Source organism: Tyto alba, unplaced genomic scaffold, assembly GCF_018691265.1.
Source record: "Tyto alba isolate M040663 unplaced genomic scaffold, T.alba_DEE_v4.0 Super-Scaffold_16, whole genome shotgun sequence".
Lineage (NCBI taxonomy): Eukaryota > Metazoa > Chordata > Aves > Strigiformes > Tytonidae > Tyto > Tyto alba.
This window is the reverse complement of record NW_024881278.1, coordinates 23,400,716-23,544,894: the sequence shown is the minus strand read 5'-3', so window position 1 is coordinate 23,544,894 and position 144,179 is coordinate 23,400,716. Positions and strand designations below refer to the sequence as shown.

General features: G+C 36.6%; 1 protein-coding gene across 2 annotated transcripts; it reads left to right on the top strand.

The window, feature by feature from the left end:
* The first annotated feature begins 41,467 nt into the window (after positions 1-41,467).
* LRPPRC (leucine rich pentatricopeptide repeat containing) lies at positions 41,468-134,448 on the top strand. Of its 2 annotated transcripts, none has more exons than XM_032989458.2 (38): positions 41,468-41,595; positions 51,935-52,137; positions 55,089-55,211; positions 55,925-56,046; positions 56,134-56,192; positions 56,933-57,019; positions 57,498-57,624; positions 58,642-58,786; positions 59,561-59,703; positions 59,980-60,085; positions 60,167-60,274; positions 66,171-66,289; positions 66,914-67,007; positions 70,224-70,293; positions 73,479-73,506; positions 75,779-75,836; positions 76,971-77,077; positions 77,290-77,367; positions 77,697-77,750; positions 78,460-78,573; positions 79,771-79,901; positions 81,342-81,427; positions 83,032-83,236; positions 91,308-91,432; positions 92,055-92,161; positions 105,558-105,626; positions 105,887-105,977; positions 109,426-109,568; positions 109,684-109,771; positions 114,357-114,480; positions 118,161-118,249; positions 121,607-121,811; positions 123,984-124,123; positions 124,286-124,401; positions 127,205-127,276; positions 128,745-128,829; positions 132,470-132,612; positions 133,930-134,448. In XM_032989458.2, the coding sequence occupies exons 1-38, from the start codon at positions 41,510-41,512 to the stop codon at positions 133,984-133,986; spliced, it is 4,107 nt and encodes a 1,368-aa protein (XP_032845349.2). In that variant the 5' UTR covers positions 41,468-41,509; the 3' UTR covers positions 133,987-134,448. The 2 variants fall into 2 exon arrangements, with proteins under 2 accessions (XP_032845349.2, XP_042645628.1); XM_042789694.1 differs by having other exon boundaries at positions 41,470-41,595; positions 51,932-52,137.
* Positions 134,449-144,179: the final 9,731 nt, after the last annotated feature.

Genomic DNA, 144,179 nt, shown 5'->3' with positions numbered 1-144,179 from the left:
CATCTGGTAGACTAAGATCAGTAAATGTCAAAAGTGGTTTTCATTTTTCAGATCTGTCAGCTGGTGACAAGTAGGGCACTTTAGAGACCATGCATATCTTTTTTTTTTACTGAGGAGGGCTCTCTCCTTATTCATAAACATTTCTGTATTTCCTGACCAGAGCCAGAAATGGCAGCAAGTGATGGTTTGTATATGGATTTTCTTTTTTTTTTTTTTTCCCCTCCTGTTTTTTTCTTTTACTGAGAACAGCTTTATAGCTCCTAAATCACCACAAAAATAGTGCACTATCTTTAAAAGCTTAGATGTTGATGACTTGTTACTTGACATGCACAATCACCAGAGGTGATGTATGATTTATTGATTACCTATGAAAGGACAGACAGCTGCGAACTTTGATGCTTCTGTAAATATCAACATCTCCCTAGTGCGAATGCATGCAGTGTGTGATCTTACAGCCACACACAATTCCTCTGGGACCTGCAGGTGGAACTAAACATACAAATTCAAGTCACCTCTTCACAAGATCCAAGCACCTTTATTTCTTGCCGAGTTTAGCAGAATCAAGAGCATTTTGCACCTTTAGGAAGCTCTGACGTCATAAGACTGTCTTTGGAAGAAGCAGGAATGGAGGAGGAAGGAAGAAACTTCTCCTTTCTAGGAAAAAATTAAAGGCAGAAGTGGGCACCCCCTTGAATGTAAGTGCAGATAGCCTCAGAGCAATTGCGGACTGAGATCATGACATACTAGCATGATATTAATTTCACAAAAATGGCTCTTTGAGCAAAGAATAAAAGTTGTGGCAAGGTAAATGCCATTGTACTGTAGTGATAAGATGCCTTGCTGTGACTTTTTGTATCTTGTCATTCCTTAGAGCTGGAAGAGTAGTCAGTCCCTGTGTGACACTGTATGCAATTATGTTTTACCCATGTGCTGATGTTAAGTAAATGGTTAATCAGCTGAAAAAATAAGAAAGGCACAGAAAACAGCTGTTCATAATTCTCCTTGAATCAAATCCTGAAAAACTGCTGAAGAACAATACTTTTGCATGTATGCTTTTGAAATATAATTAGCTTGAGAGGTATGCAGAAAATGCACATTTTTGATTAAATGGGAACTACATATTGACTGTGCCCAGGGTATCAGTACAAACCTTCAGTTTATTCACTTTTTGCTCCTGTCTTACATCCTTTTTGATCTTTACCCTAAATCAGATTCTCAGGAATAAAATGTGAGGGCCTGCCTTCTGTCTTCATCATCCTGTATACCTTATTGTTTATCATTCTAGTTGTTTGAAGTTACATTTTCAAATCAGTATTACCATAACAGTGTGAAACTGAAACTTAAGTGAAAGAGATAAAAATGCTAGCACTTATTAGAAGTGGACATATTTTTCATTGAGAGATATTTTCCCCATTTTCTGAATTTATTAATAAATCTAATTTTCTTTATTCGTTGTTTCTCGGGAAAACTGTCAGGAAAGATGAAAGAACTGTGAAAATATCTAGGACTATATTTCTAAATCCTTGGCATGTGATGATACATATATGTATCAAATCATTTTGGACTAAAAAGGTAATAACATTTTTGCTAGGATTCAGAAAATGCTTTACTTTTTTCTCTGTGGAACTAAAAATTATTTCCATCATATACTTCTCCATCAATACAGCATGCAGATAAACAATTATCAAAATTACTATGTAGTGTTGCTCTTCTACACAGTCCGCACTATAATTAAAAACTCTACCTAATCCTGCTCTGGGAAGAAGGTTTGAGTGCATAGAGTGCATATACCCCACACACACATGAAAGGAGGAAATCTATGGAAAGGCTCTGTATTTCTGTACTTGTTTCTAGCCTCCCTATGCATGGCAAATCAATATGGTTTATTATGCATATTTGGGAAATGAGTTAATGGATTACAGCAGGATTTCTAGCCCTCCTTACATACCTAGCCCATTCACAAAAGGCTTTCTAGAGGGATGAATAGGGAGGTCCAGTGTACACTGGAGCTGTCCTTCTGTGCCCATCAGGGTAAAGTTCTTGTTTACCTCTGGAAACAGAGGCAGTGATTTGCCATTAATGAATAAACTGCCTCTGTTGTTGTTTATATGTGTCTTCTTTTTCTACTATGAGCAAAGCAAAAAGACCTAAAATCCAGGTGTGAATAGTAGCTGTACGTATTCATTCTACTTCTTTTTTTAACTTGCTCTTCTCCTTAATCAGGTCCAGTTCTACAGCCCAGATCCTACCAAAGCCTGATGCTAGATCTGTGGTGGCCAACAAAGTATCACAGAGCAGGGGCCACGCATCTCCAGCAGAGCTGTGGGAAATACTTGCAGTGAAACTTCTCAAAGGCTTTTCCTGTTTGTTGGTTTCCTTTTCCTGTTTGTGGTTTTGCACTTCTATGTAGATGTGTCTGCATCTGAATAGATATTCATGACTGAGCCCAATCTGTATGCAAAAATGGTTTGTGTCTTGAAAATATGTGAAAATTTACATTTTCAATTTAACCTTTCCACAAAAGCTACAAAAAAAAAAAAAAAAAAAAAAAAGCAAAGCTTGAGTTGTGGAGATGACATTAAATAAAACAGAAATACTTTTAAGAAAAATACACAGAACAAAGAAGGAGCTTTTCTTTAGTTAAGTGTCTTTATGTGTATCTCCCTCACTGCATTTCCCATTATATGCTCTCCAAATAGACTGCTGTGAAATTGATATCAAAGAATTATTGGTATCATCTGAGTTTCTTTTAGAATTTTCTTTCTCTTCTATTTCCAAATAACTGGTTTGCAATTTGACAGTTTCATTTAACTGCGGTTCTTAACCTCACCAAACAAGCTAGTAGGTGAAATGATTTTTCCAAAGTATAAAACACGAGGTCTGAGTAGGGAGTTCTCTTTATGCTTCTCTTGCAATTTATCTTTGATTTTAAATGTCCACCCTCAAAGGAATTGGATGAAGGATGAACGTGGCAATGTGCTACCTTAACCTACAGTCCAACATCACTGCCTGAAAACTCAGAATCACCTACTTTACAATGTTAATTGCTCCTACCATAGCACTGCTTCCCAAGAGCAAATTTTGCCATAGGTTTACTGTTTCAAGCAGCAGTAGGTATGTTATTGCATCAGTAAAATATCTGAACAAAAATTAAGCTTGCACCGATTCCATCCCCAAAAAAATAATTCTGCTGTAGTGCAATAATTTAGGAAAACCACTTTTCAATGGATTTGTCCTACTGAATGTGTCTTTTGCAATCCCTTTCTGCAGAATTCCTGTGGAACTTAGGTCACTGCCTGTGAGACTCCTTTGCATCACCCCTCCTCAGCCTGACATTATAGATATTTTTTAGACTTAATAGTGCAAGAAATGGTAAGATCCTAATGCAGGCAAGACAGCAGAGTACACATGCTGGACAAAGTAGCATGTAGGCATACTGCATTTTTTCAAAAAGGAGCTATAGACCAACTTATCTTCTTGCTAGACCATCCTTTATCTCAAATGGTCCTACTGCAGGAGGACCATCTCTATTGTTGACATCATGTTCGTACATTGTGCATTCAGCACACGTGCAGTCCTAAAACAGCTCGATACCATGAGATGTCTACTGGTTTATTTCAACCAACCCACTGAAACACTTTTGGCAACACAGAAGGATAGCGGCTAGGTGTTACTCATAATTTGCAAAAAGAAAAAAAAATATACAAACCTTCTTTCAATTTCTACTTTAACTTCCAGGATTCACTTTCCCCCCAAAAGAAAAAAAAATCAGGTTACCATTTCATCTTATTCATATATTTATGCTACAGTGAGAAATTCATACATGTGGTGGTGATATCTACTTTGTTGGTATTTAAGTATGAATTTCCCTTGCAGCCAATAAGCTATTTTCCCTAGAAAGGATCCTATTCCATCATATTTGCTGTACCAGTACTATGCTTTGCAGCAATTCAGAGAAGGTGCTGAACAATGTGAGGAGAGAGAAAGCACAGGGACAAGAAAATAGTTAGAGCACATTTTAGAAGTACAATATTATAAATACTCAATTTTTTTTTGGTGAAATATACAGATTTTGAATAACTCAGAAAACTTCTTAGGACTTTGTTTTTATCTGACTATACCTGCAAATGATAAAATTCAAGATTTCCTTTACCAAATGGCAAGATACAAACAGGCACCATGATTCACTGCAGGGAGGAGTCTACAAGGCTGTACATAAATCTGAACAACAAAATTACACACATGTTTAAATGAAGACTTAATTAGACATAATGTTTTAACTGTCTCCATGAAATACCGTATTTGATTTGCAATTGCATTTTAACATCAGTTATTTCTGACTCTGACATACATTAAAGCCTTATTCATTCATGACTGGTTGCAAACAATAATCTTATAAATATCAGCTTTAACCCCTTGCATGACAGCCTAAGAAAATAAGACCCCGATCTTGACTAAGGTCTTAGTAGGCTATAATAAGACAAAATGATACAAGTTTCTCCTATAATTTTTGTCAGAGGTCATCAATCTGTATTCAACAAAACCATTATTGATATTTGATGCCGATGAGTTCCTAGTTCACTGGCTAAAAAAAATCATATGACACATTAGGCCTATTCTTTTTCTTATGTGAGACCCATAATTAATAGGGCCAAATCATTCTCCACAGATAATTAATTCTCATATAATTCCACAGGGTGACTGACATTTCATGGAAATACTTCTTTGGATAGGGGGATGCAAAGAAAAAGGGCTTAACTGCCAAACGAAGTATATTGTGCATCCAGCTAAAGCACCATATCAGCGTGCTGTTGCAGAACTGCATCAGCATACATTTCCCTATTGCATCTTCCCCCAGTCCCTTTGCAACTGGCTGGAAAAACAGACTGCAATTTGAAAGAGGAAAGGGATGGAAAATGCTTAAAGAATCAGAATAACCAAAAATCAAAATTATTGCAGTTTTGAAACCGTACCACAAAGTCTAATGTCTGTGTAACCCTCCTGCGGTGACACCACCTCAACACAATCTGTTAATGTTTTTAAGCAAGATGGCTGAATCAAACCTATACACCAGTGCTTCCAAAATGTGCAATCCCTCTTCCTCTTCTCTGGAGGAAGCTCTGGTATGCATCGGACTCTTCACTGAGCCAGCTTCATTCATCAGAGACATAAAAAGTGACAAAACACACCTAAAATGTCATGTTAATCTGTTAAAACAGCCCACTGAAGGAGCAGAGGAGCACCAGAATTTGCCGCAGACATGGTGGGTGTGAGGAGAAGGGGACGAGGGCTTCCCCTCCTGCCAGCTGTGACCTGGCCCACCTCATCCAAACCTGCCCACCAGAGTCTAATACTCAGGGAACACCCTGACAACCACCCTTCCCAGCCCAGGAGAAGAAAAGGGAGGTAGAGAGGACACAAAGCACTCACATGCTTTCTTGTCCCATCTATCTTCAGAAGCAGGTGGCAGCACTTTGTTTGCACACCCTTGTAGAGCAGGCAGCTGTGCAAACAGGTGGCTGCTTTTTCCACAGAGCAGCTTCAAGTTGAAGTCCTAAAATCTGCAGGAGCATCCCCTGCGAGGCAGTTTGTGTCAGCTACTCTTGCAGTGGGAGAGAGATACTCTGCCTTATCTCCTAGTCATCTGGGGACAGACATCTCATAGGTGCAAACAGCTTTTACTACAGGACCTGAAATTAAATCACAGCATATGAAAGCTGAGGACCCCAAACCATTTTAGCCAGCTCTCCTGAAGAAACTATGCTGGTGAGATCACACAGTATGTGTGCCTGCACATCTATCTATATTTCTTTAACCACTTCCAATGACATTTAGGCAAGGGACAGAGGTCTCAGGGATGTTAAGTTCTGACAACCTCTGGCTAGCCAGAAAAGACAGTGTGGCTATTAACCAAAGGAAGGGCTGAAGAGTGAACTAACTATTGTTAGACACAGCTGAGGCCACATGAAAGCTTAACCTCAATATACAAATGCAAAACCAAGGTTTCATTGGTTCTATTGACCCCACAGAACCAGCATCAATATAAGTCTTGACAGAGGCTGACTGTATAAGGCTGACTGCAATATAAATCAGCTTTTCGGCTCTATAGACCAAGAGGTTTAGTTCCCTGACCACAGGAGGACAGGCAAACAAGTAAAAAATTATAATATTGTTCACTTTTGCAGACAGGTTCCTTCTTTTCCTGTAAGATATATGAATAAAATACCTCACAGATAAAATAGAAAAACTTTATCTCGATTGTGCTTTTATAGACCCCCCAGGATTCATGTGAAATTATAGCAAAAATACAAGCATAAAACACAGTTTTGTGATAAGGCTACCTGATACTTAACGTGTAGATTTTTGGTAACAAAGAATGCTGGATTTAGCACCATTCTGGTCAATATAGAGCTTTACAGTTTTACTAACTGCTTTCTGAAAACTATTTTAAAATCAATGTGAAGGCATGTGAGTAAAAATATAAAAATACAACAGACCTATTAGGTCACCAGATCCATCTATGTGACAGACCAGGACAGCTCTCCGTGACAAATTCACCCAGCTGAGTTTTAGCAGTCTTAGGCAATTGGACAACTAGCACTTTCCCTTACATTATAATTTTTTCAGACCGTATGTTGTGTGCTTCGTTTCATTAATTCAACCATATTTTTTCCTCTTCCTTTTAAATAAAGATTGCAGCACTCACATGTCAAGCTGAAGAAGACATTATTCTAACAGTAACATCTAACATCTGTTTTGGCAGGCACTATGGGCAGTTGGCAGCAGCTCTGCAGTTCCCTCCTTATGTAAATGATCATGTGCTGGTGGCTGTCTAAGCTAACATTGCTGGAAGACAAAGGAAGAAAAAGTCCTTTTCGTTTTACTTGATGCTTACTATTTAGCTAAAACATAAGGAGTTTTGTATGTTGAGCAGACAGACTCATTTTCACTGTATGTGGGCCAGATCTGGCTTCAGGGAAACCAAAGAGAGCCTTGTGCAAGCAGAAATATTCGCTAAAATATTTATCAAAGAGAAATTATTTTGGAGGTCTTATTTATGCATGGATTTATTTACTGGAAAGAAGGAATGCTAGGGAACACTGCCTGACATAGAGGCAGGGATGAAATTACAATGTGCACCCTCCAGTCCACACAGCAGATGTATCAAACCTTTCCAAGACTGGAATGTATTTCTAAAAGGTAGGTTCACTGGATGCACAATGATTGTTCAGACCTTTTTTAATATGCCTCTAAAATATAGCAAATATAAAGCCTCAGTGACTGTGAAAATCTGGCCTTTGCTGGGCATCACAGAGGAAGTACATTATGTACAATTCTTCCTTTGTGTGTTGACCACTTGATATATGGAATAAAACCAGGGTAACTGGAAAAATTCTGCTCTGTGTTACACAGAAGACAAACCAGAGGGTCCCTTCAGCTTATATCTACAGATCTCTGACATGCAGCCTGTGAGATCTCAGTACTTCTACCTCCTTCAGGAATACAGTTTCTGAAGATATCACTTCTCTGAGGTTTTTTTTGAGATTCCCATAATGCCTCTGCTCCCAGACATTGGGACAGTGCTGCCCAGCCTTAAATCAACTGAAATTTTATTGTTGGCTACAGTGAGAGCATAAATAGACCTAAGGGACTACCAGGACTGCACAGTGCAGTTGTAAATGAGATCTTCAGCTCCAAGGAGCAGGTGCTGGCCTGAGAGCACAGTTTCATGTTAATTAGCCCAAGGTGTTCTGAGACAATACTTTCATGGTTCTGCCTCCCCCTCTGTCTTGCTGCATCCTAACACCTTGTATGTCTGTACCTGAACTGGCACTTCTTCAGGTGCATTTTAAAATGGGGCCAAACATTGATTCTACAAGAAGCATGGGCTTTTTAAGCCTGAGCAAAGGTCTGTGCTAATATAGCAATACTGCTGATCCTTAAGTCATTTTAGCAGCTCACATTTCTTGCTTCAGAACTGCATTGTGCCATGCTGATACACCTCACATGTCTTAAGGAATACACCACTTTGCAGCTTCAGGCTCTGGCTAAATACCTTTAATCAAGACTGTGCTGTCAGCTACAGGTGTTTTTCCAGAACTCTCAGCACACAGCCTTGCCATCATGAAAAGACCTCGAAGCTGTTACCACCATGGCTCTGGGTAGCTATGTGTAAGTGCTGACATGCAGTTCAACCAATCTTGTTTTAAACAAAGACAAGCAGTCCCACTGTTTGATATCTGAGTGACATAAATGTCAGTATGAGAGGCCAGTTTTGAGACTATGTAGAAGTAAAAGACCTAAAAGAAAGAGAAAACCATGGAGCTTGAAATAGTGGATGAAGATCTGTTTAGATTTGAGTCTTCCTATGATGTTGCTCTTTGTAAATAGAGAATCAAAACATTTTAAAATCTGGCAATGTTCATACTTCACCATGTTCACAGATGGAAATTTAATTTAATGGTTAAAAAGATAAATTTGACATAGCTTTAGAGGTCAGGGTTCTGTTTTGGCCCAGTTTTAATCTTCAGGTTAATTTTCAACCCCAAATATCCTACACAGTAGGAAACAGACTTTCTTTGGTTAAGTGGTCAAACGTAAGAACTATAACTGCTGAGTATGATCCATTCCCTCAGACTTCACTGGTACAGTAAGAATGCCCAGTCACTTGTAGGACTGGGCTTTAATCTGTTGGCAGCAATTAGTTCACCTCTTCAGTAAAATGCTACTAATTCCTCTGTTTTCTTCAGGAGCATTTGGAAGCTGTGCATTGGAGAAACCTGGGCATTTCACTGGGAACTTTTTCCGCATGTTTACACCAATCTTTCTATCTTAATGCCATCTTAGACTATGCTGAACAATGGTGGGGACATGCTGTGCATACTGCTGTGAGAAAAGAGAAAAGAATGAGCAGAAGGACAGTAGGAAGCTGAATGGTGTGTGAAAATGAGAATATGACTAAGTGACTTACCATTCAAATTGCCTTTCACCAAACGCATGTAATCAATTCCAGCGCAGTAGGGATGGTTAACATTACAAAGGCTCTAATCATGGATTTGTCCAATATCATCTTTCCCAAGAAGTAGCTTCAAATGCCTGAAAAGCATATGCATGAATTTAGTAACAATGACTTGAGGTTGAACCACTTCGCCTTTATAAAATGATTTGTATTCCAGATCTTAGGTGTCCCTGCTGTAGTGATTTTATTCTCAGGGAGCAAGTGACTTCTCAGTACTTGCAAAACTATGTCTACAAATTTGTCTGAAGCCAGTACTTTGCAACAACTGAGATAACAGTACTGAAAGAATTTTATATTTTATTGTGTTTGGTTTTATATAGAATGCAAAACAATAACACTCACTAGTGAGCCTCACAAGGAAATAAAACTATATTTGGAAAAGTTACCAGGAAAACGATCTATTGCTTTCCAAATTAATTCATGTCCTCTGAAAGCACAGAAGACAATCACTTCAGATTTTTCAGTAAAGGGGAAAATCCCTGTATTCCAAGTTGCAATAAAAATGATAAGCCAAACATTTGTGGCCTTTATATTCAATGTGACAGGGCCAGATCTGTGAGATCCTCACCAGAGCTAGTCTAAAATACATTAAATCAGCAACTTTTATTAATTTATAATTTTCTATGGATGTATTCTCCCTTTATGGAATTTTGTGCTCCCTCAGAAATCCAGTTCTCCATTAGTTGTTTTTGCAGAAAAATTCCCACCAGCTTTAATTCACATCCAGAAACTGCAAACCAGCTCTGAATCTCTAAAATAGGAAGCTTTTTGTGTAATTTCTAATTAAATGTATTTGCATTTCTATCTTGAACTGAAATACTGGAGAAAAAAGCCTCAGGGATATCTGATCTGTCCCAGCTTGTTCCAAGCAAGGAGAAGATCGATATGATCCTTCAGCTTGCATATAAAATAGTCTATAGAAATGAAAGATGTTTAAAAAATATGCGAGTTTTCCAAAAAGCTGAAAAATAGAGGCTCTGAGCACTGAACAACTATAGGTATTTGGTAGCTCTCTAGAACAGTTCCACTGAAATGAATGAAGTTTCTCCCTATTTATCACACTACAAAGTAACATCAGACCTTGGCCCAATTTCTGAAGTTACTTCCAGTATTCATTGCAGAGGGAAAAATCTGTCATTACAGTTCTCTTAAATAAATTCAATATAATTACATCACAACATTAATAGCATGCGTCTCAATAATTTTCAAGATTAGTGAAAAATATGGACACAAAAAAAGAAACCTGGCTTTCCTTACATAACTCTTCTATTGCCATTTTTTCTATTGTCATAAGTAGCTGCTTTTCGTTGATGCACTACAAAAGAAACCTCTTTAGACAGCTTTCTGCTGACTACTTCTTTTATCTGTAAATGCTTTCAGTGACTTGTTCATGTATCTTTTTTTTTTTTTCTCCAGGCAAAATAATGTTCTATAGCCTCAATGAACCTGACAGTGAAAAGCACTAAAGTTGGGCTACACAGAGTCATACCACAGCTTACTGAGAAACACAGGGCCACCAAAAGGAGATAACTGTAGACAGCACAAGGGTCCAGGAGTGCTCCTGCTTCAGTCCTGCCTCAAGGTAGCATCTCATGAGTACCCACTTTCCATTTCAGTAATCCATCTTTGTATAATATACTTTTTGTTTATGGCCATCAAGTAAGGCAGGCAGCCCTCATCCCATTACTATTTTAGCTCCAGGGTAAGGCTTATTTTTCTTATCTACAAAGAGGATATTAAGGAGTGGAATACATACACATAGTTCTCCATAGGTTTATTGTGTTCAGCCTACTACCCTGTCAATCATGCCATTTTTGTTTTGTTATCACTTTTCTTAGTTTAGTGCCATAACCGCAGGCTCTGATCGCATCAGATCTCACAAGCTAAATAGGGTCAGGCCAGGTCAGCATTCAGATGGGAAACTTCCAATAAAACTCAAATGTTTGCAGGAAGGAGTACTTTTCACCCCGTGACGTATTTTTCAGTCCCAGTCAGTACCCAGCAGTACTGAATCAGCACCAGTGAATGAAGTTAGAAAGTTGTAATAAAAGATTTCAAGACAATTTAAATGTTGATAGACTTCATGTATGGAGTGAAACCCACCTTGAGTACACTCAGCCTAAACCAACAACCATTATTTCCATGAGATATGTTCATTTTTCACTTACTCTACAAGTCTGTGGTTGCCTTCATCATCTGTCTGCAGATCTTTCTGCCAATGCTGTGTTTTTCCCTTCAGTGATAATGCTCACTGAGAGCTCCCAGCTCTGACCCAGTATCGTCCATCCTGCTTCTCTAGGTCTACCATAACTCCTAATGACACAGGATCGGGTTCTTCTTCCAATTACCTTAGCAATGATTGCATCCCTCTTGGGACATTGCCATTTCACTACATACTCTCATTCCAGTAGCATATTTTGGTTCTCATTTTATGTCATTAACTGGTGTTCTGTTACTCTGAACTGCTAAAAGCTTTCTGTCCTATTTCTGAGTTAGCTAGATTTATGTGGCAAATAAAATAATTTTCACAGAAGTAATTGTTAAACTAAACTGAGACCTTTCTGAATGGAAGTAAATTACTTTAATTATTAGTTTAATTGTAGATCTTTTTATCATTAGTAGATTTTTAACCAACTTCATTCATGTTTTATTAAGTTAGGACACCATCTCATAAAAGTCTATGGTCAGTTAAAGCACCACAAATTAAGGCAGCATGAAGTGACATCATCTGCCCTCAGTTTCTGTGTCATTCATTGTCTTTCACTGCCATTTTGAATATTAAGCTCTGCATTTCATGACCTTTCCACCTCATCAGCATTAATGTTTGTCTTACTATCATGTAAGATATTTTAGTTTTTTCCCCCAAATGAGAACTGTAAGTCAGGAACAATAAGTCAAGTTCTTCATGACTTGCTGGGAAAGCTTGTGCAACTCAGTGTGTTTCTCTTAAGGTAGTAGATAAGTCAGTTGGCCCTTCAGTGATTTATTTAAAGTTAAAGCCATTGTTGATAATTTGGAAAGCATATACCACCATTATTCACAAAGGATAGTACTGTCTTCTACATGGGAGTCGTAGGAACATTCAGTAAAATATATTTAACCAAGTAAGAGTAATAGAACCTGTGCTTCTGATACCATGACCTGATAATAGTTATATATATTATTCTCAGTTTGTATTTTCAAAGGATAAATAGATGCGTGAGAACTTTATTTTTATTGTTGAAATAATGCTTTCACTATAGTTGTAAGGCAGGAGGCACCATGCTCTTGTAACCAGAACAGGAAACTGAGAACTAGGATACTTTGGTATTTTTTTATTGACTTTACCATAGCTGTCACTGTTGTCTTGGAGAAATCACTGTTTCAGACTGTGACTTCCAGCCTCCAGAGCTTCAATTACTCACAAATAGGCAGTCATAGATTTGGGGAAACAAATGGGCTCATGGACTGTGCTCTTAGGCACACCAGCCTCAGCCCATATTCTCACAACTTTCCGTTGATTACATTTAAACCATCACAAGAAGTGTTATGTAGCGACATCATCTGCCCTCAGTTTTTATGTCACTCTGCAAAATGAGGCTAAATGTACTAAACAAGTACATATTAGAAATTCCTTTGAATACCTTAGGTCAATTCTCTGTGATGTAGTTTGCAAGTACATATTACATCCCTTATAGATAGATGTGATGTTCATGTGCTTATTAGCATCTTACTGTTTGGAAAGCATCACCAATTAAAATTAAGAGAGTGGGGTCAAATACACAGGAAAGTACTTCTTAAATAGGTCTGAATTTGGATCACAGAGATTAAACAATTTGCCAAGGATTGCAAATAATTTTTAGAAAAGAAGTAGGACTGCATTAATCTCTTTTAAAGTTCATTCTTTGTTTGATTTAGATTCTTTCTCTTAAGTATGCAGTAAACCCATGATATTAAAATATTACACAAAGTTAGAAATTTCTGGAGTTATAAACAATTAATTATGAGTCCATAATTTGAAAACAAAGGGGAAAAATTGACAAAGCACAAAAGATTTGTGAAATATTTGTGCAGATATAATGCAACATGTGCCTTAAAGAAGCTGCATGTGATTTGTTTTCTTAATTCAAATTTTCTTAGTATATAAATCCTGCTAGAGAGCTTGCTGCTTGTTTACATCAAACTTTTGACCCCGTAATGCAACTTTACACAATGCCACAAACAGAAATAGTACTGAAAGGCGTGAAAAGAATGAGTCCATTGGGATTGATATTTATCCTAAACAGTTCTATATGTCAGCATCAGTCTAAAGTTACCAATTTTTATCCATTAATAATCACTAACTGTTAAAACGTGTCACAGATTCTGATAGCTTCCACACTGCAAACACACTGCCTTCTTTTGTCAAGAACCACTTTTAGATAAGGGCATGTGGCAGATTACTGTTTCTACTGTTCCTTCCTTGCCATTATGAATCCCAGCATGTAGTCCTCATGCCTTACAGAATTTCACAAGATCCTCTATGTGATGCAAAATTTTCACTTTACACGGACTAAACTACCCCACGACAATTCCCAAGGGACAAACCCTCATCAACTGACAACACTTAAATGTGAGATACGGAATGCAGAAAACTAATACAGCTCCCATCTTATTTTCACAGCTGGACTCTTATGAATTTTTGACCCCAGCATGTTAGACATTAACAGGACTGATTTTTGATTCAGTGTTTAAGCTTCACTTTGACTTCTTATTCCCACTGCCAGATGATTACTATCTCTGATCACACTATTAAAGTTTACCAGTCACAAATCCCTATAATGTGTAACCTTTATACTGCCTTGATTTACGTTAATCTGATCTACCAACAAATGGACTCATCTGTTTCATTCTGACAAAGGTGATTTATGTTGACATGTTGACTTTTGTACTTTCTAATGCTGCATTCCCTTTATTAGTTTTCTGACTTTGTGTCAGCTAGTCAGAGCTGCCTTTCCAGCATTTTTTTATCGAGCTGGGAGATATTTCAGTGCTTCTAGAAATTAGGATGCTGAACTACTAAAATCAGTACATCTCTTATTAGCATGGACAGTACAATAGGGTCCCTTTTTGCTTCTAGGATTTCAGTGGTTTGATTTCCTTCTTACTTTGATTGATGTAAATCATTAACAGGGCAAGTAAAGTTATTTAAACTACAGTGGTAGAAAGGCAGAAATTCAGAAAGAATTGATGCCTTATTATTTTAAAACATGTAGAGCGAATGTTGGTACCAAGTGGTACCAGAGAGCAAAAAATAGCTCTGCACTCTGCTCAATGCCTGCATTTGCCAGGACAGTACTCCCAGCTTCTGACAGAAAGCCGTGCTTTGTGTCCTGCTTCCACTCCTTCAGAAAGAAGAAACATCTGAGCCAACACTCTCACCAGGGAGATCCTACCCTGATAATAATCCCAGTTGAGTAGAGAAGGTTTACAACAGAACAGCAGAGGTCTGTACTTGTGTATCATTAATGCAGCAACAGGATTGTGTGGCCAGGCCTCCCACGATGGAAAAGGATGAGGCACAAATACCACAGAGATATATGCATTTTCACATAAAAGTGAGGTAAAGAACAGCTAAAAATACTTTAGTGAGGCAAGGACTTCATGAAAGCTTCTATTCCCAGTAATCTCTAAGCAAGATGTATTTTTCCATAGCAGAGTGGTGGAGAGAAATACAGAGAAATGCACACTGTGTCGGTGGCATCAAAAGCAATACTTTCATTTCTAAAAAGTTTCAAGTACTATACATGGAAAAGGTAGTACATGTTTTTTGAGCATAACAAAAACAGGCTTTGAACAAGCTTTCATAATACGATGTTCTGGAAAGCATCTCAAGAGATCATCAAGGCCAATGCAATTAAACCAGAGGTTGAGCTCCAAGATCTTGCCTGATATATGGGCATTCAGCCCATGGAAGTAGATTAAATCTAGTCAAAGTAACCTCCCTGAAACTCATTTTGCATGGACATTGGACCCTTAGCTCCATCCACTTTCCTCTTTAATCCCAATCGTATTACGTCCCACTAGTTCCTGACATAGGCAGAGGCTAAGTGTATCAGTTTTCTTTAGGGATATTGAAATTAGGGATTTTTTGTTCAATAATAAAATCAAGAATTGTCATAAAATAAAGTAAAACTTTGATTTGGAGCAAACTGACATGAAGGAATTTATTTTTATCTTATGTAACCATTTTGAATCTGCCAGTATAATAGATGATGGAGACGGAATGGAGGAGGAGGAGGAAAATGCCTGTTGAAAATAGTTTTGCATTCCCTTTCTATTTTCTTTTATTAAATACTCTTTTTTTAAAAAAAATTACCGTTCTTAGTACTCTACCATTTTCATTCCTGTTTCTCCTCTACTTTTACTATTTCAGTGATCTTTTCTTTCCATGTTAAGGGATCTTAAAAATTTTTTCAAAGTCTGTAGGAAGAAGCAGCTTGGAGGGGATCATAGGACAGAGATTACAAAATTGCTGTACTAGAGTGGCCCAGCTGTGCTCTGTAACATCACCCAGCTTTCTTATTTTAAAACTACAGAATAGAAAGACCGAAACGCGAGGACATTTAGTCAGTGCAAGGCCACGCAGAAGTTATCTGTGATCCTGAGGCCAAGCGTGCCATCTAGTGTTGGATATTGCTTCATCTCCACAACGTTCACAATATTCGTAATATATCCTTCATCACTTAGGCTGCTGATACCACGCTTGGCTATTAAATGTAAGGCTCAACAATAATTATAATTTTCCACTTCCAAAATGTTTGGGCAGGATGTGTGAACAATTTGTGAACATCTCCTGTTTGAAAGCTGCCAACCAAAATCCGGTAACAGGCACATCCAAAGAGTAACAAGTCCTCTGCAGAAACAGAGCTGTCCAACATTAGAATAAAATACCCTGAATACACTGTGAACATTGCGATGATCCCTTATTTCAGTAAACTGCTGGTACTGATAGCCCAGCTTGCTGTGCAACAGATCGTAACAACACAGATTGTTGTTGTAACAGACTGTAACAACACAGGCCCTCCTGAAACTCCAGTAAGGAGGACCATTTAACCCAGTTACCATCCTCATATAATAACAGAATGGGTAATGAAAGTTGAAGACATGCAGGCTGCCATTTTTTTTTTATTTCTGGTTCTTGTCAGCTACTCCATACTCAGTGATGAGGTATCAGCAGCAACACAGATATCGACAGCCAAACCCACAGCACCACTTCCATTCTGGCAGTTCTCTTAGCACAAATACTCTGTTATCACCGAGGAGAATAAACTTCTAACATATGTTACAATAAAGTTCTCCTAAGCAATTGCTAGAACCTCTCAAGCCACAGTACGTATGAACACCTAAAATTTGGTGCATTCCCACAAATATCAAAATGTAAATTCATTGGGATAAGGCGTCATTGTTTCTTCAGTTGTTCCATTTTGGACCACACAAAGATGCCAAAAAACGTTTTGGGTGAGCAGGGTTGGTGGTAAGAAATTGTGTGGCAGTCAGAGAGATGTAAAAAAATCTGCCTGTGGAAATCTATGGAAACAGCTATTTTAAGCCTCTCATATTCCTGATGTATTGCTAAAATTACGGCTGATGTGAATGCAGGCACTACACTGGTGGGCAGTGTAGTGGGCAGGGGAGAAAAAGGAGGGTAATTCAGAGATACTGAGTCACATTTCCCGTGTTTGTTTAATGTATGAAAACAGCACTGTTATTAACTGCAAAGTGACTTCATGGTACATCTTATCCTGTGTAACTTAGACTGTTGCCAAAAAAAGTCACTCAGATTGCCCTCCTGTGGTGCCATGCTCCCACCACTTTCCTCATGTCAGGTCCAGTGATCCTGCAGCATCAGATTTTGCCAGGTCAGTGAGTCGATCCTATGGAAAACTAACTGGGGGTGAAAAAAAGTTTTCTATCAGATAGACACCAAAAATGACACCCCGCAGCAGATACTGGGGCAGGAACAGCAGTCTGGTCCTTCAAGGAAAATCCCTTCTTTTAGCAGCAGCCCACAGTTCAACTGATTTAAGAACAAATAAAACCACATCCAAGACTGTAGTACTACAGATCGAAGTATTCACCGATAGGCATGAGGTATAGCCTTTCAAGAAGCATAAAATATTAAGGCAGGGAAGTAGTTTCTTTTGGTATATCAATACTAAAATTAGAATTATTTATAGTACAGAGAAAACAACGTTTTTAAATGTTTAAGATGCATCCTTTGAAGAAAAAGGCATGCTTGTTTACATCAAGATCAAGTCAAAACCCAAAATGTTTGTTTCTTCTCAACATATATACTGTTCAATTTCATTATGTGCCTAAATGTTTCTTTGGTTGTAAAAATGCATAGAATATTGAAAAGATGTACAGTTAGAAGATTTCTTCAGTGAATGACATCAGGTTTGTCATTTTCAGTTCATAAATAATCACTCAAGACTATGTGTCTGAAACTGAAAGCAAAAGGAAACATTGGGAGACACTGAATTTGCAGTGATCTTCTCTGATTTAAAGAAAACATACCTCCATACAGCTAAGAGGGCACCCACACTAACAACAGACTTATACTCCTTCAGGAATGGTCTGGGAGCCCAAATCACTCCCTGAGTAGGTTGGAAGTTTCTGTGTATTCTTCTCCCACCAGTGATGCAGTTCAGAGTTACTACTTGTAGTAAGACTGCATGCCAAGGTCAAGTAGACAATGCACAGCAATTTGTAATGTTCCAGCAACTATTTCTGAAGCATGTTACAGCTGGACAACTCAGAGCAGCACATCTCCTGTAGGAAGCACTATTTCAGACTTTGATGTGCAGCAAAGATATAGGAAAAATATCATATCCTTTCTCAATTTCATCACCAATGATCACAGTAGTAATTCAAAGATGAAACTGAGGACTCATTTGCACTGAATATTAATGTAGGTGTAATAGATAAAAAAAACGGCAGGAGTAGTTGTCAGAACAATGCATCTGCCAGCCACAATCTTTGAAACAAATCCAAGTCTAACAGAGCAGCTTCTTTCCCTTTCTTGAAAAAGGAACTCAATATGATCAGCTACATCTTCTCAAAAGAAAACATTTGGACTCTTTTCTTTTATAGACTTTGATCCAACGTCAGAATGGCAGTGATTTCAGTGAAGGTAAGCTCTTAAATAAGGCTCGGGCATTTAACTGTCTTTGAAGCTAGATGTTTGCTTTTGTGAAGGGACTTACTTGACAGTCTGAAGACAAAAGCCTCTTTTCATGCCAAAAATAGAATAAACGCGCCATTTTGGAAAACTGCTCACACGGCCCTGCCAGCTTGAATTGACATTTTGGTGCAAGCATCATCTTGAGCTTCACAAAGAAGCTATTTCCCATCAGCTCAGCTCCCCATCTCTGCTAAAAAGGCTAGTGCAGGTGCTTAAATTATAGCAGTGGCAGCTGCTTCAGATCTAACTGTCTGTTGGACAGAAAACAGGCTGATGAACCATTCGTTAAGTATCAGCAGTCAGTATTAGCTTATAACCAGATCCTGCACAGATGTAACTCTGCTGAAGTAAATGGAGTTCTGCAAGCAGAACACTTGACTTGAGGACTGATTTCATCACTGATTTTGAAGCAGTCTAGTATCAATGTTCTGAGTCATTCAATCCACCTGCAAAAAAATGCTTTTAACTGAAAGAAGTTATGGAACTAAACCTGCTTATGATTTCAATTTTAATGTGAACCTACATGTTCAAATGCTACAGTGTTAAAATGTGCAATTTTGATGGTAAAATAGTGGTAAAAAGGTAAAATTGCCATTTTTATGCATGGAACCTTTACGATGATCCTTCTAGCAAAACAAGACACCTTTTCCTGTCAATATCCTGAAGTACCCTTTCTCTCTCTTGTTATACTTTGGTAAAAGAATACTTCACGTCCTCTCCATTACTTTCATGCTTAATGGCATTGCAATGAAAGAAATGACACCTCACAGAATTAGGACCCAGACTAGCATCCCTTGGAGGCTGAGTTTCAGATCATTATTTCTGCTGACACTGCGCAGCTGTTTCAGAGGGCTTTTTTTCTAGGAGCATCTTCGGGTGTTTTTTCTTTTTTTTTTTTTTTTTTTTTTTTTTTTTTGTGCCACTGAAGTCTTTAGCGGGAAGAGGAAAACACGGTTTGTTGGATCAGTGATGTAACACCAGCTGACAGGTGGGTTTCAGGGAACTCTCTGGGGCCATGGCCTCTTTAGTGGTTTTACCACTCTAAACTCAATTACAGTGGAGTTTCACGCTCCACAGCAAGCTCCAGTCCTTTTTTGATAAAAACTCTACAAAGTAAATAAGTCATGATGATGATATGGGTCTACCATTTAATATTCATTGAAGTACATGTGTTTGAAAATTGGAAGCAGAGTTTAATCCATTTTCATATTTATATCAACACGAAGCCTTAAAAAGGATATCTCCTTTTCTCGGAGAATCTTGACAATTTCTGGTCTGACAAGATAAATAAAGATGTACAAAACTCACTTTGAATATAAGGAGAAGACCCAAGGAGATTTAAAATGCAAATCTTAAAGCATATATCCTGAATCTACTCCTTTTCAAGGGGGAGCACATCTCCCTTCTGTGTGATTTTCAGTTTGATTGAAATGACATAAGATGCTTTAAAGGATCTGTAATTCTTGACACTGTGTGCATAATTTGATCACAATCTACTTACAACTTATTGCACAGTGCACTGATGATATAACAAGTAATACTTTTTATAAAGGGGCTTTACATTTATGACCAATTTCTTCTCTCATTTAGATGTATTTGCTTGAAGTGACCTTTCTGTCTTCGATATATTTAAAGTTACAGAAATCATCAGAATTTGGCTGTGTATATCTATGACAGTTAGATCAAGACATACAAAATGACTAGTCTATATGAGAACTACATATAAAACTGACAAAGCAATACATCGGTCTCAAATTTATGCACTTTCAAGAGAAACGAAAAGAAAGATGTAGCAAAGTTTTCTTTGTCTTAGTGTTTTATTACAGACCACTGAAAGATAAATGAAGCTGGTGAAAAAAGAGTTAATATAATGATGTCGTCTTTTATTTGACTGAATGTTTAAGCATGGTGCTACGGCTGATGGCACCTTGTTTAATAATGCAGTACATAGCTTCCTAAGGGGACAGGGCTTGATCTGAAAACTGAATATGGTGCACTCTAAATTCTCTTCCCTGAGGAAGGCTGACTAACTGATAAGTGCCATGAGCTAGCGCAGGGACTGATTCTGTCAAATCAAGCTCAAATGGAAGGCACAATGTAGACTCTTCTCAAGTCTTAGTGAAGTAATTTGAGCAGACATTTGTGACATTAGACAGTGCATCAACTATGGAATGCTGTAAAAGTTCACTGTCTTACTACAAGGTGGTCTTTAGATGACAGGATAAAGAAATCAGTGCAAATTTGTTAATGTAACAACTTGGAAAAGCATGCTAAAAATGTCACTCTATTGGGATATGTGATAAAATGTATAGGGAAGTGACTGCTGGTCGGGTTTACTTGTGAATCCTTCATTAGAACTCATGTAAAAGGCATAAAAAAGGGGAAATGCAATAAATATAAAATTTGTAATAGTTGCTATCAGCTAAACTTCAACTTCTGTTTTTCCTAAGCTAGAAAATTCCAACTGACAGCTAAGGCAAGCAAACAAGCAAATCCATTGTTCAGCGATTTATTTCTCACTTTGGGACTATAAAGTGAATCTTTAAGGTAAGTTACTAAATTCAAACTTGCAGTACTGAATTCCTTAAACATATTGTCTAAATGGGGACCGAGGAATAACAGTCTTTAAAATCAGGAATAAAATCGTACAGGTTGAAAAGGAGATAAAGCCTGTTAATCGGATATAAATAATATGATAGCATGCAAGGACTAACTTTCAGCAAATCAGCAATAAAGACTGGAAACTAATAGAAATTCCTCAATAAATGGAATGGAAAATGGCAAAAAAAAATGAATTTTTCACTGGTCATTCATGTTTGTCTAACCTTGTTTTTTCCTTCAAGTAAATAATGGTTTCTGTTTATAAGAAATGAGGTTTCCAGCGAAAGTTTGACAAATTGCTACCTGGGAAAACTGAAGATAAAATTAGTAAAGGAAAACACGGTACAGAAGGAACTGACCAAATAGGATATAGTAGCAAAAAATGTTGAAAACAAGCATTTTCACTACTACTTGGAGAGAAGTTATTAGTGGGCATCTTCCAGGTTAATTTTAAAAGCAAACTTTGTCAAAAGTTCTCTGACCTTAACAGAGAAATGACAGTGTCCTGATGAGATGGGTTGACAACGCTCAGCTAAAAGGCACAGCAGTACAGAAAGAGTCAGCATGTCTCAGAGAAAAACCTGATGACTGGAATAATAAAACCGTGGAGAAACGGTGTATCACAAAGTGCAAGATTTTGCATTTGGAGACTAGTAACTTTGTTGTAAGCTGGGAATCCATCAACTGGATAAGGAGAAAGTTTCTGGTGATCACAGGAGTTGTTGCAGATTACAATCTGATGCCAGCATGAGAAAGGCAAATGATACCCAAGCTGGTATCAGAAGAGATTTTGCTGTTGAAGAACTACAACGCAGCCGGTGCAACCCTACCTGGAAGCTTTAGGTGACACCTTACTATGAAGCTTTTGGGTCACCTGGTTCAGGAAAGAACTCCTCAGACTGGAACAGTCCTGCAAGAAGAGGCTATCTGGTGAGATAATATGAGGATGACCCGTTGAGGCTGATTACAGATATAATTTTCTTTTAAGAAATATACCAGTTGGGTGCAGAAGGAAAAGGATCTGCATTTAATCACCACAACAGCAAACTGAATGAACAGCTGTACAGAAGCCAAGGGGCTGCTGGAGCAAGCTCGCACAGCAGTCCAGTTCCAGAATGCAGTTTCTTGACCAAGCACTAGAAGAAAAATGCTGCTCCCCAGCATGATGACTTTTGACAAAGTCTGGGAAAGAGTCACATGATATGCTATGTGCAGTTGTGTTTGATGTGAAAACCTAGGAGTTCCTTTGCTTACATTATCTTGGGCTGTATGGAGCTCTTTAACACCATTTTTATCAGTAGTATGCTCATTAGGCCAGTATCTGAGAAGTGCCCTCAGCACAAAGTGCTATACAAGTAAATATGTTAGTGATCTTGTATTAATGGACCATGGGGAGAATTTTCAAAGCACCTGTAGAACTTCATGAGTGATATTAATGGCACTAAATAAATTTTGAAAGAGGCATCCTCAGATACCTTGTTCTGCAGAGACGGAGTAAAGATCCAAGTCTACTTCCAGTGCAGGTGACACTAACAACTTTTGTAACAAATTCATATTCAAGCTTTAAATCTTGGAATTCTGCATTTTTGGTGTGTAAAAATCTCTGGTTTTCACCACTCTGGTGATCCTAACCACTTTTAATCCAGGGAGGAGTCAGTAAATCTTACAACCTTTTAGGAACAAGACAGACTTACACTAAATCCAGCCTTTCCATTTATAGTAGATATTACTTTACTATAGAGTCATGTGTGTACAGATACACTGTGAGATGAGAAGAGAGGCTGAGGGATGGATGCTCCTCTAGTTGATTCTAATCATTAAAGGTCTAACTCAAAGCACCTACAAGTAGTGATGCTCATAAATGGTAAATTGGAATTATTACAGATGGTGAGTCACATGAGATAGGGAAATCTTTGTTTCTGCATTGCATTGAAGAATAGTTACTAATATATATTTCATAAATTAATGGAATACATATACACTCATTACACTAATTTTATTTTGTGACAACAGTTCAACTATACAGCAATTTCAAGATTTCCATAAATTGAGCAGGTAGTAGGATCAGATTAATCTTTTGAAGGGAGTTGCCCTATAAAAACTTTAAATGATTATTTTTAGAATAAGGATTTATATTAAAATTTATCAACCTTTCATTGCACTCAAAGCCTTCTCATCACTGAATCTTAAGGGACAAATATTGAAATCCAATGGCCTTTAAAAAAAACCCACCAAAACTGTTCTACCAAGCATTCCTGTGAACACCTGAAAAACAAATTGATTAAATAACTTTATTACAGGGCTCAAACTCTGCTGCTCAGCTTTTACTTTAATGCCTTCCTCTTCTTTGACCATCAACCCAATGGAACAGAGTCCTGTCCTGCCAGAACGGACGATACTCAGCAACAGCTTACTTAGGAAGCTAAGGGAAAAAACCCACAAGCAGCTTTCTAGTTAAGCACAAAAAGATGAGAAAATTGCAGTACTCTCCAATCAGAGAAACAAAAAGGGAGAAAAAAGACATTCCGATTTTTCAGGGACTGAGGTGGTCTCTGTGAAGTAATATGAACCAGCTTTTATTCTACATCTTGAGGTTCCGAAGCAGGGTTCACTGGAACTGGTTTCATTGTTTCATGGATAACATCTGTCCTGCAAGCCCCACTAGCATTTTCAGCATGGTCTCAATATGAAAAGAATAAAATAGTCCTCAGAGGCCTAATATTTAAATTAGTAAGACTTCCTACCCTGAAAAGCTAACAGATCACCTAATTACATTGGCACAGAGCTATTTTCAAGACCAATGACATGAGATTCAAATAAATCAGAATTGGTTGTACACAGATACCTGCTTTCTATTTTCTTTCATTCATTTACTTAATTCTGTTCATTCCTTGAGACACAGCATATAACTGCTAATGCTAAACTCAAAAGTAAATGCTCAGTTTCAGGTAAAGCATTCTGACTTACATCTGCAGCAAGGTGCTCTAGAGACTGCAAAATGAACTGCAAGTTACCCTGTTACCTAGTGTCAGCATTTCCAAGGTAATTACATTTGGAGGTACCTACATGGCAACTGGTATTATCTAGGGTCCCATTTTGGAATTTGATGTGTGATTATTCTACTGCCAACTACTTTATTTAACTTACTTAGAAATAAATTGTTCAACAGCTGAAATAAGGAGCATATTATAAATCATGAAACTAATTACTAGATGATAAAGCATCTGATGGACAATAATGATGTATTTGTAAAGAACAATTTCTCATCTCTGAAGTAATTTATGAATAATTTATGCATGAAATTTTCCTTCATTGTTTTGCTGCAGAGGAATAAGTCCCGTGGAACACAGGCAGAATTTTAGAGCTGCAAGTCTATAAACACTAAGTGATGCTATATATGGGAAACTTGAATCAAAGTTTTCTACAGTAAGGACATAAGGCAGTATACCTGTTACATACAAGGTGTAAATTTTACACTGATATATAACTATGACACACATACTTTCACTAAGGGCTGCCTTCAGCCCTGACCGATTTTAATATCCATTCTTACACCTTCTATAACTCATCTCAGATCTTTTGGTACAAAGAATTGCAGCTGCTTTGTAGTACTATCAATAAACTACATCAAGACTTTCTTCTGCAGCTGGCTGAAGTGGAAACCAAAAAAATCAAGACAGATAATATAAGCAAGTTATAAATATACTGACCCTTTTTAAAGCCAAAGGAATTTCATATTCTTGCAAAGATCCATCAGCTTTGATTAGCTTTCTCATAACCATGGAACAGAGTTGAGATCAACTTTGAATGCACCTATGGGCTACAGTTATAATGGAGTCTAGTGTGTGGTTCTTATTTATTATTCATCGAGACTGTAAAATCATGCCATGTATCTCCTTTGGCTTTTTACTTATGAAATAAGACTCTTCCTCTTGCACTACCAAACACGAATATCTGCAGCAACAGGGAGAACTTTTCTATATCTTTCTGTTTGTAATAATGTGTTGGAGGTATAATGATATTGACATTTCAAAGTATTTCTCTGCCCATTTAAGAGAAAAGTTTTTAAATACGTGTCTAGAAAATTTGGAATGGATTTATCATCAAAACATAAAATGTTCATCATTTTAGAAAGTCATCTAGGATTTATGTTCACACAGAATTGTATGTTATTACAAATGATGAGGGGCATAACTATTAAAGCACTGCATTATGCAAAAAGTCTGATGATGTTCACAACAGCCCTTTGCAGCTAATCTGAAGTGATTTTCTTTGAAATCCTGAACATTCTCGTAGACTAATACTCATCTTCCAAGGAAAAACAGTGCAGAAGTGATGACAGCATCATAAAACTTTTTCCTTACACTTTCACCGGTTTGATAATGTAGCGTTTGATAATGTAGTGTCATTTTCTTTCACTGTAAGAAAATGGAAGCATCCCAAAGTAGTGCCAGTGGCTAACCTTGAGGCATTTTGCTTTAATATCTCTATGCCTCAGTTTTCTTATTTTAAAAAATGTTCGTAATATTCACTCACACCAGCAGGGTGTTGTAAAGCTAAATTTATTATTGTTTGTAAAATGCTTTTAGAGCATCCAACTGGAAGAATGATACATATGCAAAACAGAACCTCTTGTCGCTATTATTCTCAGACAATTTCTGTTGAATTTATATAAAAGGAATACTGATTATTCTCAGACAATTATTCTCAAACAATTTGTGATGAATTTATATAAAATGGAATACTATTTTTTTTAACATTATAAAATAAACTTGGCCTTTAATCATTAAGACAGTACGATGCCCTCAAATTTTTTTGCAAATAAACAATAATAAATTAAACTGAAAATACATCCGATACACTCAGCCACTCTTAAGATGCAGATGCATGGAACATCTACATCATACTGTCATGTGTCACACAAACACAGGCCTGCAGTCATCCTTGCCTCTTCCTGTCAGTAAAACAAAAACTTTCTAAGTATGTGTTTGCTTTTGATGCACAACTTCCAGCTAATGAGAAATACAAGACACTGCCCACTAGTTTTTACTTCTGATACTTGCCTGTGAATCCTGTCAAATTCACACTGTAAAAGGAGCATCTTAACATAGTCACTGCTCATTCTAGTCATGTTCAAACCAAAGAGGCAAGATGTACTCTGGCATATGGGACTGGAAGTCAAACCAAGTGTGTGCTTAGCACTGCCATTCATTCACATTGCAGCTTCAGTCACAAAACTCTGAACTTTCATTATAATGACCACAAATTTACTGCTACAATTCCCATAAGACAGCTCGACCTCGTCCCATACAAAATGGGTCCATCCCTCTCCTCAGATATTGACATTTAGGGTACTGTGAATTAGCCAACACCTGGGTTCTGCTTTTTAATCACTTGTACCATCCATCCTTATCAAACCCAGTTCTGCAGAGGCCCAAAATGGCTGAAGTTTGATCAAAATTGAAATTTATATTGAAGTTATTAGTTCCTTGTAGGCCAATGTGTAAACAGGTAAGACCAATATACAATATAAACTATTATGGGCATTCAGAGTAACAAGAGTTGCTGTAAAGTCTTACCTGGATCAGAGCTACTTGCTACTATAACACACAAGAACAAAAGGAAATGGCCAGAATGAATATACACACTCCCAATTTTACGAATAAAAGTTAGTGATCCAAAGGAAAATGTGTTACTCAAGATCAGAATAAGGAGTTGTGACATCTTCAAGAAATCTGAGTTGAGAAACATCTGGAGAGCCTTATATTTATCCATAAATGTAATAATTAATGTAAACATTAATGGGTGAACAGGACTGATTTTTTTTTTTTTTTTAACCACTACACCATGATCTCACTACCTGCAGGTCTGAAGATCTGGATCAGCTTCATCCAAACCACAACCCTTCTGGGACTCTTCATGCACTTCAGGAGCAAGAGATTCGGTTCTATAACGCACCAAATCGGTTGGGCAGTAGTAATTATAATGTGGTCCAGGATTACCCCTCCCGTTCAAGCTCTCCCACTAAGCCATCACCAGGCTGGGTACAGGATGGCAGACACATGCAGGTGGCCCCACAGGCACAGATGACTCTTCCTGCTCTTTTCTGCAAGACCCGTGTCTGGCGCTGGCGGCAGGAGTGGGCAGGAACTTGTGCCACACAGACCCTCTCTGCTCGGAGCTGGAGACTATAATCCCCTGCAGAGTTCTTAACTTAAAGACATTTAGGGGGAAACCGATAACGACTCAGAAGAAAAGTAAGAGAGAAACCGTATTTCTTAGTCCCCAGTCCTTTTATATATTTACACAGTGGGGATAAGCAGTGATGGCTGTGAAACCTTGCCATCTAACCCCAGGCGCTATTGACTTGGCACCGTAACTACACAGTTTTCCCTAAGACCAAACAAAATGCCTAAAAATAGCAACGCTTGCCAAAATGTTTATGTTTTTAGCTTCGCTTGGTTGTCTTTACATTCAGTCCTCTTTTCTTCTGCCCTATCCCTCTGATTAGATTACATTCCTCTTAGTTGTGGGAGCTGGGATTGTGCGTGAGCTGGGAACTGGAGGGAATACAGTAAAACAGTCTAAAAGGGAAGGGGGGGATATTTCTGACATTTCTCCCAGGGAAAGCAAGCAACAATTGACCAAACACGCTGTACATCCCCACTCGGCACTTACACACTGGGTGAAGGGGTCAGCCCTTGATCTCTCTGTGTTGCCTTATTGCATTTCCCACAAGGCATTACCTTTGTTGACAGATTCCATCCTTCTTGTCAATGAGGACTGTCATCTGGTCCCTCAGGCTACGCTTTTGACTGCTTCAATTGATCCTTTAGTTTGCTTTTATTTCTGGATGCCATGTTACTACTGTTGCCGGGATTTTGTATGTGCAACTGAGTATTATTATGAGTCTAAATGATAGCTCCTCAATTTAAAAAAAATAAATGCAAATAATTAAAAAAAAAAAAAAAAAACTTGTCCAAAATCCACTAGTTTTTCTTGTGATTGTGGTTACTGTTTCTAAATGTTAAATCCCTCATTCTTTCCATTTCCTCACTCCTCCCTGCCCTCCCCCGTCAAGTAGCTCTGAATGATTTTCAACCTCACTGCCTACTACTGAAAAAGAATAAATCAGGTAGCAACTGGTTTCAGCCAAAGTCTACAGTGATTCTTACTGGCATTGCAAAGCTTACTTGAATTCACAAGGGGCTTAAAAACCACTGAGATGGCAGAGATTGTTGTGGCAGAAGCAACTGGAAAATGTCCTGAGATTGAAACACAGACATATTAACATCACCCTTGTGGACGCTAATGACTTGCACTTTAAAATGCCAGCGGCTCATACTGCCAGCTAAAACAAAGAAAAAACACATTTTTAGTCTCCAAAGACTTTAGATCTTTCCAAACTCTGAGGGCAAATTCAGCCATAATGTATTTTTGCAGTAGAGCAGGGCAGCTCATGCATGCCACTGGGGGAATCATTGCCTGGAGTTGCTGTAGGCAGTGTAGTCGGTATAGCTAAATAAAACAGCAGCTGAAAACCTTTGAGAGGTTAAACTAGTAATGAAGCATTCTATAATGCAATGCAATCAAACCTAAACAGTTTGAAGGCATATCTTGCTGACACTTGCAACCCTTGTCTTTCTCATTTAAGGAAACGACCACCAAATACAAAGATTTATGCAACAGCTTTACAATTCAAATTGACACATAATTAGAAAAATATTTTTATCTTTTGATGAAGTAACAATGTCCTACTTAGAGGTTTCTAGATGAGGAATTATTTTAAGAGCTTAGTAGTAATGGCAGATTGGAAACTTTCTGAAATTGTAAATGTTTAAAGCACCCTACTCGAAGAAACAGAAAGGTAACAGGAAAGGAAAAAAACAGCTGCTGACAGTAAAGGCTAGGAAAAGGCTTCGAAGCAAATGTTTGGAAATGTTTTAGAATAAAAAGTTAAAAAAAAAGGACTGCTTTGAGTGGGAAAATAAATGTATATAGGAAAAATACATACAGAAGCCAAATTCATCCTCAGTATAAACCTAATGATGAATCAAGTCCAAGAAACTAAGTGGACTAGAAAAAAGTATATTCCTTTATTTTTTGATTCTTTCTAATATATAGAATAAAGAAATGTCATGTTTTATTCGCTTAAAATTGAAATGTGAGCCACATGTACTTTTTTTTCCCCCCACAGATTCTATGGATGGCTAAAGAATGAGCAGGGTAAGATTTGTGTGCTATATGGATTGAGTTAAACATGAGTAACTGTGAAAGTAATTTATGCCTTGCCTAACTGAAAATACAATTTATTATTTTTATTAAAAAAATACTAACTTAACTTTCAGAGTTTTCTTAGGGATCTACTCCTACTTCTAAAAGTTAAACAAAACATCCCCTTCTATAAATTTTATGATAAAGCAAAAGAACTAAAGCAAAAGGGCTTTCTTTTATCTCCAAATTACAGTTAAAGTAACAAGAATTCTCATAATAGAACGAGCCTGAAAAAAAATAATGTTTTGTCAAAGTCAGTTGGGAAAGTATTATAAAAGGGGCGAAAACACAAAAGAATATAGAAGACATTTTGTAAGGTCGTCCCCCTTGTATCAAATATTCATAATGGAATTCAGTGCTGGTAAGAGAAAAACGTTTGCTCAATGAACTTCTGGGTCTGTGCCTCACAAATGTTTAGGCACGTCTCTACTCTCACATATATCTTAGTAAAGACAGCTACATTTATGCCAGTGGCTGGAGTTGTCAAGTGAGTCACTAAAAAGGTGAAAGTAAAAGGTGAAATTTAAAAGTTTATAGGCAGAAATTAAAATAAAACCAAAATCCAGAGAGAAACAACTCACTTCCTCCCAAAAATGAGGAAATAAAGTGTAGTTCAGGAATAAAAATGTAATACATACACAAGACTAAAAACAGAAGAAAACAGTTAAATTCTGAGGGCTAACATAGGAGGAAAAAAGGTAAGAGACGAACTTGCCAAGATCCGCAATATAAAGAACCAGCTCCATTCCTCTTTTGGCCTATCCTGCCAACAGGCAAACCCCTTCCTATTGGAATCCTAATGCATTACAACTAATTCACTGTGTATCTTCTAAATTCAGATTTAGATTTAAAAGTGTTAGAAATGGTCTTTTAGGTGAAAAGTTAAGATTCCATTTGTTCTTGTAAAAATCTCTGGATGTTTGAGCTTGAATTTTGTCATGTACAGATAACCTTCATTAAAACTCTGAGAAGATGGAGAGCCTTGACAAAATAATGAGAGTTAACTGTAAATGAACCTGTAGGAAAGTGGGAATGATTAACATGGCTGCAATTCTAGCTGGTCTTTAATCTAGGAATGAAAACACTATCCAAGATTCGAACACAGCCTGGCCAGAAAAATGTATTCCAGTACCAAACTGAAGCAAGTGAAGTAATTTAAACAAATATAAATGTTATTGAGCTGATCTGTAAGTCCTTGCACACCCTAAAACACTACTGATGAAGTCCTTACAACTGAAGTTCTACAAGGACCAGAAACACAACTTTGGGCCATGACCATACAGATTTCTCTGTATGTTTTAACTTCTTTTCAGAACAGAAAATGTAAATTTAAAGCGCTGTATGTATCACCAACTAAATCTTTGTGAAGTCCCCCTTATTCTGTACGAAGTATGTATGAAGTAATATCAGTTTAAGCTTTATATACTTTGAGAAATTCTTACTCCAAAATAAAAGTTTAAAAATATTGACAAATTATATCAAGCTTATCTCCAGAACTGCATTCAATTCTGAAAGAATCAATGAATAACTATTAATAAAGTTCATCCTGTGTAGCCAGTAACACAGGAACCCAGGGTACGATCCTTTTGTTCAGTTCCCCTTCTGCTCCCTAGCTAAAAGTCAGGAAAATACTCTACTTAGACTGAGCATTATAAAGCACTGAAATCTGTCAGCAGCATTAGCATCAATTTTAGTACCGTTCTGCTAAAATCTGCTCTTAAATAAGGACTAGTATCTCACTAGATCACATTTTAAATACTGAATGTAATGTCTAACTTCAGTTTCATGAGCACTTAAGACAGGACAATATAGCACCATTGCTAAAACAAGACATCTAGCCACCATCAGCCTCTTAGCTTCCCATTTCTGCACAGGCCCACTCCTTGTCATCACCTTATGCTGGCACAAACATTTGCGTGGCTGTGGAGTGTAAAGGGCAGGGGAGATGATCTAGCTTGAAACTAACCCAGACTGATACACCCCTCTGGTTCATCAAGCAGCTATGTAAACACTCGTGCCAGCACAAAAGCATGGTGCAGGTGAGGAATCAGAAGCAAAATACAGGTTGAGGGAAATATTTTTAACATATTCTTTTTGCCACCTGTCTCAGAGAGTTTCTCAGCTCTTAGTGACAGACTTGATTCCCCCAAAGATATCAGACTGCGTTCACACGACAGACTCACGCTTTGATATATATTCCATTGCCTCAAACAGAACAACCACTTTTCGATGTATAAAGATCAGGCTAAGCTTATTTATCCAATTAATCAAAATTCTTTCAAGCTTTTACCTATTGCCCTGACTCCTGCTCTGTCCTTCCCTCTCCTCCATGAATTTTTGGGGCTACACAGCAAAATTGAACAGTAATGTTCATTAAATAAGAAGTGTGTGGGGATAGATATGGCATGGCATTGTCCTAACACACTCTCAAAGAAAAGATACAGGGGCTAATACGTGCACACACTGAGCTGATCACAATGCATGACGGTGTTCTCTGTGCCAGCAACATCTCCCTCCCCATCACGTAGTGCTGCTCTGACCCAGACGGAGGACATGCACAGGCAGGTCTCACAGAGGTAACTGCATCTCCAGGGAGAGTCCCCTTCCAAGAAAGTCCTCTTGAGCAGTGACCACTCATTCCAATACATCTGAATTTACACGTGCTAAAATAACTTGGTTCATCTGTACCAGCTGGCAACATAATCCTAATAATTTTTTATAAGTGAGCTATTTCCATTTATTGCTCCATGATTTTTCTCACTAATTCAGTTTTATTTCCTATAGGTTTTAAGTAAATTACTAAGATGAGAATGATCTATATATAACCTCACTAATTTGTTTCGTTAGATATTCCTACCAAATACATTTTGAGTATTACTAGTTAACCCATTCTGAATTTACTGTTGTTGAGTAACAATTTTTGAATTGGTGTCACCAAGTGACATGCCTTACAAGTGTGCCAACACAGTTGTCACCCTTATCAACCGGACTTGAAGTCTTTCTGAACAGTATCAAATTCATTTGACAAGACCTAATTTCTGTGAAATCATGTTGGTTAACATTAACCATATTCTCAGCATTTAATTATCTACTGATGAAGTCCAACATCAGTTGACCTATTACCTTCTTGAGGCTCCATGCTAAATAGCTGTCCCATATTTCATTTCCTGAGTCAACCATCTTATCACTTACCACAGTGGAAGATCATTCTCCTAATTCTCTGGAACTTTGCAGATTTTCATTTAAAATCAACATCATTAGTCCAGACACGTTAAGAACCTCCTGGAATGAGGTGTTTCAACCTGCTTCCATAAAAATATTTAACGCTAAAAAGTAGTCCTTTTATCTTCTTCACTGTAGGTCAAAAAAGTTTTAATGTACATGTACATATGGAGCCATCCAGGTTTGATGTAAATTACAGTGATGACATAAAAGTACTTCCACATTTTCTGCGTTATAGAAAACTTTGCCTTTCATATGCTGAGAAACTGACCTTTTACTAACAGAATTCTTTTTTCATGTCATTAAAAAATTCCTTTTTCCTACTTCTGTGCTTAATGAGAACAGTCTCTAGTATGCAAGCTTTAATATAACAACTGGATCCCAGCCATTAAGTTGTATAAGCAACCTAAAATATTTTGGAAATGTCTTCATCCTGAAGAAGAGGTAGTTGAACATAGATTTTTCAAAATCTATGTTTAAACCTGACAGTTATGTTGCTAACATTAGGTAGTAGTAAACATACTTTCCTTCATTGCTTTTTGTTTGCAAATGGTGACTACAGAGTACCTGCATAATAATAATAATGCGAAATTCTGAATAACTGAAGATTATACAGTGCCTGAGCTTCAAACAAGATTCAAGGCAACATAGCGCAATTTTCACCAAAGCTGCAAAACCAGCACAGTGCATGTTGGAGAGACATCTGGTCCCTTGGATGGAAGAGAAATTTTCCAGGGATCAGATGTAGCCAGAAGCTCCTTTGCATAAAGCAGGAGAGTGGGAAGAATCCTCCAATTTCAGTTTGTCCTGCAAGTTTATAAGCCTTGCTATAACACTTAAGAACTGTTTTGGTTTTTGTTTTTTTTTTTTGTTTTTTTTTTTTGTTTTGTTTTTTTTTTGGTTTTTTTTGTTTGTTTTTTTTTTTTTTTGTTGTTGTTGTTGTTGTTTTTTGTTTTTTTTCCTTGATAACATTTATTCAGCTCAAATACTACAAATATGTGGGAAGAAATTCACACTGTGAAAGATACAGTATGTTCTTCCCTCTGAAAATAAGCAACTTTCTGCTAGTACTTTCCAAAAAACAGCAACAGTCAAGAAACAAAACAGATGAGGACAAAGCTCTTTTTTAAATTTTATTTTAAGGCAAATATTCAGTGGAGCATGAAATTCTTGTCCAAGTCACTGATTTAGTAAAATAATCAAAAAGTGTTTCATAGTTTCATCAGAACATATATTTGCCAATAATAAGCAGAGGATTTTGCAGAGTGAAACCATGTTTGTAATATTCCTTTCCGCACTGCTAAAAACACCATCTCTTTTGCATGTTTTCAATTAATGCCTTTAAAACAAGAGTTTGCAGAAATACACAAATACTTTCATGCCACAAAGTCATGTATTTAAAATAATTTATTAGACAAGTTAGGGAAAAGTAAAAGGGATTTTTTCATAGCAGTTATGTTTAAAATATTAATAATTTCTTCTTCCTTTACAGTGACCACTTGTGCTGCACCTTGGATAGCCCAATATATTCAACTTCTATTTTATCTTGATTTATCAAGACAGTATCTGCCCTATGGGAAGTATTTGAACTTTCCAGCTTTCACACATTGAAGCAATGGGAAAATATCAGCAACACAACCCATGTTGCTGAAAGAAGTTGCTCTCTCCAGTTAAGTGATACCCATTTCAGTCATCCTAACTGAAGTTTATGAAAAAAAAAATCTGTATGATAAAGTCTGCAGTATTTAACGATAAACGTTTTGAGTAGTTAAGCTAAATAGTTAGGAAAATAGAAAGTACTCAGAAACCACAAAGAGAATTCAAGCTGTTTGTTAGGCAAATTTGGAATTTGCACTTGGATTTTACTTTCAGGAACTGAAAATTTTATTTCAGTTGAGCTGACATTTTGTCCCTAACTCACTGTGTGTGCACACAGGTCTAAGCTAGAGAGATGTTTTACTATAAACACGCACTTCTTGAGAAAACAAGAATTTTTTCCATGACACAACAGAAAAACATACACAAAACCCATTCAAGAGCCTAAAGGAACATGGACAAGGCCACCACTGAACCTTGATTATGGTAAGTATATCTATTTGCTTTTTAAATTCAGCACCTCTCGAGGTCAAGAGGAAATGCTTTCAGAAAACAAGTAAACCCAGAGAAATAATACAAATTTCCCCCCTAATTTAATCTGCCAAAATTCCTCCTCTTTGAAGAGAATGTCTAGGAAGTTGTTAAATTTGTGGAAATTTTCTACATGACTAATTGACACTCGAGCTAAAACGTTTTGCATTCTAACACAACCTGTACGTACACATTAAAAATAAGTAAAAAAACAGTTGTTTCTGCCCTGCCTTCACAATTGGAAATACTACCCCTCAGTTCAAGCACAGCCATACCACCATTTGATTTGGCATTTGACTTAACCAGTGGGGCAGAAATGTCCAGCAGGGATGATGGAAAAATAAGCAAGAGGAGAAGAATCTCTCAGATCAGCTGCCAAAAGAATTAAAAACTTTTTCCATCAGTGTCTGATCTGCTTTAAGAGATTCTTGCTCTCTGCCCTTCCAAACGCTTGTTTACACCTCTCTGGATATTTCTGTCATCTTGGTCACTCATGTTTGTGGTCTTACACTGAAGGAAGAGAAATAAACAGAAAAATAGGAGTTCTTAACACAATAAAGCTAATTTGATTATTGTTCATAAAAATAACAAGCTATCATTTTAGGCACCCATATCATACTTGAATAACCTGAATGAAAATAAATTAAGTGTTGTTCAGACAAACGAGCTGTACAAATGTATATCAGCACGCTGTATCTGTCCCTGGCATGTATACCAGTGAGGTAGACATGTGTGAGGTATACATATACTGTATGAGTACATTAAGGGTTTTAACGTTTGTTTTAATGTTAGTGGATTAGGTTTTGCAGACTAAGTGGCACTTGGATTAATCCTTCTAGATCACATATGACTAATCGCCAAACTTCTAAAAATTTTTCAGTAACCATTAAGATAAATCAGAAAATCTGTAAGAAAACCTCAATTATTTTTATTCAAAGCAGAAGCCTAGACTTTAGATGCCTTCACCTGATCTGTCTTATATCCAGAATTACAAAATTTTTTCATTGTTTGGGATAGGAGGAGATTTGGCAGAAAGAATCAGCCAGCATGCCCACTGATATAAAAACAGCATAAGGATTCTTACCTAAGTAAACCATGTAATCTTATGAATCATGTTTTATTATACTTGCCCAGTCCAGCTAGCAATCTGCATGTCCTCTAAATCATTCCATTCTTGTTTCCAATCAAAAGTTAAAGCATGCTTCAGGATCTGAAAATGGTTTATTACATACTGGAGCTACAGGCAGCTGAAATAGTTTTACCATTCCTGAAACTTGTCTTACTACTTTCTCCACTCCAGCACTCATAATAGCCAAACTGTGGGACATGATATTCTTTGTACTACAGCATGCCCACAATGAAACATTTAAAATAAAGGCAGTGACAGAAGAAACACAGTATGTGATGCCTATGTATGTATATCTTAATTCTTACTTTGTTATTATTTAAAAGTAATAGATTTAAAATATTGAAGGACCACTGATCAGTTACAGATTTATGACTGTTTTGCAGTTTTCAATAACAGTACAATACCCAAATCTCTCACATATACGATTCACTACAGCTCTAAGAGTATACCTTCTGACAACAGCAGCTACCTCAACTTCTCATTTTATGCAGCTTATAGAAAAATTTCAGATGTGACCCAGTTATGTCACAACCATTTTCAAATTGTGATCCTCTGAAAACTAACTATATAAAAAAAGCACCTTCTTACTCATCAGATCTACTCCCCATAGAGAGCCAGGATAAGATCTGCTGACTTGGTTACAAAAATAAAGGCTCTACTACTTATTAAAATTTCTACTAACCTTGCAAAACTAACATAGGTGAAGAGAACAGGGAGCTAAATTCTTTTGCAACTTCACTGGAAATAATTATTTTACAATCCAATACAGCTCTAAAAGAGCTCATCAAAGATTTTGAGTGGGATTAAACAACAGAAAAAGCATACTTTTGCCTGCAGGAATATTTTAACTAACAAACAGATACATACCATACGGAATAAATTTAGCATTTTGTTAGGGATTAAGTCACCATTGGCCATTGGAAAGGAATTGTTTTACATGAAAACTGAGCATGTTTTACATAGTGTAAAACATCCCAGCTTCTTGTGCCCCAGCCTGCTCGCTGGCGGGCGGTGTGAGAAGCAGAAAAGGCCTTGATGCTGTGTGAGCACCACTCAGCAGCAGCCAAAACATCCCTGTATTATCAACACCGTTTTCAGCACAAACCCAAAACACAGCTCCATACTGGCTGCTGTGATGAAAATTAACTCTACCCCAGCCAAAACCAGAACACTTTTCCATTCACAGCCAGCAGCCTTACCAGTTACTCAGTCACTCCCATATGACAGATTTCTCCTTCCTTTCTGTCAAACTATTCATCACTTTTCTCCGCTTTCCTTCTGAACGTTTATGTATGTACAACCTTCACCTCACTTGAACTTCTTACTTCATTTTCATCCTCTCGAAATAAAACCCAACTAGTTCAGGAAACTTGTTGACTTCAATCTTACTTCCAACTAAATATTTTTTGTGGAGCACCAACTTTGCTATATGTTAGGTAACACTGGTCAAATTACAAGACCTGAAAGACACTGAAATAATAAAAGCTTGTTGCAATTTGTAATACTGCAAAATATTCCAAACAAGGAAATCACATCATTGGTAGCATTAAGCAATTCAAGGTCTAAAAATCATGTATTTATTTAAAAAAACACCATTAACATATTTTTTCTCTAAATTCATCAGACATTCTCAGGTTATTTTCTAAGTTTTTTTGCAAATGAAGCTGAAATACACATTTCCACAAGGTCTGAGAAACATTAAGAAATTCAACATAGAAATGCAAGGGTTTTCAATAACAACCATGCGAGTACTGTATGCTGATCCCACTTTCTCCTCTCAGAACAAAATGGAAATGAGATATTAAAAGTGTACAGAAACCTGAGCAAGTGTGAATTTACTTACATTTTCTTCACTGTCACAGAAGAGTATCTGTATGTAGATCTATCTATCTCTATATAAACATACAGAGAACCACATTTATCATTATCCTTCTATCTTTTACTGCCTTCAGAGTTATCTCTTTCAGATACGCTATTGCTTCATCCTGAATTGCATGTCTGAGATTTGGCATAAGGCTTAAGCCAACACCTTCAGTCAGGTTTAGAGAACAAGCCATTAAGAAAAGTTACTTTTTGTTTTTTTTTTTTTTTTTTTTTTTTGTCATGTTCCCTCAAGATATATTAAGAATGTGTACTCTTCATACTACAATCTCTTAAGTACCACACTGTCTGAAATGTAAGGTTATCCTTACTCAGCCATCAAAAATAAAACCAACATTTATACTAACAATACAAATACATATCTCACCATCTTCTCAATTCCACGGCCTACCTTCCTGCAAAGTCTCAGGTAAACACCCCAGAGTATTCTCTCCACAGCAAGCCTTCCTGATAGTCCACTTCCCAAGATGAATGCAGCCACTAAATGAATGCTGGGAGCTCTGTTCCTCTCCCCATTGTGTAACATACACCAGACACCACAATGAATCACGACCTTGGCAGGAGGATGGATGTTTTACTCCACTGGTGTCATCTGTGCAGAGCTGCCTCAGATGTGGCCATGTTAATTTAGGGAACATGAGAGAACAGGAAAAAGCATCAGGAGGTTAGGAGCAAGAGGTCCCCCCTACATACCACAAGATGTTTTGTGTCCACCTTAAAACCTCCTGCCTTGAAAACTCTAGAAATGATCTCCATCTTTCCAACATGGATTTGATGGCTCCATCAGGCAGCTCATGCCAGTAGAGGGCATCTCTGAGACCCTCAAAGGAACTATGGAATTCAACTAGACCCCACGGCACCACCTGCAAGCACAGACTGTGTTTGACTTTTTCAAACGTGAACATCTTATAAAACTCTTCTATGAGATAAAGGCAATTAGTCATGATCACTAATATTAGCTTACTCTCTGACACACAGCAACCACATCCAAACTGCCTAAAGGCAACAGTCCTTGGCCAACGATGATTCTCTTCTGCATGTCCTCTTATGTTTCCTCCACTGTTGCAAAGGCATTTTGACACAACTTGGATCATTCACGCCAAAAGTTTTTACTGCTTATCATGGGGATGCATTTATACTGTAATTTCAATGTTGGACTTCCAGATTTACCACAGCCAACTGTGGCATAAATTACTTTTTTTTTTTTTTAGCCATTTTGTACATATGGGGTTTTGTTTGAAAGACAGGAGAGTGAGTGAAGAAAGGTCTAATGCCTGCGTATATTTATAAGTCTTGCTTTGGAAATATCCATGTCACACTTCAATTAAGTTTTAAAAATTAAGAAGTGCTTATGATAAAATCTCAATGAAAGTAGCAGAAACCTTATCAGAACTTACAAGTTCCTGTAGAGGTAGTATGCACGTAGGCAATGCCCATCTATCACCTTAAATAACCAGAACTATTCTGTGGCCTTCAAGCTGACTGGAAGAGTTTGGCCAGAGTCCTTACTTTTAAATCCACCCACTCCCCAGCACATCGTGGCCATCGTCAAACTGCCTACTGGCAAAAGCCCCAAGCTGATAGATTACTCAAACTGTGCCAGGCAATTGTCCTGCACAGGTTGAAACTGTTGTGGAGAATAGGAATTCTGTAATAGAGACACAGCTTCAGAGCCCAGGAACACAAACTGGCACTGCTTAACTATTATCCCCAGGGATAGTCTCCTAGGAATTATTAACGATGGGAATAAATTCCCCAGATAGAGCAAATGAGGCCAAGAATCTTGGTGAATGCCATCTGTTTAGAGAGATGAAGAAACAAGAAGTCAGCAAATCATTTCTTTTGCTTACCTGGAGCTATTCTTTCTTCTGGTGATGAGACTAACAAGACAGGTTTCCCTAGACTGCTTCCTTTTTGCAGTCCCTTGTCTGCCACATGTGTCTCTGCTTGCCATCTCTCTCAGCCTTGAATCATTGACATCTGACTTCTCACTTGTCCCTTATGCAGCTGACCACAGCTTTCCTTCCACGACTCCTTCCTCTCCCTAAGGGGACCTTTTACAACCTTCATATTTACATGAGTATCTTCATCCCACTCTTTGAGGATGCTTGTGCCTTTGGCCTTTTCCGTATCTCTGGGTCTGTATCTTTTACCTCTGGACTTGTATTTTCTACTAATATAGCATAGCTACTGTGCTGAGGACCCACAGATCTATCTCAAGCTTTTTGTCCATATTGAAATCCTGGTGCCTCACTCGCACCTTGTGTACAACTCAAGCGTGGCATGGCTAAAATAAAATGCTTTCTCTTCACCTAATAACTTCTGTTTCTTGACTACTACTGGTGACACTACCATACAGTGCTTTCTCGAGATTCTCACACAGAGATGCTAATAATTTTGCTCCATGAACAACATATCTAATACACAACTCTTCTTCATTCAGAGAACTAAAACTCTCACCTAAACACTGTGTCTCAATTTACTGATTAAGAATTTTCTTTTTCAGATCTTGATGAATGTGATCTAGACACTCTCACCCATTCACAGAACTTCAGTAAATATAATTTCCTAAGTCTACTGCTTCAGCTGTATCACATTTTCAAGTAATTCCTCAGGACCTCCTTTCCTTTTCACATCAAGCAAATAGCTGTCTTTACCTCTAAAGCAGAATCATATCTATGACCTCTTCCTTGGCAGTGAAGACAGCTTCTCTCTGAGCAGCCCATCATTTCAGATTCTGTTATCCACTGACTGAATTAACCTTTGCATTTTTTTTGTCATTTGGAGGAATTCCTGGTCAGCCTCCATCTCACTGTTCTCCTTCTAAACGCTTCTTAAACTGTCCTTTACTGAGCCAGTAGCGGTGAAGTCTCAGCAACGAGGACCTACTATTCATTATGCTAATGTAATTTTATTATTTTCTCATACTCTTCCGGTCATTTGCTTTATCATTTCTAGTCCATCTTGTAAGCTAGATTTGTTATCTACGGCAAAAATAACTACATGCTTTTTGCCTGAAAATATGCACTTAACTTGTAACTACCTAAGTTAATGTTTCATGCCACAGGAACCCACTTAGCTTGCATCCTAAAATGAAACATCGATGCAGATGGTAGCTTAACAGATATAACGAATTTCAGGCAGAGATTTACCATTAAAAAGCTTTTTAATTAAGGTCCTTCCCTCTGCTCCTCATTCCCACCTGGTTCCCAGAAGGAAGCAGGGGGTGACGAAGCTTTCGGAGGCCCCGGCAGCCCTGTGAAGGCCGACCGCCGCCAGTGGCTGTCCCAGCGCAACTCCCCTAGTCCTGCTTCCGTGGAGCAACACGGACGAACCAACACGTGACACTGTTAACACGGAGCTTTTTTAATTATTAACAAGGACAGACTGAGGGAATTCTCTTTTCCTCCCCCCCCCAGCTGCACGCCGCTCGCCGCGCTTCCAGCGGTGTCGGAAAGAGCCCGCGGTGCGCGGCGGCTCCGTCCCGCCTCAAACGCCGGGGGCGGGAAGCGGGATCGCCGGCCCCCTCGGCCGCCGCTCGCGCCCCGCCGCCCACGTGACTTCCTCCCGCGGCCAGGCGCTCCCCACCCGGCACCCACCGCGGCATAGCGCGGGGGAAGGGGCCAGGCTCTCTGAAGAACCTGCCGGGAAAGGCAGTGCTTTCTCCCCCCCCCAGCTCCCTTCCGCCTCCCGGAGCGCGGCGAGCCCGTATCTTTCTCCTCCCCGGCTAACGGCACCCTCCCTTCCGCCAGCGCGACTCCCCGTTGGTTGCCGATCGGCCCAACCCGGGAGCTCGGGCCGCGCCGCCGACCTGGCGCGGAACTTCCCACCAGTGGCGCGGGGGGAGGAATTGAAAGCACGCCAGTACCTTGAGCGGGATCATTGCAAGCATGTGGCCAACCACTCCCCCCCCTCCCCCCGCTGGGGGGGAGAAATGGTTCCTCCCGTCACGCGGGCCGAAGGACGCGGGGCGCTCCACCCCGCCTTCCCCCCGCCGCGCGTGCGCAGCGGCGCGGCGCCCGGCTCACGTGTTCCCCCGCGTCCGGCGATCATGGCCGCCCTGCTGAACTGCGCCGGGCGCCTGCGGGCGCTGTGCCCGCGCCTCCTGCCCCGCCGCCCCTCGCCCGCCCCCGCCAGGTGAGACCCTGCGCCCCGGGGCTGCCCGCTGCCCGCCACTGCGGCGGGGCCGGCGGAGGGGGCGGCGGCGGCGGCGGCGCCCTCGCTGCCCAAGGGCACTGCTGGCGGGGCCGCGGCCCTTGGCCCTGGCTGCGCCGCCCCCCGGGGCTGATGGCGAGAGCCCTGCAGCCCGGCGGCCTGCCGCCCCTGTGCGCGGCAGGGTTCGCTCGGGGGCAGAGGCCGCGGGGAGCCGCGGTTCCCTCTGGCGGGGGTGGCGAGGGCGGGCAGGCGCTTCCACGGCGGTGTCTCGTTGGGCTCTTGGCGAAAGCCGAGCGCTCCCCTCTCCGTGAGGGGCAAGGGGTACGGTTCTCCGGAGCATCCCGCTGTCGCAGGGCAGGCGGTGCGGAGTCGGGGAGAGACCCGGCGGGGATCAGCTGTGATTCTCCGCGCAGTTGGAATCTGGGCTTCTTCCCCCTGCCCCTCAGGCTCCGCGGTGTCTGTTCCCAGGAGGAGTATCTTAATTCCTTTTCTGTGCTTCCCGTTCTTCCCTCACGCGGGTAGGGTGGAAAACTCACTGCACCTGTCTGCATCCCAGTCGCTGTTTGGACCACTGATAGGCGGTTGGTGCCCTGCAGGAAGTTTAGAGGCACAACACCTCCTTAACGAGTACTTTTTTTTTTTTTTTCTTTTAAGTTAAAAAAAAAACCAAAACAAAACAAAAACAAGAAACCCCTAGTTTTGTGAGAGCCAAGCTTTTGTTCCAGTGGTGGTGCATTGCTTCTCCACATTTGGTATGTTTTTTGTCTTGACCACTTACCTCTTCGATGTAGAAATGCAAAAGGCTCAGCCCTGAATGCATGACAAAATGTGTCAGAATTCATGTTTCCAGCAAACATGATATTTTAGGGGTTTTTTTGCCTGTACTTTTTTCTAAATGAATCATGAGAGCAATGTTAGCATTCTGTTATACAGGCAAGCAAATTGCTTCCATAATTTTTTTCTTAATTGTTTGTCCTAAGGAGGAAGCACCTTGTCCAGATGAGAACTATGTTAAAGAGTTTGTTATTGATTTTTAGTATTTCATGTAGTGAGTATGGTATTACAACTACATGCAAACTTTTTAAATATTAAGGGTTAGTTTATTGTCAGCAAGTTCTCAAACTGCTTGTGAATGAGAGAAAAGTTTGTTGATGACTTCTGAGCCTTGATGGTGTTAGATTTTTGGTTTCCACCATGTCCAATTTCCAAGTTTTAGGGAGTTGGGAATGGGTTGAGATGTTATAAACGATTATAATTTTCATTTGTTATGATTACAGTTGTTAACTAAAAATTTGTATAAAATTAATTAAAATAATTATAAGTAATTTGTAAGTATAAATGCCTGGCTAAATAGAAGTTTAGATGTGTTTCCTCGAAGAATATGAATGCTTGTTGTATTTTTTCCAGTGTTTGCAAAACCTAGTGAGGATCCAGTGCAGGTGGGTGGGAAGGGGCTTGAGCCTCGTAGCTCTGGTGGTCCCTCTTAAGTGAATGTAACAATGCCTAATAGAAAACCAAAACAGTTTTCTGCCATTCTAGATAGATTAATATGTTCAGCAGAGAACTTGGTGAGTTCCAGAGCTGGTTCGGGAGAAGGGATGGGAACAGATGAGAGTCAGCAATAGATTGCTCCTAGAGGTTAGTCTCACCATCAGAATAAGATGGTTTTTCCTGCCTGCACCAGCTTTAGTGCTTATCAAACCTATTATGAGCTGATTTTATTCAGTAACTTGGCAGAAATCTTACCTAAAAAAGTATATAGTTTTATGCTGGTTTTAGTGATTGAAGTGTAACAGATCATTAAATGCTAAAGTTGATGTGAAGGATGGAGTAGACTTGTGCAGGAAGGACCAGGAACTGTGAAGACATCTGCTGAATGGTTGGCAACAGAACTACCCAGTTAGTGGCAAATCACGAATAAACTTTTCTACATTGTGGTCATTCAGTCAATATTTTTTTTCCCTCAACTGGAAGCTTAATTTCCTAAATTAGTTTGCTGCAAGTCGTGTTGTTCACAGAACTTCACATATGACTTGATGAAGGACAAACAAGGCTTTTTTTTTTCTAGAACTGCATTTCTGGAAAGAACTTGAAAAGTGCTGTGTGCAATGACAGGTTTGGCTCCAACAGCAAGGTTCTGTTTTTTTGATTGGTTCTCTGTGCACTCCCCACCGATACTTTTTTGTCTTACACCAAACTACACTCTTCTGTATCTTCAGGTATAAACGGGGTCATATGTGGCATAGTTCAGTGGTCATGCTAAAAACCCTTCAATTCTCAGGCTAGGTTTAGTCAGCAGTGAGAAAGGTGCTTGGTGAACATGTAGGAAATGGCAGTGGTATTTGTTTCATAGCTTTTAGATGTTAGTCTAAACTGTGGATTATATTGGAGTAAGACTAAGTAGCACACCTAAATTTATGCATTCTTTCTGTCCAGTAATTTAGTTCCTAAGATAATTTTTCACCTAAAATCTTTGTCTTGCTGTCACTTCAATATGTGGGCTTAGGCATCCTAGTGCACAAGCGATGATTTAGGACCATTTGTGGTCCTAGATGATGCTCTAGTAACATTTATGAACTGAAATTGCATATATAAGCATATAATCTCATTCAAGTTTTTACCTTAAGTAACTATTAATTGTTTGTTTGTTTGTTTTTCTACCTAAGCTTTAGCTTCTGGAAATGGACCTCTTTTGAAGAACTAGAATGGCACATGGACATCGTTTAGATGTACTCGCTGTTCAGATCTTGAGATGGTATTTTGAGAGTGAAATGCAGTTAGCTGCAGTCAATTCCAGAGACCACTGATGAAGTTCTAATTGTAATAGTGGGTAAAAAACCCCACAGTTTTAAGAGTAAATAAATAACAAGGAATAACCCAGCATTTCACAAGAGAACAGGGAAAATGGCAGTATGTTTATATGTGTTTGATACAGTTGCTTTAAAGTCAGTTCAGAGGCAGATATGACACTTTCATTACAGTAGTGGTTTCAGAAGAGTTGCAAATCTGTTAAATTTTTTAGAGATATGAAACTGCAACCATTCACATTCAAGCAGAGGTTTTTATCAAAGCATCGTATTGCTCCGATTTTTCTGGGAAACCCCTACTGCTGAAATGTAGAGTACACACATGGTGGTTGGACTGTTTGTTATGCCTGTGCAATTTTATTACGGATTCACAGAGCATGTTGCTTTTCTGCTCGGAGTCAGTATGATGTGCACTGGACAGAGAAGCGTGCTTCATGCAAAGAACACTTCAAATTCTGTGTCAGTACTTGAAGTGCACTTATGGTGGAGGGATGACTTTGAGCACAGTTGGACAGGGTGGATATGCAAGATTAAGGTGGTTTCCCTGCAGTGACCGATGGTTCCTGTTGTGCTGTTGTGTGTTGCTGCACTGTAGTGGAGCCAATGCAGTATACTGTGGGAGTGTTTCCCATTTAATTTTGTGTTGGTTTAATTTAAACTTCTGAAAATACTTTAGGACAGTAGGTGGATATCCAGTTGCATAGGATGGCTGAGAAGCATTTCATAGCAAACTAGATCTAAGGCAAATTTACTGTTTCACTTGTCTGCCTCTAGTACGAAATGTGAAATACACTGAGCTGTATGTCATCAACTCTCAGTTATAACAAGAGAAATAAGCTATGACAGGCCAATACAACAAACTTCAGATCTACCACAGCACACTTTTGCACTGTGCCAATTTATGTGGTACGGGTTATTTACTGGAACTTTGTTCATAGAAGCTTCACTAAGGGAAAAGATGCTTAAAGTAGGTGCTAGTAACTGACTGTTGAGAATGCTGACATCAGAATATCTTTTTGGTACTCCATTCTATGTACTTTAGTTAATATTACACCCTGCTGCTGTGGGAAAGTGAGTGTTGGGAGGAAGGATATTGGCTCCGTTCTTCCCACACTGACCACCCTCCTGGCCAGCTTATCCTGCTCTAAATCAGAGTACTTCTTGGACCTATTACTCATCTGATTTTGTTAGTTAGAATGCAAGGTAAAATTTTTCTGACAGATGGACACGTTTTATTCGATCAGGTGAAGATCTGATGAACTCTAGAAGGGTGGGACGATTGACAAAAGGAGAAGAAGAAACTCGGTATGATATTAGATTGATTCAGCTGTATTGCTGAACAGCACTTTTAGATGTAAGAGTGCTAGAGTACTCATCCTGATGTCAATACCCTACCTGTCCTCAGAGAAAAGGACAACAATTAGACTTTTAAGTTGTAGATCGTAAACAGATAGTTGAGCAGGAAAATCAAGTGAAATCTCTATAAGCAAGTCTCTCAAGGCATCTTTGGCCTTGCTGTCATTTCTTTAGTTTGAGATTCTCTCCAGTAGGTTTATGTATCAGTTTTTGTGATTGCAGAGAAAAGAGCATCTCCCCAGACAGCAAATTGTGCTTTTTATTCTGTTCCGGGGAGTGACTGCTGAGGAAGTTGCCAAGAGGGCACCCAGTGCAATGCTTTTCAAGTTGTTTTTGTAAAGACTGTTGACTTTTGGTACATTGTGGTGTGTTTGTACAAGATGGAAGCATGTTAGTGAGATGGGAAGGAGAATATCTTTTTAAAGAATCCTTGTTTAGATCTGAGGGATTTGATCTGAACTTTGGATAAGCCATAAGGTAAAAACACAAATGATTCCTGTTTTAATGCATGGCATTTTTTTCTTTTAATTAGCTTCAAACAAGTTGCTTTTGGCTGTTCACAGTCATACTCAGCAATCCATCACCAGTGGATGAAAATCTAGAACTGAACGCTTAATTACCTTACATTAGCAAAATGATAGAATTAATGGGCTTTAAATGCAGAGGAGGCATTCAGTAGATTTGGTTTTGCTAATATTGAAGCAATGTTCTGTTGTAAATTTTCACAAGCTGCACTGTTGTCGTAGTTGTTGTATGTGTTTTACCAATGGACACGAAATGTCTAGAGGCTTCCGAAGAAGTACAACAAAGCAAGGTTTTTCTGCTTTGGTTCTTGCAAATCACTTAGGCAATAAGCTTAGGTATTCTCAGTCTACAGGAAAAAACTTAAATTTTTCTCTGTTTTTATAGGATCCCACTGTATCTCATTGAAACAGGGATACAGTGACCTGAACGTTGTGGCTTTTTTTTTGTGTGTGACCATAGTAAGTTGTGGGAGATACTGTTTAGCAGTCATCAATCATGCTGGGATTTCAGGTGGTGTATTTAGTCTTATATTTAGTTAAGTCTGTAGTGCTTTTATGTACAGTAATGTCTTTTTAACTCTTTGAAGTTTACTATTATTCTGCTTTGAGCACAGCTGTATTTTGGAAACTATTTCTTGCACCTTTAGCGTGTTTAGTTTAGAAAGAACTTAACAAAATATTAAGTACTTTATTTAGAAAAAGTCTAGCAACTGCCATAGTGCGGCCCTGATATAGGGAGGCAAATATCCGTATAGTAGCTCTTTAATCCTTTTTGGCTGTTTGGAATTGGTCAAATTTTACAGAAAGTAAACTTCCTGCTGGTGCCAGGGACATCATTGGAACCATCTACTTCTTGAGAAAGATGGGACACTTCTTGCACACCGGCCTGAGTAAAATGTGTCCCTCTAGGAAATCAGAGGCACCGCCTACATCTAGATTCTAGGTCTGCTCTAGAAATATGGAAAATGCCTAAGTACATGTAAGTGCGGTACTGGGATTCTTATGAACTCTAGCAAACATAGAAATATTTTACTAGTTAACTTAGTACACATTTCCCCATGCATACTTCACCTCAGCGTGTGTTTTTTACGAGTTTAGCTTGATCTGCTTTCCAGACATTGTAAGCTAAATTGGAGATGAAAAGTTCCTGCTAAATGGTGAGTGGTTCTGTGTTGGGATTACAAACATGTAATTGGTTAATTTCTCTGATGTAGGCAAGGTCTATATTTTTCATCCTCACCGTTGTAGACACAAAGCTGAAAACGATGTAAAGGCTCAAATACTGGAAAGCTACTTCTAAGTTTGTGACTGTGGGAGTAGGAGAGAGAGATCACTTTATAGGACTTAATGTATCTTTTGAGCTTCTCTGGGTAGATACAAAGAAACGCAGTTTTGAAACATAGTAAAGAGAAATTACACATGTTGGGGAAGGATCAGGCTGCTAATCCAGATTTGAAGTTTATTGTGTAGCTTCGTGGGCCTGCAGGTATAATGTTTCACATGGAGAAAATCTTAAAATACCATTTAACAGTTAATACTTGGCATGCATTGCAGTCCTTGGAGATGTATCACACACTTTGCTGTTTAGCACAGCATTTATTTCTGAACAAAGTTAATTAAAGAATGGAAAATATATGGTTACATCGTCAGGTTATGTAATCTAACATCTAACACTAAGGTAGGATTAGCAATGCTAAGGTCATGTATGGTAGATTTTTTTTTTTCCCCTCTAATCTTATTTTATAAGCTTCCACATGAGAAAACTTGACTGTCAAAATATCCTGTTCTAAAATTTAATTACAGTTAATATTGCAACGATTAATATTACCAGCGTGATGCCTGATGGATTTGGTACAGTTGCTTCTCTGTTTGGAGAGTGGGATGGGATAAATAAGTCTTTTAAACCTATTTTTTTGTGAGTAAACACACCATGACAAGCAGAATAATTCTCTGTATATTATCTATGTTGCTTTTCTTAGGAGTTGAAGATGTAAAGTTTTCTTTTTTGCTGCGTGATGTTTCATATTTAGCAGTGGCTTACTTTCAGTGCTTTTTTGGTTGTACTGTTCTCTAGCTAATTGTACATCATCTTAAGTTTCTGCACGTTTTTTGTCTAAAATGCACAACTTTCTTTGGTCTGTATCAAATTTCCTTTTTGTTGGTGTCAGACCATTTCATCGGGTAATCAGGATGACTTTGAAGTTTGAGTCTCTCTGAATAGTTTGCAACCATTATGGTGTTGTCTACAAATCTTGTAAATTCATTAACTCCTCTGTCATCCAAATTGAAATTATTGAATGGACGTGGGTCGTACCAGTCCTGTCCCAGTTGGTCAGGTCATAGTATATTTTAGAGTCCCACAAAATATATTCCCAATTTTGCAACAAACCCTGATCAGCACATTTTAATTATATATATACAAATATAAAATTTATTATTAATATTTATAAATAACTACACCCATATTTTTGTAACTAAAAGTACATTACATCTCTTTGTTTTGCTTATGAGATTGTCAGGTAACATGGTGCCAGAAGCCTGCACATCAATCTTTATTTTTTATTGATTATACTTCTGTTTTTTCCCAAAACTTCAATGACTTTTTGAAGATAATTCCAAAGGGCTAATGAATGAGTAAACTCCATTAGTGTGTCTTAAATATAATACACCTTAATGCTTCCTGAAATTAGTTAGCTCATTCCTTCCTATTCTCACCTACACCCCCATCACCTTGTTAAAATTTAGTCATGGTAAAATGGTTAAAATCTACATAGTATGCTTGCAATTAACATTTTTTAAAGATAAACAATATATGATCTATATTTAAAAAAAAAAAATCATCTTGTGTTTAGAAGCCTTTCTTGCAGCCTCTTTATGTGACATCCTGACTGAAATGGGTAACATGGCCCTCTTGATTTTTATCTTTCCTTTTTTTTTATTGTGTGTTCTTTCTCAACTTTTGAAAATTAAAGAATTGCACAAGGTGGTCAAAGATTCCTGATGCATGGTTAACTGCTTAATTTTGTTAGCTGCTTTTTCTGGGGAGATTGTGCCATTAGTCATGTATGGCATTCTTCTGTCCTTCACTTGATTGTCTGAAATCAAACCTGATACAGTGTCCCTTAATTTGTTAAGTTTGCCCTTTTTTTCTTTTTTGGAAGCTGTCTTTCTGGTCTGCTCTATCTTTCATCTTTTAGAATAGTGAGCTCTTAACCTTTTTTTTTTTTTTTTTTTCTCCTAAGTTTTGTGTTCTTAGTTGATTTGTAGCGCTAAGAACCAAATTCAAGACAGTATGTGCCTGAAGCTTCATCCAGCTTCTGCAGCCGCAGTTACTTTTAATAAATTCTTACTATGAGATTGGCTTAGCATTACACAGTGCCTTAAGTCATGCTAAAAGTGTAATTTATTCAAATGCTGAAAGCCTACAGATGATAAGGTACACCTCAGTGCCTTATGCTAGGCACTTTATTTCAGATTTATAATGGTAATTTAGGTGGATGCCAGTGGAAATTTGAGTTTCTCAGGCTGTTTTATATTCATACTGTTTTCCTCTGTGTGTCTAAAACTGAAGCTTGGACTTCCATGTTGACATTCCTTAAAATGTATAAATTAATGGCAACACCAGTACCATATTTGATAATAAAAATGCCCAATTCTGCTAATCTTTCAGAAGGTTCAGTTAGTGTATAAAAATCACATTTCATGTAAGAATGTATACAGTGTGTAACTGTAGCAGTTCATATAGTGTAATACTGTAAACTTAAGTTTTCAACAGCTTTATGCTACATGCTAAGCAGGGAGAGTTTAGTAACAAATGTTTAAGAAGCTTAGAGTCCTCTCATACTGTTAACTAGCATTTGTTGAGCATACACACACATTTTTCTCTTCATACTTAATGTGATGGAGCTATGCAAGTGCCTTAAAATGTTTGTGACTTGGTATGTGGAGAATCTTACAAAGATGGCTTGGTTAAAACACTGCAGCACTTAAGCTAAGAAGCATAGATATCAATTAGTTTATGATTACAGGTGTGCTGTGTGGCATAAGATCTAATTCAATAACTTGCAAAATACTGTAAAATGAACAGATTTTTATAGAAAAAGACATTTCAATTCTAATCTGAAGCACAGGTGTTTAGTCCACTTGTGCTTTGATGATTAATGGAAATCAAAGTGTGAATTTCTGTGTTAAAAAGGCAGTAACTCCTGTTTTGCTGCTTGCTTCCAAAACATTTTTTTCCAACCTGAAGTACTTAGAAAAGCTTTCAAGTAGCTTTTCTTAATGGGTATATAAGAGTGGATGATATAATTTTTTAATCTATATCTTTAAGAAAAATATTGATCAAGAACTTGCAACCATTACAGTTTCATTCTTACAGCGATCTAGTGGCTAGCTCATAGTTGCATATTGCTATTTGTGTTACTAAAGAGTTTATCTAAATTGTAGACATCTCATTTGGTGGTTACAACAAGACTGCATCAATAAAAAGTGCCACCATTACTGCATAGGACTCCTAGAGCACCTGTAACAGCAAGGAGAAGAGCAACTAGTTGTGTGGTTTTTTGTTTGTTTGTTTGTTGGTTTTTTGTTTGTTTGTTTGTTGGTTTTTTGTTTGTTTGTTTGTTTTTTAAAACTAGTCTAAAGACCTTGCAGAAATTTATTTGAAGAGCTGTCTAGAGAGTTAGAGATGAGGGACAGCAATTTCACAAGTTGCTGAATCTTCTTTTTGCCATCCAGCATACATTGCTTCCTTTGTATAGGATTTTAGAGGAAGATAGTCTGGTTTACTTCACACAGTTGTCAGGACAATCAAGAATGCACTTCTGAAAATGCTTGTATGTAATGTTAATTTTAACTGCACAGGCTGTTCACAATCCTGCTATGGCACAAATACTATTTTTACTGTTTTCTTATTTTTATGTACATCAGCTTGTTCCTATTTTTTCTTTTTAAAAAAGGCAAACTCGTACTGTTTGGCTAGAAGTAAGAATACTTTCTCATTATATTTCTTCTTGTTGTCATACTTTATTTTGAGAAAATCAATAGTTAAATGCAGTGTTGATGTTTGATTTATATCACGGGATGGCTGCTTCATGCTCATTAATGTTAATTCAGCAGAATGGGGAATGATCCCGTTGTTATTTAAGCCATTGTTGTCTAAACCACTGGCCTCTGGATTAGTTCTTATGTATTTAAATTGAAAATAAAGATATGATTTGCTGCCTTGATTTGCTGTGTTCTGAAAGAGATGTCAGGGTCTGTTCTTGGAGTGATTTTTCTAAAGTATGTGAGAGCTTTTGTGAGAAGCTGTAATGGCACAATAGACTTTTCTAGTGATTGGATGACTTAAAAACTTTTATTTTTGTGGGAGTAATATCTGAAGCATTTAACTCATGAGGTGAATCCGAGTGAAGAATCTCAGAAACAGTTGTCACTGTAAGAAAATATACATCACTATATATTTTTAAGTGAAGTCACTGAATCACCTCTATTTGTTTATATCAACATGGAATGTTTTTGACAAACTGTTCATCAGCAAGAAGTGCATTATCTTTTTGACATATGATGAGTGTAGTTGCAAAATGACTCACAGAAGTGTAATCTCTATTTTTTTGTTTGTTTTTATTTAAGCAGAAACACTATGTACCAGATAAGGTTCCTTACAGTTGCACCTCAACAGGAGGGAAGTGTTAAAGAAGAACCAATTTCAGAAATTCAAACCAGACGGGCCTGGCAGTTTGACTGGGCATTAAATAAATTGGATAACTCTGTCAGAAAAACTGGCCGCATCCCTAAAGCGCTTCTACTAAAAATCTTCCATGAAATATGCAAAACAGGTATGTTGCTTCCAATTAAAACAAAAGCTAAATTTAAAGCTGTAATATAGCAATTAATCAAATCAAGGAAATTAATTGAAAGAGTTCTGATTTATATTTTGACTTTGAATGTTCTTAATCTGCTGCATATGTTCAGACCTTAAATTCTTTAGAAATGTTATTTTGCTTTGAATGCATGCATTTACTCTTCCAGGTTTATTTATCTTTGGGTATTTATAAGTCTTGTAAAAATTTGGTGTACTTTTAAGAAATCTTACCATATTGCCTTGCTTATTGTGGATTTTTAATCTGGTAGTATTACACCTTACTCATATACCTGTATTGTACGCTCTGAACAGGGATCATATTTATCTGCTTTATACAGTATATTTTTAAAATGTCTGTAATTAACTATCCTATCTTTAAGAGTTTATTTTTTTAAAAATGGAACTATACAGGGAAGAGTGGAGGTGATCCCCAGGCTTCTGCATTCGCAGGTAGCTGTGATTATTCAGGACAAAAAAGCTTTATTTTTTTTGAATAAAACAAAAATAAACAGCTGAAGCATTGTTCCTTCTGACAGATTCAATACCCCTTTGGCTAAAAGTAGCCAGAGTACATTTTGCAAACCAGGTACCACAATGGATGAGATTTGGTACCAGTTAGGGTGAATCAGTGGAGATACTTGCTAAATATACTCACTCAGTACTACTGACAGTATTTATCAATGACAGCATGTATTGTTTTGTTTTAGTTTCAAACTTTGCTATATATTGCTCTGGACTGTTAATAGCTTGTATACCTAGGATTGCGCTTTTAAAAGTTTTGCAGTTCACTGCTTAAAAGCTTAGTTTTCAATTTATGTTCTTTTTCTGTCGAGCTTTTTAGTTTTTTCTTTTTGCTTGTGATATCCTTTCTGGTTCTGACTGCTTTGTCTTCTTTACTTATAAAACTCTAATTTTCAACTGTGCGTTAGCAAGAATTTTATGTCTCTAAGCTTATCTGCAAATCACAGTTCTTCATGATATTTAGTTAGACAGTCTTTAGGAAATCATATTAACAGAAAGATTAATAGCTTAAAGTGGTTTCCTTCAACTTTCTAAGTATATTTAAAAAAAAAAAAGTGTAGAACTTCGCAAGAGATTTAAGTAGGATGCTATTCAAATAAATGACAAATATTTCCATGAGAAAAATTCAATCCTTTTTTTATTATGAACATTGAAAATGGATTTAGTGAAAGTGTGGGAGTTTAGTTACTGTTGTTTTCCTAGAAAGATTTGCCCGTGTTCGTATTGTTCTTCGATTTCTAATTGCAACACGGAAAATGCCCAAAGAAGGTGCTTGCTGTAGATCTTGTCCTGCATCTTTCCATACTCATACTTCCAAATCTTTTCCTGTTTCTTTTGCCTTTCAAGGTACTCAGTCACTGATATAACACTGGCATTGTGAAATTGGACATGTGTTGGGGTTTTTATTGTACAAACTAATTGTATGCAGGGATTGAAAAGTTAGTCAAATATGACTTACCTCACCACTCCATTATGTCTTCAGAGGTTTGAATCCCCATTTGCAGTTTGTACCTGCCCCCTCTCACTCTTTTAACTTACTCTTTTTTTTTTTCCCTCAATATTATTCATTTTTTTTCCCCACTACAGCTGGTGTTTCCTCTTACATAAGTTTACTCTGTATAAGTAACTTCTCTGCTGTAGGTTGTGCTCTTGAAACATGATTTACAACAGTAATGTGGTATCCTAGATTTGCTGGTCCTTTTTGATAGCTGAAGATCTAATTCTAAATGGTATATAGCTTTCTACTGTTGAGGGTTTTTTTAGTTTATTTTGCCATTATTTCGGAGCTATATAGCGGTATCTACAGCTTTGTATAATTAAAAATTACACTTACAGTGAGCAGCAGCAGCTAGAGATACTTTTACTGGCAACGGTTCCTGCCTCTACACTGGGCTGTACACAACTTCAGAGTGCTGGCATGATGAATGGGAAGCAACTTACAAAACATTAGTGATGCTTTAGACTTCAAGTCATTGTGGAAGTCTGAATCTTTCAAGTCTGCATGTATGTCTCTGAGATAGAAAACTTTACATATTCTGTCATTATTTATGTTGTATGTGAACATTTGTCTTGCTTGTTGCTAGATGAAATTACTTCTGAAGTATACCTTTCTCTGTGATAGAAAAGAGACATTTTTGTGCTTTTTTTCTTAACAGTATGCTGCTTTATAAAGAAACTCTTATTTTTATTAGAAATTGCTGGGTTTGCATATAAAGATGTGATTGAAAAACATTTTTGTGTCTCCAGTTTATTGGGTAATGTGTGATAGATTCTGCAGCTCTGACTTACTTTGCCTCAGGAGTAGTAGTGAAGTCCAAGAAAGACAGATGAGTTTCTAGTTAGTTTTTTGACATTCTGGGACTAGTGTAGAAGTCAGAGAAGGTAGACATTCTTACAGTTTTCTCCACTATTCTCTAAATGTAAATTATCTTATTTATTTTATATTGAGCATGGGCAGAAAAATGTAACTGTAAATGTGGAATGTCTCTGAATACAAACTATGGAATACTGTGGAATTGGTATGAAATATTTTGCCATGTTAGAAATTTACCAGAAAGTTATGTCAGTGTTAGGATGAAATGATCTCTGGACCTTGCATTGGGAAATTGAAAGTGCTAGATAATCTGAGTTTAGTATTTTGTGGTTTATTTTTTAAAATTTCTGCTTAGCTGAGCTCTTTGTACTAAATGGAATGTTTTATTGTGAATCTTTTTCATGATAACATATAATAGTGCCATTGTTTAGTCATTTGGGTTTCCTGTTCAGTAAAAATCTTCAGTCTTGGAGAAGAATCTGTTTGATACAAAATGATTAACTATTTCAGTGAACCAGTGTTGAATCTTCTTTCTAATATTAAATGCATAACTATTTATAAAGGAATTCGTGGTTGTGTTACACTTGCAGGGGGTCCAGGAAGTAATCAGACCTTGCTTTTGTTACGAAGTTGTGGTGCTCTTTTACCAGAGGTATTGTCACCTGAAAGAACAGAACTTGCCCATATGATATGGGACAAGATGAAAGAACTGGGTAAGTTGATTTTGGTAGTGCCTCTTGCAAGAACAAGTATGTGCTTTAGTTGCTTTCTTTGTAACAGAAGACTGAACGTGTTTTAATTGCCTTTAAGTGTTAGGTTATAACAACAAATACTCATTACTGAATAAACGCTAGGTTTTGTTGTTCAGGTGAGAGATCTATTTCTTATTCTGGGAGTTATACTGACATCTAGGGGTATTCATAATAAATATAAAGATATTTTTTGGTAACATGCTTAAATTGGACTTTTGCTTGATTTTGATTATTGTAAGAATGCATTTTACTTCTCTGATTGACAGTACCTTGATATCTGGTGGACCTGAGTATTCCTAGTGCTGCCAGCTATTTTATCAGATAATTTTTTAATTTTTAGGTAGTCATTTTTCTGTAGATGTTGCATAGGTGAACTGCTGCTTGATAGCAATATTGCTGAATCTATAAAATAAGTTCAGCTGTACAGACTGGAATAGCATGCACATGAGCATTGAAGTTACTGTGCTCTTGTTACATTTTAGCCTTTTATAAACACAGATGCTGTTAAATAGATGTCTGATATTTCACAGGTGGATAAAAGGAAGCAGTCATGATTATATATAAAGTTCATAAAGAATAAAATTGATATGAATTTAATTACCTGAGAAAACTATAAAATCCTGTTGAGTTTAGAGAATCTACACTCAGTGACTGTGCTTGAAATATTTCTTTAGGTGCTGTGTATGATACAAGCCATTATAATGCTTTACTTAAAGTCTACCTTCAGAACGAGCACAAATTTTCTCCAATGGAATTTTTGTCCAGAATGGAGGAAGCTAATGTGCAGCCCAATCGGGTGGGTACTCTTTTATATCTTCTTTCTTAACAGTGGTATCTATTTATTGGATGGAAATCATTAACTTCCCATTTTTGTTTTCTGTAGGTTACATACCAAAGGTTGATTGATGCTTATTGCAGTGAGGGTGACATTGAAGGAGCAAGGTATTCTTTTGCATTTGTTTAAAGGAATCTCCACAAAATCTTTCTCATATTCCTTACTATTAATGTTAAAACTCATTTCAGTGTAATTCTTATAAACTGAGGAAAGGAAAGAGGAGGTTTTAGGTATATTTAAACCAAGCACTAAAGAGTAGTTTCTTAGACACATCTGCAGCCTACACAAACAAAATAGAAATAAGTGATAGACCAGTGTGTTCAAATCAAATTGTATTCAAGTTGCTGAGAAAATAACTTGTTTTGTCATTTCTAGAACCAGCGTGAAAAAGTGTGAGGTTATGAAGGCTTACTGCCTATGTAAGAAAATGGCTACTCGGAAAGGCGTTTGAGAACAAAGTGGACTAAGTAGCAAATAGTAGTAATTCTAGTTTTTGTTGTCATTGTTACGCAGCGCTTGCTGGATATCTGTCTACCATCTTAATTTTAGCAAGGTTAAGTTGCAATAGTGTGTTTTCTGGGCATGAGAAATAAGTAAAAAGGAAGATAAAAATAAAAAAAAAACCATCCCCATCCTTGTGTCTGTATATTTCAAAGTGATGAATACAATTCATCTGAAAAAATGAAGAGCAAATTATGAACATATTATGCAGCATCCCCAAATGTAATTGCTCAGTGACATCAGCATTTGGTTTTGCTTGATGATACAGTATATGTCCAGCGATAGCTCAGTTTATCTTTTCAAAGGAAAAAAGATATCTACTAATTCATTGTCTTGTACTTTGCAGTAAGATTCTTGGATTTATGAAGAGCAAAGATCTCCCAATCACCGAGGCAGTATTCAGTAGCCTTGTGAAAGGTCATGCAAGATCAGGGTAATGTTTAATACTTGTTTTCTTTTGTTTTCTTTAGTTTCACTACAGTATAGAGTGATACTGTACAGAAGAATTACGTGCTGCAGAATAGCGTGATGTTTTTGAATAATAATATATAGAAGATTGTCGTCTTATACCCTTTTGAAGCAAAACAGGGCCATTTAACAAAGGCAGATTTTTAGTGTCTGAAAATCTTGGATTTCAAGACGAATTCCTCTAGTTCTGTATTTTTTTGAACAAAATCTGCTGCACTTAGTTTTGGACTTATTCAACTGTTAAAGTTGAAAGAGTATTGAAGTAATACAATAAATAAAAGATTTACACTTTCACCTTTCTGGATTTGCTTACTTTAAAATAAGTTTATGCTTGTTGCAGTCTTTGTTTCCAATTCTAATTAATTTAATGAGGAAATGTGGAAGTCACAATAAACATTATTACGATTAAATCTATTGAGGGTCTTTCTTCTGAATACTTGTAGAGATATGAAGAGTGCAGAAAATATCCTTTCAGTGATGAGGATGGCTGGTGTTGAACCCGGTCCAGACACCTATTTATCCCTGCTGAATGTGTATGCTGAAAAGGGTGATGCTGATAGCATCAAAAAGGTATTTCAAGTTTCAGTTTAAATACAACTTGTTTGATCTTTTGTTCCATTTAACTTCAGAGTGCATTGTAACCATGCAGGAGGAATACTGAGTGTTGTAACTTGTTTCCTCCCAGTCTGCAGAAATATTTTTTTTTTTAATCTGAATAGCTGGTTAACTGAAAGTAGTCTCATACTTTATGAAAAATACTTGTCTGTTGATAGTTGTCTTTCACTGTGAGAAGATATGCTTGCCAGTGAGTGATTTAATAATTCTGTTTGGTTTTTTTTTAGAGGCAAATAGTGCATGTGAGATATTCATATCTTTATTTATAAAAATACATAAAAAGTAAATATTGATTATCCGGCTCCCATTGAGCCATTCTTTAGCTCCCATTGAAGCCACACAATCTTTACAGTAAAACTGAATTTTTCTTGAGAGTTCATACCAACAGCTTAAGTATTCATGAAGTGCGGATAAGATAATGCTGCCTTACAGCCCTTTGTGTAGTTGATTTTTTTCCACGTTTTTTTTTATTAAATCAAAGAAGTATTCTCAACGGAATGAGAAAAGAAAATTGGTTTGATTTTAATAAGTAGTATCAGATGGGGAAGACCAAATCAAGAAAGAGGATGTGGGAAGCATAATACTGTTCTGTGACTTGCAAATTAAACGTATCTTCATCAACCAACCTTCTTCCAAACTCTAGCAAAAAGTTTGATTAATCATTCTTCCTTTTTCAAAGTAATTTCTTCTGCAAGTCATCTCACAATGGGAATACCTCTGGTGTTCTCATATATTATTAGGTATTAGAGAGAAACTATCTGTTATATCCTTTTTATCTATCTCATTTTCTGTTTACAGTGAAAGGTGTTTGGGGCCCTCTCTATAAATCTTGGGTGTTCTCTCTACCATATTCCATATAAAAACCCATGGTTTTAAAAAAAGGGAAAAAGAAATCTACCCTTTATTTTTAAAGTATCCTGGTTTGAGTCACTTCAGAGTTTATATTAAAGTTAAATTTCTTCTGGTTTACAGACTCTAGAAGAGGTTGAGAAGACTGAAGGTTACCTTATGGATCGGATTTTGATGCAGGTGATTTTTAGCCTTGCTAAGGCTGGATATCCTCAGTACATTGAAGATATTAAAGAACACATAAAATTTGAAAGAGAATTAATTCCAGGTGTGTCATTGGTTACTACAGCAGTGTTCTGCTACTCAGGGTGGAGAGGGAAAGCATTTTCTTTCTTTCTTTCCCCCCCCCCCCCCCCAACAATAATTAATGTTACCAAAATTAGGTAATTTTATACTTTTCTCTTGAATACTTAGGGAACAATAGTATTTTTGCCATTAATTTCATGATTCATTTGTGCTGCTTTAGATCACATTTTGTCTAAGTCAAACCAATTTTCATCATTTATATACAAAAATCTATCAATTTTTTAAACTTCTGAAATTCATTAAGGTTTTATAGGAAAGCGGTAAGTGTGGAGCCCTTTATTCAAACAACACTGTTGTAATTCCTGTTGTGACAGCTTTTTGTGAATATCATAAAAAGGGACGCTAAACACTGAATGTAGTTTTCTTTATCTACAGTTAAAATCACTTTTGGATCTCGGTATGCGTAATCTGACTGATAACTGTTAATTATACTTCATTTTTTTGACGTGTCTAGAAATGAGTTTCTCTTATTTAGTATCCTTCTGTCATACTGCAGTGGTGATGCTTCTGTAATTTTTGGCGTGGTCTTCTGATGGGAGAAGTGAATTCCATTGATAAATATAAATAATTCTGAAAAAGGTAGTCTCAAATTTGATTGGTTAATCATGATTAAAAGTATGCTAATGATTCTTGTAAAATATCTACTTTCCTAGCTTTCAATAATTTTAGTAGCTTAATGTGAAAATGCTTATATGCACTCCTTTAATTTTGTTGTTCTCTGCTTTTCAATTGCTAGATGCAATGAACCTCTGTTTGAAACTGATAACTCATGGCTTCGAAGATATAAGTTTCCATATTTTGAAGTCTTTTAATCATTTATCACGTGATAATAAGGACCAGGGTAGCTTCTTCTTGCAACATTGTGTAAACAGAGATACGGTATGCAGAATAGTAATTATTTTTTCTTAATATACTAAAACCAGTATATTTATTTCATTTAATGCAACTATGAAGATGGGAAATGGTATATTTTTTGCATGGTTCTTAATGAATAAAAGAAGGATTTTAATATTTCATATCAATTTGCATAGTAAATTGAAAGTCACAAAGGAATCTTGTTTGGCATGTGTAATATCCATTTCCTAAACATTAGAAGAATGACATTCTTAATTTGAGAAATTGAAAAATATATTTAATTTTTCAAATTCTTTGCAGCCTTTGAACAAGCTGAAGCAATTCTGTAGTGAGTTAAAAGAAGCAAAAATGCACTCAGCACCATTAACATTTATTTTGCGTTGTGCTTTGGAGGCCAACAAATCAGGTACTCTGCTTGTTTAGTTATTTTACTTATGCTTATTTAAAGTACTTGGTCACTGTTTAATTATCTTGTGGATGTTTTCAGCCTTGGCCATTGATGTGATGAAGTTGATGAAAGAGGAAGGTTTGCCACTCAGACCTCACTATTCCTGGCCGCTGCTAGTTGCATTCCAGAAAGAGAAGAATCTTGAAGGTTAGTTATCTGATAAATGCTCTGTAGCTTTATTGCAGACCTAGTGCACAGATCCTTATTAGAACATTGTTGTGAGATTCAGCAGACTCTTGAAAGTAAATGAAGACCTTGCCTCATGTCTTGTTGCAAACAATTTTTCATTCAGAAAGACTTTTTTAAAACCTCCTTTCTTACTTAATCATGGTACGGTTCTACAAATTTAAATTCTACCTTTGCAAAGAAAAATGTGAGACTGTGTTTAGTTATCTTCTTAACTCTTCATATTCGTTCTGCCTTCCATTGGTTCTTTTCGCTGCTCATTACCTTTTACAGAGTTTACTCCTGAAGAAACTGAAATCAGAGAAGAATTTAAAAGTAAGGTTGTGTTATAATAGCTGTTTTGGACTGCAAACCTAATCCTTTTTTCAAGCCAACCTCTTATTGTATACCTGTTAAGTCAAATGTGAGTTTGGTTACAATAATAAAAACTGCAGAAGAACTTATGTTGCTGAATGTGTGAGCCTGACCTGACAGCATACTGATTGAAGGACAGAAATGCTCAATCTTTGGGGTTCTTAAGTAGGTTTAAGCATTTAGCATACTTTCCCCTGTTACACATGGGGATGTCTACAGGATTATGAATAAGAATTGAACAAATATTAAATTTTAGAGTACAGTATCTAATTCTTTGGTTTGCGTTATTGGTAATTCAGAAAGAATGGTATTGTAAAAAGATGCTTTTAACAGAAGTACTTCCCCCTTGGGGAAACAAAAAACTGTCTTTTTCATCTTATCTCACAGTATAATGTGCTTTAGAATGAGATGCAGAGTTGTTAGTGTGACACTGGGTGACAAACAAAATGCACAAACAAAAAAAAGTGCTTTTAGCAGACTCTTCATATCGCAATTTTATCTTAAATATACAGTCACATTCCAGTTCGGAAGAAATGCTGAAACAAGTATTCCCTAATTGTTTCTGGCTATAAAAATGTCTCAAGTCTTTTTCAAAAAGCCTTTGTGAAAACAATATTCAGTTTTTATTAACTCCTTAGGCTCTGTTCCTGCTAGACTACTTTGCAAGTTTATCTTATCTGGGGTTTTCAGATGCTTGAAAGTTCCATGATATTTAGAAGTCTAGCAATGTTGTTTTAGTTGTGTCCTTTGTGACTTACTTGAAGTACAATGTTGCCAAAAATAAATAAATTGAAATCAGTGTCATTCTTCCCTGTGTGGGTGCTGCCTACTGAAAGAACATGCTTTCTGTTACTCCATGGAAAATTTCACCTCACTAACACAATTATAAGAGATGTCAGAAGTAATCTTAGTTTTAGATATTCTCACATGGCTCACAAAACTGAAGCAGTATCTGACCGTCGAGAGAAACTTAAGTCTTCATATCTCTTTTGGTCTTTGGCAAGGTCAGAAGTTGCCTTAATTTGTTCTCCTACTGTAGAAATTGACTGTGCTTTGGCTAATAGTTCATGCTGGAAGTCATGTAAGCAAACTGAGAGGAAAACTGATGAGGGAACTATCAATTCTTTGACATTTTCTAGAGAGCCTTTCTGTCTGCAAAGGCACTGGATACATAAACTTCTGTGTGTCTGTATGATAATACAGTGAATTTGCAAACATGTTTTTGTAACCTGGTACTTAGTCTAAGAGTTTGAAATGTCAAATGGGAACATTACTACTGTGTGCATACCTACAAAAGTCAGTGATTTTGCATTTCTTAAAATACATAAGATATCCAAGAAATCTCTTCTGCAGTGAAGAATCAGTGGAATTATTCTTGCTGTTTTGAAACAAGTTGTCTTGCTTTTTCCCATGTGTAAGCTCACATTAATTTTTTGAAATTTAATAATAAAAAAATGAATAAATGAGATCCACTATCGAAAAATACAACTGATATGCTTGAAGGAAAGTAAACAGGGGGGGAAAACCCCACCCACCCTGAAATTGTTTCACAGAAATAATAGAGCAAAAAATAATGCTGCAGTGAGAACCTAAGAGTGACAGCAGAGAGTAAATGAACAGAATGTTGCTTTCTAGCAGCAAAAAAATAATAGAGCTGTGTGAACAAAAGTATAGATAGACGCTGTATCACATCCCAGTAATGAGGTAGTAATTCCTTTCTCTATGAAGTAGTAATCCTGGTCTATTGTGTGTAATTTTGCATCTCTGTATAGGTAAGGCTGAAAATTGTTAAGAACTTTGAGGAAAAACTATTAAAAATCTGATGCTATGTAGACAGTGCACTAAATAATCATTAAGGAACATGGACTATAAGCAGCTACCTATTTAGAATTGCAGGGTACAGATGTCTCAATTGGTACGTATAATATGACCCAAACATTTATATAACTACTAGCAATATTTAATTACACCTTTATCTAATGTTTATTATAACAAAAGCTGACACTGGATATGAAAGAAAATTTCTTAGCTTCTGTGTTACGGAATGGAGTTTGAAATAAAATTAGTCATGAAGTGGTGGCTAAGAGGAAGGAAACTAAGCAAGGCCGTTTTTAAATACCCTGTAGGGAACTTAACCACTCTGAAATACCAAACATCTCTCTTCAGTCATTTTACACAGACAAGACAAATAATTTCAGGTGGACATTCTTGTTTTCACGTGCATCTGTTACAAGTTGATAATTACTTACTTCCATAGTATTTATCTAAGGAAATGCTGTTAGGAATGGAAAATGCTTGCAGGGTTTGAAAGATCAATATGCAGTAGATCTGAAACTGTTATCGACACTGAGATTCATCTTGTATCAGATTGTAAACTAAAAATAGGAGGGCCTAGTATAAATAAGCAAAAATGTTTCTTAGACTTGTTACTGAGTATTTTATAGCTCTCCTTCATCTTTCTATATTTTTAAAGACAGTTTTAAGTCTGTCGTGTATTTCACTTTTGTTTTCTACTAAACTGTTGCTATATACACAAAGCATGGTTAGTGAATGGTAATTCAGTGTTTACTTTGGGAAATAAGGGATATATGAATCTGAGTCCAGAGAGGAATAAGCCTTGTGATTTCACAAAGTAACTGCTTGAAATACTGCTTTGTAGACAGACTTCTCTAGCAAAGACTTTTCTGAGTGCATCTGAAACTATTAACAGCACAGCAAAATTGTATTAATTACTATATTGTTTTCTTGATTGTGACCTCACTTGTTGAACCGGAGGGTGTTTTCTTTTTTTCTTAGAGAACTGCTTAAAGCCCACTTTTACTGCCCTTACATGTGTAGATCTGTATGTAACTGCTTTAGAAATCCCCCCTGTTCTGATGTGACTGCTTTAGGAAGAAGGCACAACTTAATATGAGAAACTTAGGACATGAAAAGTGGACTGAATGCACGTCTCGCTTTTCACTTCTTGAGAAGGAGTGAGTTGCCTTGCTCTGCAGAAATACTATGACCATCTTGTAGCTCACCTATTCTGTATTTGTTCTTGGATATACTGATTCAAGGCTGGAATCTGTTCCGTTGGGGTGTTCGAGTGCTGTTTCCAATACTGACTAAAAGGAAAACGATAGTTTGGCTGTTGTGTTCCCTGTTCGTCCTCTTTCCAGTCACTCAATTATTTGATTATACTCAGCTCCTGCAGTCCTTGTCTATTTCAGCCCAAGATCTCAAAAAATTTTTCTTGATCAAGCAGGCAGATGACCAGAAGACTTTAGTGTGGGTTTTAGTCATACCCAGTATTCTGTGTCAGTGGTCTCCAAAGCGGGGTGTGCAAGTCAATACATTGGGGTGTGAATGAGCTGTTAATAAAATCAAATCACCAATTATATAATCCTTTTTTACTTTATATTTTTGTCTATGTTTTATAGTGTGCATAATATATCAGTACAGTAGTACATGTATATAGTTTCTAAATAAACGGATGTGTATTGGGGGTGTGTTCCCATAAAAGTTTGGGAGACCAGCTTTTTAGATAAACGTGACTGCTCTTGTCTCTCTTCTTTAGTCTATTCTTTGATGTGGGGAGGGAGAAGAGATTAGTCTATTTCCCAATATGAGGAGCAAAGAATTTCAAAAAGTCAACACATATAATGCTCAAATCCTATTTTATGCATGTATTTGACAATTTTATAGTATTTTGATCAAAGTAGGAATGTTTCATTGCTTTCTATTGTGGAAGATATTTCAGTGATAATACAGTAGTTCTGCTGTCGGTGAGGTAGAAAACATATGCAAAACGGTAGGATTCTGTGTTGGTTTTCATTGATCTTCTATTCCTCTCCCCAAATTGTACATCAGACATCTTAAAAATTAAATGTTGTGTGGCAGAGTTTTTTTTTAAATTTGTGCTTAATTTGGCTACATGTGATATTGTTGCTGCTATTCCTCTTTAATACGCATCTCACTGGTGTGATGGTGTTCTAATCTTCATACATGCCCCTTCCTATTCAGGAGCTGTGCCCTAGTAGACATTTGTGACAAATGTCTATGATGAAATGGTGATACTTAACAAGTCTGTTTTCTGCTCTGTTCTAGTTATAAGTTTGAACTTAAATCTACTGAGTTTATCACACCTTAATCACTATGGTGTCTAGTTCTTGGTATTCAAACTACTTCCTAGGGATACAGATAGAGTTATTGAAAAGGTTTCAGCATAAGAGGACAGTGCATTTTCTGGGAAGTTGAAAACATGAAATAGAAACTAGCTGTCAAAATTTGAAACGTATCAAGGAAGGTTTAATGTAATTAATTCTTTATTCATATTTTTGCAGATTCTGGGCCAAAATCAGTGTTTTGTTTAAGGCAAACGCAAACAGATGATGCGACTTTAATCTAGTGTGACTTGTCTGCATGTATTTTCAAGTGCTCAAAGGGAATTCACATTTGATTATTTGCACCATAGTGCACTGCATAAAATATTCATGGAAGTGTCACTTTTCCATAGGTGGCACTCCAGGGCAAAGACAGGGACTTTGGGAAACTTTACATTTATAAAGTAATAAGTATGAAATGCAAGTTGAAAAAAACATATGCTATTTGGTACTGGTGTCCTGCAGCAACTGACAAATCATTTTTAGACCAGCAAAAAATGGTAATACCTGTATTGGTTTTGACGGGGGTTCAGAGTTTGCTAGCTAGGGTTACTATAAGAAGTTTCTGCAAATCAAAAGAGAGTGAGCAATTTAAAAGTATGACATATAGTCTAAAACTTTACACTCTAATTGCGTAACTATTAATACTTAGTATCTGTTGTCTTCACATGCATATCTACAGTAGTAATACACAGTCTAGTTGTGTGAATTGGTCTGAATCGTGTAAAAGTTTTAATGTAGATTCACCGGGGCTTGGGAGAGTCACCCTTTCTCTGAATTTCCAGTTTGAAGCTGATACATTGATAGAGTAATCAACCTATTTGCTTACAAAAATGTTACTTATTTTAAGTAAATGTAGAGACATATTTTGAAAGCTTGCCTTGCTAATCAGGGTTGTATACTGGGAACTAAGCTAAGAATGTATTACGTACTGAAGAATGCATTTGTATCTTGATTATATAGTTTACACCAAATTTCAGATTTGTTTTTTATGCACGATAATATGGAGATTTTGATATCTAGCTCAAAAAAGTGTTTTGCAAACACGAGTAAAAGTAACTCATATTCACTGTGTTAAAAAATAACTTTGTCTACTAGCAATTTCCAAACTAGCCAAGGGTTTCATGTTTTGGATAGTACAGCACAGAACAGGAAGTTCAGTAAATCTATTGTAAGTTTCACAATTGAGAACTTCATTAACACTTAGAGTAAAAATGCAGGATTTTGCATGGCAATTTTAAGGAGGCAGGTTAAAGAGACCAGTCCTTTTTTTTGAAAAGCAACATCTATTTTTAAATGTTAAGTGTCAAGTTTTCATTTTTCTGAAATGCTTAGTGTGACCAATTTTGCCTTGACAGGTATCTTTGAGGTTCTCAAAGTAATGCACGAGTTGGGGGTGGAACTTGATACAGAAACATACACAGACTATGTTTTTAAAAATTTTGCTGATAGTGAAACTGCCCGTGCCCAGCTGAAGGTGAGTTTTCCTTTAAAATTAACAAAAATGACTATTGCATAACTTGTTTTTCTGTGTTCTCTGTGAAGGCTTTAGATCCCAGTAGTGCTCTAAACATGAACTCGGTATGGTGAAGTTTGTTCAGAATATGTATATTACTGCTGAAACAGTTGTTGCGCTGATGGTTTGTTTAATATGTCGTTCTCTGCTGCTTTTCTTGCTGGGTTTCAGAGCTAACCAAAATATTTTGCTCAAGACTTGCTGGCTTTCTGTTTCCTGAAGTGGAAAACTAATTCAGTTACGTCCTTTTTGTACTGAGAATTAGAAACATTACAATTGTTTTGAGTGCTTTCTTTTTTTCACCTTGCTAAAGAATTCAGAATTACAGACTAGGTTTAACTGTCCTGCTTCTTCTGCCTTTGGTAAATTTGTCTCTTGCAATTGATTTCAATACAAAAGCTGGATAATTCTTTATCAGTAGCAACTTAACTAGCTAGCTACATAGACTTCTGTAGAGCACTTTTTATGTTCTCAGCAGCTATCAAGACAAGAATGCCAATGTCCTTTGCAAAGGAAGTATTTCAAAATACGAAGTATCATGTCTTCTCTGTGTGTACTTCCAATGATTGATTGCTTTATCTCTAGAAAAATGACTGCCTGTTTGAAACTGTTGGACTGTCTGTAGCAGAAATAAGATATGAAGCAGCACATGGAAGACTGAACAATGTTCTTTCTCTCTGTAAGTATTTTTCGTGTTGCATGTTGCTACATGCTTGGTGGTACTGTTGATTGGTTGTAGGCTGAGATTTACATGTATTAATTTATGAGGTTTAAAGATAGGTGGGAAACTTGAGCAAAGCTTTTATTACGTGAGGTCTTCTATGATGAGATGTCAGACTGTTTGAAACTACCAATTCTGGACAACATGTCATGGTTAAATTCTTGTTAAGTGTTAAACCTGGCCATGCAAGATATTTATAGTTTTACATGCAAGATATTTATAGATCACAGCTTCTCTGTGACTGTGGTAGGATTATGATCCTCTTGTACTTAGAGGGCTTAAGGAAACAATTTGCCTTCCACGATGACCGAGTTGGTGCAGGATTGTTCTTGCAGCATCAGTTACAATAGGATATCAGTCTAACTATGGATCTGAAGTACTACAGAATTAATAATGAAAGAACCAACTTTAGAGAACCGATTGGCACTGATGTTAACCTGAGGGAGTTCTGCTGATCTGTTGGTCATGGAAATTATGTGTATAAATTTGATGGGTTAATTAGGTGATCAAGTTGCAACATCATGAATTAATCACTTTTCAAGAGTTTTCTCCAAAGGCTGTTCTGATGCTCAGTGCTTGCAGATGTATGGGATAGAATGATTTGCTTGGTTAAGTAGGAATACATGTTTATCTTTAAAATGTAAAATAAATACATGTTTTTATTTGCCTAGTATACTGAGACAATAATAAAACACCAGAATTTAGTCTAAATCTGATACATAAAGATCTCATTTTTAAAACAGTGTTAATTGTCCAAGGTTTAGGGAAAATCTTATGCAGTCTTTCGCTGCAATTGTCATAGTTAACTGCTTTATATAACAAATATAGAAATATGTAGTCTGTACACCATGACCCTGAGAAGCTGTTGCATTGAAAATGAGAAAACTGAGTATTTACTAATCAGTGATTTAATTTCTCTATTAGAGATTTATCAATTAGTGGATCTTTAAGATTCAACTTAGATTCTGCCACTATTTTGTTTCTTATTAAAAAGCAAAAAACAAACAAACATGAAAAATTAAATACCTAAAATAACTTTGAAATTTTTTTGAAAGAGTAACTATTTATTAGGAATAATGAAGTTTCTTCTGGGAAATGAAATAGATGTTTGGGGTTTTTTTTTGCCTGTATCAAAATGTAGACCCACCTCTGCACACTCATTTTGGTTAACTGAAATAGGTTTTAATGTGTTATAAGGCACAAATGTGTGTGCCTGGTATATGGTAAATGTATATCACATCAAAAGTACAATACAGGCACATATAGTAGGCTGCATTCTGTGTTACTGTCATGAAATTAGTCTCACATAGAGTATTATTTAGCTGTTGTCTGTGTGTTGAATTTAAATCTTGTAGTGGTGTTTCTGTTTACAAAGACTAGGGTTAATAATTCATGGAGACATACAAAATTTCTTTTGAACTTGAGCTTTAAAGGAAGCTACTCATGTAAATAGTTTACCAAGCTGAAATGAATGCTAGTAAATCTAATTAGCACCTATGATAAGGCACAGATATTTAAACAGCTGATTTTTTTTTTTTTTACTTTGCTCCTTTTGCAGTTATTACAAAGAGGGAAGAATAGGTGCAGTACAGAAAATAGTTCAAGATGTCTCATCAGTGTAGTTGGGGGGAGGAAAGGTTAGTTATTAATGCTGGTTGCTGTCTAGGTGTATTGATTTAGCTTCTCATGCCTTATAATGTATAGATTTCTGCTACTGACAAGATAAAAACTATGAAGCATCAGCTGAGGAATCTGGGCACATAAGGCAGTGTACATGAGAGCTGCTTTTTCCCTTTATCATGCCGTTCCATTCCACTTCATTGTCAGCCCCTTGATTTTCTCAGACTTGTTTGTTGCTAAGGAAACCAGGTTGCCGATTGTCAGCAGCAGCTGAGCATACTAAGATGCTTTTCTGCTCATCTTTTTATGAGCAAAAAGTTTAATATACCACTGAAGGAGGATTTGTATTGAGGGTTTCTTGGAACCAACTTTACATGAGATTTTCAAACTGAAATAAAAGGTCCAATATTTAAAACTTTCCATTTTCCAAATGCCTGGAGCTAGATTAAGGAGTGTTTTTTTTTTTTTTTTTTTTTACTATGTTGTTCTTGCTTTTTTATTTTCCAGGTTCCTACAGAGCTGGTGTTTTTATTTCTGTTCTCTTCTATCATGTGCAATATTGTAGCCCTTGCTGAAAGGGCCTGGTGCATTCATGTTTCTACAGGGGTTAATTCTATTGTGGTAATGAAGTCAGATGATAATAACTTCATACAGGACTTAAATGCATCTAAACTGTGGGTGTTTTTACTGGACTATGATGCTGGAATGAGAGACAATACTTCTATAGGAAGGTGACAGAATGTCTTAGAATATTTAGTCAAGAAATGATGCAAAGATGAAGATGTAGGGCAGTAACTGTAAATGACCTCTCAGGGACATGTAGTTTTCAGTAATTTTAAAGTTTTCTTTGTGTTCCACCAATATTGTAAATACCAACGTTTAGAATTGTGTATATTCCTCTTTTTTCCCCTTATGTTTAACTTAATTCAGTGGATAGCACTTTAGACGGAGCTACTTTTTCTTTCTTGTCAGGCAGTTTACACCAGCAGAAACAAACACCTAAGAAAGTGTCATCAGTTTTTGGTGTTTTTTTTTAATTAAAAAAACAAATGTAAGGCAAAATTGTAAAACCTGTTTTAAGGCAGATACTTAGTCTGAAACAATTAGCAAGCCATTTGCCTCAGGTGGATCTTTTTTTGTTCCAGTGCTAGTAGCTCAAGTTTTCTTGAATAGGATTGTTTGGGTTTGGTGTTGCTTTTGGGAACATATTTTCTTTGGTCTTGTACTTATTTACAGATAAGATGGTTATTCCTATTACTAATTTATACCAAAGACTAATGTATTATCTATTGACTTTAAAGGCAATGAAGAGGTAAAAAAAATATCTCTCTTTGAGAATATTGATCCCTTTTGAAATGGAGCAGATCTAGAGCTGATAAAACCAGGACTGTTTCAAATACCCTGGTATTTGAAATTTTGATTTACAAATGTGTGTCAGCTTTTATTAAACTAATTAAATAGTTCTTCTAATGACACCCTATTTACACGACCTACCGACTTGTTGCAGTTCAGGAATTTACAATGACTGTTTAGAAACATGTCTTTCATTTACAGTGTCTTCAGCAAGCACACGTCCTGTTGATATTCGTCATTTTAGAAGCAGCCTCATTTGGGGTTTTAAAAGGTAAGGTTGCTATATGAATACCTTTTATATATATTTTTTTTTTCTCTAGCAGAATTCACTCTCTTTTGCCTTGTTGAGCACAAGTCTACACAGTCTTTCTCCCCCACTTTTTTTTTTTTTTTTTTTTTTTTTTTTAATTTAAAAGTAGGGTCCTGGGTGTAGCAGATCTAAGGGATATCTTTGCTTCTCTCTGGTTTCCTTGCCTCTGCTATATATGAGTGTACCTTTGAAGTATTACAAATAGTAGATTAAAAAGGACTTTACTGTTCTTGTTTGTTCTGTGGTATTTGACAGTATATAAACTTCTCAAGGTAGTAAACATTTAGGGTTTTATCTTCATTTGCTTTTTTGTTTATAAACTACAATGCTAATATAAGATTTCCCTAAAGATTATCACTATTAACCATTGACATAAATGGGTGCTTAATGAAGACAAAATACCAGTAGGAGCCAGGCATGTTCTGCTACATCTTACAGCTCTCTGTGCTCTCAGGATTAATGAGTCCTGAGTGCTCACGCTTAACACCTAGTATTGTGCTACATTGCCATGACTTTGTATTCACAGCCATATGGTCCTGTTTCCCAAGGAGGGTTCCTTGCTAACTTGCAAGATTGTTTTAAGCTTACGCAAGTATATGTGAATTAACAAGAATTTCTAGCATTCACTGTTTGCCCTGGTCAAACACTTAGGACTGTGAAGGATTTTTTTTTTTTGCAGCGTACCTACACCACTGGGAACCAGAGAGATCACTTAATACTACTCAGGAGCAGAGTCAGAAGGCTGATTTTGTTGACTAAGTTATTTCCTAAAGTTTTGTAGTGGCTATAACTATGTTTAGATTGGATATTAGTAAAAACTGTCAGGTGAATATGACCAAAATAATTTCCTAGTAATTTCTATCTAGCTGTTTCTGCTTTACCATGAGAAAAGGAATAGAAAAAGCAAACCAGTGTTCAAATTGGGTTTGTTAACTAGGCATTAGCCAACTTTGACGTCCAAGGGACAAGTGAAATAATGTTTTAGATGCAGTAGGGATATTTTACTATGCCTTTTAGTAGTCAGCCCCAGAAGTGTTTGTTTCAGATGTATTAATTACAGTAACAGATTTTTTGAAACACTTTTTCTCTCTGTGAGTGTAGATAAATATTCAGTTAAAGTAGGACTTGCACTAGAAAGGAAGCCATAACAACGTTTACCACGCACAACCAATGCTACCATGAAATGACCCTACCACTGGAGAGTTGTGCAGGTGTCAGAATAGGATTTAAAGTATTTTATGTTATCAGCTTGCATTGTGAAAACTAGCTGCTGAAGAATCATACTCTCCAAGTGAAACAGTTACTCTCCTCAGCAGTGGAGCAGTTACTGCTGTTGTGATTTCAGTAGTTATTGGACATTTGGGCTAAAAACTTGGAATTCTGATGGAAATCAAGTTTGGGTTGTTTTTCGTTGGTTTGTTTTCATGGGGTTTTTTTGTGTTGTTGTTCTGTTTTTTGGGTTGGTTTTTTTGTGTTTGTTGTTGTTTTTTTTTTTTTTTTTTTAATTCAGCTTACTGTTTCCTGTTTCCACCCTCTTCTTGCCACTTATGTGGCATAAGTTTTTTTTTTAACTTCTTCAGTATTAGTCTCTCATTTGTCTTTATTGCTACCTGGCTTTAGAAGCTATGTACAAGGTTGGCTGTGCCTGAATTTCACCCTTACATTGTTTCTGAAAACGTTCCAGTTCATGTTTCCTTTTCTATTTTAAACTTAATGACTAGAACAGCCTGAAAATGAAGCTTGAGGGTATGATAGGATAGAAGAAAAGAGTATTTGTTTATTTGTAAAGACGGCAGCAAAATTTTATGACTAAATTTAGGTCCTCAGTGTTCAAATGGGCAGAGTTTAGGACTGGCATACAAAAGTACAGGGTGTGGACACCAGGGACCCATGAAAAACCTCTGTGGCAGGCTAGTTTATGGATTTCTGTTGAAGCTGCTCTCCTCTAGTAACTACTTCAAAGTATTCCCATTCTGTCTGCCTGATGTACCATTACTATTTCAGAGTCAAGTACTTTAGGAAATTGATGCATTTGATATCTGCAGTTCATTGTCATGCTGTCAGCGGTGGAGCGAGTTCAGCCAGGAAAGCTTAACTAACCTCACAGATAGCTTCCCCTGCCCCCCACCCCATGTGTGGACCTGCATTTGACTTGTTTTCAAAAACAAGTGGCAGTTGCACAAAAAATTTAAATGTTTCATAGGCTTGAACCTCCTAAACAAAATCCTGAACTTTTGGAAATGCTTTCAAGCTTCTGTGCAGCTGTTCAGACTGACATCTTATTTTCCTCATATGAGAATGATAGGAAGATAAAATAAGGCCGTAAGTTTTTGTTCCCTTAGCCTTGCTTATGTTAATGCTCCTTTATAGTTGTCAAAAAGTTCTGTCTTCTAGTGAGAATTTTGATGTTCTACAAATGATAGGAATATGTCAGGTTTTTTATAGTTCAGTGAACTGGTTAACATTTAATCTTTGGTTATAACCTGATGATGTACTCCCTATCAGTGCTCTCTATCAATTTCTGTCCTGTTCTATGAGGGGAGAAATTAGTTCTTTGTTTTGTTTTCTATTTTTAAAAAATATTACCTATTTATCTCACTATAACAAACACTATACCTTAAGAGATTTGATTACTTTATTTTTCGCATGGTATAAATGCATTTATAGCTGCCTGTAGTTATCCGTCTATACCAAAAATCTAAATTTAATGCACAGGAGTCTAGGTTTTTGCTCTAGCAAATTCCACATATCAAATGTTTTCTATGTAAAGTGCAACTTGAGTGAAACTTATTTTCTTGACATGATAAATAGAATGAAGTATAAACTAAAGTACAATTAGGACATGTTAAAAGACTGAACTAAAAATAGAACTAAAACATATTCTTTGTAGTCCTAGTTATGTGTTTGGATTGCTGCATTATTTCAAGTTACCTAGCAGAAACTATGACCATATGCAATACAGTAAAAAGTGCAATATTATTCTGTACAAAGTTGTTTTAAACAGTATCTGACATTTATTGTATTTTATTTAAATAATTTAATAAGATACTCAGTGTTAATGATCTGTGTTGGGGTTTTTTTTTTAATATATAACAGTAGAATCATTTTCTTGCTTTTAATTTGTTATCCTTTGCTGCCCTCTTCAGCTCAAATGATGTACATCTTTGGAGCAAGGTAAGTGGGATAATAATGCTGTAAATAAAATCAAGTTCTTTAGGCACTGCATGTTTATGATGCATTACTGTAAATCTGAATTCTGAGCCCAATAATTGTAGAGCTGATTAATTTGAGCAAGACATGTCATTGGCAGATTGTACAAGTGTATGAAACTGAGTTTTCAAATTGAGCAGTTAAGTTTAATTGTGAAAAATCAAATGTGGTGTTACCATGTAGTGTAGCTTCTTCTACTCCAATTTCTAGATCAGTGTTGTTATAGCTGAAGGTGTGTATATATATTACATATATATACACATATGTAGTATACAATTGTAGCTTCTGGAACAAAGCTTGCCATGGCTGTGCAATCTGACATTCTTTAATTCCCTCTCCTGCCTTCCCTAAACTTTCTTCTTATCACCACACTAGTACTAATAAAATAATAAGGCACAATTAGAATTATAACATTTCTGTCATGTAACTTAAAACATTGAAGGCAAAGCCAGATAAAACAAATCATCTGCATGAAGTCAAGGGGAGATGACCGATCATCTTGCCTTTCCTGGTATGGGCTACATTAGAAAGACACTGCAATATAACTTTGTCAATAAATTTTCCAGAGCACTAGCATACAGGAGATCTTGGCAGATATTGCCTGGGATGTGGTTACAGAATTTGGGAAGGGGTGCATTGTGCTTTTTGTCTTTCTAATTCGATATTGTACCTGCTGACTAATAAACTAGTACATGGCTTTGAGTATATTTTAGATTTTACACAGAAATCTTGGAATGAAATGGAAGTTGTAATTTGGAAAGTCACTGATTAATCATTTCTATTAATCAGGTACAGCTTGAGGTGCAGGTTTTTTTGTATTTTATTATCGTTTTCTGTTGTGTGAAGACTATGGTGAGAAGATGTTTTTGTCCTCTGCCTCTATCCTTCCCTTTTTGCATCTAAAAAATAAAAAGGGAGGGTGGGGAGAGAAAAAAAAGCAGATCTCTTATTACTCCCATTATGAAATTAATTTTGAAGGACAGTCAGAGGACTGAAGTAATGGCAGTCTGTACCTGAAGTATTAGAGTTACTTTTGCTGTTGTCCACAATGGAAGAAAGATACATTTTGTTATCTTTGCTAAATTTATGAGTAAATAAGCGTATTAACCTTCTAAAATAAGAAATGCTAACTTGGGAAATAAACAGATATTTAGCATTAGAAATAATCACACTTTTTTTTTTTTTTGTAATCCATCCTTTTTGTTATTCTCTGAGATTTCATTCAGAACAGCTGTGTTATGACTTTCTTAGATTTTATTGTAGTTGTAGGTTCTTCTGTGTTGATTTGTCATAGGAGGATGAGGGCAAAAGGACAGAAGCAAGCAGTAGTTTAACTATGCGCAGTGCCCGTGGTGTTGGTAGAATCCGAAGTGATAGAGTATTTGTACATCTGGTATTTTCTGACTTTGTTTATCCATTTTCATTAACAATTGAAGGTGAGGGTTCCTTTTTTTTTTGTCATTACTTAATACACACCACTCTGACAGTGGGAATGCACATCCCTCTAACTTCTTTGAGATTGCATTCTAGAATCATGCCAGGTAAAGCAAAATTCTTGAAATATTTAAAATTTCAGTTTTTAACAAAACATGATGTAATTTACTTAAGAACAGTCAAATGGATTTTTAAAGTGATGTAGTTTAGGTTAAAGTTCTTGTAGGTTGGATGTGGGGGCTTTTGAGTAAATGCTGCTTCTCCTCTGATGAAGTAAAATATGTATTCTTTCAGTTTGACTGATGGAACATGTGCTAAATTTAGTGAAATGCAGTTAATTTTTATGGTTGCATATTTTGTCATTCAAAACTGCACTTATTTACAGCAGCTGTACTAGTTATCTTAAATCTAGTACAACATGGTAAATAGTGTTCCCCTGTATTCTTTATATATTTGCTTCTTTCTGAATAAATTAGAGGAAGAGATTTATGAGCCAATTTCAGTCTTTTGGTAAATTATATCTAATAGCTAACTTTCTGTAGAATTATACATAAAAAGATTATTAGAGTGTCTGTCTTAGTGCCATACCTCAGAAAGCATTTCTGCTTGCAATGTTTTTTCAAGAAAAACCTATTATTTACAAAAAAAAACTTCTTTGTATTTCTTAGGGAATTACTATGATGTGGTAAAGAATAATACTTTAACAGAGAAATGCTTTATTATTTTGAGAATTCAATTTCAGATACTATTTGTCCTTGCTTGCTTCTTTTGGCTGCAATGTACGATTATTCTGTCTTACCAGATAACAGAACTGTTGTACAAGGATGAACGTTATTGCCAGACGCCTCCAGGACCAACTGGTAGAGTTTCAATTTCTGTGATTGTAACTTATCCACAAATCCGTTCTTCTGTGTAATGATGGGTTTGAGGGATTACAACAGTAAACGCTGATTGCTTCTTTTCGAAAGTGAAATTTGAAAACATGTTGGGTAAAATCCTGATTCAAATAATCAGAGCATATTTTGCGAGATCCATGAGATCTTTTTTTAGAATTATAAAACAGATCTTGCTGATAACGATTTATTTTTCTGAGTTTAATAACCAAAATAGAGATTTAGAATGAACACAGTATAGTTTTTTAAATACTTTCAAAAAAAAAAAAAAAAAAGACAAGCAGTCTTTCAACCTAGTTTTGCGTTCAGTGGCTCTTCTGATTTTGTGAAGCAAAATGGTACTTAACATCCCAAATCTTCTACCTTGATATAAGTATACTTTTTCTGTATAACCCGTTTTTTAAAAAGAGGAGGTTTTCCCTCCTTGAGGGGGGCTGGAAGGGCAAGGGAGTTTGGGGAAAGCTAACCTTTGAGAAGACAAAAATTGCTCTTCCTCTTCTCAGCCCCAGGACCCCATGTATTTTTGCACTTACATAGATGAGAAACTTATCACTCTTTGCTAAAAACTGTTAAACTTGATTTTCATTGGTTAATAAACAACTTCTTCAGTACTAGTTGATCTAATGGTTAAAGTATTTTTTATGTTTTTACACTAATATTACAGTACTTAACATACCTTTGTAATGGAATATAATGGGTAAAATGTACAGAATAAATATGCAAAGTGTTAGAAATCTGTTTTCTCTTTTGAGCAATGACAAAATATTTGTGGCAACTATTTGGGGTAGCGGACAGGAAAGGGGGGGAAGGCCTTGGGCAGTACCACTTCTGTCACACAGTAGTGGAAAAAATAGATTGAAGTAAGATTCTGTACTGAAAAGCTGTCACTAGGTCTGAAAATAATTAATATTCCTTTCACTCACCAGTTAGATATGTGCTCCCAAACCACATAATCTCTATGCCTCAGTGATCATTGTTGCCATTTCAGAGCCTCTCATCAGGGTGACATCTCACACCAAAATGATTTCTTATAAATTAATCTTGATAACATGACAGTCTCGGTAATTTTAGTGGAATGCTTTCTCTTGTTTTTTTCCACAGAAGCTGTTGGCTATTTTCTTTATCACTTGATTGACAGCATGAGTGACTCAGAGGTACAGGCCAAGGAGGAGCGTTTGAGACAATACTTCCATCAGCTGAAGAAGATGGTACCATTTCATTTTTTGCTACATAATGCCTGTCCTGCCTGACATGTATCTATTAGATTTGAAATTGCTGCTTTTAAGTACAACCAGACCACTTCTCAATGACATGCAAGAGCTGGAGACTTGAATTACGTCTGAGATAATTTCTGTTAGACAAATTTCAGTTTGGTTGTGTTTCAAAACTCATATAATTTTTTCCCCACCTCTTGGTACAGAATATAGTTATCCCTCCAACCCACTGCAGCGGCATTTGCAGACTACTGGACTCCTTTCAAGTTCCTGAATTAATTAAGGTCTGTGGTTCTATAGCTACTACTTTGAAGCTAAAAAATGGAGTATCTGTACTCTGTGAATATATTCTCCTTTGCAAAATAAATATCTTTATGCAGTGATTATATGTAAGCCTTTTAACCTTTCCGTGATTTTTCACCGTTGAAGCTGTTTTTATTTCATATGTGAAAGAGATACATTTAATAAGTGCTTTTTCAAGTCACTGTAATAATGCAGCTTTTTTTAGCATTGCAATTTATAATTAATTTGAACATTTTTAGCATGATTTGCTTACTTAAGAGATTTGAACTTGGGGAGGGATTAGTGATATCTTTCTCTTACTACATTTTAGGATGCAAGGTTACTGTCTCATAAAAAATCCCTGTCTACAGACAACATTGCAGAAGTAAGTAAATTCAGAGATAGTTATGCTTGTTCTTACTGTAATAATAATGTTTGGGTATGAGTTTTAGATGAAGCGTAATCACTAGCTTTCAGATCATGCAAGTATATTAACGTTATTTAAATATACCACTGAAGTTCAGAGGTTACTTTCCAGAGTTAGGAGTAAAGGCTATCTAGGTTTTCACATAGACCTGGTGTTTGACCTTGGAGTTGGCTGAGGTTTCATGCCTCAGTTTCCCTGTCTGGTAAATATTTTTTTTGAAAGTTCTAGTTAGTTAACAGTGGTGATGTGAGGCTTAATTCATGCTTGTAAATTACAGTGATCCACTTGAGTGGCAGGAACCATATAAATCCATACTGCTTCTAATGGTGGAGTGTCAAGTCTTTACATCTCTGATCTGAGCAGAGTGGAGATGGGAAAAGAAACAGGTTTCTATTCCCTACTTCCCTGAACACAAAGAACTGAGTATGAGAGAAAGAGTAATGTTGACGTTTGTAGATATCCTACTTAATGCTTTTTTTACTGCATTCTGACTCAAATCTTCAATTAGTATGTAGTGTTTAAACAGATAAAAGCACCTTAAATGATTAAAAAATTTCTTAGAGTATGAAAGAGGATTATTTTGTCTGTCTTTTATTAAAGTGATCCGACAAGTTGTTCAGGGAAGGGTGTTTTTGCAATTGACATTCTTTCTGTTACCTCCATTTAGAGTGCTAAATCTGACGTGTCTGCTTTGGAGAAGAAACTAGAAAAGCGAAAAGCTGAAAACCAGCCTATTACAGATGTCTTGAAACAACTCATACATGCTCTTTGTGAAGAAGAGGTATCTTAAGCAATGCAGACATAATTGGAAACACATAGCTATATTTTTAAAGGGACATAAATGACTGTATTATGGAAAGACGTAGTTAAGCAAAGACAAGTGCAGTGCTTGAGGTTTCATGGTTTGATGCTTATAAATCAAACATAAGTGCAAAAAGCAATTAAATCAAAAGGTTAACTAATTTCAGCAACACCTTGAATGGCATGTTTTGGGGTTGCTGAAGTTTGTTTACAATAATCTGCAAAGTGAATGATAGTAACAGCTGTGATAGGTTTATCATACATGCCAAATGTCCTTTCAAGCCATGGCTCCGGTCTCTTCTATCTAGATTGTCAAGCAACTGATACATGCACTAGTCATTTGCAATTCAAATATTGCTAGGTTGTTAATGCAGGGATTGAAATTCCATTTTCCTGCAGGAGGAAAGCTCTTCTGAGATAAAGGGTCTCTTGCCTCCATTCGGCAGGCGTCCAGCTGTAGTTTACATTCATTTAGTGTGTGTCTGTAATTTGTGGGGTATCACCACACTTTTATTCAGTTTCTTGTTCAGTATGATCCTGCCTATAAAGCTGTATATATAGGAACCGTAAGTCGTGCAGATGATAGCACAATATTCTCTGTTGCTTTAGAAAGAGTGATTCTCAGCTGTCTGTCTCTACAATTTTGCATATGAAATAAGTCTAGAAGCAAACACCATTGCAAGTTTAAAGTGGTCAAATGTATGAATAGGAATGTATAAAGAAATAAGCTTTCTGTGGGATCATTAAGTTGTATCTTTTTCTTTAGAAAGTAGTTTTTTATATGTTTGGCCATTTACCAGGTGAAAATTCTTATAAATTCCAAGTAAATAAGACCTATTTTAGAATTTAGGTTAATCATCTTTATGGTGTCTGTCTGGATTAAAAAAAAAAAAGTCTTACATTAAGACATGCTAGAAATACAAATGTAAAGCAAGAAAATTTATTTCGAAATCTACTTCAAGTTACTCTAAAATGTGTTTTAGGAAAGTACTAATTTATGCAAAATAAATTTCATTCTTAAAATTTGCTAAAGCATTACATCACTGTATTTTCAGGTATGATCTTATACTACTAAGAACACTAAAGTAGTCATGTAACTATACACTGAGCATGTAAGAATCGTAATGTCATATTGACTTTTCCTCTAGTTCACATCTTTGCTTTGTTCCTTTTTTAGAATATGCAAAAAGCCCTTGAAGTGAAAGCCAAATACGAACCGGACATGGTTGTCGGTGGCTATGCAGCCTTAATAAATTTGTGCTGTCGCCATGATAATGTAGAAGAAGCAATGAACCTGAAAGAAAAAGTGTAAGTACACCGGCACTGAAACATGTCAGAGAGATTTATGCTGATACACAGACCTTGTTGAATTAAGTGGGTTGAGTATTAACCCCCTCATCCATTTTTAATTAGTTTTCCCTACCAATGTATGTGCATTTAAAACAGTCATGGATGTGTTTTTTTGAAACAAAAAATTAGCTTTGTACAACTGAACATTAGAAGCAGCTACTTTGCATGGTCAGAAATTTTTTTTTTTTATTTTTTTAAAAAAGGCAAATTGCTATGTAAAATCTGTTTGTTTTTTTTTTTTTTTTTTAACATACATAGTGTCAAAACTGAAGTTTGGCTTAACTTAAGGGAAAATAAAGTACCTGTATTGTGTGTTAGAAAGCACCTAGAATGTGCTTAGGATATGCTGCAGCTATATTGTCTCTAGAATAGCAGTGTTTCTGAGTGGCGTTATTTTAAGACTGTCAACAAGCATTCTACTTTGAATTTTTGTTTTCAGAGCTTTGTATCATAGCTGTGAAAATTAGCTCCCAACTAAAACATGCTATGCATGACTTACTCCAGAGCAAATTCTTACAGATAATCTGTTTCCCCCTTCCCTTTTTCCCCTGAAAGCCTCCTTTCATTCTGATGCTACAGTGAATATAGAATAAGTTATGTGTTACTTTCAGGTTCTCTCTCTCATATGCACTCACAGAGTATTTGCTTTGGTTTTATAGTAGGTTAGCAGGCAGGTGCTCATTACACCTTGCTAGTGTTTGAAATTATGTGAAATGATTGAGCTATGAATATCAAGCAATTTGCCACTCTTCAAATAACAGTACTGTGTTGGTTTTGGCTGCACTACTGCTCTCACATGATCCCCATAGCAAGCTTGAATGATGGAAAATTGAGTCTTCTACTGGAGCTTCCCTGCAGTATCACATTTTTACTGATCTGCCTCGAGTGTAGCATAATATTGCTAAGAAGTGACTCTCTTGAATTATTACAAAAAGAAACAACAGAGAAGGAATGAATTTTAAAACTTCCAGGAAAAAATCCCAAACAAATACGTAGCAGAGACTTTAAAATAGTAGTTTTTAATTTGTTACTTATAGGCAAATAGTTCCATGTTCTTTGTTGGAAAGAATATAGTCCTGCCCTGGCCTTGTGGATTGAGTTTTCTTCCTGGGCTTCTAGGAAATACTTTATTTTATGCAGTAAGTACCAAATAATTAATTAAACCATTTGGCTCTTTAAATAGAGGTTTGGGGGGTAGGAGGCTGTGTGGATAATATTTTTAAATTGCATCTTAATGATGCATCTTTTAAAATCTATCAGATTTTTCCTTTAATACTTACTATAACTTTTAGCTCTCAATGCTGTTTTTTGGTTTTGCAGCCATAAAAATAAATCTTTAAGCTGAATCCATAAAATGTGACTGTCTGTTGATACAATTCTTAATGTTTTAATTTCTAGCTTCCATAAGAATTCACCTGTTGCTCTTGACACTGGAAAGTACGTAGCGCTGGTAGAAGTCTTAGGAAAGCATGGTAGACTAGAAGGTAATCCATTTGCTTTCGTTGTGTGTTTCTGCTATATAATGAAGGTATCTTGCCTCAAGAATAAAAATGTGAGTTGATATTAATGGTATATCATGTCCTGAAAAGTGCTTGAACATTTTGCATACAAATTTGCATGTGAATTCAACCAGAGATGCTTGGACAGTGCAGGCCATTAGTTTTAATGGATTGGCAAGCTTGTCATTTACATTTGCACAGCTCAGTGCTTTTTGCATTTCTGCAGCTAGTTTTTATTAGCATTGCTGTTTGGATTGAGTTTGAAGATCATGACTTATGGCACAAATTGCGTATGTGCCTAGACTAATGGCTTTGTTTTTGCTTAAGAAGGTCTGAAGGCTGAACATAAAACCTATAAACATAACCTTCTCATAAGAGCCAAGTACTGCAAAAAATAATGTAACTTTTTATAAAGTATATATTTTTCTGTTAGTGTTCTTTTATGTATTTGTTACTGAATTTTAGAGTCAATCTGTCAAACTGCCTGGAAATTTTGACTTTTAATGAGCGTTCTGCAAACTGCCTGTTTTGTATTTCTAGATGTTTGCATTAAACTGTTAGCTCTTTAATTTCTGTAATTTACATGATTTGTTTGATCTTTAAAAGAATTCTAGACTGTCATCAACTTTAAAAGGTGATTCTGAATACCAAGTTCTATGGTTTTGTAGATTTAACACCATAAAAATGTGGTCCAAGCCTACACACAAAATGTTACAGTTTTATACAAAACACTATACAATAAAACAAAAAAGCTAATACATTTCTTTTCTTGTACAATCTTTCTTTGAAATTTGTCTTGACTTCTTATCAAGCTTATTGTTAGAAAAATAATAAGCAAAGCTGATGTTTTCCAAATCATAATAAATCAGATCATGACCACTTGTACATTAAAGCAGTCTGAAAAGATTAGCTTGCTTTTAAGAGCATAAATGTCCCTCAGAAAATAAAACTATTCATAAATGTAGCCAAATGTAAAGTGGCCAAAACATTCTGTCTATGCAATAATTAAGAACATTCTAAAAATGCACTTATTCCATACACCAAAATGTTTGTTTCTGCCTTACTAATGAAGCTTAATGAACCTAATGTTTTAACATGCAGTCTGTTAGAAAGCTTTCATTGGCTCTCCTTGGCTAATTAGTATCGACACAGCAAACAGGCCCTATCGGTATCAGACCATTAGTCTGGCTGTATATACAGTGTAAACATATCTTTATTATCTGGCCTCGTGACAAGCCATCTGCTGAAGAAACAATGGAGTGATTTAGCAGATGTTAGCATTGAACGATAAAAGCATCCATTTAGTAGAATCTTGCAGCTATAGGGCAGACTGTACAGGGTTATGTGGTGCAGAGTGGGCACACAGTTCCTATCTATAATTTGTAGTCAAAGTTGCAGCAAAATGATAAAACCATGCTATTGTGGATTTATAATTGTAGTCTCGTTTAGAAATGCAAGTAGTAATTAACTTGAAATCGGCATTATACACCAGAATTTACATTCCTGCTGGGTTTGAAATGCTGTTTTAATAGCAGTTTGTTTTCCCTACATGAAATTACCTAAGGGTCTTTTGTGTTGTTTCATTGTAGATGCTATTAACATTCTAACAGAGATGAAAGAGAAGGATATTCATATCACAGATAGAACAGTTGCATCTTTTTTCCGCATTCTTAATGCTGCTGCCATGCGAGGTGAAGTTGAAACAGTGAATCGATTACATGAGACGATTGTGAATCTGGGGTTGGCAGAAACTGCTGTTCTTCATTCCCCTCTGATTACAGTTCACCTTGAAAAGTAAGCTATGCTTGGGCTTTAGATGAAACAAGTTATTATATGATATTTATTTGTTATTTGACCTGTGTGTGCTGTACACAGCTGCACATTCATGTTTGAAAGTGTTGATGCATATAAACATGCATGCAAATAATACTTAATTGATCTAGGATTAGTAATAAATATGTTTTCTTAAGTTAGATAAGTCTGTTTTCATCAGTTCTACATTGCATCATGGTCTTTGGGAACAACAGTTGCAGTTTATGGACACATCGGAGATGAAGTGACTATATATTGGAATATGCTTATGAATTAGTTCATTCTAAAGTCTGTTTGATAAGATAGATATTCAGAGAATTATAGGTATATTCTCAGCTCTTGTGGTTAAGTTGTATGTATTTTCCCATCAAAACAGCATTATTTTGCTGTGCCATCCAGTACATGTGTGGTGAGTTGAAAAGCAGTTGTTGAACACTGAAATATTTTTAATTCACATAGTTCAAATAATTTGATGTTATTGCCAATAGACTGCTATGTTGCTGAATTTACAAAGTATTGTCTTGTTTGTTGTGATAATTTTTTTTTTTTTTCACCCATGATTACTTTAAGTACCTTTTAACAGGGAAGAGGAAGTTCATTCATTCTGGCAGGAAGTATCTGTCATTCCATGCGTCACGTTCCTTCGCATAAATTTTCATTATGAGGTGTAGGATATTTGAATAAACGTATGTGTGAACTATATAACAATTTTTTACTAAAATTGTGCCAAGAGACCCTTTTCACTTCCTTTACAACACACACAATCCTTTTAGTTTTTCTTGTGTCATTTATGTAGTTGCTGGATTTTAACCTCTTGTAGCTAGAGTGACTGATCAGTTTCTTGCAGTTTGGTTCATGTATGTGAAATGTTCTTGGCTTAAATATAATAGCTATGAAAAAGTGAATTTTTTCATAGTATTGTGTAAATCAGCCTCAAAGATGCATATTCATGTTTTTGTTAACATGTAGAGTTTTTTAGTTCTTGTAAGTATTCTAGGTATGCAAGATCTGTTTAACACTTTATTCAAAGTTCTTGTCAAAAAGATGTAACTCTTGGTAGATGCATGTACATTCTCTTCTAAAAATAATGTTTTAGTGTAGAGGTCAACAGTTGAGAATATAGTGTACATCTTATCAGTCAGCAACACTGCCTTGGTTGCATCACAGGACGAGTTTATAGGAGTAATTTAACTGCAATCATATGTAACTAATGTGTTGGAAAAATATCTGATATGCTTTGCAGTGTGCAGTAAGAGCAGCTATATTTTACATAATTGCTTTATGCATGTTGATGTGCAGGTTGTACATGGTGCTTGCTACTTGGGTTCTTTTCACTTGAGCTAGTATATGGTGATGTAATGAAATAGGTGTTCATGTGTGGATGCAAAGGACAACAGTAAAGAGTATTATTTTAGTTTGATTCCACATTCTCTTGAATTATAAATGTTTGGTAAAACTTTCTAAAAAGTTTTTTTTTAAATAAAGGGGCTTTTGATGAGACTAGATTTTTAAAGGAGAAAGTAATTCCATTCTGTGGAACTGTATGGCTACAAGTCATTGATACTCACCTGTATATAATTGTATTGTATTTATATATATGAAATTAAGCTCATTCTCTATGTTTTTTTTTTTTTCTGCCCTGTGAGTGGAAAGACTTGCTTCCTCTCCAGTGTTAGACAGAACAGAAGGGAGAAGCTTTTTCCACATAGTTTGCTTGGGAGGAAAAATTGAATTTCGTGGTTTGTTTTTTCTTTTTTTTTTTTTTTTTTTTTTTTTTTTTTATATGCTAAGAGTTTTTGAAAGTTAAGAGTGACTGAAATAAGTGTTAGTCATTTCTTTCAGCAATGCTTACTATTTGCCATCTATTACCTCAAGTATCATGCTGAAATGCTGTCATTTAGCTGCAGGTCGTCAGCATGCCTCTGAAATTAGCACTGGGATGTTTTTTAATGTTCCACAGGAGTGGTTGTGCTAGTGTTTTGTGTTAATTTATTTCAAACTTTGTAATTGCTTGTAAAGGTATGTGGTTTGCTTTAGAAGATTTCAGCAACTGCAGGTGTAAAATGTTTTTATCTACCTCTTTTGGCTGTACTCAGTCCTGACTATTCTGAAGTTCTTGTTAAGTCCTAGTGCATGTTAAAAGTGATAATTTGCAGCAGAGCATGGAAAAGAAAAAATTGTTGATGGTGAACAGTGTAACTTGATGAAAACTAACAAAATCTAATGTTCTAGTAGAATGGGCATTTTGCCTTTAGTATTTTGAGAAAATTTAACTGAAGTAACTAGAGAGAGAACTCATACTGTTTTTTGTTTGTTTTTTGTTTTACTGTGAGTAAATTTAAGGGGAACCACCCCCCTGCTCTTAACTGTGTGATCTTTGTGACTCTGAATAGTTTCTCAAGATGGTGAAATCACATTAAAAATTGAGAAAGTCCACATATGGAACCTTGATCTGTCGTTCAAGGTGATAAACTTGCCTTGGACAGTATGACAAAAATCTTAGTTTCTAAAATCTGCAAGGATGTGAAGAGCTTGTATTTTTTCTTAAAACGTGTCTTACTTCTGAGCTGGTTCTTCCAACTGCTAATAATTGGAAAAGACTCTGTTACCTACACCATAGAAAATTTACTATGATTTTAAGGACTATAGTTTTTGGCTCTTACCTGCTTTACCAACTGTCAGGGAAAACCTATTTGAAGATGAGCCATTTAACAAAACTGAAGAGGCTTGTGAAGCTAACCTGCTCCTGTGCTGTATGATACTTTGATAATACATATTTACAGGATGATAAATTAACAGATACAGTACCTATTGATGCTTTTTTTTTTCTTCCTCCAAGAAGGCTGTACAAGCCAACTTCGTACAACCAAAAACAGGAACATGCATCTTAAAAACTTGATACGGTTCCTGTCTCTTCATTAGCATAAATTTGTTTCTGCTCTCCTTGAATAATATCACCTCTGAGAAAAGAAACAAAACAAAACATGTTCAGGTTTGAAATTTACTGGTTCTCTGTATCAGAAGTGCTCTTAAGCAGAGGGAAGAAAATCTGCAGGTAAACTATGAAAATATTATGCTACAGACTATGAAGAAAATATTTAGTAGTTTTAAGTCAGTGAATGCAAGCAGTTACTATCTGTATTTGAAACTATCAAAAGGCTGGATTATGTTGCTTTAAAAATGGTCAGTGTGTTTTAATACATGGTTGTCCAGTAAAGCATTGTGTGCTGGTTTGTGATTAATCTTACATAAACCCATTTTGCTTTGTTTCTTATGTAGTAGTTACAGTGTGATTCCAGTGCCTTGCCAGTGTTTCTTCTGTTATTTTCATGGAGTTAAATTCACCTGTGGTTTTGTTTGAGATGACTCTGTAGCACATAAAAGTTAACTGACTTGTAAATTTACTTTTAAAAATAGGCGTCTCTTTAAATTAGGTGATATTGTAGTTGGGGGGAAATTATCTCTAGTAGGGGAGAGTTTTTTCTAATTTTTAACAGCTTTATTTCAAATATTTGTGTTACGATGCTTTACGTGTTGCAATGAAACTAGGGATATTTGGCTCTCTTAATCCATTATTGCAATTAGGAATTTAGCATCATCAGTGCCAATGGACAAAAGTGTCTCATTTGCCCTATGGGGACAGGACAGTGATAAGATGATTTTTCGTCAAGGATCATTGGGTCGTAATTAAGTTACATTCATGGCTATTGCTTTTTGAAGGATGATTGGTAAATGACAGGCTTCATGTGCTTGGTACGGACAGTGTTCACTAGGGTTTTTTCTCCCTCTGTCAGAAAATCCTGTTGAGTCTGATAATGTAAATGTGGCATTTTATTCTGAACAAAAGAGCAGGGAAATGAGCTATCTTGTCTAATCATTCAGTTGTTTAACACCGACTTCCAGTTTAGACTCAATTGGCTGGAAAGCACTTGACATGTGAAGTTAGTGCTGTTCGGAACGCATGTTTGAGTAAATTTTAAAGTAAGTGACAGCTAAATTGTACCTAGGGAAATTACAAAGCCTTCAACACAGTTAATTTTTTGGGGAGGATTAGTTGTAATTGCAACACCAGTCTCCTTGAAGATTCCTTAGTATAGCAAATGAACAGAAAAACATTTAGCTCTTTCAAGAGCCCGTTCTCTTTTAACAGAATAATTTTTGTAAAGCTGCTTGTACCTTGCTGAATTGACTTCCCTCTACACTAACATCTGCTTCAGATTTGTAGAGAGGGATTTGTTTTACTAGTCTACCCTCCACCCCCACCCCAGAGAGTCCCTTTTTTCTTTTTACCTCTCCAGTGATTTCAGGTTTGAGAGCTTTTCAATCAGTAAACCCCTTAGGTAAATTGCCACTTCACTAAAGCTTTATGCATAATGTTGCAGCACTTCATTCCAATTAAAATCAATATTTGGAGTCTTATTTTTATCAGGCAGACTCTCTGGTTGGGAAAGTTGTTTATTACAAGTAAAAGGGTTAGATTTAGTGCTACGTTCTTGAAGCACGAGGGGAGTGGCTTGTTGAAATTGAAGGGGGGTTGTTATATCCATGCATGTTATAGCCAGGGCTGCTACAGAGTGTGTTCTACAAACACTCAGACATCAGAGTAATTTTGTGTCTTCAAATAGCTTCGTGTGAGTAAAACTGCCCACACAAATATTTCTGAAGATTGTGCCCATAGTATCTTGGTCTTCATAGGCATCCTAAACAGAAACCAAATTAATCCAAAAATTTATGATATCCTAACTCTAGCATCAGTTTAGTTGAAAAGTAATGCCATAGTAGTACTCTTGCGGGATTGAGTAAGGGCCAAGCATAATACAGTGATGACTGAGGCTCCTCCTGTCATTCAAAAATAATAGTGTATCATCTTTCTTAAAAGAACAAGTTTGAATGAGAGGGGAAAAATATACCTAATCTCTAAGTGGAACAGGTATTAGCCCTGAAGAGATAGTATTTGTTAGTGATTTAAAGCTGTAGTATCTGGCCAACTCAAAATGAAGCATGGATCATCTGTGCTTACATTTTAAATACTATTTTGTCCAAACTGACACTGTAATGAGATTTTTCCAACATGGCTATGAGTATATGGGATTGATTTTCTTTTAGACTTGATCCATATTAATTAAAGAGTAATTATTTAATGTAGTAGTGTAGTACTTTGGGAAGATAAAAGGGTGTTCAACGTGAATAAGTTTGTACCGAAAGACTGCCAAATATTTTAAAATGTATGACTGTTTGTTAGCTTAAAATCCTTATATCTAAACAGCATTTTCTTAAAATGTGGAAAGTCTTTTTGTGCGGTTGGTTTTTTTGTTTGTTTGTTTTTTTTTTTTTCCTGTGGTGAGTCATAACAAGAAACACATTAAAATGTTACTTATACGCAAAATTTGAAGCCTACAGGAAGTTCCTAATTTTCATTCATTTTCTAACAGGATTGTAAAAACTGCTTACAAAAATAGTTGCTGGTACTTACTTCAAATTAACTGCAGTTTGTGACAATTAAGAATTACTGCAGGTTGTTGAATAAATCATATTAAGTAGAACCGTAAGCTTGATAGTTTTTTCTTTGCAGTAGTAGTACAAACAATTTCTTTGTAGAGGCTAAACTTTTATGACTTTTATTGTTTTATAGTTGATTGCCAGTTTTATCACGTATCTGTTTTATAAACCCCATTCTCTAGTAAACTGTGGGTGGCTAGTTGGTTGCTTGAATGCATCTGAACAAATTTATCAGATTTTGATAGATATAAAACAAATGTCTAATAAATCAGTGTGTGAGATACTGACCTGCTTAAATGCAGAGCTATTCAGATGCCTTTGAGCAGTAAGTACCAGAAAAAAATACAGTATTTCCCCTTTTGGTATCTCAGTTCTTTGCTGACATTTTTTCTCTGCTTATACAGTATTAATACCTTCAGAAGTATACATTTAGAGACTAGAAAACTGTTAATGTTCGTGTTTGAATGACATTCCAATTATTCATTCATTTATTGATAGCTTTGACCTAAAAACAGTCACTTTAATCCTTTAGGAATACAGCTGAGACAATACTATGGCTGTTTGAGCATCAATCTGAAAAGCTAGATTTATCACTGAAAACTTTAATTTGAATGTATAAATGTTGTTGTGCCTCCTTAGAAATTGAGTAGTTTCCTGTAAAACTGTTTTTTTTTAGATGTTAACTGAACTTGCATCTAAAGCAGGAGAAAAATACTGATTATATAAAGCTTTATATCTGTCTATGGTAACTACCATAGTATTTCTCTTTTATGACAGTAATCTAGCCTGCAACATCTACTTGCAGTTTTGAAATTAACCTGTAATTTAGTCTTCACCCCAAATGACAAAAATTCAAATGACTCCATGGGGTGCCAGAAGATGCATTGTAAACAGGGCTCAGTAAGGGGGATAAGGTAGAAATCCATCATCTTAGGTTCATTTTCAGAATGCCAGTATTACTGAACAAAATTAATTCTTCTTTATTTTACTCCTTAAAATTTTAAAAATATCAGCCTAGCTGAAGATAGTAATATATAGTAGTCTAGATAGTTCATTCTTTGAAAAGGCAAAATTTTGCTGCACAAGAAATGTAATGTGAGGAGAGGATGTCTGAATTTGGCTGGTTTTAATAGTAACACCTTAATTTGTTGAGATTCAGTTGATCAATAATAAAGTTGCTTCAGGAATGCAAAATCATTATTTCAAGTCAGCTCTATTATGGCCTTTGGCTGATGCTGTTAAGTGATTTTTTTTTTTTTTAATTTGTTTATTTTTTTTCTTTGCCTACCTCCACCACCCTTTATTTGATAAACCTTTTGAAATCTAAAATGCAGTCTTATTGACTGTTTGACTACTTACTACATTTTGTGGCTCTCATCTTGGTTTGTTTCAGTTTAAATATTACCCTTCAAAGAATAACTTCACATATTGTTTTACCAGTGTTGCAGTGGTTATCCTCTGTTGGTTTGGGTTTTTCTGTTTGTTTTTTTTTTTTTTTTGTTTTTTTTTTTTTTTTTTTTAGACTGGGTTGCAAACCTTTGAAAAAGGGTCTGCAGCAGGTGATTTAGTTCTGTTAGTTGCACAGTATAGAATGTTAATTTATATTTGTTGTTAATTTAAATTCTAGATCTGGTTATTTTTGTGGATTTTCAGTTTTGCATTTTGACTATATATGATTCTGAAGGTGTTAATACTGTACATGTAGGGAAAAATTCAGTGAAGGTCTAAGATAACAAAATGGAAATACTGTACTTGTTACTGGTACTTACTGCTCAAAGGCTTCTGTATAAGTGCCTTTAAGGAAGTCAGCATCTTATGTACTAATTTACTAGTACCATGGATATATACTAATGCCATGGGTCCATGTGACATGGATAGGCCAGTATAAAATACATTTTGGTACCTTAATATATTTTGTATTTAATTGCACAAATTACGTTTTTATTGCAGAAAATATACATTGGCTTCTGACCTTTATATAAAATGGAAAAATGCTAGCCTTTCAATTGTGATGAAATGAAAATCAACAGATGATTTATAGCTAGACTGTTAAGGTGTCAAACAAGTATAAAGCAATCTATGTATAATATAATATGCACAATATTACTTATTAACAACAAAAATAGAATTCTTAAATGCAAACAAATTTCGGTGGAGTTGGGTTTTTGTCACACTAATACATAGCAGAATTTAAGGATTTTACTGCAGAAATTAAGTGCATTTGATGTTGAAGAGCAATCACACCTTTGGTTTATTTGTAGTGAACAGTAGTCATGCAATCAAAAAATATACAGCTAAGAGGTTTAAGCATAAATCTGTAGTTCTGTTTTAATTTCTGTGGCTGTCAAGCATACGTGGTATTTGTTTGTAGGAGAATTTTACCTGTTTTTTTAAAAATAACTAGCATATTTTAGGGGGTGGGGGGAAATGCATTCTTGAATTATAGACTGCTGAATGAATTTTCCCTGAAATTTTCAAGACTAAAGTGGGTTCACCATGCACTGCTCCTGCTTGGAATGCTTGTTTTTATTCTTGTTTTATTTCATTACACAAGGGATGACATGCCTGCAGCTCTGGAAGCTTTAATCCACTGTTATAAGAAGTATGGTAAAATTCTTCAGCTTCATAATATCTACTGTAGACTGATAGAAAAAGGAGACGCGGATCTTCTGCAAAAGGGTTAGTTGCATGTAGCCAAATGCTGTCTGGTTATATGGAGTGTTTCTGGAGGCTTTTCTTCCAGGATCTGTATATTATTTCTTTCAACTGAAAGAAAAAAAATACTGTTTGTGTTTATATGTGTAACTTTAAAGCACTTAAATGATGCCTACGTTCTTCAGATTGAAAATTGATATTAATTTGAAATGTAGAAGAATCCAAATGTTTGGATAAAACAGCATCAAGCTCTCAAAGATTAGTGCTAATACTTGTTCTAGCTATATATATTACACAACACGGCAGTAAAACAACACACATTTGTTTTCCAAATAGTTGTACAGTTAAGAAATCCTATAGCACCACTCTCCACAAGTAGAGAATGTCAATATATAGTTTCTCTGTTTTGTTGCATGTAATTCAAAATGTAGTGCAGATAAACATAAAAACATTTTAAACATGCTCAACTGCAAAGCTACAACAAATTGTGTAATATGTTGTAATCATTCTGTATGTTTCAAAATTAATCTCTCTACAGCTTATTCTTGGAATTTTGTGATGCATGGAAAATATTAATATTATCTGACTTGTATATTAAAATACTTCAGTATATTTAGTAAATTAATGAGGTTTATTTTCTCTTTAGTTTCAGATTTTATAAGCAGCGAATATGGTGACATGATGGCTCTTTATGATCTCTTCTTTGCCTTCTTGCAAACAGGAAAATACAAAGAGGCCAGGAGGGTCATTGAGGTGGGATTTTAACGATAGTACTCTAATCGTGCAGCTATTTAGACTCTTAATTAGAAACATTTAAAGTTTTTAACCTTTAATTAGACTTATTCTGATTCGTGTTAATAGAATTCAATCCCAATAATAATAAAAAAACCTCAACGAGCTTTATTTTCTATAATTACAGTTCAGAAGAGACAGTCTTGTTGTATATTGAAATGGTTTCCTCACTTTTTCAAATTTGCTATTACATATCAAAATGATATTTGCATATTAAATATTGGATTGTGGAACAATTAAATTAAACTGGCATTCCTGGGTGTAAAGTTGCTAATCCTCTTTCCGAAGGAATTCTTTGTTCTTAAAAGCACTGGAATTTAATTTGCTGCAGACCATGCTCAGATTTATTTGTAATGCTTGTCTACAAGTTAATCATCCAAACAAGTGCTGTCTGCTACTGTTTGGCATTTAATTTAGCATTTCTTCTCTCTCTCTTTTTCAGGATAGTAAGCAGCTTATAGGAAGTGGTAGGTGACAAACTTGGTCTATTTAGGATTAGTATATTTTATCTAGACTTGATTGAAATTGTGCTTACTGAAATTGATAAGTCAAAGGGGCAGCTGTGGAGTCTGCCCAGATTGTGATTATTTTTCTTCTTAACACAGTTGTATGTTTTTAAAATGCTGCATAACTTTTCCAGTTAATGTGTAGGAGGAGGCATCTGTAGAAAAAGTAATACTTTTTCCTCATCGTTTTTGTTATGTACATACACAAATCTATAATGTAATTTCGGGGTTATTTTCCTTCCTAAAACAAAGTATGTTTTTTTTCCTAATTCCCCCTAGAATATTTGAAATACCAGTTATCCCTACTTAAATTATCTGATAGCATTCTTGCATTTAGAAACTCTTAACTGAAAATCTGCTTGTTTGTCAGTGGTGGAACAATACTGTCCTTCTGTGGGGTGTGTGGAAATTGCTAAGCACAATGTTGAAGCATTGATATTTTTGTTCTAAGAGGGTTTTTTGGAGCTCAAAGTCTTACAGTACAGAAGAATAGAAATATCAGTATCTGACAGAAGATGACACTGAGGACTTGAGTTGTTCTTATAGTGATTAAAGCATATAGGAGGTACAAGGATGAAATCTGATATTTGGAAGAAAATTGTAGCCAAATGAGTAAAACTGGTACTTTGTGTGATTTAGCAGCTGTTTCTTTGATACTGGCATTTAATTTCTCAAAACTTAGATTGGTGGCTGCAGTTCAGCAGTCATTAATATGATAGCAAACAAGCTATCAAATTGTTGGGGCTTTGAAACTTTTGTCATTTTCTTTATAGGTGTAAAGTTATTTCTGCAAGTATTCAGTATTTGGTGATTGATCATAAATTATTAGTAACCGCAAGCAGATACTTGGCCATAAATCTGAACACCTGATATGTGGAGATTAAATGGAACTTTTCCTGGATTTTTATGCTATATAAAGTTGGTTTTCTTGCTCTTACCTAACTTTCATGAAGTATGAATTAGAGCTTTGTGTATACTGTTGAGAAAAAGGGGGTTTAAATTCCAGAATTTTTAGGAGTATAGGAATTTAGCTAGGAATAATATGCATGTACTTTACCAGGGGATAAAGTGGCAGAAAATCAATTATTAAATGGTGTGTTACGTTTTAAGTATGCTTTTACTGTGTAACAGTATGTTAAGTATTTTCAAATAAATTTTTTCCACAGCAGGGGAGGAATCTTAAAGTTGCTATTTTGTTGAAGAAGAAAATAGCTTTTATTGTTTTAAGCCATAAACAAGTTACTATTTGCTTTTTTTGTTTGTTGGGAAGTTGAAGCATTGATCAGTACAATGTGGAAGGTAGAGTACAAGGTGTATGTATAGCCCTTTCTCTAGTCTAGTGGTTTTTGCAACTAAGTTACTTCTCTTGTTGGTCATCTCAGATTTTTTCTATTTTCCTTTCTTGAGAAATAATATTCAGTGAAAGTGATCAATTGGTGCTGCTTTCTCATTTTGGACACTGCTGAATATTAGATTACCTTTCAGCACATACTTTTATCATGTATTGCTGATTATGGTGATCAGTTAATTTTAGTGATGTGATATCTGTTTTGAAAATATCTATGGAGTTTATAAAGACTATCTAAAAGGGTAGTAATGAAGCTGGCAAAAAATTTCCTTAGGAGCTAAGGAAATTAAGATGATGGAGGATATGGTTGTTTAAATGGGGTGTTATTCACTGGAGACCACTGCCTCTGCCTGCTCTTGCTCTTTTTAGAAATCAGAGGTGCACTAGATCCTTATGTGAAACTTAGTGACAACTGCTGCTTTGAAAAACTTGAAACTCAAAGCCCCAGGTATAAGAAAATAAGTCTTAAATCTCAATCTGTGGTAAAATACTACTGGATGATAATAGTGGGAAAGAAAGAAGAGTAAGATTTGAGTAAGATTATAAAAATTAGGTCAGAGCTGTGTTTGTACATTATCCAGTCACAAATGTGTTGTGCAAGCATATATATATATATATATATGCATATATATATATACACATATATATATATATATATAAGCTCATGTTTTGGGATATTGTTATAGCAAGAAGGCTGAAAGCTCTGGGGCTCATCTGCTTGCTGGAAGGATAGCAAGACTAAGCAGAGAATGATAGTATAAAAGTCCATGAATGGTGAATAGAAAGAAGATGAGGCAAAGAATGCATCTGACTGATACTAGAAGTAGTAAACTGAAGCATCTGGAAGTTGGGTGTTGTGAGTCTCTTTTTGAAGAAATGCTCAGTGGAAGATGAGCTGTGATTGAGAAGACTGAGGGGAAATGCAGCTAAATTCTAAGGCTTCACAGAGTGTGGTTGATAAGGTAACGGTTTGCAGTGTTGCTAGACAGCCTTGTTAAGCTTTTGAAAGTCTGTTCTCATTTGTTCTGTGACAGGTAGCTAGAGAAGAAAGCCTCTCTGAGGCAATACCTCCAAATGAAGTAGCCTTGGCTGCTATGTAAAGTAAAAGTCCATTTTATTCTAGCTGTGCCTGGATATTCCTGAGCCCTTGAAGTTATGCTGGTAGATAAATGTGCTGGTAGGTGCTCTTTTGCTTTCCACTGGGAACAAGTTATGCCATTGGGTGCTCTAGTACATCAAAGCGTGATTTAGTCTTCAGTTCTTAATTGCAACTCCACTGATAAGTTAGCCTTTGTCTTGAGTCTTTCAAAGGTGATCATGTCAAAACAAAGTTGGCACATGTCTCTTCTTGCCCCTTACTATAAGGTCATATACTAGCTTGCTTTCCCTTGGAGTGGCACGGCATGATTTCTATGCTATCAAATCACAGGATCATAGAATGATTTGAGTTGGAAGGGATCTTGGAAGTCATCTAATTCCAATTCCCCTGCCATGGGCAGGGACACCTTCCACTAGACCAGTTTGCTCAGAGCCCCATCCAGCCTGGCCTTGAACCTGTCCGGGGAGAGGGCAACCACAGCTTCTCTGGGCAACCTGTGCCAGTGTCTCACCACCCCCACAGTGAAGAATTTCTTCCTTGCAACTAATCTAAATCTACTCTCTTTCCACTTTAAAGCCATTACTTCTTGTCCTGTTGCTACATGCCCTTGTAAAAAGTCCATCCTCATGTTTCCTGTAGGCCCCCTTTAGGTACCGGAAGGCTGCTTATAAGGTCTCCCCACACCCTTTCCTTCTCCTGGCTGAACCACATCAACTCTCAGCATGTCTTCATAAGGAAGGTGCTCCCACCCCTGATCATCTTCGTGGCCTCCTCTGAATTTGCTCCGACAGGTTCATGTCCTTCTTATGTTGCCTGCCCCAGAGCTGGACACAGCACTGTAGGTGGGGTCTCATGAGAGTGGAGCAGAGGGGCAGAATCCCCTCCCTTGACCTGATGGCCACACTTGTCTTGATGCACCCCAGAGTACGGTTGGCTTTATGGGCTGTGAGTGGTCATTGCTGGCTCATGTCCAGCTTTACACCCACCAATACTCCCAACTCTTTCTCCGCAGGGCTGCTCTCAATCCCTTCATCCCCCAGTTTGTATTTGAGCTTGGGATTTCCCTGGCCCATGTGCAGGTTCTAGTTATCTGGAAAGGCAGTTTGAGTATTTTTCCTTCAATTTTGTTTTTCATAAAAAAGAAAGTTAAGTCAATGCATTTTGACTTCAACTAAATCAAACTACATTAAAACCAATGTAGGCTAAAAGAAAGGGATATGGATTTTCAGTATATACTATTAGGGAAAAAGTACCTTCTAGAAAAATATTTTCTTTACCTGTCTTCTACAATGTTGTCTTACTTTGAAAATAGCTAATCAGATTTTGTCTTGGAGAGAGGTCTTATGTAATTCTTCCTATGTGTTGCTCCAGAGCTTCAGGTACTAGATCAAATAGTCTGTAAGAGTTGCTTGGCCTAGTATTCTTTTAAGTCTGGTATATAAAAGGTAAGAGAATTTTCTAGAGCCTAGTCCCCCAAATCCTTCCAGTTCACAGCTTCTTACCTGTTGCTGGAACTGGACAATTGTAATTCCTTTACATTTACTCAGTTGTTAATAAAATGGCAGTCAACCTGACTGGGCTGATGGGTGAGAGCTGGACTGATGTGAAGATCATCCAGGAGAGTGGGAAGGAAAAAGGGAATGTTACACAACCCTGGTGGAATCTGCTTCCTCTCCCTCTCACCTCTTGGTTATTTTGTTTGCATGCTGCATGGAGGTTTGAAGATTTCACTGCTGACTGTGGTTAGAATATAGTTGTTGTCTGTCATTTTGGTCCAACTTTAATTACTTGGTCATACCTGAGTTTTGCACTGAGATCTCATACTTGCAGCTGTTCTACCTGCATGATGGTTGAATATCTTTAGACTTGCCCTTTTTCCTTCATTTATTATTCATCCTGAATGTAATTACCAAAATACTGTCTGAATCTGTGTGTAATTAAGCCAGTGTCCATGCTTGGCTCTTTCTGGTACAGCTGCAAGATATACATCATTAAGAACTGTAACAGTCCTGCAGGAGACTATCAAGCAAGCCCTTCTATAAATCTGTTTAGCAGAAGTCTAGACCATGTTTTAATGAAGTAGAAATGGAGAATTTACGCTAGAGAATGCAAGGGTTTAAACTGGTCTTAAATCCATTTCTGCACTGAATTGAAAAAAATCATTATACCTTAAACTGTATTTCATTGGACAGCAAAATACTTCTGTAAAAAAGCCGAAACAAACACCACATTAAAAAAGTGTATCAGGTCATTGGCATTTTTAGTCAGGAGATTATGGACTGCTCTTATAGGAACTAGGAGCTGATAGAGATGTTCAACCATCTATTATTGTTTGACAAATACTTCTTGAAATCTTTCTAGATCAAATTATATCATCTATTAAATTAAAATTGTTCTGTCAGCGAAAAGAGTAAAAGCTCTCATTTCTGCTTTGTTCCTAGTTTTGGAAATGAAGGCTGAGAAAGGATTACTGTGTTTAGGATACAGGGAAATATCTCAGAACTGTATAGCAAAGTTTTTCAGAAGAGCAGCCTGTACAAGTTTGCTACTACTAGAGGAACCTCCCTTGAAAAAGGCAATGCATGTAGTGCATGGTTTCAGCATTCTTTTAACCAGATTTTAATTGTGTGATACATTCCTTATCTTCTGCCCTCGTACTAAATATATCATTTATATTTAATAGTTGAATATCGTAGCATATCTCAAGACACTTATGTGAAGGACTGAGGGGCAAATGGTTGTGAAATATTTTAATGAAATGTGTTCCAATGTGAATAAATACAAGAAAAGGCATTTCCTGCTGAAATTCAAGACCTGACAAAAGAACTGTTTTGGGTGAGTTTAGTGTACAGGATTATATCTATCAACAGATGTCAAGTTAATTCAGGAGGTAAATAGATTTAAGCAGAGGAATTGTGACATCCACTGTCAGCAGACCTCAAGATACCAGTTGCCATTGGATTTAATCTACCATAAAAACAATGAGAACATTTCTACTTGATACTGAGAGATTGCAACCTTCTTTCATCCAGATTGCTTTTTTTTTCTAAGAGTCTACATCATAAAATTGAGTCTTGCTGATTTTATGCTGGAGATAAACTATGGGGAGAAGATGTTTTCTTGTTTTGTGACAGCAGGATTTAGGGTTTTTTTATGTGTAAATTAATGATTGTTATATCTAGTGTCTGGATTTACCTACAAAGTCTTATATTTGGTCCCATTAAGAAAAGAGTGGAGGGGATTAGGGCAAAATTTAAATATTTGTGAATGTTGAATGCAATTTGTATTAGATAATGGTGGTCTGAGATTGAATAGTAGTTTGTAGGGGGTGTAATAGCTTTTATTAGAGTAACTGTATACAACTGAGAGGGAGGGGAAAGGCTGAAGAGCTTTTAGGCACACAAGCTCTGTAATTACAAGAAAAGATTATGTATTTTTTTCTTACTATTGAGTCCTGTTAGTCTAATAAAAGCATTACTTCTCCTTATGAAACTGGACTCTGATACAGCTATTAGTGAAGTTGGATTTTGTGTCCATGCATATGTGCATCTGTGCATGTAGGTTGATAAAAAAAAGGGTGCTTACTAGACCAGTGCACATTATTTAAAACTTCTTAAGTACTGCTTTCTTAAAAGAAAGCAAAGTAATGTGTTTCAAATAAGTAAGTTTTATAAAGGAGATGACTACTGAACAAATCCCTTACAGAAAGGGAGAGAGTAATGAGTTTGGAATGTGGGATCATGGCAAGAGCTGTGTATCCTTTCTTAACTCCAGGGACTTTGTGTTAGAAGGAAGATACTAGTGAGTTTTATAATGCTTTTTTCATTCATCATACAACATAAAACCACATTACAATGTAAAGAGCAAATTTTTGCTCGGTTTTGGGTCTAGAACATTCCTGAGGATTTTGTTTTGAGCAGGGTTTTTGCATATTTTTGATGTCCCCTTTTCTTCCAGCATGATTCTTGTTGTGAAGTTCTCTTACTGTCTAATGATTTTTATAATAATACTTTACTGTATAATTTATCTTGGAAATAGTACTGTTGGATGTGAAATATTCCAGTAGTGCTTGAACATACATCAGTTTCGGTTGTTGTGAGTGATGTTGTAAAGCCCTTTCCTATTTCCTTTTTATTTTAGTTTTGGAAAATAATCAAGTTTCCTTAAATTTTTCTTTGTCTGACTAATGTAAAGCAGCATATATTCCTGTTTCAAGTGAAATAAATAAAATCACAAGTATTTACTCCACAGATAGTAATCATGTTGGTGAAGTCTGTGAACCATGTAACCGACAGAAGCTTTGAGGCAAATGCATTCTTCAGGGAAAAAACCCCAAACCAATAGTTAAACCGTTCCCAGTGGAGACTAAGTTCTGTATTTTCTTATTATGAACTACTGCTGGGTTTTATGTAAAAATAAACATAGTAGAAGTAGGCTAGTTGCTACCTTGGGTGATTGTAGGATAGGCAGAAGGGAGAGCATAGCTTGAATTTTAATCATTCCCAACAGGAGAGTTAGGGAGGATAAATATGTAGAGGTGTGTGTCTCTGTGTCTTTCATTAAATATCTGGTAGTGCAAATAAAACACCAAATACACTATAACTGAGTAGGTTTTGAAGGCATAACTTGCAATGGAGTAACTCATAATTTTCAAAACTCAAGTGTAGCATTAAGAATACATTATTAAACATGAAAAGTAGTCATATTGAAGGTACAGATTCAATTGTATTCATGCTTTCATACAGTTACCCCTTGCCCAAGAAGTTTTACAAGTGTCTGGCTGTTTCAGATGAGCTTCTCATTAAATAAATCAGTTTTATGGGGGTTGGGGTGTGTTTAGCCATATTTATTCATGGGCAAAATTGTTTACAAAGAACAAAAGCAATTACTAATTTTTTAGAGAAATCCCATCTTAGTTTGCAGATTGCAGAGTTTTCTTTTGCGTAGAAAGAATAAAGTGAATGAGTGTATCTTTCCATGCGATCACCAAAGAAACCATTTTTGAAATCCATGAGAGCTAAACTTCTTTTAAGGTGGAAAATGAACTTGTAGAAAAAAATATTACTTCCATTGCCAGCCATATATAGAAGTAGCTCGGATGTCATCAGAGTAGTACAGTGACTGAAAGAAAAGCTGAGCTAGAGAGGTGATGTATTTTATTAGGTAGCTGATATGATTGCAACAAGGAAGATGATTTTTAATGCACAGTTTATTATTAGATCCTTCAGTCTTTAAAGATGCATCTTTTATAAACTTTTGGACTATTGCGTAAAAGTCGGTATTTTCAGAGCCAATAATCAAAATATATTTTTTCTGTATAAATACAGAAGACTTTTCTGTATATCCCACTATGATACTTAAATTATGCTATGAAGATTATAAGAAATACAGCAAAGTAGTGTATGTGTTTCATACGTAAGAATTTTTTTTCAAATAATCATAGTGTAAATGTTTTAATCAGTATTTTGAACTGATGCATTGCTATTTGAAGTGAAGGAGTATTTAAGAGGCAAAAATGTAACAAATGTAAGATGATTTTAACCCTCTCACCTATCAACTAGACTTAGGTGGCTACTTAAGGTAGAGAAATTTTATATCTGCATATTCTTTTGACTTTCTGATTAAGCAATACACATACTGCTTAGTAGAAGTGAAGACTTCTGCCAAGAATTTTGACATAGGGGAAGATTCAGGCATAGCATACAGTGTTTATGCTATAAAAAACTTTGTTCAAGTAATCTGCCATGCAAAAATATTCCAAGGTACATGGAATTTCTGAGATTTTCATAGACATTTTTGTGGAATCAGGGAAAAATCTGTCTTTAAATAAAGAACTTCCCATCAAATGTTCTGTTTTCTCTGATGCTTATGTTAGAGCTAACTGTTAGAAATGACATATATCAGTTCTTATAGCTGTCTGTTCAAGGCTGTCTGTCTGGAGAAGTAACGCATTTTCTTGAAAGACATTGCTTTGGCATCTAAATCTCAGTAACTGGTTCTGATACTGGTAACAGAAGTCTGTTATGGCTGTTGATGTAACTCATCATGAAATGTTCTTTTTCCTTTAGCAGCATTAGCTGTCTGTTTATTATTACTGCCTTTTCCAGACACAAACAGAGGAACGAATGAATCTACCTGTCCAAAAAATACCACCAGAAAGTGCAGCATGGACAGCTTTTATAAAATTTGACTGCTTATTTGCAATATGTTTGGACTGGTGATTATAGCAGAACTGTTTCCCTAAGAAGAGATTGAACTTTGGGAAGAAAATATAAGGATTTGTAAAACCGAAAACATTTAGGGAGGGCAGAGTTAAACTTGAATGGTTAGAATTGGTGTGTTATTCACAGTGAAGTTATATCGTGAAAGGCTAGAATAAGTTGTCCAGAATATGTAAAAACTATTTTGCCAAAAAGTTCACAGTAGTAGTTTGTGGAAATGCAGTGTTGGAAGGTCAAAACAAGAGTCATCAATCTTGTGTCACATATACCAAATGAACAACACTTCCCTGACTGTTAAGTAATTATACACCATAAGCCAGCTATAGCAAAAGTAGTATTGTTTTGGGACATTCTCAACTCTTAGTTTTCAGAAAGTCGTCTTTTTGAATAATACCACAGGGTTTCCAGTAAGCATGTTGGTTGTTGTGGTTTTTCTTCAAGTTTTGTGTTGAAAGAGAAAAAGGTTGATTTAGGCAAGTAGAGAGAAGTAAGTATTTTCCATATGTTCTCTGTAAATAACTTACTTTTTTAAATAGGTTTTTTAAAAGGTAAAAAATAGTATTGGTGTCTTAGCTGTAGCAGTTACAGAACACTAATGTAAAGAAAAACTTGAATATTTCTATCATTACCTAAAAATCTGGAAAAACATGTAATAGATTCCTTTCTGACAGGTCAGTATTTTCCCAGACAATCTGTTTTCTTTCAGCTATAATAGGTAGAAATTAGCTCAAAAAAAAAATGTTAGTTTAGAAAAGATATGGCTGGTGGTTGGACCCCTTCCATCACCTGTCTGAAGTGACCGGTTCTAGGAAGGAGGAGAACAAATCAAATGCTTTCAATGAGTTAGGATTGTTGAATTCGCATGATGTTTGAGTGCTGCTTGGCAAGGGTTCTTCTAAAGATGCAGCATGATTTTTCCCCCTCTGGTTAGTTTTCCTTTCTCTGTGTGAAGGTATAGAATCAGTGAGTGATGTAGTATAGGGTTGTATGTTGGACCTCAGAAAGATAATAGCAAATGTGATCGAAAGTATGGAATGGTTTCTATAAGAGGTATGACTAAGTAGATGAGTTTTGCTTTGTCTGGAGAAGAAACAGTGAATTATTATATATACCACTCATGAAATGAATAGGAAATGGAGAGGATAAATAAAAATCAGTTGTACGTTGTTTTCCAGTACAAAATCTAGGGGCTTCAAATGAAGCTTTGAGAAGCCAGGCTGAAAACAAACTAAAAGTGGTAGTATTTCAGTTGTTTCCTGCAGAAGAGAGTTGAGGAAACCCATTGCCAAAAAAATTTAGGAATGATAAATCTGATGGGGTTGCAGGGGCAACCAGAAAAGCTTGTGGAAGAGAAATAACTCACTGGAAACAGTGTGACCCACCTCAGATATTTGGAGAGTGAGAGCGCTAAGGGTGATGTATTGCTGGGGTTTTGTCGTTGTATATTCTCCTATGGGCATTATTAGTGAGAAGATAACAAGCTAGATGAACCTTTAGTTTGGTATGGTACAATTGTTTTATATTCCAAGAGAATATAAAAGGCAGAAAGCTTCCATGTTTAGTTCATATGCTGTATGAATTACTTGAGACTCTCAATAGCTGTTTCATTCTTTAAAGCAGGGAATGTGTGGAAAAAAAAAATTTAAAAAACCCTAAGAAAACAAAACACAAACACTCAATAATAGATTGTTGTTTTTTTTTTTTTTTCCCCTAGTCTATTGAAACAAGCAAGATCAAGATTGTAAATGGGAATTTGGGAGAGTAATTAGAGTAACAGATTTTTATTTATTTTTCCCATTTCTTGCCTTTTTCTATTTTGTATTTTACTCTGCTCTGTTTTAGAAAGTCTGCTTCCTGCTAAATGCAATATTTAAAATTCCCTAAGATGGTAAGGGATAAGCTACAAATATGGACTATCAGGCAAACCCTGGAGATTTAGTTAATCTGACCTAGATGTTCTTTTGACGATTGAGACCTGCAGTATGTGAAAACACTTCTCAATTTCAAAATGAAACGCAAAGATATCTGTTGTATAACTCAGCTGTCCTTGTAGTGACAGACACATCAATCATTTCTGAACAGGAAAGGATTTACTATAAAAAGTTTGTAGCTTTGGAGCTGTTGAGTTCATTGGCATTTGGATCCGCAATGATATTGGAAGTTGTAAGTGAATTCAGCATTTGAATTTTGCCATGTCCTAAAGAGGATTAGCTACAAATGCGGGCAACATGCTTTCTTCTTTTTCATTTCCAAGAGCCTGTTGTGTAAGCTGTTAATTCTTGACTTAGTTTTCAGCATATTTTATGTGAATCTGCTTGGTAACTCTTAAAAAAGCACTGAACAGGTACTTATAAACATCAATAACTGTAGAAAAAGGATCTAATTGGAAAAAAAGCAAGTACCTGGAAAGCAAAACTGTTTATATATACCACTTCTGAATACCTGAGAAGCCACTATTTTTCTGTAACCTCTTGGGTTAGGGCTATTTTTATAGTACGGTTTAATATACAAAGATGTTCCATGTAGAAGAACTGTGGAGTAAATGTCCTATTTTTTAAAAAACCTTACAATGATTGCACAAAATTTTTGGATGATTGGTAGGATTATATAGCCTAACATCTACTCTGCAGAACACTGCTATATATTTAATGAATTTTAACAGTTTTGACAGATTTTGCATGGTTTTCTGGTGTATGCTGGATTAGTTCAGGAAGATGTAATAATTCTGTGCTTGGAGAATATGGGAAAAGAAGGTTATCTGTGTTAAAAAGAACGTAAATTGACTTTTTCAGTGCTAATTGTTTCCGTTGCTTTGGAACTCAAACTCAGTATCTCAGCTTTTTGTTCAAACTGCCTCTTCTATGCAAAGTGGTGCTCAAATTTTGGAAGTTGCACTTCACATTTAATCAGTAGAGATTTCTTACAATATTAACAGCCTAAAAGCCCTCAAGAGTCAACACATGTTTCTCTGTAGGGGTGAACAGACATTTCCTTGGAATCACTTTGAGCTATATTAATGTGAATCTGCACACCTGAAATGAAAGCATAGTCCTCTCTGTTTTAGCACAAGGATCTTTTACAATAGAGTATAAAGAAAGTAAATCCAAATACTCTGTGGGAGGGAAGTGTAGGAGGTGAAAATGATGGATGCTTTGCACAGAGGGGTTTTTTTTATCATCTTTTAAGATACGTTGGACATAAGTACTGGCATGCTTGTAACATGTTTCTTTCAAAACTTCGAGTTTTCCAATGTTTATTTAAGAAATTTAGGTGGAGGAACGTATATTTTGATTATGGTCTGTGGTGTTGAGAAGGTGTAGTGTGGTTAGTCTATACCAGATGGGGTTTCCAAGGATTGAAACCTTTTTGAGAATGGGTATTCCGTGGCTCTAGTCCTCTCGAAACACCAAAAGAAGGAAGAAGCAAGGGCTCATCAAACCTGAGAAAATTAATAACAGAAAGAACTATGTCATATTGGTGATTATACGTCAGTTCCTCCATGTACACACACTTAAGAATAAGCCTTTGCTCTGTTCTGGAATAGGAATTCCTTTACAGTTAGTACACCTGCCATCTGCTTTGGCAGCATGTTACAGTTATAACAGTTACGGCTCTGTAAATTCCTATTTTTCTTAAGCAGTAGCAAAAGAAGTCGGTATCTAAACAAACATATTGGTTTTAGGTATTAATAGTTGTAAGAAAATGAACAATATTAGCAGAGAAGGGGTACCAAATGATGGTGATGTGACTGAGGTGCATGGTTTTCTAGTTGCTAAGACATTGCAGTGCTGTTGAATATGAACATTTAATTGTGAAGACAGTTTGGAAATATTTGGTATCATTCTTTACCATGAGTAATACAAAAGATTGCCACGGGTAATAGCAGTAATACTCTATTAATGTGATGATAGAAATTATTTAACATTTCAGTGCATCTGAAGTGTATTTTAAATTCACGCTTTTGGCAGTGTTCAATGAAAGTGGAAAATGTCTTGAATATGACTGCAATTTTTACGTCTCATAAATGCAACATAACTTGATTATTTGTGAGCTTGTAGTCTTATTCAGATTTTGAAAACAAAGCAAAAACTATGAACTTGTATTATGAGTACATGCATTTTTTTTAAAATTTACTTAAATTTTTTATGTGATGTAATCTCTTTCTTATGGAAATATTTTACAGACTCCTGGCTTGAGGGCACACTCTGGAAGGTTTCAGTGGTTTGCAAAAAAGTGTATCTCAAATAATCAGGTATGTGGCTTGTATGATGTCTTCTGTGTAACTGTCATTATATTCCAAGAAAAATTGTTTTCAAATACTTCATTGCTTGATTTTTATGTTTGTGAAAGTACATGTGATGGGCTGATGAGCTGAACATAAAGCTTTGTGTAAATGCTGGTGTATGCTTAGACAGAAGTATTTTAGCTGAATGCACACAGCATGTAAGTACACATATATAGAAAAGTAGTTGTTTGACTGAAGTGTAGCTATATTCTTCTTTCTTTTTAAAGATGGAGACTTTGGAATACTTCGTAGAATTAACTCAAAATCTATTTGAATGTGATAGAGATGAGATGTACTACTACCTGCTTCAACTATGTGGTAAGTGAGCTTCTGATCTTTTTCATGCTGTAATCTATTTTCTTTTGTGGCTGGAGATAGAACATAGCCCTGAATTGGAGAGTTTTATCCTGATATGCAATTAGTCTGGATATTTCTGAGGCATCTTGCTGAGGAGAGAGTAGAGGTTTGTTTTTTTTTTTTTATGTGCAGACCTGAACACTTACCTAGAACTTGTATAATACAAGTCTTCCAATCCATGCTATTATCTTATGCCCTAATTTGAAAGTTTACTTTGTTTTGATTTTTAATATGCTTAAAGAAGAAAATCTGCTCATTTGCGATATCTTCATAACTGACAAAGATCTGCAGTCTCCTGTAATTGGATCTGGTTCTGAAAGGTGCATTTTAAAAAAAAAAATCTACCAGTTCTTTACCAGCCCCAACGTAACTTTGCATCATTTATAGGAATGGAACAGTTTTTAAAATTGAAAGTTCATTTCTATGCTAGAGACTTAGTGTAGGATATATCTATAGTGATTTTCATCTCCTCTTTTCTGTATTTTTCAGTCTGTGCTAATTTTGTTACTTAGTGTGTGGTACTGTATTATACATAATAAAATTTTTGGAAACTTTAGCTCTAGTTATCTTAAAGTGTTGAAAAAACATTTGTGTTAAGATTGGATATGGAGCACTAAATGGTAAACTGGGACATAGAAAAAAGCATTACAGGGATTGCTATGGACTTTAGTAATGTGTTTATATGTATTAATGAGCTATTACAGCAATTTGATATCTTTTGGTCATGGGAAAACTTGCACCTGAGCTTGAAGTAATTTTAGGCTGTTCCTCATGTATATTTTTGGTTAACTAGAACTAGCAATGTCTTAAGCTAAATAAAATACTATTTAAACCTGCATTTTCTTTTCATATGATAATGAAATAGGATTATTCCTCATTGTACATACCACAAGCAGAAGGCATCAGTACTTCCACAAAAAAAATGGGTGAAGACCCCCTTGGAAATTTCATTGCTTTTTATTTCCTGAACAGTCTTAGAAAGCTTCAAATCCAAACTGTATTGTTACCCAATTCTGTCTTTACACATACTGGTTCACCATCAAAAATCAAGTAGGCCTGAAAAGCAATCTTGTCTCAACAGGGAAGGGAGTCTTCCTATTTCTCCATTCATCCTGTTCACCTCTGGCAGTGACTAAGTCTGACAGTGTGCCTGCTAGAAAGAGAATCTAAGAAGATAAAATTTATCAAATTCTGTCATGCAAAATCTTCAGTCTTCTTTCAAAAGACAAAACCAATTCCGTCTATTCAAAGAAGTGGAAAACATTTGTGGGCTTCTGTCACCATAAAAGACAAAAGCCACTCACATTCCTGCTTTCAACTGTTTTAGATTATATATCAAATCTGCCCGATGCATAAGTACAGTAGAGTTGTCATTGTGCACCTAAGCTTTAACTTCAGATCTATTCTAAGCATATAAAAGAAGAATCTGCCGTCTAGTCTAACCTGTGATCAGCAATGTTGAAAAGCATGCATTTGGGTTTTTAGAATCATAGAATACTTTATGCTGGAGAGAACCTCAGGAGTTTTAGGCCTAGACCATTCCCAGAGCTGAGACAACTTCAAAGTTAGATCACATCATGGCCTTGTCTAGTAAAGTTTTGAGTGCCTCCAAGGGCAGAAATCAAACAACCTCCCTGGGCAACCTGTTTCAGGGTTTGACCATCCTCACATACTCCATAGCTGCAACTTTTAACCATCACCTTTCATCCGTTGTTGCACACTTCCAAGAATAGACTGACTCGCTCTTCTCTGTAACTGTCAGGTAATTGAAGACAGTGATTAAATCCCCTGTTAGCCTCCTTTTCTCCAGGCTACTCAAAACTTAACAACTTCTATTTCCTCTTTTACTTCATCTGCTCCAGTCCCATGTCTGTCTTGATGGCTGAATTTGCTCCAGCTGCTAGCATCTCTTTTATAGTTGTGGAGCCCAAAACTGGACACATTCCTCTAGATGTAGCCACATGAGTGTCAAACATATGAACAAACACATGAAAAAGTGTTGAGACATTCCCTGTCCTCCCCTCTGGACTGCCATAATGATCTGCTTTAAAATGTTACCTGCAGTATTTAGTCCTCAAAACCAATCATTTTATTTGACTTAGGATGATCACCAAGTTTGTTAACTCTTCTGAACAGCTGAAGTGATGCCAGAACCTTGTTGAAAGTGGGCTTGGGTCTTGAACCAGCCCAGTTACACATATCCATGTGTTTTTCTAAATCCATGCTGCTCTTGGAAAGAAGAGAATGTTGCACTGTAAATTTCAGCACTGCATTGTAATACTGTTTGCAAAGCAGCATATATGCTGCTTTGAAACACCAACTTTATAAGAATTCTAGAGAATATCGAAGTCTGTCATGCTGCTTCCCAGTGGCTGCTCCAGCTTTTCCTTGTGTTATGGCATAGTCCAGTGGAGCCTAGGCTACAGAATAGCTGAAGTTCCTTAACTGAACAGTGAAGAATAGATGAAGAGCTGCTGTTAAAGGGTGAGATATTGCCATGTGAACGATTCACTCCCATCATCTGCCTTCTGACTCCGCCTTCTTGCCTTGCATCTCTTAATTTCTGGGATTCTGAATTAAACCATGGAACTGACAGATGACAGCTAGCAGATGTTGGGGTTAGGTATCTGTGAATGGGACCTATAACCAGAAGTCAATGCTGTTCTGGTGACTTATGACAGGAGACACAGGAAACCACCTACTGTATGTAGTTAAATAGTAATTAACTGTTTTCTTTCACAAAGTCCAGCTTTCTATTTATTTGCAGTTACATACAGTGGTGCATATATATATGCTATTTTTGTTGAAAACAGTTGAATTACTTTGTGAATTTGGTAGCAATGTATTCAGTTTTTCTATTTCAGAAAACTTATCTTTTACAGTCTTCAGATACACTTTTTTTTTTTTTTTTTTCCTTAGCAAAATGAGAGCCTGAATGCCTAGAACACTTTAGCTTAAAAGGGATAAACTTCTGGGATGTAGGTGCTCTAACTCAGTAGCAACACAACCAGAGGACTTAATTTCAAGAATTTCAGAATAGAACTTAGAAGTGGTACCTTAGAGTGTTAATGTTTTGTAATAATTTAGAAATCTTTATAATTATTTTTACAATTAATAATCAAGAATATTAGAACTGGTGATCTAGGAGGAACACTTCTGCAATATTTTGGAGCTGATTTCTCATTCATCTGAGAATTCATACAGTCCTCCCATGTCTTTTTCCTGTTTGCATCTTCTCATGTCCTCTGTTTTGAAAGTAGTTTAGAACTTTTCAAGTTGATCATCATAGAAAGCAGAAGTACATGATTAACTGGTGAATCCTTTTCCAAATATACCTTTTTTGAATCACTTTAGATATGTATGTATACTCTAAATGTGCTTTTATCTGAAGAGTTCAATCTTGTTTCAGATATCAATAGTGACTGGAGAAAGGCTGAAGCTGTTTGGACTAAAATTCAAGAAGAAAATATTGTTCCTCGTGAGAACACGCTAGCCTTACTGGCTGATATACTTGAGAAAAATGGTCAGGTTGTTCCATTTGAGGTACCTAAGGTAATTGGATTTGAACTTCCCTAGTTAACAACACTTTTGAATATATTTCGTTTCATCAAAAAATGTTAACAGATAGCACTACAGTAACTTAAATAATTTTTTTTTTGTTTTAAAGGTCAGACAGGAAGATACCAGAAGTTTGAGTGCTTCTAATGTGGAAGAGAGAAAAATAAGGATACTTTGCAAGGAAAACAAAGCAAAAGGTGAACTGAAAACCACTGGGTTTTTTCCTCCTTCTGCATTAAAGATTTTGATTAACTACAGAGCAACAGATATGTGCTGCTGCTTTTTAATGGTTTGCTAGTATGTTAAGAAAAGTACATGGTGATGTTACCTGCCAATATTATTCTTCAGAATCTGATATGAGAAGGACATGCTAGAGTATTTAAAATGTAATTTAGAAAATTTAAAGTTGCCAATTTTATAATTACCAAGTATTGCTGGTCTGTAGTTCACCTCATACAGTTGTGTTAACACCATGTTCTAGACTTTCAAGTTTATTCATTAAACACCAGAAACTAAGTTTATGTACAGGATTGATGCTAAGAATATTATTTTTATGGTTCACAGAAAATCTAGCTGTTTGGTCACAAGTTTTATGGTGTGAGAAATGTAGTGAGAAGAAAGATTAATGTCAAGTGAAATAGCTGAGACGTGTTTATGGGAAGGTGATTGCCTATTAAAAGAAGTTGTTCAAAGATTTTGCATTTGCCCCTGCTGTTGAAGTCTTAATAATAAGATCAGATATGGTTCCTAAGTATGCTTCAGGTACCTTTTTTAAGCTATACAGTTGGCAAAGAAATTAAATAGATGAGATTGAATGAGGTGGGACTGTGTTATGGAGATTATGATGGTTCTCTTCCTATCTGGCTTTTATCTCTTAGTCTATTTTCTATTTGTTGATGTTGCAATGCTATTTATTCCTATTTGAAGGAAGGAATCAGTGTTTTGCATAGTGTCTTTAGCTTCTTTACAACTAAGATTAAAGTTGTCCATATTTCTCTGCAGGATTTGCAAATTTCTCTTTCTGTTGTTCCTCCTCCAAAGAAATACACAGACTATAAACAAAAGATCAGAATCTGTGTCCCCACAGCTCGCTCATTCCAAACCTTTGTCCCTGTGGGTGCCACCCCACAAGTGAAATGGCCTTACTGAGAGATCACTTCACATCAGTTCTGCTAGGAAAAATGAACAGCTTTTCTGTGCAAACTTCTCTGTCTCAGATAAAAACAGATGGATATTTGCCTTTGTGTATAGAAAGGAAGGCTGTACTTCAGTGCAGTTCCTTTAGCTTAGTCTGTGTTTAAGTCATTGTAAATCCATTCCTATCCATCTTATCCCAAAGCAGGGTTACAGTCAGAGCTAGCATTACTGAACCTTTCAAATGAGGGAGGAAATCAGTTCATTTCCAGTGTTTGCAAGGTGCAGAGCATTTGAATATTCTGGAAATCTTTACTTTCTTCACCTATACAATGACAAATAACTAGGTATCCCACTTGAAAGCAGATTAGAAAATAGAATTATATAGGTTTTAAAAAATAATTTTGCTGAATGAGGAATATTTATAAATACTTACCAGTATATTTTACGGGTCGGGCACACATATTTTTAAGGTTTGGGTTTTTAAAAGATAAGTCTGTCAGTCATTCACACAGCTAACCTCTGTTGTTAATGAAATGGCCCTATAGAGTTATTGAGTTGTAGGAGCACTGATTAGAAGTCTGAAGTGGAGTCTGGATATTCTGTGTATAGAGAGTGCAATCTTGTGTTATGTATATAAATTCTAAGAATTATGTGTATTATGGCAGATGTAAAGTTAATGTTTTCAGGAAATTCTTCATACTGGTAAATTTTGGGGGTCAAATGAAAATGAGAAATGCAGAAATACTTTCACTGGAAACGAGACAAAATTAATGGAATGAATTTTATAACATTATTCCTGGAAATGTGTCCTGTGCCTTTGATACCATACATGTTCAAGTGGAGATCAAGGCGAAAACACCTTGGGCCTTGCAGGAAGACTAGTTTAAAACAAAAATATAAAATGTAACAGCTGACATTCTATGATGACATTTGGTATTGAATTTATCACTAAATTATTCCTGCATATTCTTTTATTTGAAGTATTTGAGAGGAGGTTGTCTGGAGATACTGAGAATTAAGGGAAAAAAGACAAATGTTGGGAAACAGTTCTCTTAGTTTTTATAGGGTTTTTTTAAGACATAGTTGTTGCATTTATATAACATAATGTAATTTTAATGTGAGTGTAATAGGGCAGAATATAACTTTATCAATGTCATCTTTTTGATAGGAAAAAGATTAACTTAATCAAGTTATGTAACTAATTTCATGAATTTATCAACTCTGACACAGAGATGTTTTGAAAATCTGTTCTCTGAAGTGCTTGATTTATGCAAAGTCATATTTTCATTTTTATCTTGATTCCTCAGTGTGAGAACTTGACTCTAGGGGATCATGTTACACATATCCCAAACAGTTGCAATTGCTGAAACAAATTTGACTGTCTTGAGAACTGAGACTTTCTTGGCAAGTTGTCACTTTTCTAACAAATCTTTCCACTTGAAATAGCTAGTGTAATACAGTATGCTTTTGAAACCAAGAACTTTCTATTTTGAATGCTAATATACTTTAGTAATTTTAGATGCTATCTGAAGAAGTAATAAGATGATAATACCGGATCAGGCATATGTCTTAAATTAGGGACTCATCTAGGTGTACTTCAGACATGCTACTTGCACTGATGCAAAATAAAGTTAAGAAGATAATCTGAATAGGTTAATCATTCTGAGGTCAGGACTGATATATACAAAAAACAACTTAGCACAGGAAAACAAAATTGATACAAAGATTTTTAGGTTTTCATTGAAATAGTCTTTACAAAAAAAGGTTTAAATACATTTCCTTGTAGAAATAGACCTTATATTTTGTGGACTATGGTAGTTGATGGTATAATATGCTTGACATCCTGTCTACTGGTAGCAAGGCCCATTTCTGTACCCAACCAATGGAAAACAATATTCAAACGCAGGGTGAAATCCTAGTTCAGTCTGAATGCAGCAGAGCTTTTGTAGCAATCTCCAAACATAAGTTTTTGGCTTTAAGAAGCAGAATTTAAACAGACTTTCAGGAGCGGAAAGAACAAACCTATCACCAGTCAGCTACATTTTTGTAAGTAATTAGTTACACTTGTAATACATTATACCAGTGAAAGAGTTTTTGTTATTGTTGAATGTGATTGATAGTCTACTGGTACCTCAGATTTCAGAAAAGTGGAAGGAAAAATTTCTTTCCCACAGAATTTAAGTGTGAACACTTTATGAATGCTGGTGTTGAGCATCTGAGCAGGCAAGACAGTTCAGCACATTGCAACGTGCCAGGCTTTAACCTCAGAACTAGAAGTAAATGTAGTAGAGGATTTCAAGACCTTTCCTGTGTCATCCTGTTGTTTCATTGGTCTTCTGGTTGACAATGCAATCACTATTGTAACATCATATCGTCAGTCATATTCTCTCTCTGTTTCTCTTGTATACATGAAACTCACATACACAGAAATTGATTCAATTTTTACTGTGATATTCTTAATCCTTTCTCTCTGTTCATATACATATATATATAGTTAATGTAGTTCCAAGCATCCAATGCAGATTATAGATAGCAATGCTATTTCTAATTATTAATTCAGTGTAAGAGTTTCTGTTGTAAATAATAAATTTTATGCATAATAATTTTTGTGCCTACATTTCAGGAGGTTTTTATGTATACTTTTTGATTAAAGAAGTTTAAGATTCAAACCGAAAGGCACACTAACAGTTTTGGTTTGGGGAATGCCAGCTTAAAATTCTGCAGCACACTGTAGTAAGTGCTGTTAGTGTGATGCTTCTTGTGACAGTAAGATTCAAATGAGTTGTCTTCATCTTTACTTTCAAAGGAGAAGAAAAAAACTTAATCTTAGCTGTGAAATCTGTAGTGATAGTCCAAGTATTTCTGAGAAGTTCTAAAGGTTACTGCAGCTATGATTTGAATTAGCAAAGGGAGTACTTTCTGAGTTTCATTAAATGAAACATGAAATCACAGCTTAGATGTAAAAGATCATTTGTGGTTCTTAACAGAGCTTTCTAGCATATGTTACAGCGTGGATGGCAGTTTTAGCTGCATGTTTATAGCTGCATAATCTCGTTTCAGAAAAATAAATGACTGAAAAGTGTGCTTATCGTTTTTTCCCCCTTTTTGGTAACATCTTTTCATACACTGACAGTTATTGTGAATGCATGAAATAAAACTGTTAATCAGTCAAACAAATGCAGCGTAGTTTACTTGTTAAATATCTGTATATTTGTAAATTGTATGTTTTGTATAAATCTTGTCGTAGCCAAATAATTTGATCTCCCCATATTGGAATCACCTCCTATATTATTTGTTAAATGCTGTTGTGATCATGCACCAGACACTGTAACTATATACCCCAGAATTAGGTGTTGCTTTAAAAATCATGAGTCTTCCCCTTCAACCAGCTGTGTTGGTATTTAAGCAACAGCTGCATGTAGATAAAGAGCAATAGCAAACTTTTTGTTCTGTGGAGGTGTGTGTCAATCAATTGTTCTATACAAGCAGTTTTGAACAAGCTGGGACCAATAGCTTTGGACTCAAAGATGTAAGCAGAGGATAAATAGATTTAAGATGGACCTTTTCAATAAATAGGTGACTTCTTTCTATGATCAATGTCATCACAATGTGACATTTCATTTTGCCCCTTTTTTTTTTTTTTAGAGGCCTACAATGTTTTCCTGGAAATGCAAGGGAAGAATGAGTTTCCTAATAAATTTTATGTCAGCCTTATAAAAGCATTGTTAATGCAGAATTGTTTCGAAGAAGCCATTGAAGTAAAACACATGTAAGGCTTTTCTGTGTTTTGGGGGTTTTAATTGTTTGGGGGTGCATGTTTTTAAATTAATCCTGGATCATTTTCAGGTAAGTCATTATCTTTCAATGGGAAAGCAGGTCGTGACTGTTAATTAGGAGCTCTGGTGAGAAATACAGCAGTGTTTCATAGGGTGATATGCCGTATATTAAAAATGTACTAGAGTAACTGTATATTGGTAATAACTCATTTCAGCTAACAGTATCGACGAATGTACTTGGCATCAGAACTGGAAGTCTACCCTTCCTGCAATCTGCCTTTTTCCTCTTTAGAGCAATATCCAAACAGACAAGATAGCTTCACTTAACTGTCCGTGAGCCTTCCCCTCAGTGCCCATCCCTGCTCCTGTCCTACCCTGCCCACGCTCCCTGGCAGCTGGCTGCCTGCCAGATGCAAAATGGTACGTTGGACTGTGATGCCAGTGGCTAGGAGATGACCATAAACCTTAGGTCCAACTCTCACCCTTCTGAAATAAAACCAACCTGCTGTCATGTATTTTTAGAATCACCAGAATCGAGTTAAGCTTTAGAGAGTTGTATGGTACACCACTTGTTTTAATTATTGCCTGCAATGTGTGTTCTAGTCACATTGTAAGCTTCAAAGTAGAAGTGTTACTACTCATAAGCGTAGAGGTAGAAACAAAAAAAATGTAAACAACTTAAGCCTTTCAGTTTCTTCAGCTAAAACAAGAATAGTGGTTGTCATCAAGTATGTTCTCTGACTGAATACAGTGAATTTGAAGGTGCCTGTTGGTAACTTACATGACACATAGAGCACTATAAAAAAAATCTAATAGCTTTTAGTCAGCTTAGCTTTTGATGATCAAGAGCAGTATAGCATAAGATGATATTTATTATTTTCAAGGTTTTATAAAAGATGTTTAGACCAGAGAAGTGTCTTTTCATTGAAAATGTATTTGATTTCTGCATTCAGAAGAACAAATAATGTTTATTCAAATAAGTCTCAGTAACTGGGCTTCATGATAAGGAGTGTTCGTGCTTGATGGATATATGGTTTATATCGAGGAAAAACTGAAACAGTGTATCAAATTAAGCTTCCTGAAATGGAAGTAACTGATAAATCTTTGTAAACAGAAGATGGAAGGGAAATGTCTTAGAAGTAGAATGTTGATAAAATTTAGATAGGTCGTTAAACATCTGCAGAAAATACTAATGTATCAAAAGATATATTGAAAGATTCTTCAGGGAAGAAGTTTGGAACTTTCTACTGAAGATTTGTAAATGCACTGACTGCTTCCCTGCTCTGCAGCCCAAACACTTGTGAGGAAGATACACAAAGTATTTTACGTTATAGGAGTAATTTGGAAGAGCAGAAAGAGCGTGGTGGCTTGTTTCTAGTATTTCAGTGATTCAGAATTCCCACTTGAGATAAGTGTTTTCATATGTAAATTCAAAATACAGGAAGAAAACTAACAAAAAATTTTAAAGACTGAAGAAGTTGGAGAAGTGTTTTAAAGGACTAAGCCTCTGAACCTTGCGATATTTAGAAAAAAAGAAAATAGGATTTAGTAAGAGTTTCTATTCTTGGTCACTGGTCAAAGCCAACCATCATCATAACCTCTGTGCTTTTCAGAACTCTCATACTCCCATCTTGTAGCATAGAAATGGCAAATAATGACATTCTAAGAAGCCTGTAACAGCTCACTGTTGCCTCAAGACAGAAAATGCTTCATATTGGCAGTGTTCATGGTGTTTATCTGTGTATCTTCTTTCTAGTAACAAAGTGATGCTTACATTAAGCATTTTCATAAGCCTGTAAGTTTTAAATTATTCACTGAAATAGAGAAAGTGATTTTGTATATCCATGGTTGAGGAATAGCAAATCTGTGTGTTTCATGCACATTTCTGCGTGCTTGACAATTTTTCCAATCTCATATTACAAAGAGATTACTCCTACAAAGCCTAAATGTGTGCAGTGGTCTGAAACTTGTGCAACTCCCAATATTTTCACAAAATACAGGAAAGCTATCTTCATTTATATAAGCTGACATCTTTTTCTTTTTACTCTGCTTGAAGCCAAATTTGAAATTTAAATAATATTTAGAAAGCCTTAGTATAAGCATTAGCATAGGCAACAAAATAGGTTTTTTTTTTTTTTTTTTTATGTGAAAAGGTCAGATAATTTTAAAAGTTCCCTCCTATTATCAGAACTGAGAAGCTTCCTTGAGAAAGTGATGTGGTGGAAGAAAATTTCACTGCTGCTCTGCATTTGGAAAAAAAAGCCCAAACAACTCACGGGGTTACTGATCCGTTGGTCAACCCAAATCTAGTTGCTAGCACTGTTTTGAGGAATATTTACTGCATTTAGTCCAAGAAGTTTTAAATAGAAATTTAGGAGTATTGGAATGATGGATTAGTTCTGTAATAGTAGCTAACATCTATTTAATCACACTAAAGATTGGAAGATTGGAGAAAGTAAATCCTTTGTTATATGTAATTTACAGTCTCATGCATGAATTGTTGACTTAAGGGCTTTGACAGATGGGACAAAGGGAAAAAAAAAAAAGGCAGAACTGAGCAGTGGGTGCTTAGGCAGGGATTAAGAGGATTGGTTGGGAGAGTAAGAAAATCCCGAGTCCAGTGACTGCACTTGTGAGCCTGGGAGGCTGAAAGTGACTGAGAGGATAGTCATATTGTGTACGCTGTGAAGGATTTTCTTGGGATTGAGGAGAATAATTTAGCAATGACCCTGCTTACCTCCCAATCCGCTCAGCTTCTAAGTTCAAGTAGGTAGGCTGCTCAGTTGTTTGCCACAAGATGATCAGTGAGGTTTATCTTGATTGCTGATATGGTAAATGGCAATGCCCCCCTTTTCAGTGTAGAGATTTTGTAATCTAGAAATGAACGTTTGTAAAGTTATATATTAAAAATGTGACTCTATGTCATTTAGGAACGGGATCATTTTGTAGTGTAAGATCAATGTGATTGCTGGTTAGTCTGTCTTGACTAATTTCCAGAGTGTTAGAAAAGCTTTAGCAGTGTTATTAAAGTAAAGATTCTCTTTGCTATAGATATGTGAAGTTTTGTGTTACAGGAGATAAAGAATTGATAAGCGAAATAAAATTTTGACATGGCTAAGGCAGCAAATGTAGTATGTTCCCTTTAAAACCTGTATACATCTAGATGACAGAAATTTGAAAATTAATCAACCAAATGATATGGTGTTAGTTCATAATATGCTTTAGTTTATGTTTAAAATATACAGTGCTGAAAATAAATGTTTCATTTTTATTGCTGAAAGAATAGTTTTATATTTTATAATTATGGTGACTATTGAAAAAAGAAGAAAAAGTATCCAGCTTAGGATACAACAGAACAATGCAGGGCATGCAGTTATTTTAGTCATCTAATATGTCAGCATTCAAGAATCTGAACCGATTGTTTAAAAAAAATCTTGTACTTTGTTTCTTTTGTTGCTCACTTCCAACTTTGTCATCTGTCAGAATGCAAAAAAAAATTATCCTTCTATAACCATTGACAGGATAACACAAAAGCTGTCTCCAGGTCGATATTTTGCAGCAATATTTTTAACATACGAACAGTAGTTTTTATAATTTCACCTTGGTGCTCAACCATTTATTATCGTATCAGAAGCATGTCAGTAATTCCTTTCTAAATGTCTGCTTCTTTTAGCGCTGAGACCCACATCAAGGGCTTCACACTGAACAGTGCTGCCAGCAGCCTCCTCATCATATCGCAAGTTAGGCGGGATTATTTGAAAGGTATGTCACAATGCTTGACCTTTACGTCACATTAATGCCTCTGCAGATTTTTCTTGTAACGCCCTTCGAATACTTGGATAAAGGAGTCCATTTAGCAAATTACCTGCTTATCAAGAGCCTTTTGTGGTAGCTGAGAGACGTAAATTACTGTACATGCATTTATAATACAGCTTGAATATGAATGTACTTGTCATTTGACCACTTAGTCCAGTTTCCATTCCATTTAACACAAGATGGGTTTTCTTAAGATGAATCACAGCTCTTCAGACATGCAAAATTTGTGCTCCAGAACGAGAGAAAGTACAGGCTTTCAAGTGCGTTAAAATTCACAGCACAAGTCATTTTGCTTTGGAAATTAACATACTTTAGAGCATCTGAAACAATTCCCAGCAGTTGTTTCTTGCATATTGTGTTGGTTGTGTGAGATACCAGATGAGTTAAATTGACTGTTAAATGTGCATGATTGTGCACTAAATGATTATAATATTGATTTAAAAACTTAATCAAATACTTTTTAATAGTTCTTAATGCCAACAGTAACAAAATATTCAGTTTGGTTTTCGTTTTTAATGTAACAGTGATGATAGAAAAGAAAATGGTGGCTGAAGACTATGTAGGGGTACCCAACAAGATGGTGGATAAAGTTTACAGTTGTGCTAGTTTGGTTCTCAGTGTTGGTGGTTTTGCAGCCTCGAGTTCAGCTCCATAGCGTTACATTTCAGTTAAAGTTGTGCTGTAGAACTCTCTCTCGAGCGAGGAAAACCCTGTAAGCACATAGTTTTACATGCAGCGCTGTGTCTCTTATCCCTGTGCAAGCATAAGTACAGTGCTGATGTGAATTTTTGTTGGTACCTTTAAGGGTTAAAGCACCTACGTATGAAGAAAATGTGTTACACTGAATTGGGTTTTACTTTCATACCAGAAGGCATACCAGAAAATCCATTTTTGATTCAGCCACCAGTTAATTTTATTTCATTCCATTATGCATAGCTGTAGTAGCCCAGAAAATACTCTAACGTGGGTATTTAGATGTGTCTTCTCACTTGCACTCTTTCCTGCAGCTGAAAAACTTGTCTTCTTTCAAATTGCTTCCCCATCCAGTCTTCAGTCTGACATCATTGCCAGGTGTCATCGACTGAAGTATTTGTGGTGAATGCAATTGCTTCTCTTGCTCTTGGCAAGTCTTAAGGTTTTTCAGCTTTCAAAGCCTTCATCTGACTTTCCTGTCTGATTTTATTCTAATACATTTTCTGCTTTTTTTTTTTTGTGTAGTGTGCCATGAAGTTTTGCCAGTTCTTCCTAAATATTAAACACCTAAAATCTTCCCTTCTTCAGAATATCACTGATGATTCTGTATTCTGCCAATCTCTTGCACTAACTGCATGATTTCTTTTTAGCTAGCATACTGAATTCTTTGCCGTATCAACTTTCTCCCTTGCTGTACTCTAAAAATGTTGCTTTTAGCACAATACAAAGTATCTCAAGTCTGTGGAATTACATTCCCTTGCAAAATTACATATTCCTTTACCCTATGCACTGAGCAAGCTTTACTTCAGTAATTTAATTGAATAGTGGGATTTGATCCATGTTTCTATTTTAATTTGAATAATCTGCTTCTCTTTTTGTAAATGAAGCCTTGAAATGCAAACTGCTAAATATTTCAACCATACCGGTCATTTTCTGAGGCTCATAGATTACCCAATACATTTTTGGTCACAGCCTTTTTGTAAACTTTTGTTGGTGAGCTTCAGTTGATCTGCGTACCTGTGATGGCTTTCACTTGTGTAAAACTTGCTTGCTTTATCACTTCCTCATACAGTTCACCATCAGTCTCTGCTGTGTAGTGTGGTATAGTTAAAAGTTTTTATGTAGGTCCCTAAGTGTACTTGTAAAAGCTCTCATATCTGCTAGCAGGAACTTGGTAAAACCCAGGTTACTTTGAGTCAGAACTAGAGTTTCACGATAGGGAATTTTCAGTTTATAGGAAAGCTGGTTTTCACAAGCACATAGTTACTTGCTTTTAAGTACTGAAAAATCAAGGGATTAAGTTATGAGCAGATTGGTAGCAATGAGTGCTTTTGCATAAGATTAAAAAAAAAAAAGAGATACCAGCAGAATTATCTAGTATGCTACTAGTGTGTAATTTCTTGCAGTGGTGCCGCACGCATACAACTTCCAAATCTTCTTTGTCAGAGATCTTAAGAAGTCAGGTCATGCCCCATGCGAAAGGGAGGCCCACATGTACAGTCAGGAGAGGGTTTGAATTTAGCATGTGTTTTAAGTTTGCTTTTTAAATTTTGGGAATCTTGCCCCTGATGTATTGCTCCTTTTTTTTCCCTAAAAAGAAAGGGCGGGGGGAGGGAGGCTCTACAGGAAGAGAATTTGCCATTAAGGAAGGTTAGGCATACAGGATGTTTTTTCATCCTCTCCTGTAAAAGGTAATATTTGGTTTCTGCAGTACCTGCATATTGAATTAGAATGTTAATGCTGTGGAGTTCAAGTGGGTGTATATTATGTTAGAAGTGTTATCCCTTGGTATTATAATTATTATCTGTGATTAATCCTGCCTGTGCTAGTAAGGAGTAAGAGATTTTTACCAGAAGTGCATGTCTTTCTGTGTGTGTTTGCTCATGTATAAAGTAAGTTGACAAGAATTCTGGTTAGAGAAATTGGGGTGACTTCATCTGTGGTGGGTTTGGGGAATTTGTGGCAGACGGACAGGAGATTGATTCTGTGTGGTTTTAACATAGGTAATTGCTATAATTTTAGGAGTTCTTGAGGTAACTGTCCAGTTTTGAGTTTATTTTTGTTCTTGTATGGAGACTTGTGTCCCATGCTTTTATTTAAAAATTAAATGAAGGTAAAACAAAGGTTTAGTGCACACTTAAAAAGACAAATCTGAATACTAGACTTCAGTAGCTTCAATATTGAATTACATTTAAAAACTATATTTATTATTAAGTATGAAACATATTTGGGTTTTAGTAAAGAAAATTGAGTTTGGAGAAAAAAACAAGCTGAAAAGGTCATTACCTCAAGGTCATAAGGGTGGACATTTATAACACAGCTGCTTTCCTTGACCTGGATACTGAAACAAAATAACTGTTAGAAGTATCTTAATACTTTTTATTGAACAAATACTGCAGCATTTTAACCTGAATAACCATTGAAAGTTTTGATATTTGTGTGTATATATTCAGCTTATAATTCATTACAGAAATTTTGGGACTTAAGTTCAGAAAGATAATTACTTTCTGTACATGTTTTTAAAAAGGTAGGGTTAATGCTATCAGCAGCATGGTTGCTTTCTGAGCTAAAATCTGATTTCTTTTTCCCTTATTTCTTTACCACTGTTAGATGCCATGGCCGTTTTAAAAGGAATACTTGACAGAGGCATGTTGCCTACTAGATCAGCAGTTAATGCACTCATTCAGGCTCTGGCAGAAAAAAGAGATCTAAGGAACCTGCAAGCACTTGAAAACATGTTGGACGACATCACAAAATCAATTGGTGTACCTGCCTCACTAATTGCTAATGCTATTGCACTGGCTCATGCTAAAAAGTAAGTATTTCTAGGACTAGTATATGTAATTATTCTGTGCAGAGTAGTGGGAAATCACTTGCATGATCCATTTCATTCTGTTTCCATTCTTACAGTGTCCTAGATGTTAGAATTCTCGTTAGGTTGAGTAATTTACTGTACAGTTCTGTTCTGGTATCATTTCCCAAACACATTTGGTGTTAAAAATCATTTCATGAAATACAGTGATAACTGTGAAGCATTTGGGAGAGCATAAGGTCTTCTCTGGTGGTGTAATTTAGTTTTGATACCTTTCTTCTAATGTATTGCACCTCATGTAAATTGTTCTCCTAGTTGTTAGATCAAAAGCCCTATGCAATCTTAATGTAAAATTGAATAACTTCATCAATATAAATGTAAAAAACCTTGGACCTGACTTCCCACAGATTATGTATATAATACTTGTTTGGAAACAAAAATCTGCTACCTGTTCTAGTAGTTGAAATCACAAAATATTACTGTGTTTACCTTCAAAATGTGAAAGCCAGATACCTGTCTATGGAGTGGTTTTGTACTTTTTTGTGTCAGAATTAAAAAAAAATGGCTGCTATGCTGCTTTAGGCCACTGTTTCGATCATGATAATTAACCGCAAGCTTTGAATATCCTTTGATTCAACTGTTTAATTCAGTATTGTGTTCTGCCTCGCATTTTTTTTTTAGTTGATATATTGGTTGTGTGCTAGTTTATCCTTTGTATAAAACTGCATGGAGGAAGCACTGCTGGGAGAAAGGACCTACTACGAACTTCTCAGATACGCTTTGCAGGAACCGGTCTTCAGGAACCCTGCACATTCTGTTACTTTATTTCACACCGCTTTCATCAGGTCGCGTCTAACTCGTCAGGAAAGCTGTAGAAGTGTATAGTACATAACAAATACCTGATCGCTTCAGGCATACCAGACCAGAGAGAATAGTCACTGAAGTGTTTGGAACAGCGAGAGGACTTGGAGAACCATGCAGGCCAGTTCCAGTAGTGGGCTCACTGTATTTTCAGCCACTGAAAGACAATATCTATAAAGGATTGATCCTGTAAATACTTAGATCTGGATGGTCCTTGGCGCACAGTTCTAGTGCATTGACTTTTGCCCAAAGCTAAACACTCCAAATAGGAGAGGTACTTCAGGATTTGTCTCATAAGCTGCACATTTTGCTATATTTCCATGTCATATGTGTTGCAAAGTCATGCTACCTTAGGATGTAGATTGGTGACAAGAATAAGTAAATTAATAAATTGCTATATGCAGGGGCAGGTTATTTAAGCAGCATCAACTTTTTTTTTTCCCATACCGAAACTAGCTTGAATGTATTAAAAGACTTAGCAGCAGCATAAATAGTATGCATCTTATATATTCTTAAATATCTTGCAAGCTATACCATGAGAAGAATGAAAACTGTATTCTTATGCATATTTTTAATACCTGTTCGTTTACTGGTAGATAAATATTTCTGATACAGTTTTCAAAGCATTTTTCGTAGCTTTCAAATGTGCTGCATTTCTTCTTCACCTAGAAGCATTCATCATGTTCTGATTTCTTTTTCAATTTAGAGTGGACTGGTAAGAGGTCATGTCATTGGAACTTTTTAGAACGCTAGAAGTAGGATTTATGCTTTGGTGAATACTTCCTTCATTATTTCATTAACATTTTCTATAATTTAGCCATAAGATTAAAAGTGTTTCGACAAAGGTGCTGACCAAATGACAGTTAGTATTGTCTTTTGCATCCAAAAAGGCAGGCATGGGAAAAATCAGGTAAATAATTAATTGAATAGCATTAAAAAAAAGTACTTGAGTTGTGTGCATTAATAATTCAGATACCTTCTGTTTAATGTTTTGGTTTTGCCTTCTAGATTCACAGAACACATTTTCCTAAAGCAGCTAACTGAACTCTTCTTTCTTAATGAGGAAAAAAGTATGTCAAAATTACTTAGGCTTTGTACAGGTCAGAGGTCATTTTAAAATTTTATTTATGGGTTAATTTATTCATTCAGTCATAAATTGTTTGACTTTTATAATATCTGAATGAAGTCATAGGTACTCAACCGTTCCTGGGAAATATAATCTTAATGTAGAAAACAAAAACTTCAATATAATTGCTTCTTAAGGTTTTGCAATCTTGATTTCAGAAACTGAGCCAGTTCAATCTCTTTTCCCAGCAATGACCTTGATGCTGCTGTGGAATACCTTGAGCCTCTGCTTATCTCTGGTGCACAGAATCCTGATCAAGCTGTCAACAGTATTTCCTATTTGTTAAGAAAGGTGTCTGAGGAAGGATTAGAACCAGCTTTGGAAAAATGTAAGCTAATTGCAATGATATTTAAATATTCTGACTAGACAGAGCTGTTATGAAAGAGCTATTACATGTACAACCTGCTCAGTCAGCATAAATCGTGCCTGTGAAGTTTACAAAAGTAGCTTTTTAATCACAGATTTTCCTTATGTACCCATCCTTTTGCAGTTGGTGTAATGGCAGAACGACTGGCCGGTCAGTTTGGAATTTACAGACCTGTCACAGATCTTTTCCTTCAGTATGTCAGCGCAGACAGAGTGGATGATGCCAGATCACTGATACAGGTAATGACATAACAAGAGAGGTACAGAAATGCTTAGGGCTCTTCAGAGGTTAACTGAGAAATTGTTGAAAAAAGGTGTTGTATAGCATAAGCTAGTACCAGTATGCTTTTGAATTACAGTGTGAGTAGCAGTAGCACAGTTTAGACTATTTCAAACCATAAGCTAGTCCTCTAGCACTAATAGTAGTAGTGGGTGCCAGAGTTGGAAGGTTTTTGGTCTTCTAACAACCTGAAGGAAGTAAAGGAAGACTTGTGAATTGCTTGAAATTCCATCCAAAGCAAATGGATGGAATTTCTTTTTAAGTTTTCTGCTAGACAGCAGTTGTTGCTTGCAAACCATTTCCTTGAAACTTCTCGCATAATTTCTTAAGTGCTGTAAACAGTAATATTTCACAGCTGTATAGTTTGCAAACCAGAAGCAGGCAATGTTTGCTTTTCATGGACCTTATTTCACTTGGTTGCTGTAATACTGTATATGCTGTGTTCAAGGTTTATTAAGAACTGAATTTGCTTTCTATTCGCATGAGTGCCACAGATGCATTAAAAGACAAATGCTGGCCTCTAGGCCACAGTTTTGGCTGAGTTATCAATCTTCAAGGGATGAGACAGCTGCATTCATGCCTTTTGTACAGAGCTAAAGACAGAGCCAAACCAGAGGTGGGATGAGCTGTGGTTGGTGGGAGGTGCCCCAACAGGCTCCACCAGGGAGGCTCATTCCAGCAAGGTGGCAGTCCAGCAGTCACACCAGTTCTGCAGATGGTTCTGTGTGCATAGGCTTCTGCCTCAAATTGAGGCCTCTTACCATCTCCTGGTAGTGCGTGCTACTCTTTAACCAGCTCCTAAGTATTTTAAGCTGTTAAAGGAAAAGCTCTGGTTTATCCATCAGCTGTTTTATGAAATTGCAAGACTGTTTTTTGAGAAGAATGCATACCAACAAATGTGTTCCGTTACTTCTGCTACAGTGTGAGATGTATTATTTGTGTATTCTCTGCGCTGGAATATTACTTTGTTTATTGCTTTGCCTAACTGATCTTCTGAGTATTAAAATAGGAGGAGACTACAATTCTGATATAAAACCCTCTTGCTATATAGCATGAAACATCAGAATGCAAAAAAATCTCAAGTTATTCTATTCTTCCTGATTTTTTGATTTCTCTTTGAATGAAATGAATGAAATTGAATGAGTGAATAAAATTTGATTACAATCTCTTGCTTTTGTGAAGATAGGGGGTTTTGCATTTTTAAGTAAAATCTGCGTGTTCTTAAAATTTTTCAAAACATGGAGTAATGTCCATTCATATGTTCCTAAAACTTATTACAACAGCATGAACTGTTGAAATTAAATTCATGGCTCTATCGCATACCTGAAATAATATATGTTATATCTTGGCAGAGAATTTTAAAGTATTTCATGATAAGTGGATGTACACAGATAAGCTGTGTATATGAGAAAATTTGCTTTTTATATGGTGCAGGAAAAACTTCCAGTTGTGTTAAACATTCTTGACTGCTATTGTGGATCAAATATTCTTCTCATAGGTAGCTAGAAGATAGTAATAATCACTGTCCCTTGTTTGTAGTTTTCTTGAAAAATAAACCACAATCTAAATGAACTATTTTGCTTGTAATCATCTGAAATATCAGTAGACGCATGGAGAATCCTCGCTTTCAAAAATACATCTAAGAATCTATTTAAAAGTTCCAGAAACAGCAACAGTATCTTTCGTACTGTCTGAAGGGAGAATGCTTTTACTGACGAAAGTCAAAAGTGGTTTGATACTTCAGCATGAAATGGGGCTGTGGAAAACATTTCTCCAACTAGACTCTCTCCTCTCAGAGCACCTACTGACAGTAGATGAGAATGGCTATAATCAGTAATAAAATGTTGTAAGTTTCTCCCATCCATATTCCACCTCTGTTTAGCACCATAAAGCAATTTTTAGTCAGAACAGTACAGGTACGTTTTTTGTCTCATTTTGCCTGATGGAATAAGGCTTCACACCTCTTTGCCTAGACCTTAAAGAGCTTTCAGACAAACCCTATTACACATATAGGACATTGATAATGGCATAAACCAAAATATTTTGTTTGTGTATGTCTACAATACTAATTGAATGTAGTAAATTCTTGGTATGTGTATTTTTGTATGCACATTATTCTGTTCTTCCTGTGCATTTTGGTACTGATAAAATATCTTTCAGCTGGTAAAAAGCACTGTGCACTGTAAGAATTTTAAGACTGACACCTTTGAGGAACATACACTAAAATATAGTCTTGTATATTTTATTTTGCCCTTGTTTCTAAAGTAAGATAGATTTTTGAATTTTTTTTTTATCTGGTCTGTCTCAAACTTTTCTAAGTTCAACTTCTCTCTCTCTCTCAAACACTGTCTATTGCAGTGAAAGCCTTTTATAAAATAGAGAGATTGAAATCAGTCCTTTGTATGCATAAGTGTAGGTAATTATACTTTAAAGAGAACTTGCTTTGTACATTTTAATTTTTATAAAGAAACGAGCAGTTATCTCCCTGACACCTTATTAAATGTATAATTAACCTTATGATCCCTAGCTCACTTGTGAATGCTTGGCAGTATAATTGGAGAGGAATAGTGTTTCTCTTTTTCATTCTTTTGCAGTCCTAAACCTCATTTTTGTGGTATGTTGAAGTATTAGTTTAATTCTTTCCCCTTTTGTTTTAAACAAACTTTATATCTACCATTTTAAAAACAATTTTACCAAAACGGTGCATTTTGTTTATCACTAACCTGCTTATGACTGCTACATTAATTATTTCTTTTTCTTTAGAGGTGTGGTGCATTAGTTGAGAAGAGAACTTTAGTGAGTTTTATGGCTAGATCAGCAACTAAACCTGGACAGGTATAATATTTTTTCATGTATATCATTGCGTATGTAGCAAAATACTATTTTATCAACCTTGGAAGTGTTTTGGGTCTTGAACTTCACAGTTGACAGCTTTATCAGATTTCTTGGGGAGCGGGGAGGTTAATTTGCAGAGTTGGTTACGTTTAAAGGGACAGTTTAATTTATGGAGTATGGTGGAAAAGGGGATGCAGTTAATTTTTTTTCTGTTGTTTCAGTAATTTCCTGCATTTTTGATGTTACACTTTATATCCTAGAAACATTGTGCTTTAAAGGTTTTACTGCACTTTGTTCGCTGCATTGTATGAATACAAATGCAAGTTTAAACCTCAGCCTCTTTCAAATGATAAAATGCCACTATGTTTACATTAAAACACACATTTCATATTACTTGTTAAGGTGGTTTGAGCATGTATCTAGTTTGAGCATCTGTTTAGGTTCCTGGCTTTGTGCTCATTCCCTAGAATTTGGAATTCTTTCATTTGTTTGCCTACTTTACTGATGACCCTTCCTCCCTCATATGCCCCCCTCAAAATAAAAAAACAAACAAACAAAAAAAAAAACCAAAACCAAAACAAAACAACAAAAAAACAACCAAACAAACAAAAACAACCAAAAAACCCAAACAAAATATACACACACATGCAAAACCACATTGATTTCTGTTTCATAGAGGAGCAGCATCAAGAGACAGTTAATACACAAACTAGAATAAATACTTTTCAAATGAGGGAGAATGCTCATTTATCTTTTGTGGAAATTTCCATTAAATATTCATAGACTAAAAGTTGTTCTGTTGAAGTGATGGTGATAAATGTGATGATGATAAATATGATGATGACAAACACCATCTTTTGGTGTCTGTAGAAGAAATTTAAAAACTTGAAATTTTCTAGCTTTTCAAGCTGAAATTTTAATAATACATAGAAGTAGTATGTGATAAAGATGTTACTAATTTCTGTAAACTTTTTTTAATTCAAGACCTGAGAGTTTTTGAAATGAATCAGAGGTTGAGGGAAGGAGGTTCCAAATTCAAGCATATTAATGATATGACTGCTAAGTACTGATCATAGCTACCATTGACCTCTAGGCCAGTGAAGGCTGCAGAGTGGTTTGCATTTTTTTTTTTTTATTTAAATTGGTTGACATTCTCATTAATACATTAATTGCTTCCTTCAAAAAAAAATTGAGAAGCTGATGTTTAGACTTCTTGAGTATGGATTTTAGTCCTATATTTTGTTTGTTTTATTTTGTGCCTGATTTCTTTTACTATTTCATATTTGTATATGAGATTTTGGAAAGGAAATTATTATGTCTACTTTTAGTTGCACGGTCCATTCCTTGTTATCAGTACAGTTCATTTCACTTAAAAGATTTGAAATAATTATTCTAACTTCAAAAATTGCATTTTGTTCTTTAAGATCTGTAGTTAATCCTCTTTTTGTCTGTGCATTAAATTTCGTAGGCAAAGAAGATCAAGACGCTTCTAGAACTGATTCCTGAGCATCTAGATAAGGAACCTGCATACCGTTACCTCATGAGATGTTATGGTAATTTATGTGCCTTGGAATAGTTTTTCAGTAAGAACTCTTCAGACATTCTGAAAGGTCATGGAAACCCTTAGAAAGGGGAGTAGGATCTACACTGTGTAACTTGCTTTACAGTTTGAGCCACAAAGAGGTGGGGAGTGTCTGGGATTTTTGTTGTTGAAGTCCTCTGGGCCTATGTACTATCCTAGCTATTAGGTTGGAAAAGCAACCAACTGACCCAAGCCTTGAGTCCTTTACAAAAGGAGCTGTATTAGATTAAAGGATACTGCTGCAGTAGAGGCTAAGGGGCTTTGCATAATAATAAAGCATTTATCCTAACCCATGGAGAGAAATACTGTAGAAGTAAATGGTTTTTAAAATTAATCTAGCTTTTTTCCCAAAAACATGTAATAAGTATATTGGTTCCTGCTATGTGTGTGTTTCAAAATCATAAGTGATTAGTTCTGTCAGTAATATGCAAGGACCTTATTGTTATTAGTGTAGATTCTTTGTACCTGTTTTAATTTAGCCAAAGTTAATATTATAGATGCCTTCATTTGGATTTACCTAAACAGTTGAAGTGCTAATCAGTTCTCTTTATAGTTGGAGTCAGAGAGGAACAGCTCTAAAAAATCAAGTTGTGTATTTAAAGGTGTTTATTTGCAACACTCATTCTTGAAAAACCAGGAGCCCCTGTGGCAATGTTCATTTGGAAGCTTGTGTCTCTGTGCTCTAGTGTCCTTTGCCTTGTGTACTCTCATATGGTCCTCCAGTTTTATTACAGGGAGTAAATACTCTTCACACGTGTATTACAAACAGAAAGATATAATGACAGAAGCTCTTGTTCTCCAATCTATCACAGAGGAGATCAATAGGAATAATTAAGTAAAACACTTCAAACCCAAATCCAGGGTATGGTGTTAAAGGAATACAAGCTTCGCTGTATTTGAATCAAGTTGTAGAAGTTCTTCTGATGCAGTACCTAACTTTAAAAATTCACTTGCTTAGTGATTGCTGTTTTGAACGTTACTACCAAAATCGTTTAGCCCCCATAACTACCCCATTCACAGCAGGGTAAGCTTTTTAACAGGGTTTTACAAAACAAGAGATTGCCCTTTTATCACCAGCACTGTACTTGCTGCTTTACACTATCATTAGCCGTTTGCTGCTTTTTACCTCAGTAAAAATTCCATAAGTGAACTAATTATTTTTTTCAATATCCTTTCCGATTACATCATAATACAACAATTTCATAAAGAGATTGCAGAGAATCAATCACTTGCTCTGTTATACCTAAAACAGTGGTTAGAGTGCATTCAACGTGTGAGGCCACACCAGATGTGAACAGATGGTTGCTGTAGTTTCTTTAGGCAGAGATGTAGCTGGCTCGTAACAAGTTCTGGAGGAAGCATTCAGTACCAGGATGAAGAGTTTTATAAGGTGTCCCCAGGTTATTCTGTACAAGCATCTCACCTGTATGAGACACTGATTCCACTCCTTTGTCAGGTAGAAGAGTGTACATCAGTTACTTGATCCACTTTACCAGGGTTCAGCTGGATGAGTTGTACTAGGGTATCTGAATTTCCTATTGCATCTTTCTGGTTTAAGGGACTAAGGGGTTGTCCTACTCTTAGACTATTCAGGGACATTTACTATATTCTGTTCCCACCATGTATAGTATGTACAGACCTGTACACCTGAACAGCAATTTAGCAACTTCTTCCCCTCATCCCTTCTCTTCCATTTTGATACTTTTTACAATGGTAGGTATGTTAATTTCATTTGTCTGTTAAAATGATCATCAGAAAAATATTTAGCACAACTGAAATTTGGAAGTGCTTAGGGTGTGTTCTAGCCAAGAGGGCTAGAAATAAGATCTTTTATTTAAAAGGTTTCATTTTTATTTTTTTCATTTTACAGTTAGTAAGCTTCAAAACATGATTTCTCATTATGGGCCACGTCCAACCTTGCAGTATCATAATTTTCTAGGCAACAAATGATTTCTCTGTCAGGTCCATTGTTATTTTTAATTAGTTAGAAAGGGAAATGAAAGATAACAGAGTATTATTACTACAGTTGGTTACTGTTACTAGTTATCAAAATAAATGGGCAAATAAAATTGTTTGTGTTTAGCAAATATACGGTAGAAGATAGATCAAAGCTGAAAGACCTCTGATCTTATATCAGATGTCCACGACTGAACATGTCCCTGAAAGGGACATTTACTCTTTTCCTTACCCTGAGACGTGGTTCACCGCCAGGGCTAGATTTCCTTCCTCTGGTGAGATGCATAATCCTTTGCTGTATACCTTCTAGAAGAATGAACTAAAAATCACATTTGCCTGGTCCATTAAACACAATCTAAGTATTAGCATTTTTTTTTTGTTTTCTGTACAATAAATACATCTATTTTAAAGAAATAGAAAGTTAATGATTTCTATTAGGCTTTCATTAATCCGTCACTTCATGCAATTTCTGAAGTAGCCTCCCACATTCAAAAAGGAGTGCAGTTACTTGCCAGGTGTGAGTGGGAAGCTTTTTCTCATGAGAAGGGGACACAAGCTATCCATTTCTGCATAATTAAAGCTTTTTTCCTTCAAGAACCATTGTTTTCGTAGCCCCTGTGGTTGTGGAGATGGTGTTTCCAAATGTGAACAAGTATGAACCTGAGACAGCTCCCATAGTGCAGATGTTTGTCTTTTCCCAAGCAACAAAATGAATTTAACTGGATGTGATGGTTTCCTTGTTGTTCACAAAGTGCTAGGAACTGTTATACTGCTTCTAGGACCCTGAGAACAACAGCAAAACTGTCAGGGTCACTTCATCCCAGTGCTTTTCAAGCAAATGTCTGAGCAGCAGCAAAGTCTGTGGTTAAGCATGAGTCAGTGTGGGAGGAGGAGTTTCTCCCCTTTCCCACTTTAGAGGAAGGAGAAATATACTCCAGTCTTCTACAGCTAGAAGTGAATAGTGCTTCAAATAAATGAAGAATGGATTCGTTGGAACATGTTGCTGGGGGTGGTGCCTTTTAGGGAATATCCAGAAAAATGCTATTGGTTACCTAAGCAGTTAAAGTTTGTAATAGTGTTAGTGGATCAGCAAAAATGTCTTCCTACTCATTAGGATGAAATGGGTTTTTCTTTGTGTTCTAAAATGAACATCTAACCTTTGTTTTTCTTTGTTCCTTTAGGTTATAGTTTTGATGTAGCCAGCACCTGGAACCGTAACAATATTCTGCCCTTACTTAAGGGAATTAAACTCTGTTGTAGAGTTCTCATATGCTGAACTTGGGTGGCTTTTGTTCTAGCTTTTGTTTTTAATTTTCATAATTTGCTTCAGAAGGAAGCATGTGGCTCTATCTCACATCCTAGAGTGGTGTGTTCTCACTGTGCAGCTCCTACTCCTTTGTGGTTCCAGCACATGCTTGAAGGAGTTGATCATCCAGCCTCATATATAAAGGAAGGCTGGAATGGCTGTACGTTCTGTTCTCTTATCTGAATTGTCAGTAGGTTATGAAGAATATCCAGAGTATTTGGAATATTGTACATTCAAATATTTAGAATATCTTTTGACAAGTAGTAGGAATGTGTGACATCATGGAAACAGGTGAAAAGAGGAACACTTAACCATGGGGTGGGGGGTTGTTTTTTACTTTTTTCCTCAGAATTGGATGGGGATGTTGCTTCTGTAAAGGCTGTGTATGAGAAAACGAAAGTGGAGAATATACAGCTGCATGAACTAGCTCTGAAATCTTTAGCAGCTTTTCTGAAGAAAGTAGGAGAGCCTGTCCCTTTCACTGAACCCCCTGTGAGTATTTCCTAATTAAGAAATAGATCTACAGAATTGTGTATGTTCAGTGTTAATAAAATAAATTGCATGAATAATTACTTAGGGATTAGATCTCTGCAGAGACTCCTCAAAGGAGGTAATGTATGAAGTGCTGAGTGTTGTAGGAGCTATAGTAATCTTGCGTTGGGTTTGACTCGAGGAAATAAAACCTCTTGGGGCTTACGATATTTAAACTACTTGATCCTTATCAGGTACTCATCTACAGGTGTACCTTTATCAAATGTCCTTGGGGCACTTATCTAAGCAATTGAACTTTAAAAGGCTTATAGAATGTGTATTTCATTAACAATTAATGGGTTTTAGTTTTCATTAATTACCTGTTTTGTATGTAGTACAAGTTGCTGCTTTAGAAGGGTGGGATTTTAGAACTGTAGGAATTCTTTTTCTTTTGCAGTTTTGCTTCTAGCTGCCCTGCCAACAGATAGATGCTGTGCAAATTTAGCTTATTGGAGGGTGACAAGTGGCATGACACTAAATCTGTCAAGAGCGTAAATACTTTTTTCACGTTTTTCCTTTGACTCGTAGTCTACAAGTACCATTTTAGCAAAGCAGACCTTAAAGACTTACTATGTTTTCCCCCTCTAAGCAAACTTTTTATTGCCATTTTCTAACCACTTTCTATATTGTAAAATAAGTGGTTTTCTGCAGTTCTGTAAAGACCTGATTATATGCTGTTTCTCCCTATTGCTTCATGATAAATGTGATTTTCTTCTCTCATTTTGCAAAGAATTGGAGAAAAAATTGGCATAAAATATTTGGTTTAGCCTTTTAACAGCTGTGGAGTGTGTTCTGCAACCTTGATGTAATTTATAATCTGAACTGTTATTTGGACTGTGTAAATTTAAAACCTAGGATGTCTGTTTCTTACATCGAGCTAGTGAAAATACGAGTGTTTTTTTCAAAGTGATTCAATGAATCATTTTCTGATTTCCCTGTTCCATTTTCCTCTAATGCAGCTTGGTCTTTAAAAGCATCTCATATTTTTTTTTGACACAATTGCAGATTGCAGTTAAAAAGTATTTTCATTTTAAAAATGATTATATTATTGCATTTTGTAATAGAAGCTTCATTATGCATTTTTGGCAAGGTTTTCCTTTTCCTTTTATTCTCTCTCTCTCTGGTATTTCTCTTAATTATACAGACTTCAATACAGATCTAGTTTTGCATGACAGAGAATAATAGATTTTGCTTTTGTCAGGACATAAGACTTTGTTCAGAATTAGTAACTTTTCAGTTGAAACAATGTTGAACTTGTTTATTCCATTCTATTTATAGGAGACATTCAAATTCTATGTGGAAGAATTGAGGAAAAGAAGAGCTGAAGCATCATGAACAGACAGTCTTTTATGCTTTAGTTGTTTATGAAATTTGTTTAACTATTACATTCAATAAAAATTCAAAGAAGTGTGTTGTTCTGTGTAATTTTTAATACAAATCTGTGTTCAAACAGCACTCTCCATAGCTGTAATTGATAGAAACATTCATTAATAGAAATGCTGTTAAATTGCTAGTGAAATATCAAGATGCAGCTTTCTAGGCTATTTCTGCTTTGATATATGATCTGCTATAACCTGAACTGTATTTTGGCTTCTCTTGATTCACCAAATATATGTATATCAAGAAAGTTGCTGGAGGGGTATGTAACTGTAACTTAAGCAAGCTATCTTATCCTTTGTTGTTCTGCGCCTGGTCAATGTACTTTGGGATGAAAGCAGAAGGGTAAAGAATGTCGTCTTCAGGATTCACCTGTATCTACACAGAAAATAAACAAATCTTTTTTAGATTTCTCCAACATGTACTATTCTTGTGTCAAGTGTCTTGTTAGGGCGTTTGAATATTACAGCTAAAGACAAAATACTTCTACCGTTTATTCTAGCTTGTGTATTGCATTTTTGTAGCATCTTTAATTCGTTCTCATAACTGTTAGTCCAGTTAATTTTTTGGATACAAGAACTGCATATCCATGAAAACATGCCTTTTATACAAAGCAGCGCCCATTATTTCCAGGGGTAGTAGTTTTTACTTGCTGGAAGACTCGTGGGCATGCTTTACTTGTGTAAAGGTGGGAGTAAACCTACTCTGATGTGACATTTTAAAATCCAGAGTTGTGGGATCATGAAAATAAGATGCTTACAAGTTAAGATGATAAAAGAATACGTAGAAAATATAGCCATTATTTCTGTGAATAATAATGGAAACTCACAAACCTGCACACTGGTATTAACAAAAATGGAATATGATACCTGTGCAGCACTTCAAACAGGTTTTAATGAAATTAAATCTTGTTTTTGTGCATTTAAAAAATTCATTTATTAATCTTTACATTTTCGGTTAGTTAACCTTATCTTTCTTAGGTTTTCCTACGTAGGCAACACTGGTAATTAAAAATTCATGTGTGCACACAAGGTTTTGGTGAAATTTTGAAAGACTTGTACAGTAATCTTAATATGTCAGAGTTAGAAAGAAATTCGGACCTAATTTTTAAAGTGACATTTCCCATTCATTAACTAGTATATTTACAAAGACACAGAAAATTCCTGCTGTGCTTAAAAAATGAGGTGTAACTAATCAGGGGCTGAGGAAAGTGGTGAGTGGTAAGTTCTGTTCTCCAAACAAATTGGATCAATCCTAGCTGTGTCTGCTCGGCTGGTGGTGTGGTTTTACAGTGACCTTCGTTACTCCACACACGTAGACGTGACAACACACTGCACCTACGTGGCTCTAACTACCTGGCACCCTTTGTTCCTGGGTTGTCAAGATAAGGCATTAACATTTGAAATTTCATTCATAGCCTAATGGTTGTGTGCCCCATCTGAAAGCAAGCCTAGGCAGTACTCTGTTTATTTCATTTCACAAATGGAGATGTTTCTTTTTTCTAAAGCTGCAGCTACATTACATGTGTTTCAGTGTAATAGCAGCATAATTGAGGACTGGGTCAACTAGTTGGCGACCCTTTCGCTAGTGCCACAGCTCTTGTTTTTAGAGGTCACCTCGTGAATCTCTGTTTCTCAGCGGTAGCTGTGTTCCAGTAAGTGGAGTCACAAGTGGAGATAATGGGGCTGTATGCTTTCTGAGCTAAGCTTGCACATAGGGTAAGGAGGAGAGTATTGCTTGAAGCAAACTCCAGGTCACGGCAGAGGAAGTTAACAGCAGATCTGTAGATCTTAACCACCTTCTTGACAAGGAGGTGGAATCCTGTGTGGTCGTGGAGCGGGTGCAATTGCTTGTCAGGTGCTGCATCCGTCATGAGTCCGTGTGGTGACACTGGCAGGTCCTGCTCGCTGGCTGCTGCCTTCCGAGGCGGAAAGGCAGCTCGCAGTGCTGCAGCCAGATGCGCGGCTGCGTGTTGCTCGTGCCTGTGCACGAGGTCTTACCATGCAGCATTCATACTAGCTAGCTTCGACAGGTTTTTCTTCTAACTGGTTTGACTTGAGCTCTAGCAGCATATAATGCCCTGTCATTTACTAGTTGCAGTTGTGGAGGTGAAAAGTACGTTTGCTAGCCCGTAACTGAAGAATATAAATGAAATGGTTTTCAGCTCTGAAACTGCATTTTGAGTGACCTAATGGAAAATTAGGGGCTGAATGAGCCGACTTCTGAGGCAATTAAAGATTGGTGAGGCACTGCAAGAACACGAGGCCAGGCAGTACCAGGGTTTCGTGGCAGCAATGAGGGGGTAATGGGTGAAAGTGCGCACTCATCATTTGGGCTCATGTTGCAATAGCCAGGGCTTGTGGAGCCTTCTGGCAGAAATGGGAAGTCAGAGATTAATCAAAGGATATGTAAAGGCCGCCACTGTGTGATAATATTTCTGATGTTCTGTTCCAGTAAATGTTTTGTGTGCAGTTAAGGAATGATTACATAGAGGATAGCGGTTTCTCCCGTCTTTAAAAGGTGGGACGGTGAGGGATTTGTGCCACTCTGGGACACAATCATCTCAGTCTGAAACAAGGTTATACTGGGAAGGTTTTGCAGAGTCGGCATTTGTGCCGACTCTTCTAGAATACGCTTGAAATGATAATATTTCTTGTGCATTGGTGTGCTGAGACTCAGCCATTTCAAGCATGAAGAGAAATGCAATTTAGAAGGTTAGCGTTTCTTCACTGAATAAGTAGGCAGTTTCATTATTTATTTCTTCATATTCAAAGAGGGAAACTTTTAAGATGATGAAATGCAGAATGGCAGTCTTGCAAACTTGTCGTGGTGATTTATTAGTCCCAATACCAAACGTACTCTGTCACAGTGACCACATCACGCACCCCTTTTAAAGCAGAAAAGAATTGTTTGCCACTGGCTAGCGGATAACTGTGATTGTGCAAGATCCAGACCAGGTGCAGTGTCTGTGAGATAGGAGCATGTTTTTCCAGAGGCCTCAGTGGGAAGCTGAGAGTGTGCTGACATGAGATGACCTGACATGTTACTGTAAAAAGCAAACTGGGGGAGCGTGTATGTGTTTGCATAATAGTGTGTCTTGATTGGGGTTGAGATGACTGGAAAAAGCTTACTGCTTGAATTCAGATGACTTAATCACACCTCTGTGCCCTGCACCACATTATGGACTCGCCTCCTTCCCCCACTCCCCTTGAGGTAGGGGCAGGAGGAGGATGCTTTTTGGGTTTTGACCTCAACATAGGAAAAGTTTCCTTCTTAGCTGCTAATATAGTGATTTTGCAGCACAATAATTACATGCTGTAGTTCTATCCTTATCTACTAAAACAGTTTGTTCAACTCATTGTCTCCTGAGACCCTTTTCTATAGCAAGAAATACAGCTTGGTAGATTGTAGCTGTCTTTAGACTTTCCTAATACATACCTACTGTTGAAAATGGAGTAGCTGAATGGATCGTGTCTTTGGCAGTGACAGCTTGGAAGGTTTTTATAGATTGAATGCCTGAGTCAGCAGGATTCCCGCTGCAGTTTACAGTAACAAGGGAGGATCACAACAGTGAAGGTAGGATCATGAGTGCACATATTGGCAGAGAAGTAGACTGGAAGCATGTTCACCCACGTACTACTTTATTTATCGCTTTTCTCAAATGTGTGATGCTACCAGATTCCCCAGGAACAAACACAGCAGAGGAGGAAGTGGCAGAAGTGATGGATTTGAGGAGATTTTGCTGTTCAGTGTGAGAAATCTATCAGCATCTAGAAGGAATGTCCACTTTTCCTGCACCAGTATACTGTTGCTGTAAAGGTAAAGAAAACTGAGCATGTAAGAAAAAGCTGCGGCTGTCATTGGATTTAGCCTTTTTTTTAGCAGAAATTTCTCTGCTTTTCTTGTAAATTATTCTCATAATTTCTGTATAAAGTCAACTGCATAAAGGTATTTCCTTTTCAGAATGGCTGCAGACTCTGGTGATTTGCCAGTACTTCTGTGAATCAATAATCAGAGGAAACAAAATCCTTTCAAGTTAATGTCTCCAACTGAGAATGCAATTTAATCCAAAGGCATGTTTCCAAGTGTGAGTGTGCAGATCCTCAGGTACGGGAGCAAAGTTCCGGGTTTCCCATCAGGTATGGAAATAAGAGTAGATATGGAAGTCTGAGGTTCGAGTTTTCTATGCTGCTTCCTGTAATTAGGAAAATGAGATAATAGAAACTGTCTTATGCAGTGCCTTCTATAAACAGGGGTTCCACAATGATCTACTTTTAGATAAAACTTAATGCAAGGTTTCCCTCTGATACTCTCAAACCTCTATATTACAGTTGGCTAATGCTTCACAATCTCATGCGATTTCCCTTATATAACACCATGATAAAGCAGTGGTATCTATAGAACTGCTGTTGTCTGCAGCAATAGCTCCAAACCTTTTTGTAGTTCTGTGTTTCTTGTAGTTACTTCATTCAGCTGTAAGTGCTGAGTGGAATATGAATATGAACTCAAGGTTCAGAAAACAGAAAACCTCAGTGTCTCACAGTGAAAGTGATGAGTCTTGAAAACCAGCAGCAAATTTAATTCTTGGTTTTGCAAGTAGCTTGCTTCTGCTGTTCCTCACATAGTCCATGAGACAGGGGCAAATCTGAAAAGTGGGGTTATGGGAAGAGTTGTAGGTAGCAGAAATGAATCTTCAGGGGAGGAGGGTGGACTTTCAGATAGAAAACTGTTTGGGATGGAGGGAAAGCAGGGGGAGTTGGACAGGATGAGGTTGGCCTGGCCAATCTCCTTTGAGATTGTTGAAGAAAGCTCTGAAAGGCAGTTTTACTGGCTGCTGAATTTCTATTTGTGTGAGAGGGGCTATGAAGAGTGGCTGTCAAAATACAGGGTCGTTGCAGAGGTACTCTGAAGGGGTTGGAAGTACTGGGAAAATACCTAGGGTGGGAAGGGTGAGAGTTGGTATTGTGGATGGCAGTAAGACATCAAAGCCAGCAGCTTCAGCGTGGTGCTGTAGGCCTGCTTGGATTGGGAGGGAGCGCCCGTGAGGGGAAGGAGCAGCCCTCAACTCACTGCAGCTGGGGTCAGTGGCACGCCACTGTGGATCTTTGCCTTTTGATGGCTCCCACTGTCTCCTCAACCACTTCTTGAGGCTCACTGGGGCAGAAAGCAGTGGCAGCAGCAAGGGCTGCTAAGGGTGAGTTGGATGCTAAGCCCAATTCAATGAATGAAGCAGCTCTGACGGTCTGAGCAGAGCTGCTGAGCCCAAGCCTGGTCCTCTCGTGCCCTTCCACCATGGGGAGTTGTGATGGTGCCAGTCCTGTACTTACAGTTGGGTAACTGAAGAGACGGGAGCATCATTGTGTGCAAAAAAATCCCCAAATAAGTTCGTCCTAGCAGCTGCCTCTTAAACCTCACACTTCTCAAATTCGAAAGCAGCTGTAGGAATAAGTGCATTACTAGTGTCATTTAGGGTGGTTCTGAATATGAGTCTGAATAAGGGACGGTGTTTCGGTGTTTAGGACTGGGACTGTGAGGATTTCTTCATGTTCTTATACTGAAGTTGCAGCCTGTGGTGAGGCTGTAACCAAAGCAACTGTGTTAGGTGGCTGGGTCCACTACCTAGCCACACACTGAAAAACTCTCTGCCTGAATCAAAAATAAATCAAGCAGTTGCCCTTGTTACTTGCAGAATTCCTTGGGATTTCCCTCTGATGAGTTTAGCTAGCAGCTTGAACAGTTCATGTGTCGAGTTCGACTGTAAATCTTGATCATCTCTAGCAATTGTCCGTTTTTAGGGCCCTCAGAATCCTTTGTAAATAGAATTACACTCTAAAAATTGGAAATATGATAGAAAGTGTATGCTCATTGGAAAATCCATTAGGAGCCCTATATTCGTAGACTTTGCTTAAACAAGATTTTTGCTTTCCTTCATGATTCTGTTGACTCAGTCTGTATTTCAAACATTACTAGCTCTCTCACTCTGAACATTAATATCATGTGTCGCACCTGGTTAACTGTTCAGCATTCCAGGGAGGTGGAAAAAGCCCTGATCAAGTGTGATAGCTGAAAAGAAATAAATAAGTATATAAACTTAAATTAATTGTTTTGAAAAAACCCTTTAGTTTTTCAGATTTTTTTTTATACTTTTAATGACAACTGTGTTTTTCATCATCTATAATACACATAAAATATTGTGCTCCAGTTGTTTTTATGCCCAGGAATTAAATTTCTGCATTTGAGTGTCTTTCTTGCTGTCTTCAAAAACATTATAGATTTGTCTAAATTCAGCAAGTAAAAACAAGGTTGAAAACTATGTTTTATACCAGTAGCTGCAGGGGGCATAAAATTATGGTAATTTGTGGCTTTACTATTGTCAGTCATGTTCAAGAGCTTTTTCTAGTGGAAATTTATCATGTGCCTGGCACCGAACATACTACAAAGCTGCAAGGCATTTGTCTAATACAAAAGCACTTAGAAATTCCATATGAAGTATATAAAGCTAAAAGTACTCATTCACCTTTCTTCTCCCTTGCTTTTAGAAGGGAGAAACCTGAAGCAAGTGTGTCCAAAGCGTTTGGCAGTGCTGAGCTCTGCTGTCATCAGGCAGCACGCTTTCCTAGGTCACAACAATACCTGGCCAAAATGCTTTTCTGTGTGATTCCTAGCAGGAGTTGTGGGTGCACGGGGAAGGCAGGGAAGCAGGTGCAGCACGTGGTGTGAAGGGCCGGAGCCACTGGGTGCAAAATAGCTGTGGGGCTGGTGGGATGGTGCCGGCTTTTTGGCTGTTCTTGCTGGCCTCGAATGGCCCTGTGGCTGCGGGGGGGCTGGCAACTCGAGCCCGTATAGCCAGGCGCCAAAAAGTTTATTAAGTGATTGTATTAAGGAGCTGCTGAAAGAGCAAAAAGAAGTTGCTGGCGCTCTGCCTTCCCCTCCCCACACGAAACCCAAGGGCTGCCGAGTGTAACCTAACATCCTGCGGCCGCTGGCAGCCCCGCAGGGCAGCGCACGTCCTGGGTCCCAAAGTTTTCAGTTTGTGCAGCACATTTTGCCTGGTGCCTGGTTTGGAACTCCAGTTTTTGGCTTTGTGCCTTTCTACAATTAGTTGAAGCACTGCTGCAAGGTGATTAGCTATTTTTAACTAAGAGTAGTAGAAGATTTGGGTGTTTGTTGAAAAGCAATCATTAAGATAATACTCGGTTCTTTTAGGGCAGTCTTCTCGGAATCGTGACTTGCATCATGAGAAGGAAGATGTTTATTGTGTCAGGGAGGACCTGCTGGTGAAGGCTAGACTGTCATAGCAGTGGGGCTACATTGTTTTTTTTTCCTTCTGATTTTCTCGGTGAAACATGAAGTCTTACTTATTTTTAACAAGTTTCTCTTGTTGTTTTCTAAACTCTTCTCCCAGCCCCCAGTAAATGAAAGTGAGCAGAGGTACTGTCTTGTGGAATGCTGGTGTTAACTAGTACGGCTGTATACTGTTGCAAGGCACTGGGAATTTATTGAAAATTAGGTGCTCTGTGCATTTTGCTTTTCAGTATTTGTGAACGTTCATAGCTTCCCAATTGCTTGAAAATTCAGGACTGAAGTAGTGGATGACTATCTTGTGGGCTAACTTGCTTGTGTAAGAAATACAAATTATTTTTCAGGCAAGTGGAGTTTGTTTACTCGCCATATGGGTTCTGGCCTATACTTTAACACTTATGCCTCTAAACCCACTTGTTAAACACGAAAAATTAAGGTGACGCAGAAACGGTACTAAGATATGCTAGGAATCTTAGCAAAATCTGATTAGATGCTTAAAAAGGAGCAAAAGATCCAAATGTGTTGTTGATGGGAGATGCTGCTTCTGGACCCATGATGTGAAGGTTGAGGGGCCTGTTAAGTTGCAGTTTCTTAGCACTGGAAGCATTAAAAGTATCTAATTGTGACCATGAAAGCAAAATATGCCAACAAAATCTGCAATGCAAAATAACCGTAAGTTTGATTTAATGACAAAGTAAACAGCAACAAACAGTTTTATAATTAATCATATAAATTGGCAACAGCACTCCTATAAATTATGGATCTGAATTGCTTTCTAAATATTTCCTGAAAAAAAAAAATTATGATCTATCATAGGCATTAGTTGTGTGTGTATGCACACATGTATGTAATCTATTCATGCAGATACTTCTACATATACATAGTAATATGAACACATGCACACATATATATATATATGCTTTGTAAAGCTCGTCAGTTCTTAAAAGGGTTAAGCGGTTTTAAAATTACCTCAACCCACTGCTTAAACATTGTTGCCTTAATTAATAGCTGCTAACATATGAAGGGCTTGTCTTGGCTCTCAGAGTATAAAAAAAAAAAGCAGCATGTCACAGAGCTCCATGTACACTGTTTCTTGTCTACTGCCATTAAAATTAATCATTGTGGCTAAAGCCTGAAAAATTTGTTATTTCTGGTACAAGTGGACATACCAACATCTGCAATGTCTTACCCATCGAGTCTCCTTGCATAGTGTATTGTCTGTGATTTTTTTTTTTTTTTTTTTTTTTCTAAAAGGAATTTCGTGTTTGGGTGTTTTGGTTTTTGTTTTGGTTTTTGTTGTTTTTTTTTAATTAAAAAGGATGGCTCTTGATACTTGTTACTTATTTAGCATTTCTGAATGTATTTTGCAAGGAGCAAATACGGGATGAAACTTTCAACAGCTACTTATTAATTTAGCTTAGCCATAGTGAAAGCTAGTCCTTCCCAAATGACAAGCTAAAAGTATTTTGGAGGGCTGCCACTACCCACGAGCCAATACGCAAAGCAGCGTTTCTATAATCCATTTTCCAGTGCTAAAAAAGTTTGTCCCTTTTGCTGAGTGGAGAGGCTGAATAAACTTGGAGTGGAGGTTGAAGAAGAACTTCCCACCTCTCCCCGTATTCGATACTTCCAAGTAATATAAAGACAAATTTTTCTTACCTGTTTCTTTACAGATAAGACACCACCTCTAGTACATAGAGGTGTTGCAACACTGCACAGTTCTGTTGTCCACACAGTATTTTACCGCATCCAAGTAAACAACGCAGATTTTTTTTGGTTTTTATTCTGAATTTGGTGAATTTTTCTGACAAAAATATTGTTGTTGCTTCTATTTGATGTTCCCATTCCCAAATTCGACGCATGTGCAGACTGAAACCCCAGAGCCTGTTCCAGTTAGGTCACGCACGGGCAGCTCAAACAGCGGTTGGGGCAAAAACCAGCTTGGAAACCCGGCAGCAGCCGGAACGTGCTGCCGTTCCAGGGCCGGTTTTGCCGCTGCCTTGGTTGCCTGCAGTCGCGGGGACCGTGACTTGCAGCTGAGCAGATCTTTTCCGAACGTGGCCAGGGAGTGTATGGGAGAGCAAAGCTGGGTGGTGGGCAGATCCTGGGGACCGGCGGGCAGTGCTCTGCTCGAGGGCAGAGCTCCAGTCCGTGATGAACTAAGCGTTGTAGTGCGTGGAACGGAGAGCGCGGCGAGTTTTGCGCGGTGTCTTGCTTGCACTCGCTAGTCCCCCTGTCGAGGGGGCTGCGGGCTGCTCTAACTTTGGTTACGCTGGTGCTGGGAGGGCAGGCAGGAGGGCACACTGAGCTGCCGCTGACACGGGGCGGGTGTAAAGGGGCAGGGAGCGGCTACGCCGAAACTTGGACGGCAAAGCTGCGCTGAAACTAAATAATGACGTTTAGCCTTGGTTAGGACTCGCGGGAAGATTTCTGTTCCTTCGCCAACCGCTTGTTTTCGCAGCAGCAGCTCTGCCGTGGAAGCGTGAAGCCTTCCCTGCGCAAAGCTGGCACGAAGCGGGGCAGGAAGGCAGGGGCCGAAGCGTGCGGCGTGACCTCCGCCGGCTGAGGGGTGCGTAATTCCCCCTCAACTTGTACTATGCCTCCACTCCCGGCAGCGCGAGTGGGGCAGGGCTTGTGTCATCCACCCACTCTTCCCTGTGCTCCTCGCTGTACACAGCCCCACGGCGTGCTATTGTTAGGCACTGAACGCTAATTGCTGGTATTTCAAGGCTCCTATCTTCTTATTGCTAAAGCCTGTAACAATAATCACAGCCTATATTCCCCATCCCTAGGCATCAAGGAAACAAGATATGATCATAGGCAGTGTGCTAATGTAATTGTAGTATATA

Excerpts from the sequence above, each read along its gene's own strand:
- LRPPRC (XM_042789694.1), top strand. The coding sequence starts at position 41,510 with ATGGCCGCCCTGCTGAACTGCGCCGGGCGCCTGCGGGCGCTGTGCCCG. Across the intron at positions 66,290-66,913 it reads CTGCCCGTGCCCAGCTGAAG|AAAAATGACTGCCTGTTTGA; the intron begins GTGAGTTTTCCT and ends CTTTATCTCTAG. Across the intron at positions 124,402-127,204 it reads ATGCCAGATCACTGATACAG|AGGTGTGGTGCATTAGTTGA; the intron begins GTAATGACATAA and ends CTTTTTCTTTAG.